The sequence below is a fragment of the Carcharodon carcharias genome, chromosome 18, assembly GCF_017639515.1.
Source record: "Carcharodon carcharias isolate sCarCar2 chromosome 18, sCarCar2.pri, whole genome shotgun sequence".
Classification (NCBI taxonomy): Eukaryota; Metazoa; Chordata; class Chondrichthyes; order Lamniformes; family Lamnidae; genus Carcharodon; species Carcharodon carcharias.
Window position 1 is genome coordinate 19,995,834 of NC_054484.1, and position 144,179 is coordinate 20,140,012.

General features: G+C 44.6%; 1 protein-coding gene across 1 annotated transcript; it reads right to left on the reverse strand.

Annotated features, from left to right (window-relative positions):
• Window positions 1-9,285: 9,285 nt before the first annotated feature.
• LOC121290415 (uromodulin-like 1) lies at window positions 9,286-106,217 on the reverse strand. Its single transcript, XM_041210855.1, has 33 exons — window positions 106,136-106,217; window positions 104,524-104,711; window positions 99,728-99,851; window positions 99,185-99,343; window positions 96,844-97,005; window positions 93,739-93,836; window positions 91,836-92,022; window positions 87,939-88,079; window positions 83,868-84,122; window positions 82,770-82,882; window positions 77,086-77,305; window positions 74,904-75,044; window positions 74,463-74,556; window positions 73,053-73,132; window positions 69,161-69,418; window positions 62,751-62,885; window positions 61,550-61,810; window positions 59,776-59,910; window positions 57,670-57,930; window positions 56,627-56,746; window positions 47,247-47,504; window positions 47,008-47,151; window positions 46,610-46,867; window positions 44,549-44,661; window positions 43,272-43,491; window positions 40,634-40,771; window positions 40,298-40,438; window positions 38,170-38,399; window positions 36,679-36,821; window positions 32,151-32,381; window positions 30,846-31,005; window positions 21,509-21,599; window positions 9,286-9,874 (listed from the first exon to the last, which is right to left on the reverse strand). Exons 1-33 carry the CDS (start codon window positions 106,215-106,217, stop codon window positions 9,687-9,689), a joined length of 5,529 nt encoding a protein of 1,842 aa, XP_041066789.1. The 3' UTR covers window positions 9,286-9,686.
• Between the last annotated feature and the right edge of the window lie 37,962 nt (window positions 106,218-144,179).

A 144,179-nucleotide genomic window follows, 5' to 3' on the forward strand; every position in this document is an offset into this window, starting at 1 on the left:
GTGTCCGGCCCATCTCCCACACATCCGCCCTCACGCCTTCTCCTCCCTCCCAGAAACATGATAGGGTCCCCTTTGTCCTCACTTATCACCCCACCAGCCTCCGCATTCAAAGGATCATCCTCCGCCATTTCCGCCAACTCCAGCATGATGCCACCACCAAACACATCTTCCTTTCACTCCCCGCTATCGGCATTCCGTAGGGATCGTTCCCTCCAGGACACCCTGGTCCACTCCTCCATCACCCCCTACTCCTCAACCCCCTCCTATGGCACCACCCCATGCCCACGCAAAAGATGTAACACCTGCCCCTTCACTTCTTCTCTCACCGTCCAAGGGCCCAAACACTCTTTTCAAGTGAAGCAGCATTTCACTTGCATTTCCCCCAACTTAGTCTACTGCATTCGTTGCTCCCAATGTGGTCTCCTCTACCTTGGAGAGACCAAACGTAAACTGGGCAACCGCTTTGCAGAACACCTGCGGTCTGTCCGCAAGAATGACCCGAACCTCCCTGTCGCTTGCCATTTTAACACTCCACCCTGCTCTCTTGCCCACATGTCCATCCTTGGCTTGCTGCATTGTTCCAGTGAAGCCCAACGCAAACTGGAGGAACAACACCTCATCTTCCGACTAGGCACTTTACAGCCTTCCGGACTGAATATTGAATTCAACAACTTTAGGTCTTGAGCTCCCTCCTCCATCCCCACCCCCTTTCTGTTTCTTGCCCTTTCCTTTTGTTTTTTCCAATAAATTATATAGATTTTTCTTTTCCCACCTATTTCCATTATTTTTAAATATTTTTAAATCTTTTATGCTCCCCCCACCCCCACTAGAGCTATACCTTGAGTGCCCTACCATCCATTCTTAATTAGCACATTCATTTAGATAATATCACCAACTTTAATACCTATGTGTTCTTTTGTTCTGTTGTCTGTGAAATCTTTTGATGATCTGCTTCTTTCACTGCTTGTTTGTCCCTACAACCACACCAACCCCCTCCACTTCTCTCCCCCCACCCAAACCCCACCCCCCACACACACACCTTAAACCAGCTTATATTTCACCCCTTTCTTGGATTCACTCAGTTCTGTCGATGGGTCATGAGGACTCAAAACGTCAACTCTTTTCTTCTCCGCCGATGCTGCCAGACCTGCTGAGTTTTTCCAGGTAATTCTGTTTTTGTTTTGGATTTCCAGCATCCGCAGTTTTTTTGTTTTTACCAGACAGACCAGCCATGTTGGGGAATGTAAGTGTTTTCATAAGAGCATAAGAACATAAGAACTAGGAGCAGGGTAGGCAATTCAGCCCCTCGAGCCTGCCCCACCATTCATTACAATCATGGCTGATCTCATTTCAGCCTCAACTCCAATTTCTCGCCCTCTTCCCATAATCTTTCAACCCGTTACTAATTAAAAAGCTGTCTATCTCCCCCTTAAATTTATTCAGTGCCCCAGCATCCACTGCACTCTGAGGTAGTGAATTCCACAGATTCACGACCCTTTGAGAAAAGTAATTCCTCCTCATCTCTGATTTAAATCTTCGACCACTTAGCCTAAAAATATGGCCTCTCATTCTAGAATGCCCCACAAGGGGAAACATTCACTCCACGTCTACTTTGTCTATCCCCTTTAGCAGCTTATGTACCTCAATCAGATCTCCTCTCATCCTTCTAAACTCTAGCGAGTATAGGCCTAAACTGCTCAATCTCTCCTGATAAGACAAGCCCTGCATCTCTGGAATCAATCTAGTGAACCTCTTCTGAACCGCCTCCAATGCAACTACATCCTTCCTCAAGTAAGGGAACCAAAACTGTGCACAGTACTCCAGGTGCAGTCTCACCAGTGCCTTGTATAGTTGCAACAACACTTCCCTATTTTTATACTCTATTCCTTTAGTAATAAATGCCAAAATTCCATTTGCCTTCCTTATTAGCTGTTGTACCTGCATGCTAGCTTTCAGTGATTCATGCACGAGAACACCCAGATCCTTCTGCACTGAAGCATTCTGAAGTTTCTCTCCATTTAAATAATAAGTCGCCTTTTTATTCTTCTGACCAAAATGGATAATCTCATACTTATCCACGGTTTCAGCCAAATCATATTGATATTGGTCCAATGGCTTTGTAAAGGTTTGAGGGAAAACTTGGTGTTTTTTGCTGGTATCTTGTAATTTGTTTCAGCCATATCTTGCTGATATTGGTCTGAGGGGTTTTTGCTTAAGGTTTCAGAACAGGACATGGTGGTTTGTATGTGTTTTTGTAAGTTTTAACTGAGTCGTGGTGACTTTGTGTCAGGTACCGGGAATAGGTTGTTTTAAATTTTGGGTTTCGTACTGTGGGGTTATGGATGATTCAATGAAGCAATTATGAATTACCAAAAGATACTTGTCTTGCTGGTCACTCTGTTCAAGCCCTACACTTGTGAATCAGGTATCACGAATTTGAGTGTGGGGAGGGTCTCTGAGGGAAAAGGGGAACCCCTACAAATATCACTTCCTTTCCCTGACCACTTTGAAAGAGGATCAAGATTTGGGGGATCGATATTGCCCAAGGCACTGTGGAGAACTCCCTTGTTCTTTGAACTGTGCCACGGGATCTTTTGCAATTATCTGAGAGGGAAGCTAGTGTCTTAGTTTAGCATCTCAAGTCAGCAGTGCATTACTCCCTCAGCACTGAAATCCTAGTCTGGATTAGGTGTTCAAGTTTCTGGAGTAGGGCTTGAACCTACCATAAGAGTTAAACAGGGACTTCTAGTTAAACAGGGAGTTCTATTGGTAAAACCAAAGGTCAGCAGAATTCTCCAGGCGAACCCTTTACACCATAGGGCTGATATTAGCAGCACTCTCCAGAAAGACCTCGGGGATCATAAAGGATTAACTGGTTAGGAGACAGAAGGGGGGATGAGGGTAAACAGATAAGGGTAAAGACGAACAGTGCCAGGGACTGGAGACATCTGCTTATCATGTGACTCGGTACTGGCAAGATTAGAATTTGAATAACGCAATGTGTACATGACTTGTTGTGTATAAAAATATATTTTTCCTGTAATCAGTAGAGTTCTGTTTTAGCCAGTCCAAGGCAGACTGTCCCTGCATCTGCTTGAATAAAACAATCGTTAACCTGTATTTGAGCCTCTTATGGTCAATTCTTAGAAGGCACCGCAACACAATAATCCCCTAACTCACCAATGGAGAAGGCAATGATCAGAAATTGAGAATTGGGGTGGGATGGGGGTGATCAGAGGAGCTGGCGAAGCTCAGGTCACCAGTTGTGAGGGGAAGGGATAAGAGAGCCATGGTTTGTGGGCAGATCAGGAAGCTGAAGATCAGGGCTTGGAGGGATCAGAGGCTTCCTTGAGAGGTCCAGGGGGGTTCATTCCTTCTCCTCTGGCCCATAAGGAATGCTGAAAGAACCAGTTACTTAGCTCATGCTTTCCTTTTACATCTGAGTTTCCGAATTTACACATTAAATATGTTAACTAGCAGCCAACCTGCCCATGGTGGGACACTTAGACATCCTAATATTTGCCAGCATAAAAATGGTGTCTGGTGTGTGCGCAGAGTCTTGGGGTCGGGATGAATCGATTTCACTATTTAATCCCAGTCTGGCCCCCTTCCGCTCGTCCTGGGATGGAGTTAAGAACATGAGAAATCGCAGCAAAAGTAGGCCATTCGGCCCAGGTTTGCTCCACCATTCAATAAGATCATGGCTGATCTGCCCCAGGCCTCAAATCCTCTTTTGTGCCAGCTCCCCATAGTCCTCAACACTCCGACATTTCAAAAATCTATCTACATCCTCTTTAAATACTTTCAGTGATCTAGTGGCTGAAGTATTCAAATTGCTGCTATAGTATTCAACTTTTTAAAAATGCGCAACAAAGTTTTGTTTTTACTGCCTGTTCTACTTTTAGTGCTCTTGTTTTTCTCACTTGCCGTACTACTGCATGAAATACTAAAATTTAGGAATGAGAAAGCTGGATTACAGTAATCGTTTAACTCACCACACCCTTTTTTCTAGTTGTAGTGATACTTGAAAGGTAGGATTGTGAAAACAAGGTGTGTTCATATCAGGTATTCGTATCATGTTATTGTTGTTTAACAACAGTGTTGCTCTTTCAAATTTTGACCCATTCAATATGGGAATCAAGGGAAAATGATCTACTGCTTAGTCATACCTAGCACAAAGGAAGATGCCTGTGGTATTTGGAGACCAATCATTTCAGGTCCAGGGCGTCACAGCAGGAGTTCCTCAGGATAATGTCCTAAGCTCAACTATTTTCAACTGCTTTATCCTTCCTTCAAACATGAGGTCAGAAGTGGGTTTGTGTTCATTGAAGATTACACAATGTTCAAGACCAATCACAACTCATCAGATACTGAAGCAATCTGGGCCCACATGCAGCAAGACCAGGACAATATTTCTCCTTGGGCAAGCAACATTCACGCTGCACAAGTCCCAAGCAAAGACCATCTCCAGCATGAGAGAATCTAACCACCACCCATGAAAATCAATCACATTATCATCACTGAACCCCACCCCAGCCCCCCAACCCCCCACCCGCCCTCACCCACCCCGCACCACCCACCATCATCAACATCCTGGCAGTTATCATTGAGCAGAACCTGAACTGGACCAGCCATATCTTTATTGTGGCTACAAGAACAAGTCAGAGACTGGGAATTCCACAGTGAGTAACTCGCTCCCTGGATCCCCAAAGTCTTCCCACCATCTATAAAGCACAAGTCAGGGCGGAATTCCCTCTACTTGCCTGGATGAGTGCAGCTCCAACAACACTCTAGAGTTATACACCATTTAGGGCAAAGCAGCCAGTTTGATTGGCATCCCATCCACCACCTTGACATTCACTCCCTCCACCACTGGCAGGCAGTGGTAGCAGTGTGTACCATCTACAAGATAAACAGCTGCAACTCGCCAAGGCTCCTTCGAAAGCACTTTCCAAACTCACAACCTCTACCCCTTAGGAGGACTAAGGGCAGCAGCTGCATGGGAAAACCACGATCTGTAAGTTTTGCTCCAAGCCACTGACCATCCTGACTTGGAATTATATCACTGTTCCTTCACTGTCATTGCGTCAAATTCCTGGAACTCACCACCTCCACCACCCCCCCCTCCCCCCCACCCCCCGCCCAACAGCACTGTGGGTGTACCTACACCATATGGACTGCAGCGGTTCATGAAGGCGGCTCACCATCACCTTCTCAAGGGCAATTTAGGGATGGACAATGAACATTGACCTTGCCAGTGACCCCCACATCCTGTGAATGAGCAATAAAAATAACACTCCCAGCAACCACTTTCAAATTTTGACACCTCGCAAATGTTGCTTCTCGCCTGAAAGACAATATTATTTACCCAAAGAACACAGTCCCAGCAAATGCTGAAAATACGTTTTTATTAGCACACAAAACAAACCATGCTAGTACGACAACACATTTAGGGAACAAATATTGAATACATGATTCTGAAGGCTGTGCTTTGCTGTACAGCTGACCCTGCAGAAGGAAATTTGATGGCATCAAAAACCCTTGGATTTGCCCTCATGGAATCTCACAGGTCCCCCAGATCCAAACTGGAAACGGGAAATAGTTTGTGCTAACCTACTCAGGGTGATTTGGCACAAGAAAGAAAATCCTACGTTGGAGCAGTAAAAAGGGAATAAAGACCTAGAATTTTGATCAGGTCAAATCAGGGCAGCGAGGCTTGGAGCGGCTCCAAGGAAATTTGATCCCTCAACTTTTGTTTGCATTTTACCAGATAACTGGGACATGAGATAATGTCAAACATGTTAAACAAATCTGTGTCTGACTTCACAGCAGAGCACACAAATTATACAACAGAAATAGAATTGAGCAATATTGCTCAAAAAAAGAGACATGCTGTCAAAGCTTTTCATCTTGCACTCATCAGAACAGGCACAAAAATACCAAATTTCAAAGGGAGCAGCCATTTATACTGTGTGAGAAAAGGGTGCTGATTGGTTGGCAAGTTGGCTCTGATTGGTCGAGGCTATGCCATGGAGAATGCAGCAGGGAGCTATTGCTCCTCATGCTTTTGTTAATTCAAAAAAGTGCAATGTCCAGACATGTTCCTTTTGCCTGCAGAGGACAGGTCCCTGAGTACAAAGGTGACTTCCATACCGAGCGTGCAAAAAGTGACACTAACAACCTATTTAAGATTATCAGTTGGGCTCGCAATGCAGTTCATTTATGTTTGCTAGAAGCTACATATATTCATGTGAAGGGACCAGTCCTCTGCAGGCACAAGGAACATGTCCAGGAATTATGCATTTTTTGAATTACCAAAAAGCATAGCTCCCTGGTACATGCTCCATGGCAATGCCTCGACCAGTCAGTGCCAAATTGCTAACCAATCAGCGCCCTTTTCTCATGTAGTATAAATTATTGATCCTTTTGAAATTTGGCATTCTTGTATCTGTCCTGATGGCTGCAAGACGTGAAATTTCAACGTCATATCTTTTTTCAGCAAGACTGAAGTTCTGTATTGCCAAGCAACTATTTGTAACCAAGGATCTAAAAAAAAGTGAGGAACTTAAGGTAATTAGTATCAGCAGAGAAAATGTTTGAGAAAAATTTAAGGGACTAAAATCTGACAAATCCCAAGGACTTGATGACCTATATAGTAGGATTCCAAAAGAGATAACTGCAGAAATAGTGGATGCGCTGGTTCTGATTATTATGAAGTAAATGTTAACAATGCACCTAGAAAATCACAGGCAAGATAGTTCAGATAAAAGCAAAGTACTGCGGATGCTGGGAATCTGAAACAAAAACTGAAAATGCTGGAAAAACTCAGCAGGTCTAGCAGCATCTGCGGAGAGAGAAACAGGGTTGACATTTCGAGTCCATATGACCCTTCGTCAGAGCTGAAGAGAAGTGGCCACCTATCGCTGGCCCTCTATCCAGCTCCACCTGCCCCACCCCCCCTTAAACAGTATAAATTTCATCACATTTTTCTCTTCAGCTCTGAAGAAGGGTTATACGGACTTGAAACGTCAATTCTGTTTCTCTCTCCACAGATGCTGCTAGACCTGCTGAGTTTTTCCAGTATAAGTCAGATGGTGGGGGTTCCTGCCCCGTCACCCGAAGAGTCAACAGGGAACACATCCCCACCGATCACAGCAGCCCACAGTCATTTAATGCTCCCGGGGCACTTAAGGGCCCCAATTGAGATGAGGGTGGACATAGACCTCGCACCCCCCCACACACACCCCCCCACCTCCCCCCCCCCACCACCCCCCCACCCCCCCCCCCCAACCCCCATTTAAAATTGCGGACTGCTCAGGGCCAAGTGGGAGGGCAGCAGAGTGTCCAGCTGGGGAATATAACATGTCGACCGCCTGCAAACCTGCCAGTGGTGGACCATAAAACTCTGCCCATAGATTGATCAGACAAAATCAACATGGTTTACAAAAGGGAAATCATGTCTGACAAATTGATTAAGAACTTTTAGATAAAGGGAAACCAGTAGATTTGGTATGCTTGAGTTTCCAAAAGGCATTTGATAAGGCCCCACGTAAGGTGCGACATCTCGTCAGTGCCAGGGAAGAGTGACGAGAGCAAAGATTGGCCAATAAGCCAAGGTCAATATTAATGTCTGGTGTGGGGAAGGTGAGGAGGGTGTGGGGAGATCGGTGAGTGATAGTCGGCAATGGTCTGTGGATTCAATGTAGACCAAGGAGACGTACTCATTCAGGCCTATTTGCTAACTATCTGTGAAATTAGGGCCTCTCACAGGACAATCCATTTTAATTATTATTTTGATAAAATCCCTTCCCACTTTTCACCCTTTCTCTCCTGAAGCTGCAGGATTCGTCTGAGTCCGATGCGCTCAGCTCCACTGCCTTCCCTACTCTTCACAGTGAGTGTGAGCCAATCATTGGCTACTGGGTCATGTGGTGCATCACAGCAGACCCCACTCCTGTTCATTGAGACAGTAATTAGATTGCGACACCCCCCCGACATCACCCCATCAACAATAATAAGGAAAAGTCATGGCAACCCGGTTGCTACTCCTTCATGACACCTTACAAAGTCGCCTTCAGCTGGTCATTCCACACAAAAAGTCTGCCTGCCCATGGTTAGTTAGAATCACTCACGCACTGATGTCCCACACACAAGCTCTGATTTTGGCCCTCTCTCCTAAGTGGCAGAGCAATCATTTAATTTCTATCATGTACCTATTCACCGCTCACTGCATTTTGTTTAAGAAATAATCTTGCTTTTATCGGGAGACTTTGCTGTAATTTCAGTCATTGATCCAGATTGCTCTAGTTCAGGGAGAATCTTTTTAAATCGACTCATTGTTGAGTAAATAGATTTCTGTAGTGCCTTCGTCTTTTCTTAATGTTTTAATTTGAAGCTCTTGGTAGTTATTTACAAAAAGAGGATTCAGCAACTACTTTGTTTATCTGAATTTGGATTCCAGATGTTTAAAGATACAGTCCCCATAGTCTATAACGTATACTGGTGTAGATTTTTGACCGACAAGGGCATCCAAGGTAATAGGAGGTAGACAGGGAAGTGACATTAAGGCCACAATCGGATCAGCCATGACCTTATCGAATAGCAGAGCAGGCTTGAGGGGTTTAATGACCTACTCCTGTTCCTATTTCTTATATTAACATGATTCACCCACTATGCTCAGTGAGCAGTCAAACTGGAATGTCTAAAATAGAGGAAGCGGACACTTAGGTTTGGTGAATGAGTGCCCAGAGTACATACGTTATAGAACACAAAATGAAATATAAACCATAATTATTCTCATGCCATTAAATATCTATTTTGTGTGACACCACTTCTCACAATTTAAAATAATAAATGATTGGCATTTCCACCTAATTAGCAATGCAATTAAATATTCTGCGACTTTAAGAAAGGCATGGAATGATGTCATCCATTCATACCACTCTTGCCGCAATGTGTGGGAGTTTGAATTCTTATTGTGTACCAAGAACCTTTTCAGTGTGATTTCTGCAAACTGTGTACATGCATGTTTCAGTTTCCCTTCCCTTTCTTTTGATACTGTCACTCAGGATCTTTTAGAGGATATCAAACTGACCAGGCAAAATGCTGACGTCTTCAGGGTTCATTTATTCCTTTTAACTCTAACTTTAACGACCAGAGCCATTAAACGATAGGTCCAACAACTACAGCTTGCATTTATATAAAGTCTTTACTGTAGCAAAACATCCCATGGTGCTTAACAAGAGCATTATCAAACAAAATTTGACACTAAGCCATGTAGCAAGATATTAAGACAGGTGACAAAAACTTGGTCAAAGAGGTAGGTTTTAAGAAGTGTTTTAAATGAGAAAAAAGAGATGGAGGGGGGGTAAAGAGGCAGGGAGGTTTAAGGATGGAATTAAACAGCTTAGAAACTAGGCTAGAAACAATGGTGGGATGAGGAAAATTAGGTTTGCACAAGACACCAGAACTGGTGCAGGGCAAAGATCTCAAAGGGTTGTAGTCATGTCCTGCTCCCCAGAAACATGTTAAAAGAGACAGATGAAATTATTCAGAATTCCTTTTGCAAAATGGCAAAAACGTACTTGGGTTTCCTACTAAGATACTGGTAAATGAATGACATAATCATGGCTGTCCTGCTGCCGAGGCAGGGGCAGTGCGCAATCCTCGGCACTATTTCCGTATCATCAGTAGTTATCAAAAGCCTGGTAGTTCTGGCCATTGGACTGGGCGATGAAGCTCCGACCCCATCTGGTGTATATGGTCACCACAACTGCAGATATTACTACAAGCGTCAAGCAAAGGAGGATTCCGAGTCCTATCACAGCCTTCGTTGCTGAGGCATTTTCATCCAGCTCAACCATGGGTTCACCATCTGTTAGAAGGTAAAAGAATCAGCAGCTTAGTTACACCAACAGCACTCATAGTTAGAGAACTGTCACAGAAAAACAGGGTTAGAAAGAATTCCACCATGATTTCATTGGTTAGTGGTGAAGTAGTAATGGAGAACGCTGTCTTTTCTATTTGGTTCCTCTTTCCTCTCCTCCTATTGAAAGTCTAAGTGAAGGTAGAGATATCTACAATCCTCCTGTATCTTGGTCATCCTGAAAGAATAGACAGCTAGAGTTCTCACACACCTGGATCCCTGCACTGTTGGACTTGCCATCTTTAGAATAAGATGTTAAACCAAGGCCTTATTTGGCCTGTGAGGTCAATGCAGATGCTCCCCATTGGAAAAGAGCCATGAAGTTCTCTCTCAGTGCGCTGTCCAATATTTATTCCTCAATCAACATCACCTAAAAATAGATTATCTGCTCAGTTATCCCAAAGCGCAAAGCTATCCTGCAGGACAGTCACTATCCTGATCAGATCATTGTTCATCATGCAAACTGGCAAATGGGCCAAAGGATACCACTTTTAGCCATGAAGAGTGCCCACTTTACCTCAAATTACCCTGGAAAGACAAAGTATCTCAAAAATTTTAATAACAGGTTAAGCTAGCTGTTTCACTCTGCTACAATGCAGTGGCGACGCAAGTGATAGTTTCCACTAGTAGGATGCTGCCACCAGTCCAAAAAGATGTTCTGCTTACCACACAATTGAGCAACATCATGTATGAATTTCAGTACCAGTGTGATGTTAGATATGTAAGCCATATATGCCAATGATTGGTTGATCAAATCAAACATGTTCCCCCAGCTATTCATAACAGGCAGTGTACAGATGGTACTCAACCAGCTCATGTTTGTAAAACACAAAACAAAGCTTCTACTGTTAGATGTGAGTCACTGATTGGACAGCACTTGCTGAACAATCCTGAGTGCACTAATAGCTACACTAACAACCAGTTTAAGATATTCAGTTGAGCTCTTAACGTTGCTCATTTACACTTGCTAGAAGCAATACACATTCGTGCACAGGACTCACCTCCTGATTTCCCAAAGTGTGTCCACCAACTTCAAGGGACAAGTCAGGAGTGTGATGGAATGCTCTCCACTTGCCTGGGTGAGTGCAGCTTCAACAATACTCAAGAAGCTTAACACCATTCAGGACAAAGCAGCTCACTTGATTGGCACCACATCCACATTCACTCACTCCATCACCGACGCACATTGGCAGCAATGTGTGCCATCTACAAGGTGCACTGCAGCAACTCACCAAGGCTCATTCAACAGCACCTTCTAAACCCAAGACCCCCACCCCCTAGAAGTACCAGGGCAGCAGATGCATGGGAACACCACCACTTGCAAGATCCCCTGCAAGCGACATGCCTTCCTGATTTGGAAATATATCACTGTTCCTGCAATGTTGCTGGGTCAAAATCCTGGAACTCCCTCCCTAACAGCACTGTGGGTGTTCCTACACCACATGGACTGTCACAGTTAAAGAAAGCAGCTCACCAGAACCTTCTCAAGGGCAATAAATGCTGGCCCAGCCAGCGAAACCCACATTCTGTTAAAGAATTCTTTTTAAAAATCCATTCCCTGCAAACAAAAGAAATACGCTCAACCCTTTTGCCTTTTTTGAATTACCCGGAAGCTTATAGTTTCCCATTGCTTTCTCCATGGCAATGCCTCAGCCAATCAGAATCAACTTGCCACTCAGTACCCTTTTCCCCTGTGGCATAAATTGCTGTGATTATTTGAAATTTGGCATTCTTATATTTGTCTGATAAAAGGCGAAAAGCTTCAGCAACATGTCTCGCTTTCCAGCAATAGTATAGATACAGTTATTTTTCCATGCATATTAAGAAATATATTGGAGGCCACTGCCTTAGAGCTGCTTGTCTGTCTTCCTTTAACTCAAACACTTGGAGCTGGCTAAAGTTGTGAGGAGGGCATAAAGAGGCTACAAAAAGATATAGACAGGTTAAGTAAATGAGCAAAGATCTGGCAAGTGGAGTATAATGTGGGAAAATGTGAAATTATCCATCCTGGCAGGAAGAATAAAAGAGAGGCATATTATCTAAATGGTGGGACATTATGGAGCTCTGAGGTTCAGAGGGATGAATTGCAAATGACTAGTATGCAGGTACAACAAGTAATTAGGAAAACGAATAGACTGTTAACATTTATTGTGAGGCGATTTAAGTACAAAAATAGGGAGGCTATGTTTCAGGTATTCAAAGCACTAGTGAGACCACAGTTGGAGTACTGTGTACAGTAATGGTCCTTATTTAAGGAAGGATGTAAATGCGTTGGGAGCAGTTCAGAGAAGTTTACCAGACTAATACCTGAATGGGCGGGTTGTCTTATGAGGAAAGGTTGGACAGGCTGGGCTTGTATCTGCTGGAGTTTAGAAGAGTGAGAGGCGACTTGGTTGAAAACAAGGGGTCACCCATTTAAAATGAAGACGAGGTGAAATTATTTTCTCAGGGGATCGTGAGTCTTTGGGACTCTCTTCTTGAGAAGGCAGTGGAAGCAGAGTCTGTGAATATTTTTAAGGCATAGGTGGATAGATTCTTGGTAAGCAAAGGAGGTGATAGGTTATCAGGGATAGGCGGGATGCAGATTTAGAGTCAGTATCAGAACAGCCATGATCTTATTGAATGTCAGAGCAGGCTTGAAGGACCAAATGACCTACCCCTGCTCCTTGCTCATATGTTCATATGTTCGAGTTACCTGTCTCATGGCGTTTTTCCCCACCTTTCTATGATGACTCTATGGAGATGGCTGGTTTCATGAAGAAACAGTTAAACTTCATTACAGAGTCAATTTCAGTGGTTGCACGCTCGACCAGGTCTCTCATCAGAAATGCTCCGCCCCCCCCCATGGATTGCCCGCACTAAGAGCTCACCACAATATATCACAAGAGCCTGATTGGCAGGAGGAAGTGACTATATATCCAGTGACCACATTTCCTCCCACTTTAGTTTTTTACAATTATTCTTTACAGAAAAACATTTAAGCAATCCAACTGATCTGATAGTAACCTCAAATCTGCATCCCGCCTACCCCTGATAACCTACTGCTTACCAAGAGTCTATCCACCTCTGCCTTAACAACATTCAAAGGTGCTGCTTCCACCGCCTTTTCAGGAAGAGAGTTTTCCAAAGGCTCACGACCCTCTGAGGGAAAAATTTCACCTCATCTCTATTTTAAATGGACAACCCCATATTTTTGAAGAGTGACCCTTGCTCTAGATTCCCCCACAACAGGAAACATCCTCTCCACATCCACCCTGTCAAGTCCCCTCAGGATCTTATATGTTTCAATCAAGTCACCTCTTATTCTTCTAAATCAAGTCTCTGAGGTGCTCTCGTAATACGGCTAGAGCGGCATGGCTCCACCACTGGAGGTTCTTGAACAGGGTCAACAGGATCTGGAGCTACACTGTGAAGCACATCATTGGAACTGGGCAGTCCAGGATTGGGCAACTCATCTGAAACGTCTGGAATATCTATTCTAGGTCTAGCGCACACCTCAGAAGTTGATGCTTCAATGTTAATCACAGGTTGGTCAGTTAATTGTTGGAATGTCTCACTGGTGCGGATATGATTTACATGCTTATGGACGATTCTATTTCCCATTTCTACTTGGAAACATAATGGACCAGTCTCTGAAACAATGGCTCCCGGAGCCCAGCAGGGTCCACTGTCGAAATTTCGCATGTATACCGTGTCACCTATACTGAATGTGCGAGCTTTACTGTGTACGTCATGGTTAAATTTCTGATTACTCTGGTTCCGCGATACCTTCCCCTCTAATTTCAAAACCACTAAGCGTAAATGTACACACGCACGGTGTTTCATTAATAACGCTGACGGCGTTAAACCCATGGTCAAATGTGGCGTTGTATAACAACTGAAGTGAAACCGGGAAAGTCGAGATTCCAGAATGCCTTCCGATAATATTTTCATACCAGACTTAAAAGTTTGTACAGCCCTCTCAGCTAGACCATTCGATGAGGGATGCCAAGGGGCAGTTTTAATATGTCAGATTCCATTCAGATCCGTAAATTTCTGAAACTTGGTACTGGTAAAGGCTGTACCATTATTAGAAATGACAATTTCAGACAGGCCATGAATGCTGAAACAATGACATCGCTTCTCAATAGTTGCGTTTGATGTTGGCGATTTGATTTTGTATAAATTCATCCATTTTGAATGTGAATCTACAATTATCAAGAACACGATACCTAGGGATGGACCTAATTAATCGATATGTAGTTGAACCCAGGGTCAACCAGGCCGCTCCCACAGATGCAGGGGAGCCGAAACAGGCAACTTCTGTTGTTGTGGACAATGGAGACAGTGCTTGACCGTGCTTTCAATGTCACTGTCAATGCCTGGCCACCAGACATAGCTTCACGCAAGCATTTTCATCTTTAATATGCCTGGATGTGCACTGTGGAGCTCTGTCATGAGTGGCTCTCTATCTTGAGAAGGTGCAACAACTCTTGAACCCCACAACACAATTCCGTCTTGACAGCTTAATTCCGTGTTTCTGACGTGGAATGGTCTCAATTCTTCAGATACAGGTGAGTTTGGCCATCCTTGCAAAACAAAGTCTCTGACTTTTGACAATATTGGATCTCTGTTTGTCCAATTCCTAATTTGTTTCACACAGACACAGGTGAAGGATCTAAGAAATTCAATAATAGCACTAATTCTTTTGGAATAGGAATATCTACAACACTATCTGGTAGTGGGAGACGACTGACTGTATCTGCATTTGAAATGTGTGGGCCAGGGTGGTACATAAAAGTATACTCATGTGCAGATAATGTCAGGGCCCAGCGTTGTATTCTTGCTGATGCTACTGGCAGAATGGCATTATCCTTGCTGCATAATCCCGTTAATGGTCTATGGTCTGACACAATGGTAAAATGTCACCCATGTAAGTGCTAATGAAAATAGGGGGAGGCAATGACATAGTGGTACTGTCACTGCACTGGTAGTCCAGTGATCCAGGATCATGCTCTCAGGACTTGGGTTCAAATCCCACTGTGGCAGATGGTGGAATTTAAATTCAATAAATACCTGGAACTAAATGGCTAATGATAACCATGAATCAATTGTTGTGAAGAACCCATCTGGTCCACTAATGCCCTTTAAGGGAGGAAATCTACTGTCCTCATCTGGTCTGGCCTACACATGACTCCAGACCTATAGCAATATGGTTGACTCTTGAAAATTCCCTCTGAACAAGGGCAATTAGAGATGAGCAATAAATGCTGGCTTAGCCAGCAATGCCCACATCCAACAAATAGAGAGAACCTGAATATTACTAATAATCCTTCTTTTTCGCCCTGATAGCCCTTCAAATAGCCCTTTTTGTCTTGGGAAAGGGTTCTCGAGACTTAGCCAATGGGCCTTTCTGATCCCTTTTCCATTTTATGTGATAAAACGGCTCCTACACCATAAGGAGGCGCACCACATGTTAATACCAGCTCTTTCGATGAGTCATATAAATACGACGAATGCAGCAATTTCTTTGCTTTCACAAAGGCTTCTTCCTGTTGTAAGCCCCATGACCAAAAATGCTCCTTTTTTAGCAGCGAGTGTAATGGCGCCAAAACAGTTGACAGGTTGGGTAAGAAGCAGCAATAGTAGTTGATCATACTCAGGAAGGACATGAGTTCTGTTACATTGGATGGTGATGGTGCATCTTTTATTTCCTGAAGTTTATCTTCTGCCAGATGCAAACCCAAGGCATCCAACTTGTGACCTAGATAAGTGACTTCTGATGCTTGAAATGTGCATTTTTGCTTCTTTAGCCATACGCCAGCTTCCATGAACCTTCTTAGAACTTCCTCAAACTTACCCAAGTGTTAGGTCTCGGTTGACCCAGTGATGAGAGCATCATCCAAATACACTACCACTCGCGGGAGTCCTTGCAAAAAGCTCTCAATTGTTCTCTGGAAAATAGCGCGTGCTGACGAGACTCCAAATGGTGGATGAGTATACTGATAGAGACCCTTGTGTGTGTTAATAGTCACGCATTCTCTTGATGTGCTATCCAGTTCTAATTATTGGTGGCCATGGCTCAAATCCAGTTTCATATAGGACATGCCCCCAGCCAGCTTGGCATATAAGTCAACTATCCTTGGAATGGGGTACTTATCTAGTTTTGCTGCCTCATTTACAGTCAATTTATAGGCTCCACAGATGCATATGGTGCGGTCAGACTTAACCACTGGAACTATGGGTGCTGCACACACTGAGAATTGGACAGGTTGGATGATGCCCAGCTTTACTAACCCGCACAGATCTGCATCCACCTTTACTTTCAATGTATAAAGCACAGGCCTGGCCTTAAAGAAACACGTTGCTGCCTGAAGATCAACATGTATTTTGGCATGCATGCCTTTTAACTTCCCTAATTCATCCCGAAAAACCATGTTGCATTTCCTTAGAAGTTCTGGGATTCCACTTGGTTTTAGGTGATATATCTCAGACCAGTCGAGTTTGATCTTCTGTAGCCAATCCAGACCTAAAAGACTGGATCTCCCTCCTTTCACTATTATTACAGGCTGTTGGGCTGCCTGTCGCTTATAAGAGACTGGGACAGTGGCGATGCCCTTTACTTGAATAGGTTCTCCCGTGTAAGTTCTTAATTTATTAGTTGTCCACTCCAAGTTCATTGGCTGTCCTCCTTCATTAAGGTATCTGAAAGTGTGCTCTCCTACCACTGTAGTTGAGGCACCAGTATCCACTTCCATTGTCAGTGGCTTCTCATTCACTTGTGCTGTCACAGTAATAGGCTCAGTCTTCATAGCAGTCACGTTATATAAGGAGTAAATGAAGGGAGCAGCAGCGTTACTTCTATCATGTTTATTTGCTGTTTTGCAGACTGCTTCAATTTTGTCGGGCATTGCCTAACCATGTTAACCTTCTTATGACAGTAATGGCATTCTGCCTCTTAGAATTTACACGTATCTGTTTCGTGGTCACCTCCACGCCTATTGCAATGTTGTCTTGAAGTTGTTAGGCTTCTTAACGTTTCTCACAGTGGACATTGAATCGTGCTTTGATTCTGCAGGTCCAGTTTTTGCACCAGGCTCAGCGGCAGACTCTCACCCCACATGAAGTACGGCGCCATTATCCATGTGTTGCCAAGCCTGCGAGTCTCTCGCAGCACTTTCTATGGTGAGGGAGATTTCTAGGGCACGCTTAAAATCGATATCAGCCTCGGCAAGCAAGCAGCGCTGAATGGCATCATTCTTGATTCCACATAGCAATCGGTCCCACAGCATATCGCTTAATGCGTCCCCAAGGTCACAGTATTCCGTTAACTGCTTTAGGTTCACCAGATAGGTTGCAATGGACTCTCTCGGGGCCCGAAGTCATGAATTGAATTTAATGCGCTGCATTATCACGGATGGTGTTGGCTGGAAGCTTGTTTTCACTCGGTCCACTAATTCACTATATGATTTGGAATTGAGCGCGCTTGGGGCAGTCAGGTTGTGAATCAGGTTGGATGTTTTACTGCCGCACACACTTAAGAGGATCGCTTTCCACTTTTCTTCAGCATTTCCTACAAAGTAAAGTCCGAGGCGCTCAGCATACTGGCTCCGACCTTCATTAGCATCATATGGATCGATTCTTCCCAACAGCGGCATGGCAGGTGAGGAGTTTTTAAAATCCAATTTACTCACAGTAACAGGGCGAGGTGCACAGTCAAAGTCGATTTTACCCTCGTCGTCAAATGTGATGACTCGATGGAACAGACAGATTTCAGCAAGAAACGGTTAAACTTTTATTACAGAGACATTTTCAGTGCTTGCACACTCGACCAGATCCCTCATCGGAACCCCGTCCCCCCACAGATTGCCTGTGCCAAGTGCTCACTGATCAGAGACCCCTCAGTACATTACATGACCCATCACTGACAGGAGGGGGGTACATCCAGTTACCACACTTTCCCCCACTATATTTGCATTTATTTCCCATTTCTTCCCTCGTTTATTTACAGAAGTGGATATCTCCAAAGAGGCTTTGGGAATTCTGCACCATAGAATCATGGGGCTGAATTTTGCAGGGGTGGGTGGGTGCCACTCCAACCGATGCTCAACACCCCCCACCACCACCAAACACATCAATAAAGCACTGCCAGCAACATGATCAAAGTGAGAGTGGGTCTTCAGCCCCCCAGTGGTCACCAGCAGTCCCAACAGTGTGAGAATAGTGGGGACTGGTAGGACCGCAAGTGGGCCCTGGGATGAAGAGGACATGGATCTCGGAGTGAGGCAAGTCGGGAATATAGGATAAGGAGAGATATAGAACGGGGAGGGATATAGGACAGGGAGGGACTGAGGAGTCTAACTGTTGTAGCTGTATTGTGAACTTGGTTAGACTTTGGTCTTTCATTTCCGAAGAGCATCAATTAGCTAAAGCTGATGGGACCAGCGTCGACATTGTCGGTAGGGGTCCTGATCTGAAATGAACTTGGAGAACATCAATTCAGTTCCTACTGGGCATGGGTCAACATGTTCTGTATCTCCCAATGCTTCAGATCACCCAGAAGGAGCTGAGGTTATGAGGGGTTTTTAAAAGCTTGAGAAAGCGATGGATCTTAATGAAGACCTTCAAGGAGGAGAGGAAGTTGGAGACATGGCAAGGTTTAGGACATGGCGGAAATTTCCCCTAATGTTCTCACTGGGTGCTTTTCTGAGGGTGGTGCAGAGGCACTTTTCTTGTGTGCAGGAATCTTTACATCCGAACCTTGCTATTGAGTCCCCACTTAAAGTAATCGTGTACATAAGTCTAGGCTGACAGTGCAGTGCAGTAACTGGGGCTCTGCTGCACATTGGTGTTATCTTTCAGATGAGATTTTAAACTAAAGCCCTGTCTGCTGCCCTAGCTAGATGTAAAAGATCCCAAAGAGCTTTGCAATGAACAGTAGGACGTTGCCGGTGTCCTGGCTAACATTCCCTCAACCTGCAACATTAGTAAGATTAACTGGTCAACAATCTCACCGATGTTTGTGGAACCACTCAGATTGGCTCTCTGTTTGTTTAAAAAGCTGCTTCCAAGTGTCAACAACCAAAAGACTCTGATTTAAGATGCACAGCAGGAACTCACCAAGGCTCCTTTGGCAGCACCTTCCAAACCCACGACCACTACCATCTAGAAGGACAGCAGCAGCAGACATGTGGGAACACCACCGCCTGGAAGTTCCCCTCCAAGCCATTCACCATCCTGACTTGGAAATATCTCGTCATTCCTTCACTGTCGCTGGGTCAAAATCCTGGAACTCCCTCCCCAGCAGCACAGCATGGACTGCAGCAGTTCAAGAAAGCAGCTCACCACCAGCTTCCTAAGGGCAAGTAGGGATGGGCAATAAATGCGGGCCTAGCCAGCGACGCCCATATCCCATGAATGAATAAAAAAGAACTCAGATTTAAGATAATTGGCAAAAAGAATAGATGAGAGCTAAGGAGGATTTGTTTTACATAGCAGATTGTTATAATCTGGAATGCACTGTCTGAAAGCCCATTCAATAATAACTCTCAAAAGCAAATTGTACATATACTTGAAAAGAAAAAATTGAAGGGCTTTGGATAATGAACGGGAGAGCCAGGACAATCAGCAGCTCTTTCAAGGCATGACGCCTTCTGTGCTGTCATTCAATCATTGTTTGAAAGCAACAGAGAGTACAAAAGGTATTTTCTTATCCGTGATGACATCCACTGGGACATTTTATGGGCTTCACAAGATGCTGTAAAAGTGCAAGTTCATATTTTACTCAGGAGTATTTGGTACTGCCATTGGCCAACAAAAAGAAAACAGTTGGTTCTTCCACTGCCATTACCTTCGCCTGACATATATTCTCTCTTTTTATCACTGAAGAAAACAGCTTCTTAACCACCACCAGAGAAACACTCTAACCACAATCTGCTATCACCCAACCTTCAAAAGATTCCCAGGTTGGACTGTACCTTTACTCACTGCCATTTCTTGTTCAGCTCCCCAATTTAAGGAGTTTTATTGAACCATTTACATCATACTGACAGGAGGGTGATCTGCATTATTTAGAGGAAGGGTAGGGGAAGATGCTAATGATATCTTACGTGTAAGATAAAGCGATCTTGCAAAATATTTGTAGCGATGTAAGCCCCATTTGGAATTGCTGCCTGGGTTTGTATCTTGCCTACTACAATCAGGCAAACTTCTGGTGAAGGTTTCAGAGAGTGAATGATGGACAAGGTTATGAGTTAGCTGATAAGGCTGCCTTCTGACCTGAGCTTGTCTGAAATTGACTTCAAAATTAACACCCATTCACAACAAAAAATTTTTGTTCATCCATGTAGGCATTGCTGGAAAGGCCAGGATTTGCTGTCTAGTCCAAACTACAGTTGAGAAGGTGATGTTGAGCTACGTTCTTCATCCTCTTAAATCTGTGTAGTGAAGGTACTCCGACAGTGCTGATATGTAGGGAGGTTCCAGGATTTTGAGCTGAGTGGCTTGCTAGGCCATTTCAGATTAAACAATCTGTTAAGAGTCAACCACATTGCTGTTGGTCTGGAGTCACATGCAGGCCAGACTTGGTAAGGATGGCAGATTTCCTTTCCTAAAGAACATTAGTGAACCAGATAGGTTTTACAGCATTCTAGTAGTTTAATGATCAACATTAATGAACCTAGTTTTTGTTTCAAAATCTATTTAACTAACTGAATGATAAATTTCCCAGCTAGATATAATAGTGCAAATATTAATAACTAGAGTATCAGTATGTGAATGCAGAATATGGTCATCTGATATAGTTACTACCATTGCACTGGAGGAGTAAAGGCATTATCCAGTACACAATTAAGCCATCCAAATCTGAAGGCCCAACATCAAATTCCTGTCTGTTCTGTGAAGTGATCTTACATTATGCAATTCATGTTACCCCCATGACAATGACTATGCTCCAAAAACACTTAATCAACTATGAAGTACTTTGGGACATCCTGAGGACATGTGAGATGCTACAAATACAAGTCTTTGTCTCTTTAGCCATGGCTGCAATTGGACTGTTAAATTGGTCTTGGCACCTCTTTACTAGGGAGGTGAACAAATCGGCTTTTGTGCTTGCATGTGTGCGTGCAGATGTGGAAGGTGCGTGTGTCTCCAGTTTCATATTGACAGGGTGTACCTTGAGTGATGTGCTAAAGGACAGCAGGCACCTGGCAGCAAGACTCAGGGTTTTAAAGAGGCCCAGTTCCTATCCAAACATGTCACTGTTACACGACTGCAGGAATAATTGATCGCAACTCTGCTAATTCACCCATGTCGAGGATGATGAAAAAGGGAAGGGTTGGGTGGAAATACTGGCAATGACTGAAGTACATTGCTCCTCGATAAGGACGAAGCTTCTTATCTTGCTAATTTAAGCGTCAATTTAATCCTGATCATACCTTGGGCCATTTCATCTACATTAAGTGTGCTACACAAGTTGTTATGATCCAGTCTCCAACTTCATTGAGGTCATCATGCTTCACTTGGTGCGTGTTGCTTTTGAATGAAATATTTGTTTTGGACAGTACAGCATCACACTCAGACGAAAGTCAAAACATCACTCACCATTGTTATACTTGCGATACAGAGGTCCAAGTGATACTGTTCTTTCTGCAACAACTTCAGCACTCTTGACTGCATGTGAGCCACTGCACAACTGTTTAGAAGAAAAAACATTGAATAGTAAGAATCAATCTACACTAAGATGTGGCAACGATTGCAATCCCAATCCACTTTCATGTCCCAGAGTGGCCACAAATTCTAGGGAAACGTAGCAAAGATACTGCAGAGGGATCATGGAAACATGGTCAGTTACAAAAATGAATCACTGCGCAATAATCTTTCCTTCTGGCCTAGGACAGTTTCACTGAAAGCGATGCAACAACTTTCCTTTAAACATCACTTAGTAGTATAAAACACCCCAAAGCCCAAAGTGTTATCAAACAATATTTGATACTGAGTCATGTAAGGAGATATTAAGACAGGTGACCAAAAGCTTGGTCAAAAAGGTAGGTTGGTAAAAGGTCAGCGACCTGTAATGCTAACTCTGGGCGGAATTTTAACCACAGTATGCCATCCTTGATGGCAGAACCGGAAGTGGGCGCCACTTCTGCTCTCATGTTTTTTGCTGGTTCCCGTGTGATTACAATTATAAAAATTGAAGTGCCGGTGGGGGAAACTTTTCAGTGGCAAAACCCGCCGTCGGCTGACAAAACAGCAGGTATGGGCTGCGATACAGGAGCCTCCTGGACAAACAGGGAGGGTCTTCATCACAGCCACAACGTTCCTGCCTAACTGCATTGCCATTAATATAAGACTTACTGAGAGCACAAAGGTAGCATTTTCACATTTAAATTTCACTTGTAAGAGTTTCGCACTGCATTGCTTTCACTTTATTCATGTATGAATCATCATTATTTGTCGAGACAAGCTTATTCAGAGAGCTAAATGTACTGGTACGCCTCATGGTTGACATGCATTGATGTTTACAAGGGAGTTAGGGACACTTCATTTATTGCGGAAGAAATAATGTGGTTTTTTTTGTTCGCTCTTTATTAAATGTTCATGTTAGTGTCCAGTGTTGTACTCGCCACTCTGTGGGGAAGGGCTGAACTTTCAGGCTCAGCTGGCTATCCCTTCAGGCATTGTAAAGGACGTTGTCCGAGATCACTCTCACCAGGGATAGCTGAAATGTGTAGGTGATCTCAAATTCCTGTACGGACTCTGCCAGCCAACACCCAGAAATGGACCTATATTTAGACAGTACTGGCCCTGCCCTTTAGGCCCCTCATTTTCTTATCTTGACTGATTGTTCCCACTACCCCCAACACCACCCCCCAACCACACCTAGGATGCCAGGCCTTTGACACTTCACTCCTCCATGCCCCTGGCCCCACTCCATATACCCCCTTACCACTTTGCCACTTCACTCCCCCCCTGCCAGTCCCAAGCCATCATGCAAGCTGCTATTCTCCATGCCTGTTGCTTCTGATGCAGACAGCATGCCAACTTTGTGCTACCTGTTAATTAGCATAAAGTCAACACTAACTGTTGAGTGGCTGCAACGCAGGGAGTACAAAATCATGACAAGCTGGCACCACTTATAACTAGCCTCAGCTACTCAAAGCCAGACCACACTTCTTAAAGAGAAGGTGCATTCTGGCTGGAGTAGCTGCTGGAATTGTCCTAAACTGATTCTGACCTAGAAAAGCTCACAACATGGAAGAGCATGGACTCCCAACATGTTCTATTACAGCACTGGAGGCCTTGCTCAAGGAGATGTAGAGAAGGAGACATGTGTTCTATACACAGAGGGTCAGGAGGCCCTGCAGACAAACTGTGCACAGGCAGTGGGACAGACAGCTGTGCAGATTAATGCCAGGCCTCCAGCCCCCAAAACCTGGATGCAGTAACACAAAAACGTTCAATGATCCCACACGGGTGGTCAAGGCCAGTGCATGCATCTTCAAATGCCACATTCAACCATGCGATAACCTCAGACACTGCTCAATACGCCACACACCCATTACTCAATTACCAACAATCTCTACAAACCAGGATACATACCTCACATTCATAGCTTTACTTCACCCTCAGTCACTTAGGACCGCTGTGAGCCTCCCACCCACATCTCACAGCAGATGTGTAACAAAGCAGATGCAAGGCTGCTCAGTAACAGAGCGAAGGCAAGGTGTGGGACTGAAATTGCAGTTCGATGAGTTGTGCATGGACAGTCCCCCAGGAAGCAGCTGACCCAGGTTGTGTCCTCCCTCCACCTTCCTCTTACTTCTCCCGCTCCTCAGCTCCGCGCCAGACAGCTGCTGGCAATGGCTGCGTACTCATGATTGTGAGGCTGTGCAACATATAACAAACACCATAAATCTTAAAGCTGGCTCTAGGGAGTGCTGCAGGGCATCTCCAGAGCAGTCCCGGCAGCAGGTGCATCATTTCAGCCAACTGTCTGCTCCATCCTGCTTTGTGTGTGGCAGCAGGACTTTCATTGTGTATATGCGGTGCTCGCTTCTGCGTTGCACAACCCAAGTCAGCAGCCATGTGGTCAGTGGCTGGTCTTTACTGCCCAGTAGTAGCGGTGGCTCAATGCAGATGGCACAGCAGGCTGCCACAAAATATGGGTATGAAGACTGCTGCCATGATACTGGTAAGATACCAAGATACCAATTAATCCACCTCCTAGCTCCCCAAAGCCTGTCCACCATCTCCAAGGTACAAGTCAGGAGTGTGATGGAATACTCCCCACTTGCCTGGGTGAGTGCAGCTCCCACAACACTCAAGAAGCTCAACAAAGCAGGACAAAGCAGCACACTTGATTGACACCCCATCCACCACTTAAACATTCACTTCCTCCACCTCCAACGCACAGTGGCAGCAGTGCTTAGCATCTACAAGATTCACTGCAGCAACTCACAAAGGCTCCTTACACAGCATCTTTCAAACCCGAGACCACTACCATCTAGAAGGACAAAGGCAGCAGATGCATGGGAACACCACCACCTGCATGTTCCCCTCCAAGACACACACCATCCTGACTTGGAAATATATCGCCGTTCCTTCACTGTCGCTGAGTCAAAATCCTGGAACTTTCTCCCTAACAGCACAGTGGGTGTACCTACACCACATGGATTGCAGCGGTTCAAGAAGGCAGCACACCACCCCCTTCTCAGGGGCAATTAGGGATGGGCAATAAATGCTGGCCCAGCCAGCGATGGCCACATTCCATAAAAAAATAATTTTTAAGAAATAGGTATTGGCCTGAATGATTTGTTGCTTCTGGTCGTGCACCAGCCAGATCTTGAGGGAGTGGAATCCTCAGTTGCACCACTTCGAGTTTTCATGCAGTGCCCGCAAAGCAGTGTGTGTGCAATCAATGGCGCCCTGCAAGATGGGCAAACCTACAGTCCTTGCGAGGCCATGTGCTCATTCTGCCTGCTGCTCCTCTGGCAAAAGAGAATGAAATGTTTCAGCTCTCTTTGTAGAGGTCATCCATGATCTCCCTGAAGCAACACTGAACAACAAACTTGCAAGATGTCACAAATATCCCCAGTTTCAGCCTGGAAGGAACCCGACAAAGTTCACGGCCTCATCACCTTCCGAGCCACTGGCAATGCAATCCTTGCTCTCCAACAGCTGGCAAATTCCAGGGCAAATTCTTGCTGATGCCGTAGACGTCTGACATTGCCCCTTGGACCTGTACTCACTGGAGTTCAAAATAACGAGAAGCAACCTTATTGAACGGTATAAGATTCTTAGGGGGCTTGACAGGGTAGATGCTAAGAGGTTGTTTCCCCTTGTGGGAGAGTCTAAGACCAGCAGGCATAATCTCAGAGTAAGGGGGTGCCCACTTAAGACAGAGATGTGGAGGAATTTCTTCTCCCAGAGGGTAGTCAATCTGTGGAATTCTTTACCGCAGAGGGCTGTAGAGGCTGGGTCATTAAGTATAATCAAGGGTGAGATAGACAGGTTTTTAATCAGTAAGGGAATCAAGGGTTATGGGGAAAAGGCAGGAAAGTGGAGTTGAGGGTTAGCAAATCAGCCATGATCTCATTGAATGGTGGAGCAGATTTGATGGGCTGAATGGCTTACTTCTGCTCCTACGTCCATGGTCTTATGGTCTTACTAAGGATCAGGTTGGAACAGACTGGCTGGATACAGCCTCCTGCTAAGGGGCCTTCCCCTTCTGCTCCTTTCTCCTCCAGCAGCTTTGCTGCCTGGTTCTCAATCCCCAGCTCATGCTGTGTTCTAGGAGCAATATCTCGTAGTGCACCCAGGTCTTGAGGCAACTTGTTTTTGCAGATTTCTTGATGTCAACACCAAATCTTTCAACATCACTTCACCGCACCACTCCCTGTAAACTTTAGCAATTATAAATAGCTCTAGAAAGCACCTGTTATACAATTGAAGCAACAGCCAGTGGAATTCAGTCATCAATAAACCTGAGAGTAGTTGATGGGGCTTTCTTGCTGCTGAATACATTTTGAGCTATGTTAGGTTATGACAGGACACTAGCTTGAGTGATGAGCTCCCACGGCAGCACTGCCATCAAATCTGCTTCACACCTGATTGATGTCACGATGTGTCTACTCTGAATATTCCAGCAATTATTCACTACGCACAGGCCACGCCCTCACCAAAATGGCATCCGGTACAACTCGCACTGAAAGTATGAACGCGCATCCGGACAGTATTTTTGACCATTACGGTCACCAATAAAAAGGGTGCTACATATGGCATTTCGCAGCTGTCATTTTTTTCCCCTACTTTTCCCTTTTGCCTTTTTTTTTCTATCTTAATCCAGTCTTCACTTCCTTCACTTGCTGAACACGTTTTGATTTTAAGTCATTCCATTTCCTTCTCTATCATTCCACTGGTCCTTTTCCAATCTTTTACTCTCATTACTTCAGGAGATAGACTGCTGACCCTGTTGTTCACCAAGATACCAGGTACCATTATCAATTTTGACTTCATAGAATTACATAGCACAGAAACAGGCCATTCAACCCAAGAAGCCCATGCCGGCGTTTATGCGCCACTCGAGCCTCCTCCCATTTTTCCTGATGTAAATCTACCATTGTAACCATCCACTTCTCCCTCATCTGCTTGTCCAGCTTCCCCTTAAATAACCTGCTCATTGATGCCCGGTTTGGATTCCACCAGGGCCACTCAGCTCCTGACCTCATTGCAGCCTTGGTTCAAACATGGACAAAAGAACTGAACTCCCGAGGTGAGGTGAGAGTGACTGCCCTTGACATCAAGGCAGCATTTGACCAAGTGTGGCATCAAGGAGCCCTAGCAAAACTGGTGTCAATGGGAATCAGGGGGAAAACTGTCCACATGTTGGAGTCATACCTAGAACAAAGGAAGATGATTGTGATTGTGGAGGTCAGTCAGGACCACACTGCAGGAGTTCCTCAGAGTAGAGTCCTCGGCCCAACCATCTTCAGCTGCTTCATCAATGACCTTCCTTCCATCATAAGGTCAGAAGTTGGGATGTTTGCTGATGATTGCACAATGTTCAGCACCATTCGTGGCTCTTCAGATGCTGAAGTAGTCCATGTCCAAATACAGCAAGACCTGGACAATATCCAGGCTTGGGCTAACAAGTGGAAAGTAACATTCGCGCCACACAAGTACCAGGCAATGACCATCTACAACAAGAGAGAATCCAACCATCACCCCTTGATGTTCAATGGCATTACCATCACTAAATCCTCCACTATCAACATCCTGGGGGTTACCATTGACCAGAAACTGAACGGGACTAGCTATATAAATACTGTGGCTACAGAGCATGTCAGAGGCTAGGAATCGTGCAACAAGTAACTCACCTCCTGACTCCCAAAGCCTGTCCATCATCTACAAGGAACAAGTCAGAAGTGTGATGGAATACTCCCCACCTGCCTGGATGAGTGCAGCTCCCACAATACTCAAGAAACTTGACACCATCCAGGATAAAGCAGCCCTCTTGATTGGCACTCCATCTACAAACATTCACTCCCTCCACCACTGATGCGCAGTAGCAGCAGTGTGCTCCATCTACAAGATGCACTGCAGGGGAATTCTCCAAGGCTCCTTAGACAGCACCTTCCAAACTCATGACCACTACCATCTAGAAGGACAAGGGCAGCAGATAGATGGGAACACCACCACCTGGAAGTTCCCCTCCAGGTCATTCACCATCCTGACTTGGAACTATATCACTGTTCCTTCACTGTCGCTGGGTCAAAATCCTGGATCTCTCTTCCTAACAGCACTGTGGGTTTACCTACACCACATGGACTGCAGCGGTTCAAGAAGGCAGGTCACCACCACCTTCTCAAGGGCAACTAGGGATGGGCAATAGATCCTGGCCCAGCCAGCAAAGCCCATCCCATGAATAAATTAAAAAATGCATCCCATCCGTTTCAGCCACTCCCTGTGGTAGCGAGCTCCACATTCTAACCACTCCTTAGGTAAAGAAGTTTCTTCTGAACCCCCTGTTGGATTTCTTGGTAATTACCTTATACTTATGGCCTCTAGTTCTGCTCATCCGCACAAGAGGAAACATTCTCTCCATATCCAGTTTGTTAAAACCTTTCATGATTTTAAAGGCCTTTTATTAGATCAGCCCCCAGCCTTCCTTTCTCAGGAGGGTAAAAGAGCCAGCCTGTCAATCCTTTCCTGAAATGTATATCCGCTCATTCCTTGTACCACCTCTGTAAGTCTTCTCTGCCCCCTCTCCAGTGCCTCTGTGTGATATGGAGTCCGGGACTGCCCGCAGTGCGTTGTGTGTGGTCTATAACCAAGGTTCGATACGGGCTTAGCCCTCTTTTCAATTCTATTCCAGCAACTTGTGGGACCCAAGCTCTTTGGGCGAGGAAAAATAATCCATCAGTCACGCCAGGATGAGCTCCCGTGGCAGCGTTCCAGAAAGTTCTGGAACAGCAGAACCACTGGGCTGTGACAATTATCACTGCAGTCCTAAAATAGCACAAAGCAACCAGGAGAGCTAGATTTCAAACTTGTCATAATAACGTGCTATTAAAATGCCTCATTATAACAAACACATTCTCCGCTCCAGGCGTTTTAGTGCCAGGTCAGGTATGTTCAGGCTGCAACAGGGCAATGTTCCCTCTGTTTATCCTTTGTTAGGCATATCCTGTATGTTGCACTTCCAGGCTGCAGCTCAGCAGTTCAACCTACCCATTCATAACAATTTCCATCGAGGCAGTTTGGTGCCTTAGGCCTGGAGCCGCACTGAACGGCGATGAGATTGTTGTTTCTGCAGGGAAAATTTAAAGCCATGTGCTAACTCATTGTGCCAGCCAATTCCTATTGTGACCTGCTATTTCAGGGAAGGGAAGCAGTCATTCACCAGGATTTAAGCTGCTGCTAGCCTTTAACTATTCATGCAGATTTTCTTCATTTTCAAGGAGTTAAGTTAATTGTGAGTGTGAAAAAGTTATTTACATTTCCACTCCCTCTCAGTGTAAATACATTTCAGATGCCAAAGTCAATTATATAAACCTCCCGATTGCAGACCTGATGTGGACTGTACAAACTGCAGTATAACATCAAGGCTTCTTTGATGGCACCTTCCAAACCTACAATTTCTGCCACCTAGAAGGACAAGTGCAGCAGATGCACCCACACTCCCCTCCAAGTCACACAGCAAACCAACTCGGGCATTATTGTTGTTCCTTCATCGTAGCTGGGTTGATATTTCCTAATGACACATTGGGACACACGTCTAGATGGGCGTTCTGTCCCATCTGGCTAAATTCCCAGTCAGCAGTTGATTTTTAGCAGATAAGAAAGCCAGAGAATCTCTACATTTAAACAAAGACAGACTCATATTTCTTTTCCTGTCTCTCTCTCTGTCCAACATGTGCCATGCAAGCAGGGAAGTGTTAATGTCCTGAGCAAATAGGATTACATAGGATATATGGCACAGAAGCAGGCCAGTCAGCCCAACCAGTCCATGCTGGTGCTGATGCTCCAGTCAAGCGTCCTCCCATCTTTTCTCCTCTAATTCCACCATTTATTCCCTTCTCCCTCATAGGCTTGTCTAGCTTCTCCTTAAATGTATCTACACCATTCGCTTCAACTGTTTCCTGTGCTAATGAGTTCCACATTCTCACCGCTCTTTGGGCAAAGAAATTACTTCTGATTTTCCCTTTAAAGTAGAGTAGAGCCAACACTACAGTGTGAGGATCTCCACATGAAGAAAGAACTGTATTTATATTGCATTTTTCAAACTCCAAAGCCATTCACAGTTTATCTTTGGAAGTACACACAAGGGAATGGTAGCACAGTGGTAATGTTACTGGACTACTAATCCAAAGGCTTGAATTAATTACTTGACACGTGTTGAAATCTTGCTATGGTAGCTGTGGCATTTAAATTCTGTTAATAAATAACTCTGGAATTAAAAAGTTTTAGTATCAGCAATGCTGACCATATAACGATCAGATTGTTGTCAAATGCATCTGGTTCACTGATCCCCTCTAGGGAAAGAAATCAGCTGCCCTTACCTGATCTGGCCTATATGTGACTCCAAATCAACAACCTGCAGTTGACTTGTAATTGCCCTCTGAAATAGCCTAGCAAGCCACTCAGTTAAGTGCTGTTAGGGATGGTCAATAAATGCTGGCCTTGCCAGTGACTTACATTCCGCAAAGAACTACTCTGTAGCAGCCAATTTTCACACAGCAAGGCCTCATAAACAGTTATGAAATAATTGGCCAGATAGAGATGTTGTCTGAGAGATAACTATTGATCAGGACATAGAGAACTTCCCTATTCTTCTTCAAATAGTGTGCTGGGGTCTTTATATCCAACCAAGATAGTAAACAAGGCCTCAGTTTAACATTTCATTCAAATAACAGCACCTTTGACAGTGCAGCTCCCCTTCAGTATTGCACTGGAGTGTCAGTCTAGATTTGATGCTCAAATACCCAGAGCAGGGCTTGAACACTTTGGCTTGGAGACAAGAAATGCTACCGAGCCAAGCCTGACATCTTCAACATGGTTAAAAAAAAATGGAAGACAGCAAAGCATCCAAATACCTTTTATTTTGATGTCCAAAGGAAGATTTTGTGAACAAGAAAAGGTTCAATCTTTTAGTTTGAGATCAGAGGGGTCAGAAACAACTGGGATAAAGCAAGCTCAGGCTAACCGACCTGTGTCCACAAAGTCCCAGTTCACCTTTGAAATGGAGCAAACTTAAACGATTAGCTTGTAACCTAACTGGGAGGCAGAGGAAACTAGGGTTTTGTGTATTCCTTCTGTGGCTTTTATTCTGCTTGTACATTCACGGCTTGCAGAGCCTCATGGGATACAATGAAGTGACCCAAGAAGACAAAAGATACTTAGCAACCATGATTCAGAGTCAAGTTACTGGACCTACCGGTTGGCATGAGGCCCTGTTGACTTCCAAGCAGACTCGAGCCTGACAATGTATGTAGACAATAGACATGTTAATGAATGAAAACACTTTCACAGAAAAATTGGCCTTTGTGGAGTTTCCATTCTCAGATATTCTTGTCTGTGACCCTGGAACTGGACATCTGAAAAAGGTAAAGAGATCAGCGGTTAACATTTACAAACCAAAAGTCTTTGACGTGGGACCTATTCTTCGCAATGAATTACTCCAACTCACCTCATCAATGTATGTTTTATTACTAACCTCATTTATTCATCCAAAGGCTCAAGTCCTGCGATGGTAAAAGGAGGAAGTGGGATCTTAAGAGCTCACTGCCCATTGTAGACCTGAGTCACATAGACCAGGGAAGTCACAAGTCCAAACCCTGGGCATTGCTGAGTTGACTGTCACAGTGGCAGCATAGGCTAGGCCAGAGGGAAGAGAAATGAGATAGAGTTCCCACTCCTCATCCCTGTATCTCCAGCTGAACTGTGGGCTTATGCAGACATTTGGTGATGAAGGGATGTGGTTTAGCTCTGATGTTCCCTCCTTCCCCATGCTAGAACAAGGTACCACACTACCTGCACGAATATGGGGAGCGGCCACTTGACCAATGTACTGGAGGGCAGCTGTTTGCCCATTCACCTCTAACCAGTGAAAGTCAATCCCTTCAGGCCAGGGGAGACTGAAAGGTGGAGGTGGAAATGGGAAGGAGATAAAATCATTGGGAGGATGCAGTGGCATAGTGATCCAGAGACCCAGCGTAATGCTTTGGGGCCCAGGGTTCAAATCCCACCATGGCAGGTGGTGAAATTTGAATCCAATAAAAAATCTGGAATTAAAAAGTCTAATGATAACCATGAAACCTTTATTGATTGTTGTAAAAACCCATCCGGTTCACTAATGTCCTTTAGGTAAGGAAATCTGCTGTCCCTTACCTGGTCTGGCCTACATGTGACTCCAGACCCACAGCAATGTGTTTGACTCTTAAGTTCCCTCTGAAATGGCCTGGCAAGCTGCTCAGTTCTCAAGGACAATTAGGGATGGGCAATAAATGCTGGCCTTGCCAGTAATGCCCACAACCCATGGAATATTTTTTTAAAATGAAAAAAAAATCCCATTAAAAACGTAATTTTCATAAAAATCAAACAAATCAACCCAAAGGAGGGTATATGAACAAAAAGCACAGTTTTTATGGGGAAGGGCAAAACAAGGCTTCATGGATGAATTTGAGCCCCAGATTGACATCACTCTTCATCCTTCATGTAGCCTTGGTCATCCATCTCTTACCCAGTTTTGATTATAGAGTGCGAAGTGTTGCTGGTTGAATTCTTGCTTGGGGTTGCCCAGCACTCTGCAAGGATCAGCCTGGCTCTGCTATCCGATGTATCAATTGATACCTGAACAGACACATCATCTTCAGGAGTTAAAACGGGATCTTCTGATTGTGTATAGCTTGCACTGATTGTCTCAATGCTGGCCACATAGTTTTCTATTCCTTCCAGGCTGATTCCATTCATCCTTGAAACAAAACAGTTGACTTAGAATCTGAAGTCCAGCTGCATAGGCTGAAATTTTATCAGTAAATGCTCATATTTTGTAGAGGCAAGGAAAGGAAGTAAAGAAACAAAAATAGAAAATGCTGGAAAAACTCAGAAGGTCAGCATGTTTCAAGACCACGTGACCCTTTTTCAGGACTAAAGAGAAGTAGAAACGTGATTAAATTTACACTGCTTAAGGGAGGTGGAGCAGGTGGAGCTGGATAGAAAGCCAACAATAGATGGGGACAAAGGGGAGATTGACAAAGGTGTCATGAACAAAAGGACAAAGGAAGTGTTAATGGTAGCGATAAGGGCTGAAAAAGGTGTTGATAGTGGCATGAAGGTAAGAAAGCAGAACGTGATAATGGCAGAACAAGGGTAAGCACTGTGTGAAAGCACTACATGAACAAGGAACAGATGGCCCTTTTGGGAGTGGGGTGGGAGGAGGGGACAGTGGTGAGGAAAAGGATAGAAAATGGGATAAAAAGGGGGGGATAAAACAATGAATGAATGAATAAAAATGGAAATAAATAAGAATAAGCGGATAAAAAATAAAGAATTTTGAAAAAAGGGATTGAAAAAAGGATGAAGATAGAGGAGAGAGTTCATGGTCTGAAGTTGTTGAACTCAATGTTAAGTTTGGAAGGCTGTAAAGTGCCTAATCGGAAGATGAGGTGCTGTTCCTGCAGCTTACATTGGGCTTCACTGGAACATTGCAGCAGGCCAAGGACAGACACGCAGGCATGAGAACAGGATAATGTATTGAAATGGCAAGCAACTGGAATGTCTGGGTCATGCTTGTGGACAGATCGAAGGTGTTCCACAAAGCGGTCACACAGTCTGTGTTTGGTCTCTCCAATGTAGAGGATACAAAGAGCCAGTAGGACAAGGAGGTACTGGTTCAAACTAGCAAAAGGCAAACTTGGCCCTAATTCAGGAAGATTTTCTACAAGCGCTTTAACTGAGATGTTTAAAGTTATGGAGGGAGCGTTATGGCCCCCGTGCCGGGACAGGGGAGGTCACGTAAAATAACACAGGTAGTCAGCTCACCGCCTTCCACCCATCCTCGATCTCTCCCCCATATTATGGCGAGTGATTAAGGCATCAGGCAGCCCACCCACCCTTCGGTCTATTAAGACTCTTAAGTGACCAATTAAAAGCCACTTTTCAGGACCTCGTTCCACCTCCACCACCATAATACATTAGGTAGGGGAAGACAGAAGGAAAGTGGCCAACCCGCAACTTTAACAATTTGTGCTAAAAGGCAGGAAGGATGGGTGGTGCCTCCTTTGGGTGGGGTTCCCTGTGCCCACTGGGGGCTGCCTCCAAGACATTCCCCCTCTTGTGCCTCCCATTTGGCCTCTAAAACCCAACTATCCACCCTCCACCCTGTCTCCGATCTCTCCCCAACCAAAATCCCCGGGTTTATTTTGAACTCAGGTATCCATCTTCCTTCTTCTTGGAATGCCTTGTAGTCCCAGCAGCAGCCACAACTGTGTCCGGTCTGTCTGCAAGCATGACCCAGACCTCCTTGTCGCTTGCCATTTCAATACTCCACCTTGCTCTTATGCCCACATGTCCGTCCTTGGCCTGCTGCATTGTTCCAGTGAATCTCAATGCAAACTGGAGGAACAGCACCTCGTCTTCCGACTAGGCACTTTACAGCCTTCCGGACTGAATATTGAGTTCAACAATTTTAGATCATGAACTCTCTCCTCCATCCCCACCCCCTTTCCGATCCCCCTTTTTTCCAATAATTTATATAGATTTTTCTTTTCCCACCCATTTCCATTATTTTAAAATGTATTTCAATCCATTGTTTTATCTCTATCTTTTAGCCCATTTCGATCCCTTCCCCCCACCCCACCCCCCACTAGTACTATCTGTACCTTGCTCGTCCTGCTTTCTACCCTTAATGTCACCTATTAGCATATTCCTTAGATAATATCACCCCTTCAACACCTCTTTGTCCTTTTGTCTATGACATCTTTTGGCAATCTCACCTATTACTGGCACTCTATCCAGCTCTACCTGTTCCACCCACCCCATAAACCAGCTTATATTTCACCTCTTTTCTATTTTTCCTTAGTTCTGTTGAAGAGTCATATGGACTTGAAAAGTTAACTGTGTTCCTCTCCGCAGATGCTGTCAGACCTGCTGAGTTTTTCCAGGTATTTTTATTTTTGTTTTGGATTTCCAGCATTCGCAGTTTTTTGCTTTTATCTTTGTGTTCTGGCGCTATTGAGTCTACACAGCTGCTGGCCAACAGCTCTCAAAGATGGGTCTTCCTGTGCCTGAGGGATGGAAGTCCCAATCTCACCTTGGGGTTAAGGGCAACCCCAACGTATTATCACTGTGGGGCAGCTGTTATAAAGTCGATGAGGCAGTGGGGATGGGAAGAATTCACTACAGTGAATAAATGCACCATGGTAGATAGATACAGGCTGTTTCTAGAAGGGTCTAGAATGAGGGGACAATGATATAAGATTAACAGTAAGAGATTGCTACTTTACATTTGTAGATTTGTATGATTACTTTCATAGGACAGAGAGCAGGGGAAGGGTCTTTTTCCACAATGGTTGTGAAGCTGTGGAATACACTTGCAGAGTTTGTGATTGAAGTAGAGACTGTTTAAGAATATGCTCAATATATATTCAATAGGTGGTCGAAGAAATGGGGAAGTGAATGGGTATGGGAGCCGAGCAGGCAAAAGTCAATGCTCGTGTGGAGTATAAGCCCCCCAACATGGACTAGTTGGTCCATGCTATTTCTGGAGTGTAATTTGGATGTAAATCAGTGAAAAGAGTGACTAACATGTGGAATGGAGGTCTGGCCAGGGTACTGGAAAGGGACACCTGGAGACATGTAAAATGTAGTTGGATGTTGAGACAAGAGGGGCTGTAGGGATTTTCAGCATTGGATGAGCACAGATGAGGTGAATAGATCTACTGGATTCATTCCAGTCTTATAGCTTTGTAACATCAAACACATACCAAGCACTGCAGATTGGACAGCGTATCAGTACGAAAGCAAGAGCAAGATGCAGGCTGAAAGTTATCATGCAAGTGCACGCAGGTGTATTTTGGGCAGCTGTGACTCCTAAGGCATTGAGATATAAAAGTGACAACATGCATTCCTGAGAGTGAGGAGAGGAATTTGAGGTTTGAAATTAAAAGGTGGCCACTCACTGTGGGGGAAGCAAAAATATTTCCAATGTGAATCACATTAAGCGCCCTATAATAGTCATCAGTACAAACATTAACAGAAAGAGCAAAGAGTAGTGGATATAAAGAAATTACTTGACTGCTGAGTTGCAACCATTAAGTTTGTTTCAAATTTCAAAAACAAAATCTATTGAAGAAATTGGGTTGGATCTCCCTCCACAATTTACTACCTAAAATCTAATGTTGTTGAGGTGGAAAATGGAGGGAAATAACAGACCTATCTCCATGTCCCCAACCTTGGTATCATTATTGAGATTCTTCCTCCCGAACCCCAGCCAGCACCCACCACACACACTCCTTTCACCACCAACCACCCCACCATATGTAAATCTCAAAACTAGGAAGACACCTGAAATCCCAGCCTCGTTCCTAGGCAACCAAAAGGGGGATCCTGGGCACCAGCCAAAAACACATCAAAAGCCCTTCCAACCTCTAGTAAAGGGCACTGCCCCTATTTTTCTGCTATCAATCGCTTATCCTTCATTGGCCTTGCCTTATTCCCTTGGCAGTAGTGGCAGGCTCGTTCTGGATGTTAGGAATCTCACTCAGCATAACCAGTGAGCCCTGATCCATGAAAATGTTTTAGGGTCATGGAGTCTGGAAGGTAGTAGATAAAAGTCCCATCCAGACGGTCCTATAGCAGTGAATGAATCCTTGAGGAAAAGTCAGCTCTTTAGGCAGACAGGGTGAGATCAGGCAAGAGGGAAGGAGGCTCATGTGAAGCAAACACACCAGCACAAACCTGTAAGGCTGAATGACTTGTTGCTGTGCTGTAAATCCGATGTAATTTATCTAGGATCTCCTCATAAAACCAGAATACTTTGAAGTTCTCCATGACCCTATCTGTATCAGTCTCTGAATTTAACTAATATTTCCCCCATGTCTACATTATCCTTCACCTCCCAAAGTTAACAAAAAGATTTAGCGTGAATATAAAGATGCGGCATTAGAGTTTGGTGTCTGATACTACTTCAGTCTCACAACACACAGACTAATATACTGGCTTAGCTTAGCTCTGAGTCTCTCTAACCTCAATGAAACAGGACACCTTACCTATTTGGAGTGTAGCCAGCAGTGAGCAAGAGGCTGTTGTCAAATGTACAATTTACAGGAACTTTGAGGTTAGCACTAGTAGGGACAGCACTGGAGGAAGGGATGTTACGAAGTGTTGTTATCACGACTGTGTGCGTTGCATTCTGGAATGAATAAACATCACTATCAAGCAGCTGTCAATCTATACAACAATAACTTGCATTTATTTAGAACTTTTAACCTAGTAAAACATCCCAAAGTGTAGAATTTGACACCAAGCCCACAAAGTTGACAAAAGCATGTTCAAAGAAGCGGGTTTTCATGAGTCCTAAAGGAAGGAAGTGGAGAGGGGAAAAACATTAGGGAGGGATTTCCAGAGCTTTGGCTCTAGACAGCTGTATGTCAATAGCGAACTGCATAAAATCGGCCAAGAGGCCAGAATTGGAGTAATGCAGAGATCTCAGAGGGCTGCAGAGTTGGAGGAGGTTACTGGCAAGGCCTCTCAGTTCTGGGGTCAGAATAATAATAGAGAAAAGCATATTCCATTTGCCAGATATCTCAGGCCAGCAACAATCTGCTTTTAGCTTTTATTATTCACTCCTATTGGCAGCAATGCCTGCTGAGACACAGTCCAGTGACAACAATGCTTTCCAAAGACTTGCCCAAGTGGAGATTTTCTATGCATGAGAGCAGCCCTTGCTGAAGGCTGACAACCACAGAGGGAACTGAGTCCATTGCTGAAGCAGCAGGTGTATTGGGATAACAGAAATTTTGGATTTACCTGGAGCACCTGGAGTACTGAGCACAGTTTTGGTCCCCTTCTTGAGGAAGGATGTGTCATTGCATTGGAGGCGGTTCAGAGGAGGTTCACTAGATTGATTCCAGAGATGCAGGGCTTGTCTTATGAGGAGAGATTGACCAGTTTAGGCTTATACTCGCTAGAGTTTAGAAGGATGAGAGGAGATCTAATTGAGGTATATAAAATGCTAAAGGGGATAGACAAAGTAGACGTGGAGCGGATGTTTCCCCTTGTGGGGCATTCTAGAATGACAGGCCATAGTTTTAGGCTAAGCAGTGGTAGATTTAAATCAGAGGTGAGGACGAATTACTTTTCTCAAAGGGTCGTGAATCTGTGGAATTCACTACCTCAAAGTGCAGTGGATGCCGGGACGCTGAATAAATTTAAGGAGAAGATGGACAGATTTTTAATTAGCAACAGGTTGAAAGGTTATGGGGAGAGGGCGGGAAATTGGAGTTGAGGCCGAAATGAGATCAGCCATGATCGTATTGAAAGGCGGGGCAGGCTCAAGGGGCTGAATTGCCTACTCCTGCTCCTAGTTCATATGTTCTTATATCTTTTCCTTTGTTAGATTGAGAATGCCAAAGCCAATTGCAATGATACCCCACTCAAACTTCAAGGCAGGTTGTTGTTTACTCTGAAAGTCATATTTCAAACAGCACTTAAATTAAAAAAAATAGATCTTTTAATAGTTGAATATCTATGGGACTTACATTTGATATTTGAGTTCCACACTCAGTCCAGCCAACCTTGAGGGCAACATGGGTCAAATTACCAATGCTCCCATTGCACTGAGAGTTCCCCAGGTACAGAGAAGATGCTGGTATCTTCTTCTCTTCCAGGAATGATCGTTCCATTATGACTGAGATCTCATGAAGCTTACAGCTTATTGTGATCGATTGGGAAGCTGCTTCCACAGTTGTTGGGCTGGCCACCATAGGTTCTGAAGTGTTGGAAGTTGACATAGGAGACCAAGAAAGTTTAGCTGAAATACATCGCTCTTCTGACAGCTTCACATTTAGTTGAATTACGTAGAAGCAGGCTGACCTTTTCAGTGCTTATTCCCCCACACAAGCATAGGTGCCCACCTTGCTCCTACAGCCTTTTATCCCTCCTTTCCATCAACCACCTATCCAGCATCTATGTAAAGGTCTCTGTTTTGATCACTAAACTTTGATATTGCATTTCACACACACTGTCTATAAAAGAAACTCCTGGTCTCGGTATTGAATCTCTTCTATTTAATCTTATAGTTATGCCCTCTTGGTCTAGACCTCTCAATCACTGGAAAAGTCTGTATCCACATAGTCTTACTCCTTCATAATTTAAAATGGCTCTATTAAATCATCCCTTAATTTTCTCTGTTCTCTGTTCTAAACAGACCCCATGTGTCAAATCTTTCTTCATATTTGTATCTCCTTGTGCCAGGCAGCATCCTAATGAATCTGCACGGAGTCCCCTCTCTTACCTCAACAATTTTCCTGTAAAATTACTGCCAGTGCTCCACCTGTCTTATTGGGGTTTATATAGATTCAAGTGTGGAAAATCCAGAAGTTCTCCTGGTAGAGGTACAAAGGGAACTTAAAAGAAATACTAGATCATTTCTCAATGGTGTGATTAACATCATGAGTAGGGGAAAAAACTGTTGGAATCAACATCATTTTCTTCAGTAAAACTGCTAAAGATACAGAATGTTGTCCAGAAGTTGAACAATGTTTTGCTTGAGATTGAGCTGGTTAATGCAGTAAAACTACATTTAAAAATATTACGTGTCCTCTTAACTTATCTTTACCAAGATACTCTTGAATACACACCCGCAAAATGAGTCGCAAATGTACTATAGGATGGGGATGTAATTCTCCATTTTTGACTTTAATGAAGGGTTTACAACTTCATTAAAATATTGGACAAACACTGTATCATTACTGATTCGACACAGCATGATATCAAGACAAATGATGCATCGGAAAGAGATGAGCAGCAAGGAAAGTTGGAAGGTTTTCAGTGATCGTTTAAGATGTTGGCTAACAGAACTGATTTGTTCTTAAGCAAGGAAGGTGGAGAGGGGACAGGGTCCTGTAATTTCTGAATACCAGAGAGGCTGCCTGTGTTCACGGTGCTGTTCTCAGTTCAGAGACATCTCAGTTGGCCTCAGTGGTCCTGTTAACAAGGAGGTGGAATCAACCCTGGTTTCCTCACCCTTTGTGGAACGTACACGTGTACAAATGTCAGATGAGCACAAGATCAGCTTAGCCGCAAAATAAAAACAGAAAATTTGGATGATATCAAGCAGCTCAGGCAACATCTGTGGTGAGAGAAAACAGGGTTAATGTTTCAGATCAATAGCCTTTCATCAGATGCTCCACAGAAGCTGCCTGACCAGCTGAGTATTGCCAGCATTATCTGTTTTTATGTCAGAATTACAGCATCTGCAGTATTTTGCTTTCATATCGGTGGGGGGAGAGGAAACTAAAACAAGGAGCATAAAGTTAAAGCTGTGCCGTTCATGGGTGATGTCAGGGAGCACTTCATAAAGGTTATTGAAAATCAGGAACTCTTTCCTCAGCAAGCTATTGAGGCTTGGGGGAGGGGTCAATTAAAAAATATAAAACTAAGATGAACAGATTTTTATTAGGTGATGGCATTACAAGACCGAGAACTAGAAAGAGTAAATGAAGCTGAGGTACAAATCAGCCATAATCTAATTGAATGGCTCCTATGTTCCTATCCTAAAGACAGTTTGAAAATATGAAGGCAGCCACAAATGCACTGAGCAAATGAAAATGAACAGCCATTAAACATAGTTATACAGTAAAAGTTATTAGGGAGCCCAGGTTTTACCTCTGCAATTTCTGCCAGGCCGAGCTGGGTTTATATCCACAAAATCGTCCAAGCAACTACAGGTGTAGGAACCCTCTGTGTTGATACATTTTGCCTTGAGTGAACAGTCGTTGTCATCAAGTGAGGCACACTCGTTGTAATCTGCAATAAAGAGGCGAACGAAAAATGAAGAGACAATGGTTCAGGTGCCCCACCATGATTCACCATTAGCACTCCCAGTGTGCCTATATAACAATTAATACTAACACCATATAACACTAACAACCAATTTAAGATTATCAGTTGAGCTCACAAAATAGCTCACTTATGTTTTCCAGAAGTTACATATATCCTTACACTGAAGGCAAAAAGAACATGTCCAGCATTGCGCCTTTTCTGAATTAAACAAAAATTGGGGGGGATAATAGTTCTCTGGTACATTCTCCAAGCAACGTCTCAACCAGAGCCGACTTGCCAACCAATCAGCACTCTTTTCTCATGCGGTATAAGTTTTCGCTCCCTTTGAAATTTGGCATTCTTCCATTTGTCCTGATGAGTCTGAGATGAGAAGCTTCAACAGCATGTCTCTTTCTTCAGCAATGCTCATTTGTAGAAAGGTGTTCTGAAGTCTCAGGAGTTACTGCTGCTCAAAAGAAATTGCTGCAAACACTGTGTGTTGGAATTAAGCTGAGGCAATTGAACAGTAAATTCATACCAGACATTCCCAAGGTTTAATTCCTGACTTTAACCTTTGCAGCTGAGATGAGATTCTGAGCGCAGGCCAAGGGCATTCTCCCACGGAGAGAGGAAGAGGAGAAACATCCAAAGGTCTGACAACATCCAAGGCATGCCTCAGGTGCACTGTGATAGAGGCCTACAGGTAGCTCTGCTGATCTAGTTTATCACACAGAGGTTGGTCTTCATCCCTGAAAAACCAGCGATGGTTTGATTTCATTTCTTTCACTGACGGCCAACAACTCAGCTTGTCCCCCATCCCAAAGGCAGAATGGTACCATGGGCAGGGTTTTTCGTTTTGGGTTGAGAGCCTGACATTGGCATCAATTGCGGGTCGTGACCCTGCACCCTGTCAGGAGCAGTAACATCGACTTTTGCTGAATTGACCAATTAGAGATTAGAGGGTGTAATGGCCATCCAACTGAGGATGGTAGGCGGGAGGGCAATAGGATGCCCTCCAGCACAGAAGGAACTGCAGCCTGCCATTGCAGGCAAGGGAGAGAGAGAGAGAGAGAGAGGGCACCTCCACCTTGAAACTTCCACTCAGCACTTTTGAAATATTTGAAATAAAAAATGGTCATAGCTGCTGGTCCACCAAAGTGGAGGTGGAACCCCTTAACAGGGTGACCTGATTAATGACCTTAATTGGCCTTTTAATTGCCTTAACAATCTGTACCACATCCAGATTTCTGAAAATAGCTTGGAGGTAGGATTACCTGGAAAAACTCAGCAGGTCTGGCAGCATCGGCGGAGAAGAGTTGACGTTTCGAGTCCTCATGACCCTTCGACAGTCTGTCGAAGGGTCATGAGGACTCGAAACGTCAACTCTTTTCTTCTCCGCCGATGCTGCCAGACCTGCTGAGTTTTTCCAGGTAATTCTGTTTTTGTTTTGGATTTCCAGCATCCGCAGTTTTTTTGTTTTTTTCTCTTTTTGTTTTGGAGGTAGGATGTTTGGCAGCAAGCCAGCATGCCGACTGGCAGTGTGAAATTACATAACCACCCGCCTCAGTTCCCACTCCACTTGTCTCTCCAAAATCCTACTCCATTATACCACCAATAGCAGAGAAATGCACATAAGCTGCAAATCCACAGTGTAATTTCTTTATTGCTACTGATAAGTTAAGGTTATTTTGTTTTTTTAAATCTGTATTTCTGCATTTATATAGCTCCTCATTGTCCAATGATACAGCACAAAAGGAGGCCATTCAGCCCATCATGCCTATGCCTGCTCTTTGGTAGAGCTGCACAATTAACCCCACATCCCTGCCCTGTCCCTATTGCCCTGTAAATTCATTCTGTTCAAATATTTACGCAATCCTCTGACAAATGTTACTACTGAACCTCCTTCTATCACCCTTTCAGGCACTGCACTCCAGATCACATCTCTAGGTGTTAAAGGATATTTCCTCATGTCACTTCATTATTACACTGCAGAATCTCAAAACGCTCCCTTAGTGAATTACTTTTGAAATAAAATAAGTCTTACATAGGCCAATTCAACATCCCTTCTGTGCCAGCAGCATTCATACTGGCAATGAATCTATCACCGTCTGGTGATAGTGCACAATGAGAGAAATGTTGGGCAGAATGCTAGACATATTCCACCTTTATCTTGCTCTGATACCTTTAGCATCCGCCTGATCTACCAGAATGTAGCTGTGATCTTTGTTTAACAGTTCAAACCAATACGTCAAACCTATCAACGTGTTGCTCCAAAAAAGTGATTGCAAGATTGGTTAAAACTAACCTGCTGAAGACAATATTGTCAGAAATTTCACTGTGGTGACCTGGGACAATACTTATTCCGCGCCCAATGTCACTAGTCATTAGCTAGTCATTTATTTCATTACTGTTTGTGGGATCTTGCTGTGTGCAAATTGGCTGATGCGTCACCTACACAGTGACCAAACTTCAAAACTACCTCATTGACTGACTATAAGGTGCTTTGGGATGTCCTGGGATCATGAAAGACGCTAGAGAAATGCAAGCTCTTCCTCTCTTAATGGCCTTTCGTTTAGGAAGTCAGATCTTATTATGATCATTCCAATCACACACCAGAAATCGCCAGTAGCATGACAAGAATGTCTGAAGTGTCTGGATAATGCAAGTAACTCCTCCTGTTGCTTTATCCAGAAAGCTATAATTACTGAATGTGCAGTTGGTGTGAGGGAGTGGCGCAATAGTTCCAGCCTCATACTTATGTGGCTTAAGGGAGGTTTGCTCTACTGCAAGTCTTATTTTCCCACCCCATCCCCATTACCTGATATATCTGTGCTGTCAGGATCAAAGGAAAAAACAGAGCTGTCTTTTAATGATGTCACAAGGTCCACGATGATTTCAGAAACATTAGCTGTTATTGCTTCATCAAAGATCAATTGGAAGTCTACGTTCACACTCCCTTCCCAAAGCGATCTAATCACGACCTTGACTTTCCCAGAACTTAAAAGTTCCGTAGTGTATTCAGGCAAAAATTTCAAGATCTGCAGCCATAAGAAAAGTGGATTAGTTATGAATATAATTTTTTTTTGCTCCTCAAAGTGTGTGAGCTAAGTAATGGGAAATGGAATATTTTCCAATTTCCAACCTAATGTGAGTATCAGGCGCGCCCAGGTCAGGTACAGCAGGAGGCTGATGCAGAAATTACTCTGGAGAAGTCGTAGCGATTCACTTAAGGGGAGGACCTCTGTTCATTTCTCCATGCCTCAGAGATCTTTAAGCTTCCTCTTCAGTTGCTCAAAGAAGACATCTGTTTACAATTTCAATAAGCAATATGACTAGGGAAAAGACCACACGAGCGGTTTCCCATTACCTCCCTCTGTCTTCTTCAAGGAAACACAAGTCCTCTTCCTGAAGGATTCTCCGTCTGTAAGCAGCCATTCTCCCTCAAAGTCATAACGCTTCCGCCACCACCACCGGAATTCGCTGGATCTACTCATAACCCCGAGCATGGAATCTTTACCTGGGATTGGGGCAGTTTACAGACAGGCAGGGACCCCGAGGTCTCAAATGACCATGCTTTACCTGTAGAAGAAGATGCCTCAAACCCAACCTCAGAAACACACATCTAATAAATCCAAGCTGACATTGTTTTTATTTCCCAGCTCAAGCACTGCCATCTACAGGTGGTTTCAAACTAAGAGACAGAAACAAAAAACTGCAGATGCTGGAAATCCAAAACAAAAACAGAATTACCTGGAAAAACTCAGCAGGTCTGGCAGCATCGGCGGAGAAGACTCGAGGCGTCAACTCTTTTCTTCTCTGCCGATGCTGCCAGACCTGCTGAGTTTTTCCAGGTAATTCTGTTTTTGTTTTGGTTTCAAACTAGGCCCGGCTGCCCTTTATTCCCATTAGTAGAGACTGGTTTTGACTCCAATTCTATGTGACGTCTAGAATTAAAAAAGAAAGAATTTGTATGTATTGGTGAAAAACAAAACCCAGGGACTCCCAATATAACCCACAGCCCCGTTAAGGCATTATTAGACCATTAGAAGCAAATCCAATATGAACAGGCTAGCCTGCAGTGAAATATATACATACCTGTGTAATAAATTGGGCTGTAAAGTTCTTGAATTTGTCACTACTGCTGTTTCTCAGCCCTTCACTGAACATTAAGTTTGTTATCCTTGTTCTGCCTCCCATGATATGTGCAGCTGTGGGATGGTGTGAAAAGTCAGTTAGCACTCTCATTATTAGCCTTCACAATGATTGCATCCACAAGATTTAGAGATTCCACTCGGTACACTTTAGTTTGATTAATCACAATCGATTATAATTTGGTCTAACGTGAAGCTGAACTTGAAACCAAGACAAAGTTACATTTGCACCAAAAGAGTGTGAGGGTGTCCCGAGTCTACATTAGATCCCAAGTATAAAAGAGCCCAGGATTCAGGAAAACTGACTATTGATCAATGTGTGCCGGAGGGTTAGTGCCACTTGCTTCAAGAAAGGAGAAGTCAAGTTCCAGTCCACATGTTTCTACTCAAGTGGCACATCCCTTCAAATGAGGAGTGCAACATTTTTTTTTGCTAGGCCAGTATTTATTGCCCTAATTGTTCAGAGAGCATTTAAGAGTCAACGGTGGGTCTGCAGTCACATGTAGACCAGGCATTAGAAAATCAGATGGGCTTTTAACAACAATTGACATTGGTTTCATGGTCATCATTAGAATTTTAATTCCAGGTTTTTATTGAATTCAAATTCCACCATCTTCCATTTGAACCCTGGTCCCCAGAACATTACCCTGGGTCTCTAGATTATTAATCCAGTAACAATACCACTGCGTCAATGCCTCCCCAAAGAGATCATGCCCCTAAAACAAGACATTAGAACAAGTGGAGAAGTAAAAGGAGCCTCAGGGCCACCCTTCTAAATCCTTGCGGGGTGTTGCAATCCCTAAACAAGGCCTAGGAATAGGACATAGTGCAATGCCCCACACACACTTTCTGCTGCTCCAACACTGGTTTCTCTATACCCTGGGAGGTGATTTTGACTTTGACCAATAATGTGAAGTGTGTCAGCTGTCTATTATACATCTCTCATGATTTTCATGGTGATTAAAAGCAGGAGAGATGTATAACAGGAGGCCGAGTCAATAGCTCCAGTTTAACATTACCCTTAAAAATTACACCTTCCCTGCTCTTTCAGTCTCTGCTCCCCCAGTCTGATTTCGCAATTCCCTACCAAAACAAATCTGTCTCTCTCCGTGTCCTTAAAAGCCTTAATGAAACCTTCCTTTGACCATCTGTTTGGTTTCCTTCCTTCCAAAGATTCCCATCGGATATCTTATTCATGTCCACCATCTTGGCCTGGATGTACCTTAGGAAAGGTTTTGCCACAAGAACCCTGGTGGATGGGCTTACCACCCATCTGATCAACCTACTAGTGACCTTGGATTACCTGGATTAGCTTTTCACAGATAGGGAAGCAATAATTGGACCCTAAAACAGTGGTGTAATGGTAATATCACTGCACTTGTGATCCAGAGGCCTAGTCTAATGCTCTAGGGAGGAGAGTTCAAATCCCACAAAGGCAGTAGGTGAAATTTGAATTCAATTAACAAATCTGGGATTAAAGGCTTGCCTCAGTAACAGTGGTCCCTGTTGATTGTTGTAAAATCTGGTTTACTAATGTCCTTTAGTGACACTAATATCCTTCCTTTAGGGATGGAAATATGCTGTCCTCACCCAGTCAAGCCAACATATGACTCCAGACCCACAGCAAAGTTTTAGAACATTTAACATCTGCCATGGGACAAGGAAATGTTCAGCACAGAAGAGATAAATAATACTTTTGAGAGGTATCCTTTTGAGTGGATATCTGGGAGTTTGGTGAAGTATTGGAGGAGATGAAGAAGTGCCATAAATTTAGAAGGTTTAGAGATGGTAGCTGTTGGGTTGGACTTTTGACATACATGAAGAAACTCTAGCCAGGGTTTGCTGCTTCTGCCCTTACCAGCCCACAATCTTCTTCTCCAATACAAGGAATATTGGGCAAGGACCCAAGCAGAAAATTCCTCAAGACATGCACAGAAGTTTTGGTGACCAAGAACAACAATGGTGGAGAAAAAAACTAGTTAGCCACAATCATAGCTCTTTGTACCTGTTTTCACTTCTTGTACTTTAGCTTTGCCTTCTTTCCCACAGAGCTGAGAGATGACTCTGACGGTATACAACACTCCAGCCTCCAGATCTGACACAGTCCAGCTCAGTTCTTTGGTCTTTGCATCAACCAGAATACTGTTGTCCTTCAAAAGCTGCACGACAAACTCTCGGTGAATTGTGTCGTCAGCTTCCCAAATCATGCCCAGACTGTTGCTTGTGACATTGAAGGCAATGAGGCTTCTGATCGGTGGAGGAACTGGGGGATAAAAATGAGTAGCATGCTCTTTTTCACATTTTAAAATGACAAGCATTTCTGAAATCTTTCTGTGGGTTCTCTAAAATAACTCCAACATAAATGATGGTGCACACTATTCGAAAGAAAATAGTTTCGCTCACCGCAAGCCAAAGTGGATGTTTGTGTGGAAAATGGTGTGAAGGTTTGAACAGAGTTTGGTGCAAACTGATCCAAGGCAATGCTGCTTCTTTGGTAATCGGCATTAGGTATAGCCATTCTCTTTTCAGCCTTGCTTGGACTAAGAGCTATAAAATCAGGAAAGTGATTAGTTCTCCAGCTCTTACATGGTCTATACCCAAAAGATGCTTTTGAATAAGAATTACTAACCCTGCGATATTACCTGTTTTTACAGTCAGCTCGGTGGCAATGCTCTCTTGCTCACAGACTCTCGACATGACGCTCACAATGTACTCAGTCCCAGGCTCCAGTCCTCTTGCTGTCCATTCCATTTCCTGTGTCTCTGTTACACTCACGATGCTATCATTCTTTAACACCTGCACAACAAAGCTCTGCTCTTCACTGGTATCTGTTGTCCAAGTTACTCGAAAACCACTGCTAGTGACACTGGAAGCAGCCAAATTGGTAACAAAAGACGGAGCTGTTGGTAAGTTAAGGAACCAATTAGTGAGCATCACGTTACATGGAACATGGTGATCAAAACCCTGAATATGAGGGGTGCTATCATTTCATAAATTGTTTTCTGGGGGATGGCTGGCAAGGCCATAACTATTGCATATCCCTATTTACTCTGGGAAGGTGTTGGTAGGTCTCCCTTTGATCTGCTGCAATCCTTGTGATGACAGTGCCCCCATAATGGTATTAGGTAAGAATTCGAAAATATTGACCCAGTGATGTTGAAAGAGAGGTGATATATTTCCGCATCAAGTTGGTATGTTACTTTTGCAGAACTTGGAGTTGATGTGTTTCCATGGCCCTTGTCCTTAGCGATATGACAACACTGGTGCTACAGCAATAATCATCATTTGCAGAAGGGCTTTCTTTCTAATTTTAGTGACTTTGCTATCTAATCTCCTCTGGAAGTCCATTGACTAAGACGTTTGTGCACTATTTGAAAGTGGTCATTAACCAATTTAAAATAAGCCTGCAATGAAAGAGAAACTTTACCAGAAATGAGCTACCAAAGGAAATTAAGTCGTTAGGGAAAGTGAAACACAACTCCATAGGAGGGTCACAACCAACCAGTTATGCAAGGCTTAATCAGGGATCTTGTTTCAGACCCTAGTTTTACATTGAGCTTTAACACATGGCTATGACTATAATATTCTGTATAGTTAGCCCTTACATGAATGTCAGCTGTACCTCAGTTGGTAGCACTCTTACTTCTGAATCAAAAGCTTGTGAGTTCATAACCCACTCCAGAGACTTGAGTACTAAATCCAGACAGGATTGAGGGAGTGCTGCACTGTTGGGGGTGCCATCAATTTGGACAAGACACTAAACCAAAGCCCTGTCTGCCCTCAGACCATCACCCACTGTTATTAAAACTGATTATCCGGTCATTATCAATTGCTGTTAGTGAGGGCTTACTATGTGTAATTTGGCTGCCTAGTTTCCTTCCACAGCAGTTATGACACTTCAGAAGTACATTATTGTTTGTAAAGCTCTTTGGGAGGTGGTGGTGAATGACACTATAGAAATGCAAGTCGTTCTTTCCTTTGTATATTATGCCAAATCTCTTTGTTTATTCTACTGTTTGTTTATCTATTTGCTGTGAATAAATGTGTGCATCAATTTATTAGATGTAAGTATTGACACTGTGGCCCTGAGAGCCATGTCACATCGTGGTCTCCCCTTTTGCATCTCTAGTGGAATTGAGCAAGTTGTTGGGGCTGCGAGCTGACAAACCCCCAGGTCCAGATGGCCTTCACCCTAAGGTCTTGAAAAAAGTGGCTGTTGAGATAGTTGATGCACTAGTTTTAATTTTCCAAAATCCCCTAGATTCAGGGAATGTTTCATTCGATTGTAAAATAGCAAATATAACTAATTTATTCAAAAAGGGAGGGAAACTAAGCAGGAAGCTATAGGCCAGTTAGCCTAACAGCCGTCATAGGGAAAATGTTAGAAGCTACTATTAAAGATGTTATAGTAGGGCACTTAAAAAAATTCAAGGCAATCAGGCAGAGTCAACAAGATTCCTAAACAGCATTTGATACATCAAAGGTTATTACAGAAAATGAGTAATAGGCGATTTAATTGAAACCTTTAATATCCTGAGGGGTCTTGACAGAGTGAATGCGGAGAAGATGTTCCTTCTTGTGGGAGAGCCTAGAACTAGGGATCACTGTTTAAAAATAAGGGGTTGCTCATTTAAGACAGAGATGAGGAGAATTTTTTCTCCCAGAGGGTCTTGAGTCTTTGGAACTCCCTTCCCCAAAAGGCGGTGGAAGCAGATAATTTTAATATTTTTAAGGTAGAGCTAGATGGAGCCTTGATTAACAAGGGGGTAAAAGGTTATCGGAGGTAGGCAGGAATGTGGGGTTGAGGTTACATTCAGATCAGCCAGCTCCGAATTTGTATGTCCATATGTTCGTATGTAATACCTCCTCCTTTGAGAACCTCATTTTGTTCCAACCTTCTCACCTTTCTTTCAAACCTTCATTGTCTGCTCCCCTTTCCCCCGACCCTATTCCAAGTTTCCCGCTGAGATATCCTCCATAGTCCTCTTCACTGAGCGATTCCTCACTCTCAGTGATTTCAATCTTCACCTCAGCTCTGGTTGCCTAATCTCCTCGGAATCCTTGCAGTTGAAAGGAGGAAAGAGAGAAACGGAGACAGAGGGGTATAGGGAGGGAAATCCAGAGTTTAGGATCTAGGCAGCTGAATGATGGAGTGATTAAAATTGGGGCAGCTCAGGAGGTCAGAATTGGAGGAGCCCAGATATTTCAGAGGGTTGCGGGGTTTGAGTTTATACAGAGATAGGAAGGGGCAAGTCCATGGAGGATGTATAATACAAGGCTGATGATTTTAAAATCGAGGCGTTGCTGAACAGGGTGCCATTAGCGAGCACAGGGTTGATGGGTGAATGAGATTTGGAGTGAGTTAAGATACACGCAGCAGAGTTTTGGATGAGTGAAAACTTATGTAAGATGGAAGGCTGACCATAATGACAAGATAAATGATATTCTCCTATGATTGCAGCCATGGTGTATTTTCCTTTCTCATATTCATTGACCTCCCTGCAGCCTGTGACATGGACTGCTGAATTATGGTGCCGGCTGTTGCATCTCATTGATGATAAGATCTTGTGACTTGTAAAGTTAAACATGAACCTTTCATTGGTTATATTTAACTTTTTACAGGCCCCAGGTCATGCATAGTGCTGTTCACCTTGCAGGTAGGCTGATTTTAAAGTGTTCTCACTAAACTGTTCTCTCTAAGTCTAACATCATACCATGGGCGGTGCTATTCTCCAGTCCCACATTAACCCTTGTACTGCTGGGCACCTTTACATTACAGTGGCATGCAGGCACACACAATATCATACAACATCCCCCTTTCTTCTCCAAAGAAAACTCTCCTCCCTTCCAAAGGAGTATTACAATGCAATCTTTACTTGCTATCCCTTCTTCCCCACCCTAAGTATCTGACTTTATAAATTCAGACAGCCTTGAGGCTTGACAGTTCTGTCACATCTCAGTCTGTCACGTTTGGAGGAATGGCAGTACTATATGTTTCTGGTGCTTGGTTATCTCCATTTGATTTGCTTTTTGTGCTCCTACGAGTTGCGTTTCTCTTTATTAACAACCCGTCTGCTTTTTTCTGTGGGTTTGTCCCGTACCTTCTGAAGTGAACGTGCACTCGGCTCGTTCCTAGATTTGGCTCGAATTTTCTTTTTCCATGGTGTCCGTCATGTTCTTGCTGGACATATATCCTTTGGCAAATGGAAGTTTCATTTCCACTTGCTTCACAATTTCAGCCAAACCATCTGTTTGCTGTTTTATTTTCAAATCGCTTTGCAAGCTTATGAATCTTTTCATTCAGCTCAATGGTTCTCAGCACATCTGGAACATCCAGTACTATTTCTTCTTCTAGTTCCTTGAGCTTCAGTGTTGGATTAATATTTTCTGATCTGATTTCTGTCTTTTCTTTCTGTGTCTGCAGTAGAACTTTGTCCTTGTGCTGTATTTTGATTTCACTGTTGGCCAGGTCGGTCTCCAGCAAAGCCTTAACTAGTTTCAGTAATTGTGCTACTCATTATTCGCTCACAGCTTGGAAAGTTCTGCAGCTTTTCCCTTCAATGTCTCCTCTTTTTCATTCAGCTGCTTCATCAATCTTCAGTCTGTTTCTTGCAGCTTTTGGCTTCCTCCTGAAACACAGAACATCACTGAGTCCTCTCTGCCAATTGGTTCTTCAGTTTGTTCAGAGCGACATTAAATTAATCTTGCTTCTCTTTGGAGTGTTCCAGAGGAACAAGCTTTGTCCTGAGGGATTCTTGTAGCACAGTGAAGATTCTTTGCGAAGTTTGCTTGCTTCCCCTTGAGTTTTCCTGTAATTCAGCATAGCCTTCTTGAGTTCCTTCTGCTCTGTTTCCGTTCTACTGTTTAAGACAGTCTTCACTTCTTCATGTTGCTAGAGGATGATGCGTTCATTTGGCATTTGATCTTGAAGGACAATCAACTGTTTTTTCAATTGTTTATTTTCTTGCTGACCTCTTGCAAACTCACTCTGGATGTCAGTGCATCGTCTCGTTGACGCAGCTTGCATCTTGTGCATCAAATCTTCCAGTTCAGCTCTGATGTGAACATTATCCTGTAGAACAGCTCCATTTTCAAAAAAATACTCTATTTTTTTAGCCTTTTGGCTGCTTCTCTGCCATTTCTTTCTTCTGTCTAAACTCTTCAGCTCATGCATTTCATTGCACTGGCAGGGTCGGCAACCATCTTGTGGTTTACTTGGATATTGTCTCCCTTGATCTGGGGTCTTCTGTCTGCCGCACTCTCTCTCTCCCGCGGGAGTCTCTTGTTGCCTTCGGTGCTTTATTGGGAGTTGCCCTCTCCCTGGGGTCTCTTGTTGCCCTCGCGCTTTATTAGGGATGTGCTAGACCACTCTTGTGTCTGGTGAAGCCACTTCGTTAACCAAAAGGCGTCTGACTCTTCTAATTTTCTGGCCATTGCTGTTTGAGCTTTCTTGTAGTTACAGCTTTAAATTGCATTGCCCCTTTAAGATTATCCAATACAGTAACTGTTTTTTTGCACTCGGACCATCTTTGCAGCGTCAGTTTCTGTGCTGTGAGTTTCCTGCACTTTTTTCGATTTTGACCGACTCTCCAGCGATTGTGGACCTTCTTTTTTAAACTTTTTAAAAACTACCGTAATTTCTCCTCTGGGCTATTCTTTATTTTTTTTCTGTTTTTGTAACTCTGCAGGTTTTCTTCAGCTTCTTTTGAACATCCCATACCCTGGGAGACCAGGTGGGCTCACATTCTGATCAGGGCCCGTTTGCTTTAAACGTAAAGCTGCAGTACTTCCTTCTGTATGCTCTGCTTGCCTTCTTTGTTTCAAATCTTCAAAACAGCAGCAATTCTTTTTTGTAAACTGTGCTGTACAGTTTTTCCTCTGCTCTGCATGATATCTTTACAGTTTTTTTTTAATTGTAGCTTCTCTATGGATATATTGAGACATGGAACTGCTACCAATTCAGCAATGTAAGTACAGCTTCCTTTTTGTATTTTTCCTCACCTTCTTGTGAACTGTACAGTGTTCTCCACATTGCATCACTCAGGGTCTTGCATTTTTTGTAGCTTTGTGTACCATCTTGTGATCTAACTAAGTGTCTTAACTCAGCATCACTCAAAGTCTTGCAAGTTTTTTTAGTGTTGATTGTCTGTCTTGTGATCTAAGCAGTTTAATGCTCTGCGTCACTTTGGGGTCTTGCAATGGACTTCCACTCATTCGTGTGGATTCCTCAATTTCTAAGTCTGTAGCGAAGCTCCTTCAACTGTTTCTTCAATTTTTCTTCTCAGGTACACATGTCTCTAGTCCGGCTTCAGATGCTTTTAGTGTTTCATACCTTGGGATACTGTTCTGGGTTCATCATTTAAAATGCCACTTTTCATATCACCACTGATGTCATAGCTTTCAGGAGCTCCTACCGCTGCCAACCATGTTGTTATATGGTGCTAGTTGCAGTGTCTCAGTGATGAGAAGGTCTTGAGAATTGTATATTTAAACATGAACCCTTTATTGGTAGCCTTTGGGTATTTACAGATCCCAAGTTACTGTGATGCATGGTGTTGTTCACTAGGCTGCTTCTAGAGTGTTTTCTCTAGATTTTTCTCTCTGAGTCTATTACCATATGACTCTATACATCATACCATGGGCAGTGATGTTCGCCTGTCCCATGTTAGCCCTTGTTCTGCCAAGCACCTTTATATTATAATGGCATGCAGGCACACAAAACATCCTCCAACATGGATAGCCACAACATCCTCCTCCAATGTCTCTACTTAATTTTCCAGGTGAATGGACTGCCCTTTTTTGCTTCCACTCCTACCTCTGCAATTATAAATGCTGGAGGGAGTTTAATGTGGGCAATGGGGGTCTCACCCACTGGTTGGAGAGCTGGCAAGAGCCCTGCATCATCGCTTTTTGGGAAGGCCCTCTGCATCAAGTACCAATCAGGCACTCAACTGGGCAGTGGTAGGCCTTCCTCAGAATCAAGAAACCTGGGGGTGGAATTCCCACTCAACAAGAGCTGCCGGTCAATCAGAGACCAGCACCTCTTCGTTGCTCAGCAGTGCCTCCAGGGAGGCAGTAGTTGTTTCTGATAACGCTGTCATGAAGCTATAATGTATATAATATTATTGGAAGATAATTTTCTTTTAAAATATAGGTTTAGTTTGTGAGTGTGTCTTAAATGGATTAAAGCCAGCTAGTCTGAGTGCTTTGATGTATATTAAGTTCGAGATGTAAGAGAGGTAGAATGCATTTGCATTTTGTTGAATAGAACATTCAAGAAGGGAATGAATTCTGGTGCCTAGCTAGCAGAGACCAAGCAATACGTTTACATTACTAATAACATTGGTACTATGAAAGAGGTTTTATTGTTAGATGAGGTGGAGTTCAAACGGGCTGGTGATACAATGAAAATTTATATTCAATGAGCTCTGATAGTTATAATAGACAGCAGTTTTGTGTGTGCAGGGCAGAGGCAATGTAAGATCAAAGCAGCTGTAAGCCTACAACTGTCTCCACAGGAACCAAAGTGAAAGTAACCTCATTTTGAATTTATAAGGTGAAAATGCTTTGCCTGGTGCCTGCTGAAAGTCCAAATGTTGCTGTTGCCTTAGTGGAGATTAGACTGGGAATTTGTTAAAAGTTATGATGGTAGTAATTTGTAGCCACATGTATATATTTAACGTGTATAAATTAATAACTGTCTCATGTATTTTGATATAAACCCCCTCGAGAACTGATGGTCTGATTCTTGAATTCAGAGTTGCATCTCAAACATACCACTTAAAAATATAGATTATAATAGTTGTTTAAAGTTTCCCTCTGGGATCTTTAAATAACTCAGCTTTACCAACTGCTGTGTCATAACAATTGGGGGCTCTAGCGGGATAAAAATATTTCTAATTCCTTGATTACATTGGAATTAGTGGATCTTAAAGTTATGAGTTCAAGAAGCGCTTTCAATTCAGGTACTGGTGAGGTATTTTAGAAGTGGTAAGACTGCAAGGTGGCTTTGGTCATTGCTAAGACTTATATAGGAGTAGGAGATGTAAAAGATTGGGTTGGAGAAAATAACCAAAACTACGTTAGCAGATCAGTTAAAAATGGGGTTACCTGTGGGGGCTAGGAAATCAGATATAATTAAGAGTATAGCACAGCTTCTGCAGTTGGACGTGAAACTTAACACTAATGAATCACAGCTGGAGGTAGTGAGACTTCAGTTACAAATATAGACGCTTGAATTTGAACAAGGAACTGAAAAAACTTGAATTAGAAGCAAAGGACAGAGAAATGGCTTTTAAAAGGGAATTAGAAATTGTAAAGATAGAGAAGGAGGAAAGAGAAAAAGAGGGAGGGAGAGAATTCCAACTGAAAATGTGGGCAGTTAAAAAGAGATGCCAGTCGGTGAAGAAGGATTTATCTCTAGAGTAGAACCCAGTGGGGAGGTGTTTAAATTTGTACAGGCTCGTCCAAAGTTTGAAGAACAAGATATTGAAGCATTCTTTATTTCATTTGAAAAGCTAGCTAAACCAATGAAACAGCCACAGGAATACTGGACGTTATTATTACAGTCTAAGTTGTTAAGTAGGGCGCATGAGGTATATGCTTTGCTATCAGAAGGAATGTTGGTGAATTATGATATGGTGAAAAAGGCTATTTTGAGTGCATATGAGTTGGTTCATGAAGCATACAAGCAGAAATTTAGGAATATGAGAAAACAGCCTGGGCAAACTTATATTGGGTTTGAAAGAGCAAAACAAAGTAATTTTGACCGGTGGATACAGGTGTTAAAAATAGAAACAATGTATGCAGCTCTTGGGGAAGTAATTCTTTTGGAAGAATTTAAAGATTCAATCCCTTTGTTAGTGAGAACTCATGTGGAGGAACCGAGGGTTGATTCTGTAAGACAAGCAGCAGAGATGGTTGATGATTATGAGTTAGTTCATAGAGCTAAACCTTTTTTCCATCACCCTTTCAAATTGGAAGAGGATGAAAAGTGGGAAGGTGAAAGGAAGGCAGGTAGTCAGGGGAGAGAAGGAGTAGCTGGAAGTTCCCAGGAAGTCTTTTCTCAGAATAAAAAGAAAGGTGCTTAAGGTAGAAGCGACATTCGAAAATTGAGGCGTTTTCATTGTAATAAAGTGCGGAACACAAAGTCAGTGTGTTGGAGATTGCAGGAAAACTTTGTTAGAATTGTTGGGGTACTGAAAAGCTCTGGAAGCAAAAGTACTGTGGGTTCTGAGGTTCAGGCACAGAAGAAACCAGAGGTTTGTGTACAGGTGAAGCAGGGGGAATCAGTGAAAGATAAAGAAGTGGGAATGTGTTCACAGTTTACTCAAGAAAATTCTGAGGAGCAGATTTCAGAAATGTTTAAAAGACTTTGGTGTGTGAAGGGAAAGTACTTCCATGTGTTAAGGGTGGAGTAGGTAAAAATATTAAATTTTTAAGAGACACGGGGGCTAATCAATCCTTAATGTTATGGGATAGTGATATTTGTTGTTCAAAGGGAGCACTACTGGAGCAGATAATAATAAGTGGGGTCCATGGAGATGCTAAATCTATTCCTTTGTGGAAGGTAAATTTATAGAGCAAATGGAAGACAGTTGAAGTTATAGCTGGAATGGTGGAAAAATTGCCCATTGCAGGGGTTCAATTTATTCTGGGTAATGATATACCTGGATCGCAAATGTGGGTGGTGCCTACGATAGTGCAGCAGCCTGTAGAAGTGTATTCAAGAGAACTGTTACAGAAGGAACACCCTGGATAGTTTTCTGATTGTGTTGTAACAAGATCAAAGGCTCATAGGGAAGAACGAGACAAGCGAGATAAGCAGACATTTCAAAGGCAGGAAGAAGGTGCTGAAATCCAATTAGTTCTCCCCAACCTATCATGTTCTTATGTCACAATGATCAACAATGTAACAGTATGTGAATGCCTTCATAACAATTGAACACTCAGTAAAGAATGTAAAAGCACAACATCAGGTCACTGAGACTGAATGTTGAAAAGAGATAATAAATATACATACAGCAAGGAGGTAAATCAGAATGTGGGACATTATCTGGGAATCCAGGTCTATTGAGGTAGATGGTCATTGAGGAGACAAAGCCCACGACAGATTGTTTTCTCCTAGTGCCCATGGTTTCTGCTGAAAAAAGAGGTAGTTTTATTATTAGTTACTAGGCAGATAAGGGTAGGGTAGAAAATACTCTCAGCCACTCTATCCTATCAAAATTTAATTTGTTTTATCAAATTCCTCCATATACTGCTTTAACATAGAGAGTAATCCATTAATATAGCAAAAGGGGCCATTTGGTATGAGTGCCTTTCACTTTTTTTTAAATGACAACTGGTTTTAATGACAACTACCCTCTTATAGCTTTAACATAATTGGGTGGAACTTCCAACTTCAGCAGGAGCATAAAACAGGAGGCAATGGAAGGTCCACCTATGTGAGAAATGGCAGTAGGTCGCCACCCCTTATGCACTCTTCTGATTTTTCTTCCTGTTTGATCTACAAGGGAATCAAGGGTTATAGGCAAGAAAGCGGAATTAATGCCACAAACAGATCAGCCAGGATCTTATTGAATGGTAGGGCAGACCAGGCCTGAGAACCGAATGGCCTATTCCTGCTGCTATTTATCTTGTGATCTGTCTGCTGACTTCATGGAAAACAGGGCACTAGGCAGCCAATCAGCTACTGTCCCTCTACTAAAGTTGATAGTTCCCCATCCACCCCCATTAATTCATCGTGCAAGAACACCTTGCCAGACACCTCACTCCTTTTGGATCTTCCATCTTCTTGTGAGTTTGTTGCAGAGTTGGCGAGGAAAAGGAACAATCTTTTGTGTTGTCCATCCAAAAGTCAGGACCAAGCACTCAAGATTAATCATAGCACAGCTTGACAATCATTCTCCCTAACCTCAGCTCCAAATTCCGAAGAATGCTCCCCAAGCTAAAGCATTTCGATTTCACGTGTGAACTACTCTGGGGAGTTGTGCGAGGGAGTCTGCTGATTTAGTAGCAATTAACACCAAGCTAGGGTTAGCTCATGCCAGTCAGAACTGTTACCTGTTTTAACGATCAGCTCTGTGGCAGTGCCTTCTTGTTCACAGGACCTGGAGGTGACGCTCACAGCGTACTCTGTCCCAGGCTCCAACCCCGACACCGTCAATGCCAGCTCCAATGTTTCTGTTTCCTTCACAACACTGTCATTCTGTAACAGCTGGACAATAAAGATCTGCTCTTCATAGTTATCTGTTGTCCACGTAATGTGAAAGCTCTTGGAGGTAACATTGAAAACTGTCAAGTTTATAATGGGCAAAGGAGTTGCTGAAAAGATAAAGGTCAGTCATTACAAGGAATTACGTGGTATCTCTGTCAACAACATAGCACCTAAAATATAATAAAATGCCCCAAGGAGCTTCACAGGGCCATTGTAAAATAAAATGTGACATTGAGTCACATAAGGAAATCTTAAGGCAGATGGCTGAAAGCTTGGCCAAAGTGGTAGCCTTTAAGGCATGCCCTAAAGGAGGAAAGAGAAGTAGAGAAGGCACAGGCAACTGAAGGCACAGCACAAATGATAGAAAGGATTAAAATTGGGGATTCTCAAGGCCAAAATTAGAGGAGCGCATTAACCTCGCAGAGTTGTGGGGCTGGAAAAGATTACATTGATAACAGGCACAATTTAGCCTTGGCAACAAGGATCCTGCCCACCAGTTGGACTAAGTCCTGCTAGAAAAAAGGTTCTACAGCATCACCTGCGCTCAAATGAAATGTTAGTTAAGAAAAATCTGTTAATGATTACTGTGGTTAAAAAAAAACTTACTTTGCTAAGCCACTTAAAGAGTTAAACCTATAAATTTATGTATAGTATGGTCACTTGAAGTGCTTGCAAATTATTCAATTTAATTTGCGCAAAGATCACTTACATTCGAGTTCCGAAGGAGTAAGTATGGGGGCTTATAGGGTCAGTAATTGAAGGGGCAAGGATGCAGGTCATGAGGTTGGGTCACAAGGTCAGGGTAATGACATGGAAGAGCATGAGACCAAAGGTTCAAGGTTCAACTACCGATAACGAGGATGAGTGAAGGGGAAGGGGGGTTTGGCTGTCGGGGTTGAGGGGACAGGGCAGGGGGGGAGGCTCTGGAGGCAACCATAACACTAATTCAGTGCCCAGAAAAATGGTTGTACAAATGAGCCTGGTGAGAAGGGGTTGCTGAAAAATTAACAAAAAATACAGCCAAAAATTGGCCAAAGAAAACCCTGAAAGTCGGGTAAAAACACAAAATAATGGCTTGGAAACTTTCATCACAGCACCACCTAGTGACTGAAAGCTTACAATTGCAGTACAAATAATACTGACTAACATTTGACATAAGATTTTTCTATCATAACTGCTGACATAAACTGTCTAGCCAAAATTCGGGGCACAGGAATGTGGGCAGGGAATGTACATCATATATTTTGGTATGTAGAAAAATAAGCAATTCTAGGGCTAGAATTGTAGATATCTATGGTCCATCTACCTAAAATAGCTTCCTCTGTTGATTCGGTACTTCTTAGGAATCCCTCCAAAAGGGTAACCTGTTTCCACTTAATTCCCCTACAGAAAAATTACTTCTCATAAACAGAAGAGGGCTTATGAATTGTTAGCATAAATTGAAATGTTTTAAAACTATTACCATTTCTCTAGAAACATAAGAGGTAAAAATCAGCTTGAGCAGGAGTGCAGAATTAGTGATAGTAAACTGGCAGCCTGATGTACTGAAAAGGAAATGGGTCACCCATTTGCTCTATTATTCAAACTGTATTTCCCCCCACCTAAAATCTTCAACAGTTCATCGAAATGATCTTCACCAATGCAGTAGCCTAGCAATGGATTGTCCATGGCACTATTACCTTATTTTACATTCCCATTGGATCAAATATTCTAGCTCTACAAAGCTGGCTGACATTGTTTGAATCATGGATCACACAGGCCCCAGTGTCTCCGAAGCACTCCGCTAGAGAGTTGCTGAGAACACATGTTACAGTACATTGGACAGCGTTCCATTGTGAAATTCCAGTCCCCCATTAACCTTCCCTGTCAATGATGAATTAACTATCTGGAACTACACTATCACCAATAAGGCAAATATTGAAATGCTGACAGAATATTGAATTATTACATACAGCAAGGAGGCACTTCTGCATATGCAAAGGCTATTGGAAATCCAGAAGTGTTCGGGTAGATGGTCATTGTGGAGACAACCCCAGTACTAGACTGTCTTGGGCTGGATGTATAACTGAGAGCATTCATGATGATTTCTGCCAACAAAAATAAAACAGGCAAATGCCTTATGAGTTACAATATCGACATGTAAGCACAGAAACAGAGATCTGTCATCAAAATCCTCGGGCTGGGGACAAAAACAGCCCAAGAAATAATAATACCAGAAAATTGATTCATTAACAGGTTTTGCACAACATACTCCATGAAAAGTTTTAGCCCGGTGATAGAACTTCAGATTCCTAAAAATAACCAAATTCAGTTCAATTTTGATTCATTTTCACCTGACCACTTGATGTTCTGACCCTTTGGATACAATAACCTCACCATATTTCTCACCCCATTTCCTCCAAACTATCACTGTTTATGCCTAATTGAATGCTTGATCATTTTAGTCTCCGCTTACAACCTCCAATTGCATTCCTAATAAGCATTTCAAAAGTGTTAACTGGCAGAGCAACCATAACAATTCATTTTAAACCTAAGTTTTAAATTTGGTTCTGTGCTTAATATTCAAACCTAATAATTTTCTCACCTGTGTATCTAAATTTTTGAGGACGTGTTTTATATCTGTTCATTCATCGCTCTATGCCCAATGAAAAAGGATTGAGATAATTCCAAAAGTCTCCCTTCATAACTTAACACCTTAAGTCTTGCAATCATACTCATCAGTCGTGCCATTTTCCTCTAAACTGTCGCCAACCCATCAATGTTTATTTGAAAGTAGGAGGCTCAGAACTGTGGGTGAGTGAATAAAAAAATCCTCGGACAAATGCACCGTAGTAACTTTGAAACTGCGCTTGTGAAGATTTTTCCCTGTTGGTTATTTTTAGCAAGGTCATAAATCTATTATTCCAATTCTTCCAAAAGATACTGGAGGAAATAAATCTTTGTGAAAGTATTTAATTAAAGGGTGCACTGCCACCCATGTGGGAATGCCACCGAAATCCCGGTGCAGAGTGATGGATCCAGAGACCTGATCCCACTGGTCTCTAGCCCTTTTCTCTTTGTGCTGCACCTGTAAAATGAGCACTCCCCAAGCAAAGAGAAAGATCTACCCTGGCATTCTAGTTTTTCAGAGTCAAAATAGCTGGTTCCTCAATGAAACACAGTTGTAATCTGAGAAGATTGATGTAATGGTTCATTTCTATTTAGCACAACTGCAACATCCTAATTTTGTATAATATTTCTTTTAGAATTGGATACGGACTTGAAAAAAAATCTGCATTACAGGGAAAGAGCAGGGGAGTGGAACTAATTAGATATATCTTTTGAAGAACAGACACAACCATGAAGGGCTGAACAGCCTCCTTCTATGTTTCTATGACTCTTCCCAAATTATATCTTCAGGTGACATAACTTCACGCACCAGGATTTATGAGGTTAAGTTGGAAGGTGGGAACTGAATGACAACCTTCCATAGCCTAAGAAAGTCATAGGACTCAAACATGCAAAAAATACCGTTCAGCCAAAGAACAATATCCAACAGGAGCATTTGTAATAAGAATGATTGAAACAAAGAGTGAATAAACTATTTCAATTTCTATCAATTGTTAAATCAGATGAAAAATTTTGAATATCAAGCACAATCAGCTTTGATTCTTGAACCCCTACTATCTATACCTAAACAGTCTAATCTACCCGTCACTATGTGTTTCCCAGCCCTTGTGCTGTTACCTGTTTTTACACTCAGCTCTGCTGCAGGGCCCTCATCTTCACAGGCTCTGGAGAACACACTCACAGTGTACACACACTCAGGCTCCAAATCTGACACAGTCCACTCCAGTTCCATGGTCTCGGTTTCATTCACAATGATATAATTCTTCAACACCTGCGCAATAAATAGCTGCTCTTCATAAGCGTCTGTTGTCCACGTTAGGTGGAAGCTGGTCGTGGTGACATTGGAAACGGTCAAGTTTATAACTGGGGAAGGAGCTGCTGAAAATACAGGTTATTAAAAAAAATAATTAGCCAACACAAAAAACTACCTAGTTATCCAAGTGGGAACACAATCATTTATTCAGACCCCCAGCATTGTTCACTTAAGTTGCATTAATAATTATTCTTTTCTAAAACATACACTGTATTCATAGGTGCATGAAGAGTTTCAGTAGAGAACACAGGAAGTAACCAGAGTCAGATATTCCATATAACTGGCAAAAGAATCAAGGAGAACATGAGGAGAATGTTTTTACGTGGTGACTTGTCCTGATCTGGAATGCACTTTCAAAGTTCAATAACTTAAAAGGGAAATCGAGTGCATACTTGAATTTATGGCAGAATGTGATGTCATTTTCAAGGCTAAACCAATCAGAAATACAATGCAAGAAGGTTTCACAGGGATTTGAATGTTCCTTGATGAAATAATTCTGAATTCTGGTTGCCTGCATTGGCAGGTTGAAGTGAGGGTTGGCTCAGAGACCTGATTCAATGAAGTGCCGGGATGCAAGTGGCCCCTGGTTCTCTGACCTAATTGGTGAAAAATATTCTACAACTTTACAACATGCAGTATTACATTCACACAGATTTTCACTAAGATTGATAGAGTGTAGCAGACATGGAGGCCAGTGTTGTCAGAGACCCGTGTACACTGGCTCTATTTCGTTTTACAGGATTATGGGGTTGCATTTCTCTAGCGTTCCTCCCAATCATCTGCCGTAGCCTCGGGGAAAACCCATGGAAAATTTAGTAAAATTACATAAACGGTGTTTGTGACTTTAATCTGGGGCTTCTGTGTTTGGCGTTACAGCGGGAAATTGGGAGAAATTTATGAAAATGCAACCTATAATAGAGCAGGGCACAGGGGCCCCTTTGGTTATGTGAATGCGGACTGAATATACTACAAGGTAAGACCGAAGATAAAATGACTATTACATACAGCATGGAAGTATGTCTGCATAAGGGAAGCCAGGTGCAAACCTGGAACTGTTCAGGTAGATGGCCACTGTTGAGGTAAATCTGGTGCTGGACTGAATTGAATTAAGTGTAGAAGCTGGTCCGGTATAGATGGTGTCTGTTAAGAGATAACAAGCAGCTGTAGCTAACTGGTAACAAGGCTGGAAAGTAGCCACAGCTTTAGAGGTACTCTGTCACCATATATTAAAAACCCCATGCAATTGCATGCAACATATTTACGGTGATTAACAACATCATTACATCGGTAAATCAGATTTTCTGAATTTATTATGCATATATTTATTGATAAGGCTCTGGTCAGACCACATTTAAAATATTGTGTGCAATTTTGGGCCCCGTATCTCAGGAAGGATGTGCTGGCCCTGGAGAGGGTCCAGAGGAGGTTCACGAGAATGATCCCAGGAATGAAAGGCTTAACATATGAGGAACGTTTGAGGACTCTGGGTCTATAGTCGATGGAGTTTAGAAGGATGAGGGGGAATCTGATTGAAACTTACAGAATACTGAAGGGCCTGGAAAGAGTGGACGTGGGGAAGATGTTTCCATTAGTAGGAGAGACTAGGACCCGAGGGCACAGCCTCAGAGTAAAGAGATGACCTTTTAGAACAGAGATGAGGAGAAACTTCTTTAGCCAGAGAGTGGTGAATCTATGGAATTCATTGCCACAGAAGGCTGTGGAGGCCAGGTCAGTAAGTGTACTTAAGACCAAGATAGTTAGGTTCTTGATTGGTAAGAGGATTGAAGGTTATGGGGAGAAGGTGGGAGAATGGGGTTGAGAAACTTATCAGCCATGATTGAATGGCGGAGCAGACTCGATGGGCCGAATGGCCTAATTTCTGCTCCTATGTCTTATGGTCTTACTTTTAATCTTTACTAATATTTTCAAGAGATGGTGGCCCAAAAAAGTATTGTACTACAAACAGCACAGAAAACAGAACTTTGAGAAATCCCTGGAACCGGTGGCTTATAGTGGTTACAGTGACAATGGGGTTTTAGATTCTAGAAAATCCCAGTGGATTGAAAGGTGACAAACATAACACTGCTATTCAAGAAAAGAGGAAGAGGGAACACAGGAACTACAGGCACGTTAGCCTAACACCAATTGTAGGGAAAACACGAGAATCCATTACTAAGGACGTGGTAACAGTGCACTTAAAAAATCAAATGGCTGGGCAGTGTCAACACATAGGGCAGAAATTTCCCCACATCAGGGGGGTTGTGCAGGGGCAGACGGGGACAGGCATGAACCCGATCGGGGCCGCGCCGCCATTTTATGTGGGCGGGCCAATTAAGGCCCGCCCAGCGTGACGCGCGCCCAGAAGCGCTGAGCGCTCCCTGTGTGGGCAGTGGGGGGGGCATTCCCTGAGTCAGGGTTTGTGCTCTTTCACGCATGATTCGGAAGAAGAGTCATACGGACTTGAAACGTTATCTCTGTCTCTCTCTCTCTCTCTCTCTCCACAGATGCTGTCAGGCCTGCTGAGTTTTACCAGCGTTTTTTGTTTCCGTTTCAGCTCACTTTATTAGCTCAATTAGTTTTTAACAGGCCTTAATAGGCCTTTGACAGTTCAGCGGACGCAAAGCTGACTCAGCTACGCGCCCATCGAACTGAAAATCTAAATGACGCGCGGTGAAGCCCGCCCGGTGTCAGCCCGCGTCATTTCACGCGTCGGCGAGCCCCACCCCCGCACCCCGATCCGAAAATTCTTCCCATGTCTATGAAAGGGAAATCTTGTTTGACAGATCTGTTTTGAGGTGGTAACTAACAGAGTTGACAAGGGGAAAGCAGTTGATGTAGTGCATTCAATAAGGTGCCACACAAGAGTAGGGGGTCATGGGGTTGGGGGTCTTCGTAGGGATTGAGGATGGACAGAAAACAGACAGTACGTAGGGTCATTTTCAGGTTGGCAGGCTGTGACTGGTGGATATCCCAAAGGTCAGTCCTTGGGCCTCAGCTATTTAAAATCTAAATCCATGGGCAGGGTTTTGACCTCGGCGTGCGGGTAGAGTAGTGCGCGGTGAGGTCAGGCGAGCATCCTGATGTCATCGCGCATTCGCACAATATTTCGGTCGGCAGTGCGCACACCAACAATTAAGAGGCCTATTAAGGCCACTAAAGTTTCAATTAGCGGGGAGTTTTCTCTGCCCGTCTAATGTTACGGTTGGCGGGCGGGCAAGTCAGCCAGGTGGCCTTTGCATTTCTGAGGAACCGTCATCTAAGGGCAGGATGAGGTTTCCTACGTTAATTAATTAACAGATAAAAATGTGCGGATGTCATGTTCAACATCCATATGTTGAGGTGACTCATTCTGACGCGTGGCTATTGTTTCCGGATCTTACATTATGTTTTTATTGATTGTAAAGTTGTCAGCTCCCCGAGGCAGCTCTCTACCTTCAGGGAGCTTTCCTTTCACGCTCCGCCGAGCCTGTGCTCGCCCTGCTCCCACCGCACCACCCCCCGCCCCCCCCCACAACACCCCAATAGCGCTGAGCATTTCAGCGTCCCGTTAACTGGTCAGCCAGCGTGAAATCGCAGTCAGGGGCCAATCGCAGGCGGCATCCTGTTTCCCAGGCCAGTCCACCACGCCCGCGTGCCAAGGTCAAAATCCTGCCCTATGACTTAGATGATGGGACCAAGTGTAAAATATCCAGGTTTGCTGATGGTACAAAGTTAGGTGGGAAAGTAAGCTGTGAGTAGGATACAAAGGAGATGCAAAGGGATCTTAGACAGGTTAAGTGGGTGGCCAAGAACATGGTTAATGAGTATAACATACACAAGTGTGAAGTTATGCACTTCAGTAGGAAAAATGGAAAAGCAGATTATGTTTTAAATGGTGAGAGACTGGAAAGTGTTGGTATTCAGGGGGACCTGGGTATCCTTGACCACAAGTCACAGAAAGTTAACATACAACTACAGCAAGCCATTAGGGAAGCAAGTGGTATGAAAGCCTTTATTATAAAGGGATTGGATTATAAGGGTAAAGGAGTCTTAAGACAACTATATAGGGTTTTGGTAAAGCCACACCTGGGGCAGAATATTCCCCCCGTTGGGGGGAAGTCGATAGGCAGGCGCATGCGGGTGCGCTACCAATCGGCGCCCTCGATCGGAGGCGCGGCGCCATTTTACGTGGGTGGGCCAATTAAAGCGCGCACAGTGTAATGTCCACAGGGAAGCGCTATGTGCTCCCTGTGCGGGTAGGGGGAATGCCTAAAATCGAGAGTGCGCTCTTTTGCGCATGCGCACGAAAGATCGCACTCATCTCCCTGAGGCTAAGTGCAGCCTCAGGGAGATCACCTCTACTTTCAAAAGTATTAAAAATAGAAAAAAAAAAATCCCTTACATGTCCCCTCATGTGACAATGAGTTGGGACATGTTCACAATTTCCAAGACAACTTTATTACAATTTTTAAAACCCTGCATGAAACCTCATCCTGCCAGCGGATGAGGTTCCATGTTTTTTTCTAGTTGTCCCCAGGACTCCTAGCCTGCCCACCAGCCTTAAGGTTGGACGGGCAGGTCCACTAATTACTTTAATTGATCTGTCAATGTCCTCAATTGGCCATTGTCGGGTTGGCAGGTGCGCAGCTGATTTTGCTGCCTTCCTGAAAATTTAAATGGGGTGCGGGAGTCCCGCCCAACATCACCACGCGTCATTTTACGCGTCAGCAAGCAGGCCCCGCCCCCGCTCGCCGATGGTAAAATCCTGCCCCTGGAGTACTGTGTTCAGTTTTAGCTTCCTTACTAAACAACATTTGCCTTAGAAGTGCAATGAAGGTTCACAGAACTGGTTCTTGGGATGAGGGGATTGTCTGAGAAAGAGTGATTGAATAGACTAGGTCTATATTCCCTAAAGTTTAGAAGAATGAAAGGCGATCTCACTGAAACATATAGGGCAGGATTTTGCCTCCCGCGGGTGAGGGTGAGCCTGACCCAATCGGGCGTAGAATAGCGCGCGATGACATCAGGCGAGCGTCCGAACATCATCGGGCACTCGCGCGATATTTCTGTCAGCGGGTATGTGTGAGTGAGAGTTGGCAGCATGCCCAGCGACAATTAAGAGGTCTAGTAAGGCCATTAATCAATTAATTTAAAGCAATATTTCGCTGCCCATCCAACCCTATGGTTGGCAGGTGGGTGAGTTGGCCAGGCGGCCTTTAGATTTTTTAGGAAACTTCATCCACTAGCGGGATGAGGTTTCCGTAATGAGATTTTAAAAATTAAAATTGTGGTGGGCATAATTTTTCACACATACATGTTAAGGCGAGTGCGTACATTTTTTTCGGAATTTTATAAACTTTATTCAGTGGTTTAAAATTCTTCAGCTCCCTGAGGCAGGCCCCTGCCTTCAGGGAGCTTTCACTACGCACTCCCTCGCAACACGCGCAGACTTCTGCGTCCGTACCCCTCCTGCCGCCGCCCCCGCAGCGCTGAGCGTTTCAGTGCACGTTTCATACTGGCTTGCCGTTAATTGACCAGCCAGCGTGAATTCGCGGTCAGGGGCCGATCGTGGGAGGCGCGCCCTTTCCCAGCAGCTCCTCGGCCCACCTGCCTGATGATCCGAAAATCCTGCCCATAAAATTGTAATGGGGCTTGAGTGGTTGATGCTGGTAGGATAGCAGGTGGTGACTAGTGATGTACCACAAGGATCATTGCTTGGGCCCCAGCTATTCATGATATATATAAATGACTTGGATGAGGGAACCAAATGCAACATTTCCACGTTTGCTGACAACACAAAACTGGGCGGGTTTGTGAGGAGGATGCAAGGAGGCTTCAGAGCGATTTAGACAAGTTGTGTGAGTGGGCAAACACATGGCAGATGCAGTATAACGTGGATAAATATGAAGTTATATGCTTCGGTGTGAAGAACAGAAAGGCAGAGTATTATTTAAATGGTGATATATTGGGAAATGTGGATGTACAAAGGGATCTGAGTGTCCTTGCACACCAGCCAATGAAAGTAAACGGGCAGGTGCAGCAAGCAATTAGGAAGGTAAATGGTATGTTGGCCTTCATTGCAAGAGGATTTGAGTTCAGAAGTAGGGATGTCTTACTGCAGTTACACAGGACCTTGGTGAGACCACACCTGGAGTATTGCATGCAGTTTGGTCTCCCTACCTAAGAAAGAATTTACTTGCCATAGAGGGAGTGCAGGGAAGGTTCGCTAGACTGATACCAGGGATGGCAGGACTGTCGTATGAGGAGAGGTTGGTTCAACCGGGCCTATATTCATGAGAGTTTAGAAGAATGAGAGGGGATCTGATTGAAAGGAATAAAATTCTAACAGGCCTAGACAGATTAGATGCAGGGAGGATGTTTCCCCTGTTTGGGGACTCTAGAACTAGGGGCCACATTCTCAGGATATGGGGCAGGCCATTTAGGACTGAGATGAGGAAAAATTCCTTCACTCAGAGGCTGGTCAACCTGTGGAATTCTCTACCACAGAAGGCTGTGGAGGCCATGTACTGAGTATATTCAAGAAAGAAATGGATAATTTTTTGGATATTAGGGGCATCAAGGGGTATGGAGAGAAAGTGGGAATATGGCGTTGAGATAGAAGATCAGCCATGATCATATTGAATGGCGGAGCAGGCTTGAAGGGCCGAATGGCCTACTCTTGCTCCTAGTTTCTATGTTTCCCCTGGCTTGGGAATCTAGAACTAGGGATCATTGGCTTCAAGTGAGGGGTCAGCCATTTAGGATCGGGATGAGGATAAATTCCCTCACTCAAAAGATTGAGCTGTGGATACCCAGTCACTGAGTCTATTCAAGACAAAGGCCAACAGATCTTGGGATTCTAAGGGAATCAAGGGATACGGGGTAATGCAGGATGTTGGAGTTGAGATAGAAGAAAAGCCATGATATTATTGAATGGCGAAGCAGGCTCAACGGGCTGAATTTATTACTCCTGTTCCTGTTTGTTATGTACTTAGTAGCCTAGTTTGTTCTCTGGGATCAGATACTTGCAAAGCTGACTATATATAAAGATACAAAACCCAACAGAAATGGTAGCATGGATGTTTGATGATATATCATAGCTTACAATGGTGTCATATTCCTTCATCAGATTATTCTACCATATGACAAGAGACATTTTACACTACACTTTCAGCATAGTCAGAGGGAGGGATGACTCATGCCGAAGGCAGAACATATTTCCAGAAATAATGACCAGAACAAAGTTGAATTGAAGAACCAAAAACAAAATCACTGACAGTGAAATCTTCCATCTGAACACAGCCAATGATAAGCCTTTGCTCATCTACATTGAAAGCTGAAAACTGCCCACCCCATGAATACTAGTGTTCTGCACTCTTGTGGATGTATCGTACATAAAGATGGTTAGGAATACTTCCCAGTCCTTATACTGTTACCTGTTTTTACACTCAGCTCTGCTGCAGGGCCCTCATCTTCACAGGCTCGTGAGGTGACGCTCACAGTGTACTCGGTCTCAGGCTCCAAATCTGACACGGTCCACTCCAGTTCCATGGTCTCTGTTTTATTCACAATGCTATCGTTCTTCAATAACTGCACAATAAACGTTTGTTCCTGATTGATCTCCGTGGTCCATGTTACTTGAAAGCTGGCGCTGGTGACCTTGAAGACGGTCAGGTTGATAACTGGAGAAGAAGCTGTTGAAAAAGTGAATGAAAGAAATGGTCAGACTGCACAGCCCGGCTAAACGGTCAATCCCTTCAAGGAGGCCCATGAGTCCCCCGAATGCACCACCAATGCTGGGCCCTATTTTATAAGCGGCACAGGCTAGCACCTCTAAAGGTCTGATTATGGTGTCCTATGACGTCATTAAGAGCCAGACGGCATTCCAATGGCCCACTGTAATGACTTGAAATACTGGACAGGTTTCAACTTGAAACAGAAAACTTTATTACTGAGAGCTTTTCGGATTCTACATGCTTGAACCAGGCCCTCCACAAGGAGCTCCCCCCCGCCACCCACACCCCCCCCCACCCCCCCAGGTGACCCGTGCTTAGGGCTCATTGGTCGGAGCCTCCAAGAACAATCACATGACTCCTGATAGGTAGTACAAGAGGCTATACCTTCAGTTACTACACCCACTGAGAAGGGTAGCAGCCACGGATGCCTCTATCAGTATAATCTGATGGAACAGGAAAAGAAGCCCTCTACACAGGAGTGATCCCTCTACCTCCTCAGGAAAAGTCTGAGCTTTTGCCCCCCTGGTCTCCCTACCCCTTCCCACCCACCAAATGGCCCCATTCTTCCTCTCCTATCCCCTCCATGCCAACTCTCACACCCTTTACCTTAATGGGGATGGTGGCCCTGGGCTGCATAATTTTAACTGGCGTGAAGCCGTGCCAGCTGCTCCTTTCTGTCCTGTTTCGGGCTGTGCAGATGGACGATGGACTGTAAAGGACACCTGGCCATTCAAATCAGCCGAGGCCTCCCCCAGCCGGGGTGGTTCTCGAGCTGTTTTAGTCCCCCTAACCCCTGCCTCACCTCCCCGAATTTTCTCCTGGGTTGTTCAATTCCAACCTCTGAACTCTACACTAACTTTGGGCTAGTGGGGAAATTTGTCCATTTAGACCTAAATGGTTTTCCCTTTTATCTGTGAAGAAATAAATTTTCAATGCATCAATCATCTGAAAGGAACATGCACAGAATAAATCTGCTTATACTTAGGTGTAACCCAGGAAGTGTGTCCAAAATGGTGGACTAGAAGAGCAAAATATCATTTTTATTCTCGCACTGGCAAATCTCCAATGTCATTTTTCATTTATGATCCAATGAAATAAATGCTACCATATATATGTGTTTGAACATAAGAAGTAGGAGCAGGAGTAGGACATATGGCCCCTCAACCCTGTTCTGCTATTCTATAAGATCATGGCTAATCTAATGGTGGCTCTAACTCCACTTGCCTGTCTGCCTCCTTTAACCCTCACACCCTTATCGGTCAAACACCTGTCTCACTCAGCCTTCAGTATACTCAATGGCCCAGCCTCCACTGCTCTCTGGGGAAGGGAGTTCCAAGAGCTAACATTCCTCTGAGAGAAGGAGACATTTTTCTCATCTCCATTTAAAATGGGAACACCTGTTATTTTAAAACTGTGCTGCCTGGTTCTAGATTCCTCCACACGTCAAAATAATTCTCTCAGCACCTGTCCTGTCAAGTCCCCTTAGAATCTTATATATTTCAATAAGATCACCTCTCATGCTTCTAAACTCCAATGAGTATAGGCCCAACCTGCTCAACCTTTCCTAAACTCCATTTGCCCATTCGATTCCCATACCCGTGTGTACGTGTGTGTGTATGTGTGGGTGTATGTGTGTGTGTGTGTATACATGTGTGTGTTTGTATATATAGGACCATAAGACCATAAGACATAGGAGCAGAAATTAGGCCATTCGGCCCATCGAGTCTGCTCCGCCATTCAATCATGGTTGATAAGTTTATCAACCCCGTTCTCCCGCTTTCTCCCCATAACCTTTGATCCCCTTACCAATCAAGAACCTATCTATCTCGGTCTTAAATACATTCAATGACCTGGCCTCCACAGCCTTCTGTGGCAATGAATTCCATAGATTCACCATTCTCTGACTAAAGAAGTTTTTCCTCATCTCTGTTCTAAAAGGTCTTCCCTTTACTCTGAGGCTGTGCCTTCGGGTCCTAGTATCTCCTACTAATGGAAGCATCTTCCCTGCGTCCACTCTATCCAGGCCTTTCAGTATTCTGTAAGTTTCAATCAGATCCCCCCTCATCCTTCTAAACTCCATTGAGTATAGACCCACAGTCCTCAAACGTTCCTCATATGTTAAGCCTTTCGTTCCTGGGATCATTCTTGTGAACCTCCTCTGGACCCTGTCCAGGGCCAGCACATCCTTCCTGAGATACGGGGCCCAAAATTGCTCACAATATTCTATATGTGGTCTGACCAGAGCCATACAAAGCCTCAGCAGCACATCCCTGCTTTTATATTCTAGTCCTCTCAAAATAAATGCCAACATTGCATTTGCCTTCCTAACTACCGACTCAACCTGCAAGTTAACCTTAAGAGAATCCTGGACTAGGACTCCCTAGTCCCTTTGCACTCCAGATTTCTGAATTCTCTCCCCATTTAGAAAATAGTCCATGCCTCTATTCTTCCTACCAAGGTGCATGACCTCACTCTTCCCCATGTTGTCTTCCATCTGCCACTTCTTTGCCCATTCTCCTAACCTGTCCAAATCCTTCTTCAGCCTCCCCGCCTCCTCAATACTACCTGTCCCTCCACCTATCTTTGTATCATCTGCAAACTTAGCCAGGATGACCTCAGTTCCTTCATCTAGATCATTAATGTATAAAGTGAAAAGTTGTGGTCCCAACACTGACCCTTGCGGAACACCACTAGTCACTGGCCGCTATCCTGAGAAGGACCCCCTTATCCCCACTCTCTGCCTCCTGCCAGACAGCCAATCTTCTATCCATGCTAGTACCCTGCCTCTAACACCATGGGCTCTTATCTTACTGAGCAGCCTCCTGTGTGGCACCTTGTCAAAGGCCTTCTGGAAGTCCAAGTAGATAACATCCATTGGCTCTCCTTTGTCTAACCTACTTGTTACCTCCTCAAAGAATTCTAACAGATTTGTCAGGCATGACCTCCCCTTGATGAAACCATGCTGACTTTGCCCTATTTTACCATGCACTTCCAAGTATTCTGAAATCTCATCCTTAATAATGGACTCTAAAACCTTACCAATGACCGAGGTCAGGCTAATCGGCCTGTAATTTCCCATCTTTTGCCTCACTCCCTTCTTAAACAGCGGGGTTATATTAGCGATTTTCCAGTCCTCTGGGACCCTCCCTGACTCCAGTGATTCCTGAAAGATCACCACTAACGCCTCCACTATCTCTTCAGCTATCTCCTTCAGAACTCTGGGGTGTAATCCATCTGGTCCAGGTGATTTATCCACCTTCAGACCTTTCAGGTTTCCTAGCACCTTCTCCTTGGTAATGGCCACCATATGCACCTCTGCCCCCTGACTCTCTTGAACTTTGGGGATGTCACTCGTGTCTTCCACTGTGAAGACTGACACAAAGTACCTATCTGTCTGTGTATGTGTATATTACTTGAAAATGATGTATACTCTCCTACAACACAATAAAATGATGCAATAGCTCTGTCCAAAAGCCATCAATTCACCATAAATGATCAGAACCAACAATAGCAGTAGAAACAATGAAGATCACATACCACAATGAGGCACTTTTGAATATTGAAAGGAAGCTGGAAACCCAGGCTCACTCACATAGGTGATCATTGCAGAGGCAAAGACAGTAGAAGATTGTCCTTGGGTACTTGTAGGAGTTAGCACAGTCGTAGTGACTTCTGTCAAAAGATACAGTTGGGTCATTTTAAAAGCGATTTTTGAATCTTTGTTTTTGGGAGATGGGCATTGCTGGAAAGGCTGGCACTTATTACCCATCCCTAGTTGCCCTGAGAAGATGGTTGTGGATCTTCTTGTTGAATTGCTGATGGTGGCAGTTTGATACAGCTTACTAAGTGACATCAGAGAGCAGTTAAGCCAATGATTGGCCCTCCAGCTTTAAGATCACACCCATTGCACTGGAGCTGTTCTTCATTACAATATAAGAGCTTGAAAAGTTGAAATTCAATCAATCGGCTCCCCCACGCAGCAACCCCCCCCGCCCCACCCACCCCCTACCCCACCCCACTCCACACCGTCACCGCCCCCTCCCATAACCCCATTCCTGGAGACCCAAAAACAAACCCAGCTCCTGTTTCCTGCCTCCATGGTGAAAATTGAGCCCAAAGTTTCATTGACCGGGATTCTGCCAGGCCGTGGGGTCTCATCCTGTGATTGGCCAGAAGCTCCCCATGCAGCCAGCGGGAGGAGTGGTGGCTGCTGGCGGCAATGCACCCGCCAGAGGCCCAGGATCATCCAGGGATCCCGGACCGAAGGTGAGCGAAGATGGGATGAGGGTCACGGGTGGGAGTTGGGGGGGGTGCGGGGAGTCAGAGGCTTTCAGTGGCCACCTCCGCCCCACCCGATGCTAGGTCCCTCCATCAGACACAGAGTGCCTGATAATGAGGGACCCCCCCCCACCACCACCCCAGGAAGCAGTGTTTGCTAGGTGACCATCTGAGGGTGTGGGGAAGCCATGCGGCTTCTATTTAATCCCCGAACCACCATTAAATTGCAGTGGGGTCAGGGATAATGGGTGCTAATCAGTTCATTAGTGAGCCAAATTGACACCCTGCTGCTGCTGGAATGCCGGAATCCCACATCAGCCCTTCTGCCCTCCAACTTAATCAAGGTCACTGCCACGGGGAGAACGACACGGGACCTCTCCCGCGGTTAAGTCGGCGCAGCCACCATGTTTCCCGCCACAATTTGGCTGCATTTAATCCAGCCTGTTAACTCTGAATACTTAGCTCATAAATGGAGAGGGAAACAATGTTCCCAATGGGAACGTTCGGATTGCGTTGTGAAATTAATTCATTGAGGCCTCCCAATTTTCAGGTTTTGTTGATAAAATTCGACCCAACTCAAAATTTTGAAAACATACAAGATGATGCAAAATTACAGGCAAAAGTTAACAAAATATAACCACCCGGAGTTCACCATAAATCCGTTCGCCTGATTTTCTGAATTTCTCCTGCACGACTGGGGAGAAAGCAGGGGAGTGGGACTAACTGGATAACTTTCAAAGGACTGGCAAAGGCTTGAAGGGCTGAAAGGCCTCCTTCTGTGCTGTAAGATACCACGATTCTACGACGGTACCAGGAAACTTCTTGTGAAGAGGTTCATCACATAAATACCTTTGTCAACCTCCAGGACCCCACAAAGTACAAGAGACAAGTAGGACAGAATCACCTGGGTTTCTTGGGATTGATTGACACGCTTCAGGTGAAGGGCTATGGGGAGTGAGGGGGTGGTGGTGGATGGTGGTTGTGGTGGTGGTGGGTGGGGGGGGGTGGTGGGGGAAGCGGGGGGACGTGGGGAAGTGCTGCAGGTTTGTAACTTGCGCACTCCTTTCTTAGTGCCTCCGTATAACACCTACAATTCTGTGATCGTGTTTATATTTGAAATTCTATTTAAATCTGCTACTAATTGTTCCAGCAATTCAAGTCTCACCTTCACAGGATCTGCCAGGCCTGGCTGGATTCACATCTTTATAGCGGTCACTGCATATGCAGATGTATGACCCCTCGGTGTTTTTACACATTGCATGAGGCGAACAGTCATTGTAAATAGGTGAGGTGCATTCATTAACATCTAAAGGGACAAAACATTTAGAAACAAGTTAATGCGGTGGAATTCCATCACCGTTACAAGTTGTCTCAGTGGGCAAATGCACTATTCAAAGTGGCAGTCAGCCCCACACACACATACCATTCAATACAGTGACAACTGATCATGACCTGGGTGGCAATGGAACTCGGCCCAACAGACTAGGCAGGATAGATTCCCATTCCTCGAGGTGGATTTTGGAGGTTGACCTCAGTGGGAATGAAGATTGGACAATTTTTATAATGACCAGCCAAACCTAACCCATCATCTCTATCCAGTGGGCTGCACAACACACACATGTGATATGACTGAAGCTAGAATCAGGCTTTAATGCCACTTCTGATTGAGCAATATGCTTTCGCTGACTGATTAGATTCTCAATGAAGATTGGCCACAAGTCCCAGGTGCCAGAGGTTGGCCAACTCTACCTTTGGAACCAAAGATCAGCACTAGGCTGGACATTCAGAGAGAGGGAAGTGGTGAAAATTTCAGTAAGGATTAAAAGACCAGTGCCTGCACTGTCACTTAAAGATGCATTATTATTGTTATTAAATCATACTCCTTTGTTGTTTTACAAGCACACAGACGATGGCGCTAGAACACATTCACATCTCACCCCCTCTTGGTGAAAAGAGCTGTGGCGCATTTCCCACTTCATATGAGAAGAAAAATCGTCAACAGATATTTTATTAAGGCAATGCCTTTTAACAACAGTATGAACTGTGTGAAGTCTGAAAGGTGAAGGTGTACATGTGTCCCTGATACACGTGTCTAATTCAGAAAGTAGCTACCAGTTATAATGGAGATATAAGGGTCAATAAATACAGCCACTTATGAAAAGGAAGCAGGATAAAACACTGGACCTGAAACTCCGTGTGTCAGGAGAGAGTAGAAATTTCACTCACAGGAACAGGAATATGGGGAAGAACCCAACAGACAAAGTTACAGTCAGGGAGAAGGGGTCAGGAGGTAATTCTTCTCAGCCCAGCAGATACAATTTAGAAGTATGAGTGCTTCAATATCCTGTCTATCTTAGGAATTCCATTCAGCTCATCAATCTTAAAGCCAGAGTTTCCCCCAGCTTGCTAGGGGTGAGTTCTAGACTGAACCTTCCTGATAGCCCCACAGGCATTAGAAACTTAATTCAATCCTTTGGGTATTATTACCTCAGAATACAGACCCTGGTATCTTTGCATGAAATTCTAACCACGTTTTCCTCTCACTTCTTCCACCTATTCCACCTATTACCAGTCCCAAGCTTCCCCCATGGAAGTAGCAGACTGCAGCGCAATCTGTTCCCAGCAATTCAGGCTGAATGCCTCAACAGACACTGGCTCCCTGCCCAAAACATTAAACTGATCCTATCACAAAGATTTGGAATGGTCTGAACATTAAGCAGCAGAAGTCCTGGCCTGTTACAGTTTCAGTGCCAGAGCAGGAGATCCAACAAATCCCAAAATGCATCATAGAAGCACTTTCGAACAAAATTTGACCCTGAACCATAAAAGGAGATATAAGAAAAGCTTGGTCAGGAGGTAGATTTTAAGGAATGTCTTTGGGGAAGGGAGAGAGAGAGAGATAGAGAGCCAGAGAGGTTCAGTGTGGAATACCAGAGCTTAAGGCCTTGGTAGCTGAAGACACAAACGCCAATGGTGAAGCGATGAAGATCAGGGAAAATGCAAGAGGCCAGAATTGGAGGAGCGCAGAAATCTGGAAGGATTGTGGGACTGGAGGAGGTGGCTGAAATAGGGAGGTGCAAGGCAATGAAAGGATTGGCAAGCAAGGATAAGAATTTTAAAATCAAGACGTTGCCAGAACAGGAGCCAATGGAGACCCAGTGATTACAGTATGCAGGGAAACAGGGCTTGCTCCGAGTTAGGACACAGGCTGCAGAGTTTGGAGGAGCTCAAGTTTATGGAAAGTGCAAAGTGGGAACCAGCCACAGGAGAGCAGCACTTTAATTTTAGTTAACAAGTCCTTCTAAGGATATGAGATCTAGGTCTAATCATCTAATGAGTCCACCTACCTGAAATGGAGGTGCCGTTGCGATCATACACAAAGGCAGAACTGTTGTAAAGAGAGGAGATCAGGGCAGAAGAAATATTCCAGACATTGAGTTTTATTCCTTGATCAATAACAATTTCAAAGTTCACCACAATACTCCCATAGCTGAGAGATGCTATCCGGACCAGAATCTTCCTGCTTTGGTATAACTGATGGATTGTTGGTGGAAGGGAGTTTTCAAGCTGAAAAAGAAGTTTTATAAACTCTTGTAAATAGTCATTGCCTCTTCATTTTGTTTGATTTTGTGCTTGTCAGTATTAAGTTCCCATTTGCGTCACCAGGTTCTCAGAAGAGTGGCCGAGTGTTTATGGTAACCCAAAGGCTGAGTTCAGATACAGACAACAACCACAGCTAATATTTATATAGCACCTCTAACATAATAAAGTGCCACAGGTAAATTATAAAACTGAGCCAAAAAAGAAGATATTGTCAGATGGCGAAAGGCTTGGTCAAAATGTTAGGTTTTAAGGAGTATCGTAAAGTAAGAAAATGATGTAGAGAGTTAGAGGGGTGTACGGAGGGGATTCCAGAACTTGCAGCCCAGGCAACTGAAGGCATAACCATCAATGGTGCAGCAATTATAATTTGGAATGCACAAGAGGCCAGAATTAGAGGAACGCAGATATCTCAGAGGGCTGCAAGAGATTACAGAAATAGGGAGGAGCAAGGCCATGGAGGGATATGGAAACAAGTATGAACAAAGAACAGAGAACAAAGAACAAAGAAAAGTACAGCACAGGAACAGGCCGTTCGGCCCTCCAAGTCTGCGCCGATCATTATATTGCCCGTCAACTAAAACATTTTGCACTTACGGGGTCCGTATCCCTCTATTCCCATCCTATTCATGTATTTGTCAAGCTGTCTCTTAAACACCACTATCGTACCTGCTTCCACCACCAACTCTGGCAGCGAATTCCAAACACTCACTACCCTCTGCGTAAAAAACTTGCCCCGCACATCACCTTTATGATGTTTTCTCCTCTCACCTTAAATCTATGTTCCCTAGTAATTGACCTTCCACCCTGGGAAAAAGCTTCTGACTATCTACTCTGTCCATGCCACTCATAATTTTGTAAACTTCTGTCAAGTCGTCCCTCAATCTCCGTCAATCTAGTGAGAACAATCTGAGTTTCTCCAACCTCTCCTCATAGTTAATAACCTCCAGACCAGGCAGCAGCCTGGTAAACCTCCTCTGCACCCTCTCCAATGCCTCCATATCCTTCTGGTAATGTGGTGACCAGAATTGCACACAATATTCCAAGTGTGGCCTAACCAAGGTTCTATACATCTGCAGCATGACTTCCCAGCTTTTATACTCAAAACCCCTGCCAATGAAGGCAAGCATGCCATATGCCTTCCTGACTACCTTATCCACGTGCATTACCACTTTCAGTGACCTGTAGACCTGTACACCCAGATCCCTCTGCCCGTCGATGCACTTAAGGGTTCTGCCATTTACTGGGTAATACCTGCCTGTATTAGAACTTCCAAAATGCATTACCTCGCGTTTTTCGGGATTAAACTCCATCTGCCATTTCTCCGTCCAAGTCTCCAATCGATCTATATCCGGTTGTATCCTTTGACAATCCTCTTCACTATCTGCAACTCCTCCAACCTTAGTGTCATCTGCAAACTTACTAACTAGCCCAGTTACATTTTTCTCCAAATCATTTACGTATACTACAAACAGCAAAGATCCCAGCACAGATCCCTGCGGAACTCCACAAGTCACAGCTCTCCATTCAGAAAAGCAACTTTCCACTGCTACCCTCTGTCTTCTATGACCAAGCCAATTCTGTATCCATCCTGCCAACTCACCTCTGATCCTGTGCAACTTTACCTTCTGTACCAGTCTGCCATGAGGGATCTTGTCAAAGGCCTTACTGAAATCCATGTATATAACATTCACTGCCCTGCCATCGTCGATCATCTTTGTCACTTCCTCAAAAAACTCGATCAAGTTAGTGAGACACGAACTCCCCTTCACAAAACCATGCTGCCTCTCACTAATACGCCCATTTGCTTCCAAATGGTAGTAAATCCTGTCACGAAGAATCTTTTCCAATAATTTCCCTACCACTGACATAAGGCTCACCGGCCTGTAATTTCCTGGATTATCCCTGCTACCATTCTTAAACAATGGAACAACATTGGCCATTCCCCAGTCCTCTGGAACCTCACCCATAGCCATTAAGGATACAAAGATTTCTGTCAAGGCCCCAGCAATCTCCTCCCTTGCCTCCCTCAGTACTCTGGGGTAGATCCCATCTGGCCCTGGGGTCTTATCCACCTTAATATTCTTCAAGACGCCTAACCCTCCTCTTTTTTGATCTCAATATGATCCTCTATGAGAATTTTAAAATCAAGTTGTTGCTTGACTGGGATCCAGTGTCCGTCACTAAGCACACGGGTGACAGGTGAATGGAACTTGGTGCGAGTTAAGACACCGGCAGCAGAGATTTGGATGACTTCAAGTTTATGGAGAGTAAAATATGGGATACCACCCAGGAGTGTGTTGGAATAGTCAAGTCTAGAGGTAACCAAGTGCATCAGGTGCATCAGAGGAGCCGAGACAGGGGCAAAATTGAGTGATGTTACTGATGTGGTCTTGATGCTATGGAAATGAGGTTGGAAAAAGAAAGACTTGCCCCTTTATATAACACTTTTCACAACCACTGGATGTCTCAAAGCACTTTATAGCCAATGAAGTACTTTTTGAAGTGTAGTCACTGTTGCAATGTAGGAAACTTGGCAGCTAATTTGCACACAGCAAACTCCCACAAATAGCAATGCAATAAGGACCAAATAATCTGGGTTTTTTTGTGAATCTGATTGAGGGATAAATATTGGCCAGGACACCAGGGAGAACTCTCATGCTCTTCTTAAAATTAGTGTCACAGGTTTTTTTACATCCACCCAAGAAGGCAGGCGTCTCATCTGAAGACAGCACCTCTGACAGTGCAATACTCTCTTGTTACTGCACTGGGGTGTCGGCCTTGATTTTTGTGCTCAAGCCCTGGAGTGGGTCTTGAACCTGGAACCTTGTAACTCAAAGGCAAGTGGGCTACCAACTGAAACCACAGCTTGCTCACCTTGGGGTCAAACATGACACTAAGATTGTGACCAGACTGACTTAGTCTCAAACTGTTGCCAGGGAGAGGGATGGGGTCAGGAGCTAAGTAACGGAGTTTGGAGCATGGACCAATAACAATGCCTTCCCAATATTTAATGGGAGGACGTTTCTGCTTACCCTGTACTGGATGTCAGATAGGTAATCTGGAAATTCAGCAATAATGAAGGAGTGAGGGAGGTGGTGGTGAGGTAAAGCTGGTTTTGGCAACGTACATGAGAAAAGCCTTCAGACGATGTCACCATGGGACAGCATATAGATGAGAAATAGGGAAGAGTCAAGGATAGGTCCCTAGGAGACAAGAGAGGTAACCGTAGCGCAGTGGGAAGAGAATACATTGCAAGCGATATTCTGGCTAGTTAGATAGACAATAAAGAAACCAGGTGAGAGCAGTGCTCCCACCCCCAAATGACAAGGAGGAAAAGTTTACCTTTGATACAAATCACTTGGATGTTATTTGCGACTTTGGTAAGTGCTGCTTTGGTACTGTGGCAGGAGTGGAAACCTGTTCGGAAGGATTTAAACATGGAGTTCCAGGAAAGATGGGAATGGGTTTGGGAGGCAACAACAGGTTCAAGGACTTTGGAAAGGAAAGGGTGATTGAAGATGAAGGGTGATTCTGGAAGATTTAAAAGACAGAGAGACAACACTTGAAGAGAGAGAACAGTTAACAATATCAGCTAATATGGTGTCCAGGATGGGAAGTTGGATGGTCAGCAGTTTAGTGACAATGGAGCAGGAGCTACGACGCATTAACAAGACAAGTTTGGAGAGGGCGTAAGGGGAGATAGTAGAGAAACTAGAGAAAGATGCAAGTCCACACCCAGGGCAGCTGGAAAGCTTAAAGGAAATTTGGCCCTGTGGGCCAGTAAAGGGAGGGTTGCAACAGAAGTAGCTGATTGGATGGTCTCGATCTTAGTCCATGAGCTCTTCACACTTATAATTGAAGGTGTGGGTGGAGGGGACAGGGGTTTAAGACAATAGTTTTCAGTAGAGAAAAGGAGCCGAGGTTTATCTTTGCATTCCATGATCCTAGAATAGGAAGCAGTATTAGCAGAAATGAGCAGGACCTGAGTGTGTTTTATGTGGTCCAGCCAGATCTGGCAGTCCATGTCTAAACCAAGTGTCCTTCATATCATTTCAAGTCTGGCACCATGGCTAGCTGTGCAATAAAATTCAACAAAGTCTGGTAATTTGTGGGATAGCATTGGAAACCAACTTTGAAACCTGCTGGAACTGTGTAAAAGCCCAATTGTTTCGCCAAGGCTCTTCAGGAAGGGAATCTGCCACCTCTACCTATTCCAGGTAAAGGAACAAGGGGTAGACAATAAATACGGCCTGGCTGGTGTTGCCCAGACCCCAAAAACATTTTTTTTTTTAAATCCCTCGTCAGCTAGAGCACAAGGTGTGGGGTCGCATCTGAGAGGTAGCAGACAGGTCTCTAAGACAGAGTTCTTGAGGTTTGATAAAGCCCAAACATCTGGCTCACTTCAGAGGACAGTTAAGAGTCAATCATATTGATATGTGTGGAACTGGAGTCACATATAGGGCAGACGTCACTGAACCAGTTGGGTTTTATTGTCAACCCTACAGCTTCACGGACACTTTTACTGATACCAGCACTTTATTTCCCGATTTTTTAAAACCAAATTCAAATTGTCAAACTGCTGTGGTGGGCAGGGTCGCTGGCTCCAGTTAGATGTATCACTCCAGGTTTCATCATGTAACCTACCGACTCCAATCCACTCAAACATCCCTAATCTTAAACTAATAAAATTGTTTCTTCATACATAAATGAAAAAAAAATGGATGAAAAATTTTAATGCCTTTAACATTTCTCCCAGGTTAGCCACAGCAGTATCCAGGACATTAAGCTTTAATCCCTGGAAACTCCAGGACTAGCATGGATGGTTGGTAACTGAAATGGTAGGATTTGAACTCGTGCTTTCTGAATTACTAATCCAGTTATTATGACATAACGACAACAGCACCATAGACAGTGGGCCATCACACAACACAGGGTATATCGACTCATTCCACATAGGACACTTACAACCAGAAGAAAGAGGAGTCTTTCACCCCTGAAGTAGATGCCAGACATGAAACGGTAATGAACTACCTCACTCCACAGCTCTGAACGCCTCTCTCCTGCCACATTTTCAAACTGCAGTTGTATCCTGTGTCAGGGGGATGTCATGAGACACAGTGGTAGAGTCCCTACCTCTGGGCCAGAAGTTGCAGGTTTAAGTCCCACTTCAGGATTTGATGGCCATGGAAGGTGCATTTGTAACATGGCTAAATAGGTTGATTATCAGCCTGTAAATCCTTGCAATATGCCTGCTAGCGTGGCAAGAGTGGGAGTTCCTTGGTCAGCTATGCTGCAGAAGGTAATGGCAAACCACTGCAATACTTTGCCAAGCATAATCATGGACCAGTGCAATGGAAGTCCATGGTCACCAACACCCTCTTAGGGCATGGCATGAGGAGGAGGAGGGTCTTGTGTCAGGCATCTTTACCTCTTGGTACCAAAGCTTTGCAAACTGCTTAAATTCACTGCTACTGGTGTTGCCGAGACTTTCAGTGAAGTTATAATTCTTGATCCTCGCCCGTCCATCCAATAATAATGCGGCTGCAAAGCATAATTGAGAAAGTGCATTATTATTCAGGGAAAATCCTGTAACCACTACCCCTATTACTGAACACTGTTTACTGCTGCCTGTTGACCCACTGGTTAGTGGTTCCACCTGGCATGGTACCAGATCTTTCTATACCAGTCTGAGCTGAATTGCACTGTGTCAGCCAGTGAGTTGCACTGTGTCAGCCAATGGGTGTGATCATCCAGTCCCACCGAAAGTCAAAGGACTTTTGGCTGGGCAGCTGCATCAGCCACAGAGGGTCCCGCCATGGTGGGACTGGAAAATCCCAGCCAATGTGTTGCAAGGTGTCAGCCAGTGAGCTGGAGGTGGAGCAGGACTTACAGCAAGCAATTTTTATGTTTTGCTTTAAACAAATCAAAGTTTATTTACAGAGCCTATTTAAAAAGAGCCACCACCACAAACAGAACACATGTATGACGGAAACTGCAGCAACCTCTCCCTATAAAAGCAGGGTGACTTCGCCAGTAAAATGCAGCAAGTGGAGGATAGTAACACAACAAAATGATATGGGTAAAATCAATTCCAGTCTCTTACAGCAGTGCAATCGCCAGTTGTGATAGATCAGGGGTTTACCAAATTAGCTTCATTCCAGCCAATGATATTGGTGTCTCTATGTGCAGTTGTTCTAGTTGCTATACATTGGCTCCTGTTGGGAAATGTATACATGAGACACCTGGTGAGACCAGGAACTGGCCCACATCAGATACTCTCCATGGTCAAATGGCCTGTGGACTCACAACTGCAAAATTGCCATTTGGGTGAGGTCCCGGAAATCTATTTGACCTGCAAAACCTCACACAAACAGGGGTCAATGTTTCCAAGTTAAGAAACAACAGGAGAAAAAAGACCTGGCAGAGAAATGGCCAAATTCAATCAGAGTTTTTTGCAATAGTCTCAAGAACAGGAAACCATTCTGGTGAATAGGCACATGAATATGTCCAAGGGCTGAACCATTACCTGTTTTCACTTTTAGCTCTTTAGTATGTCTGTCTTCACAGGATTGCCAGTGGACTTCCACTGTGTAGAGAACCCCAGGTTCCAATCCTGTCACCATCAAATCTATTTGCTGAGTCTCGATTTCATTCACAATGCCATCTTCCTTCAGTACCCGCACAATAACTGTTTGGTCTTTGCTGGAGGCTGCTGCCCAAAGGACTTGGAAGCTAATGCTGGTGACATTGGCAATCGCCAAGTTTGTAACTGGAGAAAGAGCTGTTGAAAATGAGTTGGGTTAGCACATCATGATTGCATTGTCAGCTCACTTACCTTCACCATCCACTGTGATAGCATTGACTGTTACACTATATAGTCTTAATATGTGGTTAGTAAGATACTAACAGCAATAGCTTACAGGGTACAATTACTAAGCACTTGGAGAAAAAGGAGTCAGACTGAACTAGTCAGCACAGGTTTCTCAAAAAAAGCAGACACAACATTATAGAATTCATTGAGCAATGCTGAAAAAAGAGACATGCTGTCGAAGCTTTTCATGTTGCATTCATCAGAATAGATCTGCAACAATCCCAAATCCCAAAGGGAACAACAATTTATACACATGAAAAAAAGGTGCTGGTTGGTTGGCAAGTGGACTCTGATTGGTGGAGGTATTTCCACAGAGTCCTCTTGCCAACCAATCAACACCCTCTTCTCATGCAGTATAAATTGTTGTTCTCTTTGAGATTTGGTATTCTTGCAAATCTGTCCTGATGAGTGCAAGATGAAAAGCTTTGACAGCATGACTCTTTTTTCAGTAATACTCAAGTTCTGTCCTACCAAACGACTATTAGAATTCATTGAAGAAATAACGGAGAATAGTGACAGGAACAGGACTGGAAGTGGATTCTATAGATTTTCATAACATCAACAATTTGTATTTATATAGCACCTTTAATGTAGTAAAATGTTCCGAGGCACATCACAGGAGCATAATCAGACAACTTTTGACACATAGCACTTGTGGAGGTATTAAGACAGATGGCAAAAAGCCTGGTTTTAACGAGCATCTTATAGGGGGAGAGAGGTAGCGAGGCAGAGAGGTTTAGCGAGGGAATTCCAGAGCTTAGGACCTAGGCAGTTAAAGGCATGGCCACCAAAGGTTGGGCAATTTAGATCAGGATGCACAAGAGGCCAGAATTGGAGGAAGACAGGTTTTTCCGTGGCCAAGTGCAAAGTCAGTAGTTTAAGAAAGGACAGCTCTGAGTGTAGGAATACTTACTGCTGCTGGAAAACCAACAACATGGACAGAAACACAGGCTGGCATACCTCCTTGTGTACTCACCATGATTTTAGTCTATATATTTTGGTGAGCAGGAGAATCACAGGTTGGTGAGTGTGCAAGCTCAACCATTGGTTCTGTTTAAATCCCAAGCACCTAGACCTTTCCAGAAAGTGGAATAGATACTGGAATAACTCTGGGAATAAAAAAAGAGAATACATACAGCATAACGTCCTCTCTGTTGAAGTGCTAGGTTTCAACCTTTTCCCGTCAGTGACTATTGATGGGGCTTCGCTCAACTGTCCTGAGTTTGATTTAGGAACTGAAAGAGCAGTGGTCACTTCTGTACAAAAAAATCAAAATAGATAGTTTTGAAAAAGATTTTAAAATTTGCAGTCAGCAGATAAAAAAAAAGCAACTTGCAAACCAATACGAGTTAGGTCATGATTACACAGTGCAGAACTGTCTTTCATATTAAGAAATATCAAGGTCGAACACAATTCAGTTTGTAACACTCTCATTTCTGAGTCAGAAGGATGTGAATTCAAGCCCCATTCCAGAGACTGGAGCACAAACTCTAGGTCAGGTAGGGAGTGCTGCACTGTCGAATGTGCTGTCCTCCAGATGAGGTGTTGAACTGAGGCTCTGTCAGCCCTCTCAGGTACATGTGAAAAATCCCACGACATTGTTTCAAAGAAGAGCAGGGGAGTTCTCCCTGGTGACCTGGCCAGTATTTATCCCTCAAACATCACTGCAACAGATTATCTGGTCATTATCTCATTGCTGGTCCTGGGAGCTTGCTGTGTGCAAACTGGCTGCCTTATTTCCTACATTACAGCAGTGACTGCAATTCAAAAGTACCTTAGTGGTTGGAAAATGATTTGAAACATTCAAATAATGCGGAAGAAGCTATGTAAATGCAAGTCTTTCTTTCTGGCCTGTGCTGAGTCCTATTTGACCAAGATGAACTTCCATTCTAAGGATGTCTACTTCCATGTCTGTATCACTGCCAGTCTCCTGCATCAGTGCATTTTCTGCTGAAACCCCAACCCATGCTTTTGTTAACTCTAGACCTGACTATTCCAACAGACTCCTGATGGGCCTTGTATCTTCCTCCTTCTGTAAACATGAGCTCATCCAGAACTCTGCTACGCTACATCCTACATCAAGCCAATACATGTTCACCCATCACCCGTGCTCACTAACTTTCATTGGTTCCAAGTCCGGCAACACCACAATCTTTAACACTCGCATCTTTGATTTCACATGTGTCTATACCCACATCCCATTTTATAAGCTCATCCAGCCCTACAACCTTCCAAATCTCTGCGCTCCTCCAATTTTTGGCCCTTGCACATCACTGACAGTCAGGTCCCTTACCTCAGGAATTCTCTCCCTAAACATCTCTGCCTCCCTACTTCACGTTCCCCCTTTAAGAGACCATTTAAAACCTACTCCTTTCTGGATCTAAAACTACCCAATTTGGCTTTGTGAAAAATTTTGCTTGATAAAATTTCTGCGAAGATCATGAAACCATTGTTGATTGTTGTAAAAATCTGCCTGGCTCACTAATATCCTCACACGCTGTCCTTACATGTGAGTCCAGACCCCCAGCAATGTGGTTGACTCTTAAATGCCCTCTGAAATGGCCTAGCAAGCTGCTCAGCTCTCAAGGCCAATTAGGGGTGGGCAATAAATACTGGCCTAGCCAGCGAGACCCCCACCTCATGAATGAAAAAAAAATGGTGCAGTGTCATGAAATAACTAAATAAATCAGGCTGAGGAACTGGGCTAGTGCAATAGTTAGACACCTGGCCTTCACCTTGAGGACTTATCTTATCCTCCTCACCCACATGCCTCCCCACAGGACAAAGGGGGTGGACATCGAGATCCAGCTGGAAGGAGGCGAGGCCCCCAAAACAGGGTCCACTGTCAGAGGGTCAGCTTTCTCGACATGTGTGAGCACCCAGTGATTCAGGAGTGTCAAGCTTGCAGGGCAGGTCATTGCTGAGATAAAAGCAAAATTCTGCAGATGCTGGACATCTGAAACAAAAACAGAAAATGCTTGAAAAACTCAGCAGATCTAACAGGGTCTGTGGAGAAAAACAGAGTTAACGTTTCGAGTCCACATGACTCTTCTTCACAGATGCCATCTATTTTCTTTGTTTATTGGTTAGTTTTAGGCTGGTATACAATTGGTAGAATCCCTCCCCAGCAGTGTTAGAGGTGCAGCTGCTCTTATCGGTTTTGGTTTATTAACTCTGTTGCTAGCTTGTAGTTTTACCGTTGCAAGGGGAGAAACTGCCAATTCTGCCACATTTCGGCTTTCACTTTGACAGGATTTGGGAGAGGAAAGTCTACAGCAGCCATGTTACTCAATATTTTTCTTGCAGCCTTCAGCATGTGTTTGCTTTTCTTTGTCCTTTTTTTGCAGCTTTTTGTAGATTTAAACATTTCTGTGTGCCTTTCCAAGCTGTGTCTTCTCCGCACATTTCCAGGGTTTAAAACTAAATTTTACTTCCACTTCCTGACACCATATTTCGTGTTTAAAGACTGGAGTCCTTCTCAGTGAGAGTTATTGGACTGATCGGAAGATTTCTGCTTACAGAGACTGTCTCATGGCAGAGGTCACCTGACTACAGATAGCCAGATGGGACATGTAGTACTGATTGCATTCCAAACTCAAACATCCCCTTTTCATACCAAACAAAGAGACAAACAGTACTATTCCCCAACACATTCAGCCTGATTAAGTACAAAGAGGCACAAATAAACCTCCATCTTGACTCCAACATTAGCTAGATGACAATTACCTCTGCAGTCTCTGTCTCTCCTGGAAGGATCTTTGTCTGTGAAGCCATTCTGACAAGAGCAGTTGTGAGACCCATCAGTGTTCAAACAGGTTGCTCTTAGAGAACAGGAATTCAACTCTGCATATTCACATTCATTGATGTCTGCAAGAAAAGAGCATGTTAAACTGATGCAACAAAAAAGGGAAAATCATCTGTAAGGCCAAAATTTGAGAAAGAACAGTTCAAATCTCCGAACGTTTATTACAGCTGAGTAAAGTGCCTATGGAAATGCCTTTCCTAACATCTTGAAATGACTGTTTATAGAGAAGATTTCCTTTACCATTTTTCCTCCTTTCCCTCCTCACCTGAAGGCGTTGACTGTTTGTAAGAAGCACTTCTTCCGATAAAGGGCTGTGGAATTCTGGAACTCACTCCCTAAAGGGTTGTTGATGGGAGGGTTCGATTGGAAATTTCAAAACTGAGAGGAGTACATTTTTATTAGGCGGGGGTATTAATGGATATGGGATCAAAGCAGCGAATGGAGTCGAAAGACATATCAGCCATGACCTAATTGATTGGCAGAGCAGGCTCGAAAGATTGAATGGCCTCCTTCTCTTCCTATATTTCTTATAAAGATGCAAAATCGTAGCTGCTTGGTGCCCTCTGTTACTTCAGCTAAATGGCAATTATTCGTGTGAGACTGGATGATGAGTTCAAGCATCACCACCCAACCCAGTCATTCAACGTTCAATGGCCACCCATTTTCCGGAGTGGTTGCAGGATGGGGATCAGGAGCAGGAACAAAGACTAGTATTTAACGGAGGCAACGGGCATCTCACCCACTGGCTGGAAAGACAGCGAGAGCCCCGCTTTGCCATCTTTCAGGGAGGTGTGTGGAATGAAGTGTCAATCGGGCACGTTGCTGGACAGTGGCAGGTCTTCCCCGGGATCCAGGGCCCCAGGGGCAGAAATCCATCCCCCTCCCGAGAGCTGACAGCCAATAAGAGTCCAGCAGCTGTGCACTGCAGGGAGAACCAGCAGCGGAGACTGCTGGCATTGCACCCACCAGAGGCCCAGGATCAACTAGGGACCCCAAGCCATAGGTGAGTGATGGCAGGTGACGGGAGAGCACTCACAGGGTGCTGGTTGTGCGTTGTGGGTGAGTGGGGGGGAAGAGATAGAACGGCAGCAAGAGCAGGGATGGTTCTCATTGGGTCAATAACCATCCATCACTGAATGCTTGACAATGAGGGACCACCCCCAAAAGCTAGCAAGCAATGCAACAGGGTTTGCTCTTCAGGCTTCTCGCATGGCAAGTCCCCGGCAAACCGTTGGTTGAATACCAGCAGTGGCAAAATTAGACTCTTAATAGGCATTAACTGCCCACTTAAGGGTCTCAATTGTCGGTGGGGCGGGAAGGTTGTCCCCGAGTCTTTCTGCCACAGACTTAATCAGGGCAAAGGTGGGAATGCAACAGTGTCCCCACCCGCCGGATTAAATGCTGCCCCACCTCCAAATTCACCATCGGGTGGGCATTAAAATCTGCCCACAGCTAATTTCCCCAAGAGTATACTTCCCATTATAGCACCGCCTAACAGCACCCCAGCTTAGGTCAAGTGGCTCAGTATTGACCAGAGGTCAGATCTGGGATCTTTCTGGCATGTGTGGCTCGGATGAATAAGTTTGCTGTGCGATCGTGGAAGGCATTTGCAATCCAAAAACATTTCTCCATCATCATCTCTCCTCCAATAACATTGTCAGAACTGAAAACTACCATCTCTGCACGTAGATTGTCTCCTGTTCTTGCCATGCGATTCAAACACTTGTTAGAGAGATAGGAACCCTTGCAGGAAAACACAATAAGGAGTTCTAATTGGCCTCAGTACCCCTGGGTTAAAGAATAGGCAGGTCCACCTGGATTTTTGCTCCTATTTGCTGTCCAGTAGTTGAAAGTATGCAAACATGCCGCAGCCCCCATAACCAGGTCACAGACAGACGCGCAAGCAGACACACAGGCACACGCAGACATACACATACACAGACACACACTTGGGAGCGGTGCAAGAGGCATACTGACACCTGTGGCCCATACCTCAAACGTCGATGCCTTCCAAGGAGCAGGCAAGGAGAGAAAACAACTGCGGGAACAAAAATACAAATTCTCTGGCAGAAAGCCAGGAACCCAAGTGGGAAAATTGAATGATTGAGGCAGAAAGAAGGAAGCCCACGGCCGTAGTGCAAAGTCAACCTTCAACTCTAAAATGGCAAAGGGTAACTTGTAATTTGAAAGCTCCCTGCAGAGCCACATGTTTTCTCTTGAGGTATCTTCGCTCCTCCCTATCTCAGGAACCTCCTCCAGCCCGACAACTCTTTAAGATCTCTGCGCTCCTCCAATTCTGGCCTCTCATGCCTTCTCAATTTCTATTGCTCCACTCTTGGCAACCGTGACAATAGCTATTGAGGCCCTGAATTCCCGAATCCCCTCCCTAAAGCTCTCTACCTCTCTCTCTTCCTTTAAGACACTCCTTAAGACTTACCACTTTAATCAACCCTGCCCTAGTCTCTCCTTATATGACTGTGTGAAGTTTTGTTTGGTATCACCCCTGTGAAGCGCCTTGGGATGTTTCACTATGTTAACGGTGTTGTGTAAAGGAGAATGACGGAGGCATGATCAGTCAAAGGTTCACTGCACTACATTTTCTCTATTTATTTACAACAGCTAAGATTTTATTTGGAGTTGATGGCCCTGCCTCCTGGCAGGAAAGTCAAGGGAAAGTGCACCTCCACCAGCCCTAGAAGTCACAACTCAATTTGGCATTGAGCAGGCAATTGACTGCTTGAAGTCGTGGCTTCTGCCCCTCTGAGACAAGATGTCCCCCCTCCAAGAGACTCTAGTCAATCAGTCGGCTGGCTGCTCTTCAGTCCCAGCAGCACCACTGGGAGGAATGGCAACTGCTGGATCTGCAGGAGCCCCTGCAAGACTAGCAGCAACAGAGTAGGCCCAGCGTACTATTAAGTGAGTGCTCACAAGAGCCAATCAGGCCGTAGTGAGGAGGGGGTGGAGTTAGTCACGATCATGAGACCGGTGGGAAGGAGGGCTTCCAGCAGGTTTGCCCTTGGCCAGTCCGTGGGCCATATGATGCCCAATCAAGAGGGATCCATCCATAGAGCTCACCAGGTTTTATGGGGCCACCTCCCCCGATGGCAAAGTGCCCATCCACCACTGGTAAATTACTACTGGTTGCAGGAAGAGACAATTTGGCCACTTAAGGGTCTCAATTGGCCTAAAGGCAGACAGGCCACACACGTTCCCACTGTCAACATATCCACTCTGAATTCAGCAGCTCATAGTCCTGGGAGGAAGTCACAACGTCAGATTATTTGACCTGAAAGTGGTATCATCAGAGCTAATATGCAGCATCCGGGAATCCAAAGATGTCGTCTGTCCAGAGAAATGCTACTATGGGATGGATGCAGATCTGTAGTAAAAGATGTTGGAGCTGCCACTGGTATATTAACTGTCTTTGATCTGACTCTGGCTTTTTGTGTTGGCGGATGAGGAACAACAGTTAGCAAATGATGCCAATGGTACTGGTGGTGAGGAAGATGTTACATGCAAAGATCTGAGTAGTGAATAATAAGAAAGGAATTTCTAGCACAATATCTTGTGCACTCATGATTAAAGATAGTTGATGTTGGGTTAGCATTTGATTCAATGCTTATAATGTCACCACTGCCTGATATATAAGCCAGCAGAGGCAAGTAGATGATGGGCCCTGCAGCTCCCCATCTATCCCATCCGATTTTATGTGCCCCACCCCCCAGCCCACTCCCACATGGGTCATAAAATTCCAGCCAATAATTCCATATCAGTTATTATCAACTTTTATCTAAATATATATGAAAGTTAAAATATACCTTCGGTTTCCAAGTGAGAAACTTCAGCAACATTTATTAAAACCTTTTGCAACTCTTTAGATATGTTCCCCAGTGTAGTTGGAGGCCTGGTGCCCAGCAGAAGTTTTGACACAATTTTGTGCTCTCCATCTCGTTGGGTGTGGATGTGATACATCGAGGAGTTCAATGGATCCAGAGCGCCAGTCACCTGGAGTGAATGCAGAAGAGGCAATGTGAAGTCACAGATAGGTTTTCAAGAGCAGGTGACTAGAGATCAACATATTCACTGTCGCCAGGGCCTTGAACAGCGATTGAACTATCCCGGCAACAGATCCTAATCCATAGCGAAAGGAGAGCTTTAATGTCAAGCTTTGTCATGGATCTTGCTACTCAGCAAATCATTATTTAGCAAACCATCGTGGCAAACCCTCAGGCCAGGATTTTCAGCTCAGCGTGCGAGTGCGTGCCCCGACATTCACGAGTGTGAAACAGCACGCAATGGCATCGGGCGAGCGTCCCAATGTCATCACACACTCACGTAATATTTCAGTCGTGGGCGTGCGCGAGAGTGGGCAGCGTGCCCGCCCACAATTAAGGGGACTGTTAAGCCCATTAATTAATGAATTAATTGAATTTTTTCCTGCCCATCCAACCTTGCGGTTGGCGAGCGAGCAAGCGAATAGGCCAAGCAGCCTTTGCATTTTTTGGGGCACTTCATCCAAGGGCAGGATGAGGTTTCGACCACTGGTTAAAAAAAAACAACTTTTAAAACTCATTTTTAACATGTCACTTGACAAAGTCGCATGAGGGGAGATGCTTTCCTTATTTTTCAATTTTTAATTTGTCATGGTAAAAAATCTTCAGCTCCCTGAGGCAGCTCTGAGCCCTCAAGGAGCTTTCACTGAGCGCGGCTGGTACGCACATGCGCACTTCAGCGCCCGCGCGCACTTCAGCGCCCGCGCTCCTCCCGCCCCCACACCCCAGCAGCGCTGAGGCTCTGAGCGCGCCCTTCACTCTGGCTGCCCGTTAATTGGCCAGCCAGCGTGAAATCACGGTCCTGGCCCCATCGCGGGCGGCGGGCGGTTTGGCGGCTGCTCCCAGGCCCACCCACCGTGCCCGCCCACGAGGTAAAAATCCTGCCCTTAAGGTTTACACTGGGAAAAATTCCTTTAGAATTAGCGGTGAGCAGTTGCTGCAGTTAGAGCAGATTTTATCATGCTTTTCAAATCGTCAGGGCCTCAAAGCACTTTACAGTCATTGATGTGCTTTTGAAATGTAGGAGCTGTTGTAATTTGGTTAACATGGCAGCCAATTTACGCAAAGTAAGCTCCCACAGGCAGCATTGAGTTACGTGCCTCAGTCATCTGTTTTAATAATGGAGGGATAAATGTCTGCCAGAACACTGGTGAGGACACCACTGCTCCACTTCAAGATAGTGCTGCGGGGTCTTTGACATCCACCTACGAGGACAGCTGGAGCCATCGTTTAGCATCTCATCAGAAAGACGGCATCTCCAGTAGTGTAGCACTCCCAGAGTACCGCACTTAAATGTCAGTTCAAATTTTATGCTCAACTCTCTAGAGTGGGACTGTCAAGCCCACAGCCTTCGAACCCGGCGCTACCAACAGATCTTTGCTGATACAATACACTGCAGGCCACACAGCAAAGTACAATAACTGCAGCAGAATGCTGGGAATTCCTGTGACATGACAGAATGGCCCAGACTTTGTGATAGTATTGACCGTGAAACTATTAGCCGTTACTCCCCTGCAATTGATAGCAATATCTGGATCTCCACGTTTAACTGCGCACGGGCGTACCCGGGAGGGAAGTGAAATAATAAATGCAGCATAAATAAATAATTAATTAATATTAATACAATCAATAATCTATTAAAATAGAGATGAATAAATGGTTGACATACCACTGAGTGTAAGAATCTCAGATGATTCATAAGATCAAACTCGGTCTGCTCAAAATCTTGCTTCACTTCAATCAACAAATTGAAGTATCCTTCTCCCACTGTTAAAGGAGAAATCAGAAAATGACGTGATATCCTCAGTGAACACATCTTGCACATGCTCACCCACATCAACCAGTAATTGGGTAAAGAATGCCAGCTGCAAGTATTGGAAGCTCTTTATAAACATGATTCTGGTGTCTTTTCACCCTATTTCCATACTGATCATAATTTATTAAAGCTTTTTTCCTAATTTCTAGCCACTGTTTTACATGGTTAAAAATGGATGAAGCTAGCTATAATTCCTCAATATTAGTGTGCAGACACTTAAGCCGCCTGCGTTCATTCATTTCTTAATTTTTCCATCAAAGCAACTGCCAAAGTAACTTCATCCAAATCTCTTACAAGCGGGATCATTTCCAGGCCACAGTGTCAGGGTAAGTGGCATTTCAGATCAGTTGAGTGCGCCATTTGGAGATGTTCCCTTAACAACCTGACACTGGGTCAATTGAACAGCCAGTTAAACCAACCCAGTAGCCTACAAGATGGAGTGTATTAGCAAGAAGGAACTACTGCAGGTTAAATAGCTTTGCACCTTAATAGTCACAGTTGTGATTCATTTCTCATCATAGATTGGATTTTATTGAATTCTAAAACAACTTCAACACAAGAACTGATTGGCAAGAACAGGATGAATAAAACTACCACAGCCTGTAGCTCTATGTACCTCCCCAGTATCTGTGAAACACCCAAGTGTAACAAGGATTCAACTCTAACTGGAAATAATCTCACTGAGCCATTGCATTCACCAACATCCTGTTCTTTAAAAGGTTCTTTGGAAACTCTTACTTTCATACAGACTAGAAAAGTCCCAGGTTCAATCCTCGGACAGTTAATTTCGGCCAAGGCAGCGATATGGTTTCTGCAGCTACAACAGCTCAGGACCAGGGAAAGGAGAAATCAGTTTAGGTCCTGATCACTATCTATTGACAGTGGGGACTGGACCTATATGAAAGTTGGAAAGGCAGGAAAAGAATCACTCACAGAAACGAGGTCACTCGGCACATTATGCCAGTGTCAGCTCTTTGCAAGAGCTATCTAATTAGTCCCATTCCCTTTACTATTGCCCAATAGCCCTATCTGTTATCCCTTTTCAAGTCAGCATCCAGCTCCCCTTTGAAAGTCACTGGTGATCTGCTTCCACAACTTTTTCAGACAGTACATTTCGGATTGCAACAGCTCGCTGAGTTAAAAGAAAACATTCCCGGCATCCCACCTTAGGTTCTTTAGCCAGTGAAAAATCAAAATCAAAATGAAATAGGAATCGGTTGATTACCTGCAGAGGAATAGAATTTGCAATGCTACAGAGAAAAGGTTGGGGAGTGGAAATGGCTGAGTATCTCTTATAGAGAGCCGGCACAAACAGTGTGGACCAAATGGCCTCCTTCTGTGCTATAACCATTCTATCATTCAATGCACTACCTTAAATTTGTTTATTTGGGTCACCAAAGTGGAAATGGTTTGTCCTTGCTTACTCTATCAAAATCCCTCTCAATTTTGAACACCTATTTTTTTGAGGAATTTTGAGATTGATGAGAACAACGTTGGCCCAGCTTTGAAATCAACAGTCAAATGGACTCGAAACGTTAACTCTGTTTCTCTCTCCACAGATGCTGCCAGACCTGCTGAGCTTGTCCAGCATTTTCTGCTCTCATTTCAGATTTCCAGGTTCTGCAATATTTTGCTTTTATTTTGAAATCTACGGGTTTGCCATGGTAAATGCTGCATATAAATACAAGCCGTTTCAAGTCTCAAATGACTCCAGTCCATTGAAATCCATAGTTAATGCCTGCAATTCTTAGTTCCTTGAAAGGTGGTGCTATAACCTTACTCCCAGCCCTACTGGAACAAGCCCAGCTCGATGACCTGGCATTCCCTTTTGACGAACAGTGAGTGACATTACGGCACTTTCACTCCCATTCACTGTTGGATGTGACAAAAGTAAGTCAAAATGGGGGGAACTTTGTTCAGGCAGCTTTGTCTACCACAGAACAGCTGACCACTGTTTTCTGCATGGAATCACACACATTGCATGCAGTTGGCCACAAACTGCATCATTACCTCTGAAGCCTGGAGAGTAAAACATGAAAATATTTGCTAATTACATTTAAACAAAGAGGGTGTCGCTTTCAATGGGGTCTAATGCATATACTTGTCATGCTTTCAGCACTCCCGCTTACTAATGATTGAGCAACTAAAACAAGAGGGAGATTCCACCGAGACTTCGTCTTATTTCTCTGTTAATTAGCAAGCAGGCTGATTTATGATTAATTGGTGGAATTGACTGCGTTGCTTTTTGATACAAAGCTAAGGCAGATATTTTGTGGGGACACATTAAATACATCCCACACAAATTGAAACAATTGGCTCAAGGTGTGTATTTATGATTTTTTAATAAGTTATTGTTGTATAATATATATTGGGTGTGATATCTCAGGCCTAAGTGTTCAGCAAACGTTTTTTTGTTTATGCAGGGAGAAGCTTCATGTTGCATTCTCCACAAGTACTGAGCTCTGGAGGCTTCAGGTAATCATAGAATCTTACAGAACAGAAGAAATCCATTCAGACCATTGGTGCCTTGGCTGGCTCTTTGAGAAAACTATCCAATTACTTCCACTCCCCTGCCCTCCCCTCACAGCCCTGCAACCTTTGCCTTTTCAAGTGTTTATCCATTCCCTTTTGAAAATTACAATTGAATCTGCTTCCATCATCCTTCCAGGCAGTGTAATCCAGGTTCTAACAACTTGCTGACTGCTTCAGTTGCTCACACAGAGACCCAGCACAAACTCAACAGGTTGAATGGCCTCTTTCTGTGCTATAGCCATTCCATGATCCTATGATTCATCATCACAGTGGCTCTTTTGCCAATTATCTGAAATCATTCACTTGCTTCCACAAGTCACTCAGTAACCCCACGACTTGGAAGAAAAGAAACTAGAGTTGGGGGGTGGAAGCAAGAGGGAAACATACCTAAAAAACAGTGTCGAATCTATCAGCATAGTGCAGTACCTGCTGGGATAGGTGAGATGCACACTGACTCCCCGCTGATGTTGCAGCATTTCTGCAGTCCTGGACAGTCAATGTCCCATCTGCAGGTCTGGTTCCCCATGGCTTTCTCTTCCGTCGGGCACATTCCTGGATGTGAGGCAAACTCCTTGCTCCTGTTCAAAGCTGAGGTAATCAAATATGTGGCAAATCAGTAGGGCTTAACACTCCTCAACCTTAAGAATAACCTGTGAGAATATTACAGTTCAGCCACTGCGCCCATTCGTCTGATATTCCAATATCCACTTTGTTAATGAGGCTATTAAGCCATTTATTTTCAATTGATTAATGTCCACGTTAAAATCCTGAAAAGAGGAATTTCATCCAAGTGTGTGAGGTGTCCATGTGCTAAATGTCAAAATCCTAGTGATTTGTACAGTATCACTTCAATGACCTGATATTAATGATCCACGCAGTATTTTGAAAACTAGCATAACTTGATGTAAAGCTCTCATTGATATGTGAATTTTTTTTTAAGTACAAAGTCAATAAGACAACATTAATACTATACTTAACAATGCAGCAGGTGAAGTCCAACTTGACCAAGAACGCAAAATGAGTGCTGATTGCATCTGGTGCCCATTATGCATCCCCTCTAATATTCAATTCCTTTGCCTTCAATGGAACTGAATTTAAAGCAGGGCATATCATAGGTGACAGATTCACTGCCGCCACTTTTTGGCCCTGCCTAAGGTGAATTTCACCCCTGACAGTCATTTGGGTTTCAGGGCAAGGACACAATCCTAAATGAAAAGGTTTTTTTTTGCCACAAGGAAGACCATCAGACCATCAGACCTATTATACTTGGGTTATAAGATACCTCACGCCAATATCGACTGCGCCAGTTGCAAGTTGGTTCATTCTATTTGCTTTCCATCCAGGCCACTAGATGGCATAATTCATGGAGTAGCTAACAGGTTCATAATTGGCTTTTACGCATTCTTGTGCAACACCATTGGTTATGAGTAATGGAATACTTTCAATTTCTGACATTATGCTTACCCAGCTCCCAAAACCCTGCATATCTCCTCCTTACAATCACCTCCACAATGCAGCCATATAATCTCCAGGGAGAAGCCATAAAGGACCCAGTCCAGAAGACTAAACATAAGTAGATGCAAAGTAAAGCACTCTTTGCACTGTCCCCAACCTTGCTTCCCCAGTGTAATGTGATTCCATTTCTTATATCTTTTTTGAGTGACAATTTGTGTTAATATATGCTAAGTTAGAGGCACTTTTGTGCCCATTTACACTATCATGGCTAAGAATTTGCCGCACATAAGACTTTACAGTGTGAGGTGATACACTTTGGAAGGAGTAATTTGACAAGGAAGTATTCAATGAACGACATGACACTAGGAAGTTCTGAGGAACAAAGGGACCTTGCCGTGTGTGTCCATAGATCTCTGAAGGCAGAGGGGCACGTTAGTGGGGTGGTGAAAAAGGCATATGGGACACTTGCTTTTATCAATCGAGGCATAGATTACAAAAGTAGGGAGGTCATGTTGGTGTTGTATAGAACCTTGGTGAGGCCACAGCTGGAGTACTGTGTGCAGTTCTGGTCGCCACATTATATGAAGGATGTGATTGCACAGGAGGGGTTGCAGGATAGATTCACCAGGATGTTGCCTGGGATGAAACATTTAAGTTATGAAAAGAGGTTGGATAGACTTGGGTTGTTTTCGTTAGAGCAGAGAAGACTGAGGGGCGACCTGATCGAGGTGTACAAGATTATGAGGGGCATGGACAGGGTGGATAGGGAGCAACTGTTCCCCTTAGTTGAAGGGTCAGTCACAAGGGGGCATAAGTTCAAGGTGAGGGCCAGGAGGTTTAGGGGAGATGTGAGGAAAAACTTTTTTACCCAGAGGGTGGTGACGATGTGAAATGCACTGCCTGGGGAGGGTGGTGGAGGCAGGTTGCCTCACATCCTTTAAAAAGTACCTGGATAAGCACTTGGCATGTCATAACATTCAAGGCTATGGGCCAAGTGCTGGTAAATGGGATTAGGTAGGTAGGTCAGGTGTTTCTCACATGTCAGTGCAGATTCGATGGGCTGAAGGGCCTCTTCTGCACTGTGATTCTATGATTCTGTGATACAGGTAACAGACAAAGAAAATTTTCATCCCATCAGTCTAAAATAAGTCAAAATGCCAGAGATGGACTATCCTGTATCTTTACATGATATAGTTAAACAAGTGCAGTTCTTTTATTCTCCAGTGCTTGAAAAGTACATAGTAATGCCCATTTTGCTCAAGTCCCTTGCAGCAATAGACTTGAGTCTCTGTTGTTTCAATTATGGTCGTACGGTAAAGTGTTTTAAAGGTCACCTTTGGGCAAAGTTTCCACAGGTGCCAACCTCCACAAGATTCAAATGTGGTAAATGATTTTTGATAGGACAGATTCTTTGTCACATTCCGTTTTACAGAGTATTGGCACAAATTGTATGAGTGGGAAAGTCCATTGTCTGGAAAGAGTACAGATAACAAGAGGGGTCATAGGGCAGAATTTAATGCCCTCCCCATGGTGGGTTTGGTAGCAGGGGGCCCTTTAATTAGGCAGGAGGGTGGTGAGTGGGGACCCTGCTGCATTCCCACCTCTGGCCCAATTAATTCCATGGCAGAAGACCCATGGTATTCACCCAGCAGCATGTGGCAGGCTTGCCATGTGGGAAGCCCAACAATCAAATCCTGTGGCATGTTGTCTGGGGGCTCCAGGGGACAGGGTCCCTCGTTCAAAGGTACTGATCAAGGGACCCAGCATAGGGAATGGGGAATAGGAGGGGCCCATTGAGAGCAAACCCCACTCCCCTGTGAACCCCACTCTGCTAACCCCCACTGCCATCACTCACCTGTGTACCTGATGTACATCAGCAATCCTTGGACTTGGGTGCATGTAGCACAGGCAGCAGCCACCACGTCCCAGTGGCGTTGCCAAGCGATGAAGAACTTGGAGGCCTCTGATGGGCTGCAGGTCTCGGCAGAGTTTTTCCAACGCAGTTACATTGCAAAATACAGAAGCCCTCCCTGACCTTTTATGGGCATATTATGTCTCGACACTCCAGCGACACCTCCTCCCCTTCTCACCCCCTTCCCATTGCACAGCAAAAGAAAGGAGGCTATCACTGGACTTATAGGCTTGGATTTTTGTGGAGCCAGGCCAACTCCGGAGGCATTAAAAAATGGTGGGTGGGGCCCAATTCCATGATTCCCTCCCTCACTCTTGGCATCAACACAGGATAAGGGTACAGGTAGCAAGCCCCCTTTCTGCACTCCAGACTTGGCTGGCTCCATTGCAGGCATTGACACCTTATGCCCCATGCACTTTTATTGGAGTAGGGATTCTCGATGACTCATGGTTCACAGCCCCTCAGAGGAGCGGTTTATCACAGACTGGGTTTGGTAACCTTTTGAAAGGTAGATTTAAAGGACTTAAACCTTGTCTCCCCAAGCCCCCGAATGCCCTCCATGCCCCCCTGCCCTCTCTGTGCTCACTTACCAAGTATGCATTATGTACAGAACCAATGAGTCATAAAATATAACAATGGCAAGTCTTGAAATGCTGAGGGGGAAAATACCCGTTCAGAAATCCACTTTGAAAAATACAGTTCTACTTTCAACCCTCATCAGACAGAGTCATTCACTGTACCTGTAACAGGAGCTTTCTCTCACTTCATTCCTCTAAATCTTGCCCAACTAAACTTGCAGACATTGACAAAACAGAACAAAGAAAAAATAACCTATAACCTCAAAAGAATGTCAAACAATCAAAGCAAAAACTCTATTTCACCAGTCAAAACTGAACCCCTGCTGACCTAATCCATTTGTGAGTCTTGGAGCTCAGCCAAGCATTTGTAATGAGTTCATTTGGAGGAACAGATGCTTGACCATGAGTCTCCCTTGACAGAGTTTCCAGTTGACATCATTATGAATGCTGAGCTACAAGACTAAGGAAAGACACCACCATATCAATCCCACAATTGTAGTACTATAGTAATAACTGTTAGACCCTCATGAGTATCCATCTGCAAATGCAGTGGCCAGGAATTTTCATCCTGCTGCCCCCACATCATAATTATAGGCATGAATTTTTCCCACGTTGGGCAGGCTTGGCGGAAGCGGGTAGAGGCGGTCAAGGAGCAGCACTGTCATTTTACGCGGGTAGGCCAGTTAAGATCCGCCCAGCATAATATGCGAGCAGTGAGCGCTACCTGTGCGGGCGAGGGAAGGACGGACAGTTGGGTCCAGCACTCTTTCGTGTGTGCACGCGAAAGAGCGTTTCAATCTATCTGAAGCACGGAGCTGCCTCAGGGAGATTGAAGCGTTTTTGAAAAATAAAAAATTTAATGAAACATGTCCTCTCATGTGACTGTGTCACATGAGATGGGACATGTTTTTATTTTCCAAAAGAAGTTTTTATTCAAGTTGCAAAAGTTTTAGGAAACTTCATCCTGCTCGTCGATGAGGTTTTCCAAAAAACATAAAGGCCTTTTGGCCTTTTCACCTGCCCACCAACCATAAAGGTTGGGTGGGCAGCATTAGTTTGAAATTAATTAGTTCCTTAATGGCCTTAATAGCCCTTTTAATTATCGGTGGGCGCACAGCCGAATCCGGCGCGCGCCCGCCAAACGCAACATTGCGAGACAGCGCGATGATGTCCGGATGCATGCCTAATATCATCACGCGTCATTTTACATGCTGGCATGTTGGGCCCACCCCCGCATGCCGACTGTAAATTCCTGGCCATGACCCCTTAGGAGGTCCATTGGAGACCACTTTGTTTTGACCACACTTACTGTGAAGTTACAGTGCAGTAGTGAGAGCAGCTCTGAGGAAATTTGTGGCCAGCATAATCTAAACTATAGCATGGTCGAGAGACCCAAGATTAACCGTAGCTTTCACTGGACTACCAATCTTAAAACCTGTACTAGTGATCCAGAATCATGAGTTCAAATCCCCACTGAAACTGGGGAACTTAAATTCAGTTCATTAGATAAATCTGGAATAAAAAGCTTGTATTTGTAATGGTAACCATGAAATAACCAGATTATTATTAAAAACCCATCTGGTTCACTAATAGCCTTTAGGAAGCAAAGCTGGCATCCTTACCTGGTCTAGTGTACATGTGATTCCAGAGCCATAGAATGTGGTTCAATATTAACTCCTTCTGAAATGGTCTAGCAAGACACTCAATTGTTAAAAATGTGGCTCACCTCTGCCTTCTGTAGGCTAATTATTGAGGATGGCCTTGTCAGCAACACTCAAATCTTATGAATGAATAAACAAAATTGGAATCAGAGCATTTCTTTATCCTTTCATGGGATGTGAGCATTACTGGCAAGGCCAACATTTGCTGCCAATCCTTAATTACCATTGGAGTATGAGAACTGTTGGCCCACATCTGGACCAGACCAGATAAAGATGGCAGATTCCCAATGAAACAGACAGATTTTTATGGCGATTAGTGATAGCTTCATGGTCTCCATTACTGAGGCACACCTCTAATTCTAGATTTTGTTAATTCATTGAATTTATTAATGCTATGGTGGGATTTGAACCTATGCTCACAGTACATTAACCTTTAGATTACTAGTCTAGTGACATCACCATTACACCACCATCCCCTGCATAAAATTAGCTTTGAGAAAAAAGTAGGGAGATTTTAAAAATACCCCACACATTTCATTTTTAAGAAAAAATGACCCTCACGCAGGTGTTGGATGGGCTATGTCGGTCATCCTGAAGGTGTCCACACTTGACAGTGCATATGGCACCCACTGTTACCTCTCCCCTGTTTCCATTCTTCAAGTGTGGCTATTTGACAATGTGGTACATTTCAGCCAAGCCTGATCACCTGATATCCACACTTGTGTACACTCCAGCATAGGTCGTTGGATAGTAATGGGGCTTGGAAACCAGGAGTGGTGTTTGATGCCGCTTCTCTGACTCCCAGGGGCACTGAAGCCAACTGTAGCATTCCAGGTATCTCAGCACAGATTGGCAACTGAAGATGGAACCATTAGACTTACAAGGTAACCATTTTTTATATACGCATCTGGTAACCTAAGCAAAGTCACCATGTCACAACAGAGACCAGGAATATACACACAGCAAACGTCAGCAGTGATGTTGGTCCATCAAACTGTTCCACTTCCACATGAACATAGGATACGTTTAAAGAGAAACTTGTTAAATGCCTGGCAGCCTATGCCTGTTCCTGAAGAGCCATTCAACACATCCTGCCCCCTGGGTACAGCAGTCCAACCAGGCATGTGGGACCTCATGTTCAGCGAACAGGACCACTAGCCTAATTCCAGCCTCTGGCAACAAACTACTTCAGTCCCCTGACCCATGTAACTTCCAGTGGAAGCAGGCCTGATGTCATTTATTCCCTGCCAACACTCCCTGTCCCTCTCTAGGATTCAGCGTTCCGGATGCTGGGTAACTTTCCAAACATGGGAAATCTACTCTCAGAAATTGTGCATGATATACGCTGAAATATACAATGACTTTGATATACACCAGACGACGTACAACCAAATATACAATGACTTTGATATACATCAGATAACACACACTGGAATATACAATGGCTTGTAAAGAATTTTATAAAGAAATATATCTTTAATCATACACAGCTTGATAAAATATAAGGATGCATTTACACCTATATGTATATCATAGCTTCATAAAATATGTGTATGTACATCAATCTGCATAATCTGCCTCTCAGCTTCAGAGAACTCTCACCAATATATCAATGTGAATTGAATGCAGCAATAAGAATCTGAGTTTTTCAGTAAAGGTAAATTTTCCTGAACCATTCTAGAGACTGGAACTGAATAAGTGAAGGGTGTTTTTTTTAGACTGGGTGTTACATCGTTATGCCACACACCCTTCTTCACACCCCTCTGCTGGTCCCATTGGACTATCCCTTTGATAAGTGGTTGTCACAGAGGGGCTGGGAAAGGTTTGCTACGAGGAGGTAGTCATGCTATCTCTCTCTCCCCAACTCTCCTCCCCCCCCCCCATCCCCCAACCCTGTTAGCAGGTTAGTCTGAATCCCCACAGGAGCCTAATCTGAGCGATCATGTTGACTTTTTCATTGAGTTCGATTCACCGGCCTCTAACAAAGCGTCTATCTTTGATGTATCGTTTTTGTTTCAATCCCATCCTCACGCACCGCGTTTACCGTTCAGTGTTCCCACTGCTAATAACATTACATGCCTTAGGACAAAAGTGTTTTTTTTAAATAAAAAAAGCAAGATTTTGCATTCAATTGTATTTATAGATAGGGAGAAAGAACATGTCTCTACTCACAGGTATACAACTCAGCATCTTGCTGGAAAGCATCTCCAGCAAACAGAGCCACGACAATGGTTAATATCCTATTCATTGCTTGGAATGTAATTTTTCCAAAATATTCCACGCTTCTCCTGGGGTCCCTCGTGTTGTTTTGTGTCACTCTGCCATGTGAGTTCCCTGGTGCTTCTCCTCTGGTCGCTTAAGACTCTCTTCCTTGCCCTTTATGATCTCAGAAGCCGAGCTGCTTTTCCGAGACTGTTACCTGTGAATATTACACCTGCGCTCCCTCTCATCTGGCCCTGCCCCCTCCACACACACACACACACACACTCCTCCCACTTACCTCCAACACCTTCTCCTTCTGTGGCCCCTGTGTGCTCCCACCAGCTTGGATTGTGAACAAGAGTTTCGCACTCTTCCGCCAGGAATTTCCTCCGAGGGCGCAACCCAGCATTGCACCCGAAATTGCGCCCCATGGCTTGTCGAAAAATGCCCAAAGTTTCTTCCCGATGTCAGTCGCGTAAGCCCAAACTCAAAATGAGCGTAAATCAGTAATGGGGTGCCCCGGGAAGTCCCACACAGGTATATTTCCTCTTTCGCCCTAGAATTTAAAGTTTCAACTCATTCAACCACCATTTATACACATCAGGCACCGGAATGCAGAATTCTTGCTAAATGCGACACACACACTTTTGGAGGACAATGTTCATTCACCCAGCCACCGGGAAACTGACGGGATCGCGTGCTTTAACACACATGTTGAGGGGGGTGGGGGAGTATAAAACCAGTGTTCCACCTGATCCCGTGCCGGGTAAGTGAGTTTAAGGGTACTCTGTTATAAAAATGCTTTTAGAGAAAAAAAGACAGAGGTGCTACCACTATCTTCAAAAGTGAGCTTGATATAACTTAGCTCATTTTTTTCAGCCTCTCCTGAGGTATCACAGAATCATACAGTGCAGAAGAGGCCCATCCAGTCTGCACAGACAGGTGAGAAACACCTGACCTACCTACCTAATCCCATTTACCAGCACTTGACCCATAGCCTTGAATGTTATGACATGCCAAGTGCTCATCCAGGTACCTTTTAAAGGATGTGAGGCAACCCGCCTCCACCACCCTCCCAGGCAGCGCATTCCAGACCGTCACCACCCTCTGGGTAAAAAAGTTTTTCCTCACATCCCCCTTAAACCTCCTGCCCCTCACCCTGAACTTATGTCCCCTCGTGACTGACCCTTCAACTGTGTCAGTGCCCCTCTGCACAATATTAATGTTCCTTTTCATTTCTGACAAGATGAAATTTGCCTACACAGGGTCATGTAGTTGCCAGGTTCTCTTCTATTCTCCCATGGGATCTGGGTGCCATTGGCAAGGCCAGCATTTGTTGCCTGTCCCTAATTGCCCTTGAGCTGAGTGCCTTGCTAGGCCATTTCAGTTAAGAGCCAACCACATTGCTGTGGGTCAGGAGTCACCTGTCGACCAGACTGGGCAAGGATGACAGATTTCCTTCCCTAAAGGACATTAGTGAACCAAATGGGTTTCCACAGCAATCAACAATGGTTTCATGGTCACCATTACTGAGACTGGCTTTCAGTTCCAGGTTCCACCAACTGCTGTGGGACTTGAACCTGTGTCCTCCAAGTGTAAGCCTTGAGCTTCTGGATTACTAGCCCAGTGACATTAAGGCTATGTCACCATCTCCCTTGTCACCCTGTCACAGCCCATCTAAGCCCATCGCAACCTCTGCAAGAGATCAGCAGCCAGAAGGAAAGTTTGCGTTCCAATGTCTAAAACAACTGTATGTTGCTGTTTTTTCTTGACTAAAACAAAAAAATAAAGAATTGGTGTTACATTTGGTTTTAATTTTTTTCAGGCAAATGTTGCAGATCAGCTCCCTGATCAATACAAGAGTACTGCACAATCATACAGTCTGATTTGCCTTTGATTGTGACCCTAACTGTGGAGCCAGTTATTCTTAGCAGTCACGTCGGCACAGTCATATTCCACGTCAACAACCCCGAAACCAGCTAATGAACCCATCCCTCTCCCCTCTGGAGTGTTGAACTCCACATGGTTCCAACAAAATCTCCAGGGTCTCTGAGGCAAGTGTGTAATTAGTGCAGGAGAATGAAAACAAATGTCATGGTAACACCTCACATGGGGACTGGGAACAGGGATGGTGCAGAATTGATAGCAGCAAAAGAGAAAAACTAGAAAAAGAATTTAAACCGGTGAAATAAGAAGCTGGTCATAATGTAACATTGAAAATGTCTAATATGGATACATTAGTGTCACATTTACTTAACAATGGGTTTTATTGATTCTACCACTGCTCTTACCCCATTGCCCTATAATTTGTTTCCTCTTAAGTAAGTGGAACTTGAAAGTTACTGTCGTACTTGCTTCCGCACTCTGAATTGCAGTCCAGATCACAGCAGCACTGTGAAAAAAAGATGGTTACTCAGGTTATCTCTGATTCTTCTTGAAACCACTCCCGTAATCTCCAATACACTCTTATTGTTGCTTTGAGTATATTCTGCAAAGTTATATTCTGTCTTGCTCAAGGTAACCAAAATGGTTTTCCTATATAGGGCTTCATTGGCTGGAAAGGGTTTTGGGATATCCTAATATCGTAAGAAATCTTTAAATAATGTTAGTCTTATAATCTTTTTTATGGTTTGAACATAAAAACTTAAGCAATAGAAGCAGAGTAGGCAATTCGTCCCTCAAGCTTGCCCCGCCATTCAATAAGACCATGGCTGATCCTCTGCCTCAACTCCACTTTCCCACCCTATCCCCAAATTCCCTGATTCCCTTAGTGTTCAAAAATATGACGTGGATACTCAACAATTAAACATCCACAGCTTTCTCTGAAATAGAGAATTTCAAAGATTCGCAAGCCTCTGAGTGAAGAAATTCTCCTCATCTCAGTCCCTAAATGGTCAACCACCTACTCTGAGGCTATTTCCATAGAAACACGAGGAGGACAATTTTCAGTAAGATGCAGCAAGCACAAAATAGCAGACATTAAAAGATGAGACCTCTGCAGCTTTTAGTGTATGTGTACTTCATTGACTCATCTCTATAAATAACACACATAAGAGATATTACATGTCTCAGACCAAAACAAGAGGAGAGAACAAGCCAACAACAGAAACTCATCAGTAACCAGGCAAGGATGGTGAGCTAAACTAATAGGACCCCAGGGATCAAAACCAAACAAATTGCTCTAATTGCTAAATACTTGCCACTCCCGATGTTAAAACAGCCCTGACAACAAACCCAATGTACAGATTTATCCTTCTATAAGCACTAAAGATTCAAAAGAAAGACTTGCATTTGTACTTTTATATATTTATCACATCTCTCAAAATATTCCAAGTTACATTAGAAACAGTGAGTTATTTCGATTACTGTTCTTATGGAGGCAAAAGGAAATTATGTATTTGCACATAAACATTTGAAAACTAAAAATTACATAAAGAAGGAAAAATTAACTTGTGCTTATTACATATCGATCACCTTATCGTATCAGAAATATTTTACTTATAATGCATTACATTGTGTAGTTGTGTGGGTAATTATGGCAGTCATTTTGTACACATAAATATTCCAAAAATACATGAGAGATGACTGACAAGTTGGCCTGTTTTTCACAATGTTGGTTGAGGGAGGAGTGCTGTTGAGGATGCTGTAAGAGCTGTATGGTACCACAAGATTCTTAAACTGCAAAGCAGAAGCAGCCTCAGATTAACATCTCATCCAAAGAACAATACCTCTGACACTACAGCACCTGGTCAATGCTGCATTGGATTGAATTAAAGTGTTGGCCTCAATGAGAAAGCGACCCAAATGATGCAAAGTATCCTCTTGTATTCTGAACTTCATGTGGGCTTCTAAAATATAAACTAATCATCAAAGCCAAGTTCAATGTTTTTCATAATTTCTGTTTCTTGCAAAGTGGAGGCATTATTTATTCATTTTCTTTTTAGTGATTTTAATCATCAGCAAATTTTGGCAGCAATATAATAAGTCAAACCAGATTATTCTACCTCTCTCAAACTTCTTCCAGCCCTTAGAACTTTTCAACTTTGGAAAGGGAACTCTAGTAGACACTTGGAGAACATTTGTTTTGAGGTAAAAGCAAAATACTGCAGATGCTAGAAATATGAAATAAAAACAGAAAATGCAGACCATGAACTCTCTCCTTTATCTTCATCCCTTTAATCCCTTTATTAAAATTTATTTTTATTTTTTGTCCACTTATTTTTATTTTTATTCATTGTATTAGCCCCCTTTTTTATCCCCTTCTTTATCCCTTTTTCTATCCTTTTTCCCCAACCACCACCCCTTCCCCTCACCTCACCTCACCCCCAAAAGGGCCATCTGTTACTTGTTCATGTTGTTCTTTCATAGAGTGCTTACCTTGTTCTGCTATTAACACAATCTGCATTTTTACCTTTATGCCACAATCAGCACCTTCTTTAGCCCCTATCACTACCATTAACACACCCTTGTCTTGTGTACAAGACATCTCTGTCAATCTCTCCTTTGCCCCCACCTATCGCTGGCCTTCTATCCAGCTTCACCTGTTCCACCACACTCCCCGCCCACCCCCCCCCCCCCCCCCCACCCCCCCCACCCCCCCAAAACTTAAACAGCATAAATTCCATCACATTTCTACTTCTCTTTAGCTCTGAAAAAGAGTCATATGGACTCAAAACGTTAACTCTGCTTCTCTCTCCACAAATGCTGTCAGGCCTGCTGAGTTTTTCCAGCATTTTCTGTTTTTATTTGGTTTGAGGGGTACGGTAGCTTCGTTGTAATGGACGAGTAATCCAGGAGTTGGACTCATGCTCTGGAGAATGAAGTTCAAATCCCATGACTGCTTGAGGAATTAAATTTTAATTAACTAATAAATCTGGAATAAAAATCTAGTCTCAGTAATGATGATCATGAACCTACCGGATTATTGTAAAAACCCATTTGGTTCACAAATATCCTTCAGAGAAGGAAATCCACTGTCCTTACCTAGTCTGGCCTATATGTGACTCCACCCACAGCAATGTGGTTGATTCCTAAATACCTTCTGAAATGGCCTAGCAAGCCACTCAACAAGGGCAATTAGGGGTGGGCAATAAATGCTAACCTCGCCAATGACTTTCACATCCCAGGGACGAGTAAAAAACAGTTACAAGTAGTTCACTAGTATGGTCACGTTAATAGATACATTTATTAGTTTTTCTGGTGGGAATTTTCACTAACTCAACCCCAATCAAGATAACCTGCCCGCATGTTCATTTACTCTCAGGTGGAACCTCAAACGAATGTAGGCTATGAACTACATTGAGGAGCTGTGCATTACAGATACCATTTGTAATGAAGTACATGAAAGATATAAAATGGAGTGGATTATTTTTATGTCCACATCTTACCTTACTCAAAAATAATATAAAAGCAAAATACTGGAAATCTGAAATAAAAACAGAAGGTGCTGAAAATACACAGCAGGTCTGGCAGCATCTGTGGAAAGAAAAATAGAGTTAACACAGTTCTGAAGAAGAGTCCTGTTTGACTCGAAATATTAACTCTGTCTCTCTCCAAAGATGTTGCCAGACCCTCTAACAACCATCATTACAAAACTCAAAAATCCTGTGGTTTTCCAAATGTCATCCATTTAGAACCATAATTTAGTTTATTAGGAGACCGTTCAGCCCATCATGCCTGTACCAGGCCTTGGTTAGAACAGAAAACTAATCTCACTGCCCAGCTCCCTTCTCAAAGCCCTTAACAATCTCTGATTCAATTATTTATCTGGCTCAACTATTCCCTTTAACAAAGCGTTTATTGCTTTTTACAGCTCTCTGCAGAAAGAAATTTAACATTAGTATAGCCTACATTCAGCACCGACTAGCTAAATTCCGTAATGATATCCTAATTATGTTATTTAATAGACTTCTGCATTAACAAATGAAAAATGCTGCCAAGCAGCTGTCTAACACTGTTGTCAATTCACAACACTAGTATCACTATTAATCCAGCAACAACAGTAACAGCTGCTTTTTGTTTATATGTTGTATGTTTAGATGCAGTGTATCTTGCTCCGTATTATTGTTTAGTATATATTTATATATATTGTGCATTTAGAAGAACCCACTACAATTGAGACATCACACTGTGGTAGATAGGGACATGGTGAGAGGTAGGTCAGACATTCTGAAGGGAAAAAAAACACCAAGTTACAATAAGGGGGATAGAATTACAGAATTGTTACAGCACAGAAAGAGGCCATTCAGCCCATCATTCTGCGCTGGCTCTCCAAATGAGCATTTCACCTAGTGCCAATCTCCTGCCTTCTCCCCATAACCCTGCATATTCTTCCTTTTCAGATAACAACCTAATTCCCTTTTGAATGCTTCGACTGAACCTGCCTCCACCATACTCTCTGCCAGTGCAAGCCAGGTCCCAGTCCTCACTGCGTGAAAAAGCTTTTTCTCGTATCAATTTGGCTTTTTTGCCAATTACTTTAAATCTGTGCCCTCTTGTTCTCGATCCTTTCATGAATTGGAACAGTTTCTCTCTATCTACTCTGTTCACACCCCTCAATGCTTCCGAGTTTTGTATTATCTTTAAATTGTGGCCTGTACACCAAAGTCTAGGTCATTAATATATATCAGGAAAAGCAAGGGTCCTAACACTGTCTGCTGGGGAACTCCACTACAAACCTCCCTCCAGCTCGAGAAACATCCATGAACCATCACTGCTTCCTGTCACTCAGCCAATTTCTTATCCATGTCGCTACTGTCCCTTTTATTCCATGATAGATAAATTAAATGAGTGGGCAAGACAAGACAGATGCTGTTTGGTTAACAAAATGCAAGATTGTACATATTGTAGTGTGTTGGATACTGTTTGGTAGGTTTTCATGAAGTCTTCGAAGTCTCAAGGGCAGAATTGTCCTAGATTTGCACTAAGTATGATAGTGGGCGGGAAAAAGGACATTTTAACCACTGGCCACAATGGCGGGTTTTCGCACTTTATCACCCAAATCCCACCTCATTAATCATGCATTCCTGGCAAACACACTGTTTCTGTGCTGGCAGGGGGTCCTCTCATTCACCTACCCCACCATCCCCTCGGGCCTTCGGTAAACCGAGTGCCAAATTTAAAGGCTGCCCCTGCCAAGAGCTAACACTCTTCAAGGAATAGGAAACTGCTGCGAACTGCTGGCTACCGAAGGGAGGAAACAAGCTGTCCCCAGATTTAGCTATGTCTCCCTCGAGTGTCTGCTGGACACAGTGGAGGCCCACCGCAATGTCCTCTACTCCCGCTCTGGGCAAAGGCCAGCAAGCAAGGTCAGCAATCCTGCATGGGAGGTAGTGGCAGTGGTGGTCAGCACCAACGCCCTGCAAAAGAGGACAGCCACCCAGTGCAGAAAAAAGGAATGATCTCTTCCTTTCCGCCAGGGTAAGTCACTCTTCTCATCACTCTCAACTCATACACTCATAAACACATCACACATCGACAGAGATCTTACTCACTGCCAGTTCAAGTGACATCATCATTCACTCTTTCACTTACACCTTCATCTGCCCTGTGGATCGTATCCGCATCCCGTCTATGGGACCACTCACCACACAGCCATGCCAGGTCTACTTATTATCTGGCCTGGCAGGCATCATGCTTACACTGTCTCCATCTGTATTCATACAGGACAAGTTGGCACATAACAAAAAGCAGAGGTCACTGACTGGTGGAGGAATACCTGACATCAAGGTCCTCACGGACTTTGAACATAGCTTCATCCAGCTGGCCGGCAAAGATCTGGGCTATTCCTGTGCTGACGGTGAGGTCACTGCCACGCACTAATTATCTCTCCTTGCTTTCAAAGGCACATCTGGGAAGGGGCCAAGGGGGTCCATGACCCAGGTCGACTCAAGCCCCGAAAGCACCTCAGCAGAGGGATCTGATGTAACCCTGATTGAAGCCCCATCCCAGCACTCATCCACACCCTCCACCAACTCAGAGACATAAACCTCGATGGGGACCTAGCTCTAGAGTAGCTTCAAGATCACAATCTGGTGAGCACAGCGCACTACCAGATCCACAGCAGGCAGCGGCAGGAACTTCCCAGGTTTCCAGCATTCGGAGGATTGCTAGAGACCAGAAATCTGTTGAGTCAGATTGAGTCGGTCATATCTCAGTCATTGGAGCTGCAAAGGCAGCTCAGGAACATCAGGGAGGAATGTCCGCTGCACTCCTCAGATTACGAGGCACGATGGAGGAGTCCATCAGCCTTCAGTCTGAGGTGATAGTGCCGGCGTGCCAACACACTAAGGTCAATGCTGGTAGGATGGCAGCCGCCATGGAGACCTTGGTACAGGATATCGGTCCTGCACTGCTGCACAGACTGAACACCATCACTGATGCCATAGCTGGCCTCCAATATTGTCAAAGTGAGAGGGGTGCTGTGACAGCTCAATTTCACTCCAGCTGCCCTTTTTCCTCAAGGAGTTAGTCAGAAGCCATTGGGCGCCCATATGGAGGAGGATCAGCAAATGTATCCCCCACCCAACCACAGTGACTCCGAGAGTGTCCAGGCCATCCGAATCCCCTCTCCCTGTGACCCCAGCAGCTCCAGCCCCACAAGCCGAGGAGGGTGCCACTGCCACACAGCAGGACCTCGAAAGCAGGCTGTCCAGCGGAAGCCCACCAAGGACATCACAGACACGGCATAACAGTCAGCAGGCTGCCTCCACCTCCGCTATGGATGTAGGAGGCAGTGGGCGGGAGGGCACCAAGACATAGCGGCAGCATTAAGAAGGTTAAGAATATGTAGTTGCACAGCCAGGGCAGGGCTGTTAATCACTTGTACATAATTTTCATATTGTAAATAAACTCCCAAGAATGTCGCCTTACCTGTGACTCCTTGTTCTGATGAGCAGTATTGGTGTCACTCGGGTGTGAAACCATGGTGCCTGCACAAGGTAAAGGCAGGTGTCTCAGTCCAGGGCCTCTTCCCTGTGCTTCGAGCACCCTTCCCAGCACATTGATGGTGCGCCTTCACTGTCACTAGACATAATAGTCATACCTGCACCTCGATGGGGCTTATCACTGCAGCCAGAATGTCCTGGGCCGGTGGCCTGTGTGCTCCCAGCAACTTTGTGGTGCAGTTGGCCCCCCATTTCACCAGCATCTGTGTCCAGTGACAGTGCTGTCATGAAGCGTTCAGCTCATGAAGGATGCCATAGGATCAGGAGAAGTTAAAGTTTCCCCGTTGAATTTCCATATGATCCTGCTCACAAAGCGCAAGCGATCTGCCATCAGCGAGACAGGAGTCAGACATTCACATAAGCTATGTGAGGATCTATGGAGTGTCCTCATTGCATGTTGTCATCAGCCTCCTGGAATGTAGGGACTATTACTATCTGCTGTGTCTCCATGACAGGAGTCTTATCACAGAGGGTATGAGCGCTGCAATCAGCCAGACTGGAGTCATACGTTCACAGATACAATGTGAGGATCTATGGTGTCTCCTCACTGCATGTTGTCATCATCCTCCACCAATTGAGCAGCTATGGGGGCCTCCCGAGTGCGCCTGCCTCATCTGACCAGTGTGATGGCCTCATCCTCGCCTTCGAGGATCTCCTCACCCTCATCCCCATCAACATCCTCCTCACTGGAGGACACGTGCAGCTCCTCCATCTCCTCCTCAGCCAGCTCCTGTCCCTGTTGCAGAGGCAGATCATGAAGTGCTCAGCAGGCGACGATGATGCGTGACTCCCTCTGCGGAGTGTATTGCAGGGCTCCACCAGACCGGACCAGGCACCAGAACCTCATGTTCATCATCCCAAAGGTCTGCTCTACCAAGTTGCAAGCTGCTGCATGAGCCTCATTATACCATTGCTCTGCTGCAGTCCAAGGCCACCACATGGGTGTCATCAGCCATGTCCTCTGCGGGTAGCCCTTGTCCCCGAGGAGCCATCCCTGAAGCCTCTGTGGACCCTGGAAGATGTCAGGGATCTGAGACCGACTGAGAATGTAGGTGTCTTGGACACTCCCTGGGAACAATGCGCAGACCTGCATTTGTGGTGGTCGCACACCAGTTGCACATTCAGCGAGTGGAAGCTCTTGCAGTTGACATAGTTGACTGCTCGTTGCCTAGGAGATATGGGTGCCACATGAGTGTAGTCAATGGCACTGTGCACGTGTGGGAAAACTGAGATCTGGGCAAATGCTTCCTGGCTTTCCTAATCCCAGGCGAAATGCACAAAGTTGTGTGCCTTTGCGATTATTGCATCCATGATCTCATGGATGCATTTGTGTGTGCTGGCTTGCAGTATCCCACAGAGGTCACCTGTGGAGCCCTGGAAGGACCCACTGGTGTAAAGATTGAGCACCTTCACAATCACTTTCACAGCCACGAACAGTGGATGTGCTCCATGTCTCCACGGCGCCAAATCCTGTACCAAGTGGCAAATGTGACCGACCAGTTCCCTGGATATGCACAATCTTCAGCCACACTGATTCATAGTCATCTGCAGGAATGACAAGTGTCATCTATAGACCTGGGTCCAACTAGGCGTCGACCAGCGACGGCTAGCTGTGGATCCAGCAGCGTCTGCAGGTGCCCCAGCTGCCCCCTCTTCTTGAGGATGCTGCTCCTCCCTCTATCCAACTAGGTGCCTCTGTCACTCTCTTCTCCATTGTCTCCACTCTCTATAAGCTATGAGGCATACAGTTAGGTCACCAGGGTCCATGGTCCTGATGTACTCCTCCTGCAGGATGAAAGAGAGAGACATGTGGGTGGGCATGGGTGTACTAAGAAGCTCGCTTGGTTAAAACTGAAGGCCCCTTAGCGCATCCCAGAGAGTGCTGGCCACCACTTGGATGGCCAGAGTTTAGTGCGCTGCATGGCTGCCTGAAACCCCGCCCACCTGACCAATTGGTGGCAGCTTTGCCCATTGGACTGCACACTGTGCTCTCAGCTCAGGCGCAGGCATTCGTCTAACCCTCATTGCAAGGGGCTGTGAGCACATCCAGTAGTGACGGCTCCATGGCCAGCTTTCGCAAGGAGATTGTACAACTTGTCCAGTCATCCAATTGCTTTGCAGTCCACTAAAACGGTCACTAGTTTGCAGTCTGTGCCCAAGGAGAGAAAGGTTCTGGAGCATTTGGTGTCTCTTTCATGCCTCTGCGTTACTTGAGTGGGCAGAGACCTGACTCCAAGCATGCCAATGTGGCTGCGTCTGAAACTTTATACAAGGTTTCTATAATGCGTGGCCGCTTCCCTCCCCACCCCTCCACCCCGCTTGTGCAAGTGCACTACCATCAGATACAGTGCAGCCCTTTCCCCCTCCACCAACTCGTCCCAACCACAGGGCAGCCTTTGCCCTGGCACCGCACTGTCAGCCAGCTGGGGAAAAGCGACTTGCCTGTGCCCTCGCTTGAATGTGCGGGCCTCAACCTTGAAGTCGAATGGCTCCTAAGTTCCTAATTGGTAAATTATTTTAATGTAATTTAGTGTGACTTTAATGGATCCTGATTATTGATGCAATAGGCCTCTGATTATTAATTGAAATAATCTGATTATTAATGTATTAACATGCTGATTATTGATACAATCATTTTCTGATCATTGAAGCAATAAGCAGCTGATTATGAATGCAATAGGGATTGTGTAATTAATGTAATTCAATCTTGAATATTAATGTTATAGGACACATCATTTCTGCAATAAGATCCTGCTGGTTAATACAATAGGCAACAGGCTATTAATGTAAAAATATCCTGATTATTGATGTAGTATCCTGAATCTTAAAGTAATTGGGCTCTGATTATGAACGTATAGCATCCTGGCTATGAACGTAATAGGAGTTTGATCATTAATGTAGTAGGACTCTGAGCATTGAAGTAATAGGATCCTCATTATTGATGCAATAGGATTCCAATTATTAATGTTATAGAATTATGGTTATTAAAGCATTTATGATTCTGATTATCGTTGCAAAATTATCCTGATTATTGAAGAAAAAGACTTCCATAAAAAACAAACAACCATCTTTTCACAGGCTTTTTTGCAGCAGCAACCAGGCCTCAGGGAGCAGTCCATTAGGCCACGCCCACCAACAAAAAAAAAGTGAGGATTTAAAGGGGTCTTGCAACTGTCGGAAATCAGTCCGAGCTCCATGGCAGCCAATGCTGCCACAGAGTTCGTGACCCCAAAATCCCATCTCATTACCCCATCAGGAGGTCACAGCCCACAGATGGGAAGCTCAGTACTACAACTCATTGGTTCTTCTATATTGCAGCTGAGGAAGGCTCTCTACTCAGGAGGCCTCACTTTGTCCGTCGGGGATTTGGCGTCTAAGGTGTTGCGCCCAGTGGTTCCGTGCAATAGATTGTTCAATCAAATCACAGAGTCCAGGGCCAGCTGTAATTTCTGTGGCCTGGAGGAGCCTATGTTTCGCATCTATGTAGAATGTGTGAGGTTGCAGCCTCTCTTTCATTATCTGAGGGGATGCTCCTCAATTTATGGCTGCTTCAGTCCCACAGTCCTGACCTTTGACCACCCAGTGCATGCGGGTCAAAGGACCTCCTCGTGGGACTGGTCCTGAGCCTAGCCATTCTCTTTGAACATTTTCTCTTCACCAGGTACAAAAATATTGAAAATGGGGGAAAAAAAAGACTGTCTGGCTGACAGTCAAGCATTGTCCAATTGGGTAATGAGTCTTTTTGCTTTCCAATTGGTTAGGCAGGCAATGCGTCACAAGGATGGATGCGTTGGCCAACTAATGGCTGGAGCTTGGGGGCAGGTCAGGTGGTGAAACCTCCAGGAATACATTTAATCACAGTTGGTAACCCTAGGTATCCACTACTCTACACATTGTGCCGTGGACCAGTTGGACTGCAGCGGTTCAAGAAGGTTCACCACCACATTCTCAAGGGCAGTTAGGAATGGGCAATAAATGCTGGCCTAGCCAGTGACACCCACACCCTGTGAATGAATTAAAAAAAAGAAAAATCCAGTGTAAACTTGATGGGCTGATGTGCAGTGGTATACTGTTCTATTATCCAGGCTGGTCTGGTCATTTGGTAAATCAGGAGATTTCTCAAGGGCCTACACAACTGGTAGGGCAGCAATTTATAATCAGCATCAACACCACACCCACTTTATCCATGAAAATCCTGCACTTACAGGGGACAGTCCATTCCTCTCCCAACCCCTCAAACAGCCTATAACACTGCCAGGAACTGTTTCTGTTCTCCTGTCAACCCCTCTGCTTTATTAGGTTCTAACCCGGCTCTGTATATCACAACCTCCCCAAAAACAAATCAACATAAGCTCACAGCACCTTTATCCTAGGGCTGGAATTTTCCACTCCCATTGGCGGCAGGCGTCACGTCAGGCGGGGGAGGGGAGGGTTCGGCGTGAGGGTCAGAAATCGGTTTCAGAAAGCACAGCAGGGTCATCTGACGTTGTCCGCCAAGGCAAGTTCGTGAATCCCTCGGGAGGCCGGCGTGAACCCGATTGGCCTCCCGCTAAAGGGACGCAAAGTAAGACTTGACCAGAATCGTGTCCCCCCCCAACCACCCCCACCCCCCCGCGCCGGATTTACCGTTACACCGGCAGGAAAACACGCCGGACCAGAACACATCTGGACAAGCGTGACAGGGCTTGCTCGGATCGCAAACATCCGAGGAGAAGAAGATGCTGGAGCCCTTCGGCTGCTGGGCCCTGGAGGAACACGTGCATCGCTTGCTGGGTGGATCCTCATGCACGTGGCTCTGCCGCGAAGCAGCTCTTGGAAGTGAGGAGGTCTCCACACAGCAGCTTCAACTTCGCTGAGGCTTCGGACTTTCATGGACTTTGCCGTGGGTGTGCACCGTCTTCCGCGGTTTCCGTTGATTCTTCGGATCGGCTTCGGAACGTCACGGGTCTTCTCTACGGGCTTGCGCAAATGATCGGTGAAGGCGGCGGGGGAGAGGAAGGTTTCAGAGTAAGTGGCAGAGGAAGGTGTATCAGGAGGGTGAGGATGGAAAAGGGGAATGAAGATGTCGGGGTGTGAGGTTAGGAGACGGGGATGAGGGTGTCAGGGGGGGCGGCTGAGGTTGGGAGGGGAAAGAAGGGTGTCTGGGGGCAGGAGAGAGAGCACGGGGGGAAGAGGGCGTAACAGGACAGAATGCTGCAAGTGGGGAGGTAGGTGTAAGAGGGGAGGAAGGTATAAGGGAGGGAGTTCGGAGGCGGGAAGGTGAACACGCAAGGTGAGTGGATTAAATGGCTGCCTCCTGGGAAGTGAAGTCAGGATGGGTGGAGTAGGAGAGAATGGTGAGTGTGAGAGGGGGTAGAAGGAGCCGGTAGGGTGGGAGGGCGAGGGTGCGTCGGTACCGGTAGAAGAGGTGGCGAGGGCGGTTGGTGGCGACTCGGAGGCAAACACGGACCCTTGGGGATGAGAAGGAGGAGGTTAGAGAGATCAATGCGGATGGGGTGGGGTTCTCAGGAAGGAAGGGAATGTGCACATTCACCTGGACGTGAATAACAAAAGCTCGGGCTGTAGGGTAACAGTGGGGAGGTCGAAGGTGATGCTGGGTGTTTGACTGTAATGGGTGAAAGGACATGGGTGAATTGGAGAGGAGAAAGGACCAGGGAGCTAATCAAGAAATTTATTATGACCATTTCGCACAAATCGAAAATGAGCAAAGCCTCACGTTGGACGGGCACAGGTGCTGCATCGGAGTGCGGAGGTGCAGGTCAGCTCAGATGGACGACTGAAAGAGAACCCCAGCAGGCAGCATTGAATGTGCTCCGGGTATTGCTATGAGTGTGATGGATGAAGGCTCCACGTGCGTGGGAGAGTGCTTGCATGAGGCTCTGAAAGGCCTTGTCACCAATACACGCTCCTCCCTCTAGAATCACTCGTGGTCTGGCTGCGTGCAACTGAACCACTCCTGGGATGGTGCAGGGAGGGGATATGCAAAGCTTGTAAATTAAGCTGAAAGACTACATTACATATTATTCAGTGAAGCAAATATATTTTCAGTTATAAAATGACAAAATGTGTTCACCCATGCAAAATTTCTTAACTTTTCTAGGCCTACCACTTCTTCCAGGTGCTCCCTGACATCCTCAGCGGGGGCAGAGACAGCCTGTGCAACGGTTGGCCCTGTTGCCTCTAATAACTTTGGCGTGCATCCTCTGGAGAGCCGAGGCTTTGAGGGCCCCAGCTTGCTTTGGCTGTCCTCCTGTGGCCCAGCTGCTCCCCCTGCGGTGACAGGGGGCGAGGTTGAGGGGGTCACAGGCAAAGGGGACTCGGAGGGAGAGGACAGCCTCTGAGATTCCTGAGTGGATGACCCAGGGGTGTCCAGCTGCTGCTCCTCCCTCCCTTCTGGTGCCTTAGGGCCCCGGCCTGATGCATTGAGGGGAAGGGGCACCTGGAGGGACATCAAGGTGCCTCATTTCCCCCCTCGTGTTGCCACTGAAGGAACTCACCCATGACTACAGTGCAGGTCTGCACACATCTCCACGTCCTGCTGGATCATTGTCTCCATGGAATGCACCGTCCTTCCCTTGGAGACCTCCATGTGCACACATTTGGGCACCACTTCGTCGGAGAGCTGACTGGCATGCAACAGCTCTATGTGATATTCCCCAGCCTTCTGCTGACTCTCCAGGATGAGCTGGAAGGCCAAATCCAGAGGCTCGTCATCTAACTCAGATCCCACAGGTGCCTCTTCCCCAGCAGTCCTTTGAGTGTTGGGGAGCTTAGCTGAACCTATCTCCTCCTGCTGCAGACACTGTGGACACCACCAGATTGTGAACCCGAGCCTGGTGTAGATCTAGGTCCCACCAAGGTTTATGTCTGTGCGCTGGTGGACAATGTGGATAAGCGCTGAGGCGGGTCTTCCAGGCTGCTTATTTCCAGCTCTTCAATGGAGGAAGTGTCCTCTTGGCTGGAGGTGAGGATGTGGATGGAGCTGAGGGACTGGCTGGCTGAGGGCTTTGCTCGCTTGGTAGAGCTCCCTGTGAACCAAAGTAGAGATAAGTAGTGCATGGCAGCAGAGCCAAAAGCAGGACAGAGTGCACTCACAGTTGCATAGAGAGAGGGATGATCTTGTGCAGGATCTTCTCGTGGGTGTTCACTGCTGACCTCACCATCGCCGCAGGCATGGTCCACGTCCTCACCAGTCAGCGCGATGGCACACTCCTCAAGTTGAGTGAGGGGCCTAATGTCAGCCACTCAACCCTGGTCCTCGACCTCCCCCTGCTGTTGGGAGCAAACTTCTCCTGTGTGGAAAAAGATGAAGAGAGTGTGAGCAGGATGCATGCCATGGCAGATGATAAGGATGCATGGGATGTTTGTGTGGCAAGCGGAGACATGGATGGGATGAGGATGTGAGCTCCAGAGGATATGAGCCTGATGGAGATGTGAGAGTTAGTGGTGTTATCCCTTGAGATGTGAGATCCCTGTGGATGTGTGTTGGGTTTGTGAGTGTGTGAGTTGAGAGTGATGAGGTGGTTGACTTACCCTGGTGGAACAGATGAAAGCATTCATCCTCTTTCTTCACTGGATGGCTGACATCTGTGCTCCGATGGCACTGACCGCAGCTGCCACCGCCTCCCAGGCTGGATTGGTGACTCTGGTGGGCCTCCTGTGGCCAGAACGGGGATGGAGGACACTGCAGCGGCCTTCCACAGTGTCCAGCAGGCGCCCCAGAGAGATGGCACTAAATTTGGGGGCTGCCGTCACCTTTACTTTCGGGGTCCTCTGTCACCTGGAGTTGTCCTGGTCCGTGGACAATGAGTAGGCTGCGCTCTGGTTAAAGCGCCCGGAGTGAGGAAGCGCTGGGATCATGGCTTGACGGCCAAATCCAAGCCAACCCACCAGTGATCCGACACCTTTCCTGTGATGCATTATTAATGAGGCAGGAAGGGCTGGGAAGGGGTTGATACGGTGTGAAAATCCACCATTGCTGCCGACAGGTAAAACCTCCTTGTTCACGCCCGCTACCGCACTTTGTGCAAATCTGGGGCGATTCCACCCTAGATGTTTACATTCCCTTTGACAAGAATGAATCTCATCCGCCTTTGGGTTCGGAACAGTAAAAGTACAGAAATGCACAATTCTCTCCGGGACAAGCCTGCACAAGCTCATGCTAGAAGGGGCAGATCCCAGTGCAGCTTATTAACTTGTTTGTTGAAATAATTTATTATCAAAGCTCAGGGCAGTCAGGGTATCAGAAATTTCAGTCCCATCAGCGGTAAACTGAGTTGACGTAATTATCAAAATTTAACAGATGCTCTAATGAAATTAGCACTGATGAGCTGGCAACTGGTAAATACATCCATGGTAAATATTTGGATGAGGAGAACTTTTGACTGAGATGATCAAATACTACATGGAGTTTGGTGATCCTTTTAAGAGAAGCTGAATCCTAAAAGTTACATCTGTCAACTGTCAGTTAATTACAGTCGTGAACCTGTGTATTTCAGCACAATTTCCGGAAATATTCTCCTTTGGATTCCCTCCTTCCTCAACACATTGGGTGAAAAAGTCTGTTTTGACCATCCAATTCTAGTCTCTTAAGCATCCCCAATTTTAATCACTCCACTATTGCCAACCTGGGCCCTAAGCTCTGGAACTGCCTCCCTAAATCTTGTTGTCCTATGACGAGAGGCTAAGTAAATTGGACTTATACTCCCTGGAGTTTGGAAGAATGAGAGGTGATCTCATTGAAAGTTACAAAATTCTGAAGGGGTTTGATAGGATGGACACTGCGAGATTGTTTCTGTTGGTCAGCAAATTTAAGTAATGGGGGGGGGTGGCGCACAGTCTCTAGATAAAGGGCCAATCATTTAGGACTGAGGTGAAGAGAAATGGCTTCACTCAAAGGGTTGTGAATCTTTGGAATTCTCTACCACAGAGCGTTGTGGATGTTCCTTCGTGGAATATGGTTAAGCTGGGGATGAACCGGTTTTTGGTCTCTCAGGGAATTGAGGGATATGGAGAGCATGCAGGAAAATGGAGCTGAAGCCCAAGATCAGCCATGATCATATTGGACTCAATGGGCCATATGGTCTACTCCTGCTCCTGTGTTTTTGTGTAAACCTCTCCCCCTCTTTCATCTCTCACCTCCTTCAAGAAGCTCCTTGTAATCTACCAACTGTCCTAGGATCTCTTTTCGTGGTTCGATGTGAAATTCTGTTTTATAATGCTCCTGCAAAGCGTCCTGGGGCATTTTACTGTTATAGGTGCTATATAAATTTAAGTTGCTATTGTTGCTTTTGCCCTATGGATTCTGACATCACCTTCCCATCTTTAAAAACAGTCTCAAAACGTCTCTCAGCAACTGCACTTTCAAGTCGCCCGCTCTAATTCTTCCACTAAACTCCTGCTCAGTATCTGTTTCCTCTTTCCTCTCCAGTGAAGCATGTTTGGACATGTCATCATATGAAAGGCCCTTCATTAGTAGAGTTGTTGCACTGTATGAATTCCACTGTATTAAAATTGTAATCCCTCCTTCTGACAACAGGGAAGCCTTTTAATTTTGAGGAGTCTTGCGTCCCTTCTGAGATCAAGCAAGTTTAAACCCAGTTTTTGATATCAGGAAAATCAGCTGCTGAAGCCATCCATGCCATGAATCACACAACAGGAGTGCCCAAGGGAATCTAGCACAGGATTTTCCAGCCCCGCCCACCGCCGGGATTGTCTACTCCTATTGAAAGTCAATGGACTTTTGGCTGGGCTGATGAAAGACCCAAGGTGGGTCCCACTATGACGGGGCCGGAAAATCCCGGCCCTGATTGCAGTGAATTTTGAAAGAATAGCCCATCCTTCTAATTTTTGTAGGCAACCCACCACCAGCCCCCACCACCACCCCACCCCCCACCCCCCCACCACTCCCCACCGCTCCCCCCCCCACCCCGCACCCGACAACACATAGAATCAGCTGGAGGGAACCTGGCCAAATGCATGACTGTTTGGAACCATAGCAAATCTGGCATGACAGCAGCTTTTAAAAGGTTTGCTGTGCTCTCCATTAAAGGTGGGTGATTCTTTGACATTTGAACAAAGTCTTTATTGGGGTGAGGGTGGGGGGGCAACAGAGGCAAAAGGAATTAACATGGCATTCTTCTTTCTGGGGATATGGTAAGAAGTAGGAGCAGCACTAGGCCAATCAGCCTCTCTGCCATTCAACAAGATCATGGATGATCTGATTGTGGCTTTGACTCCACTTTCCTGTCTGCAACCCCACAATCCTTTAATCCCTTGTCAATGAAAAATACGCCTAACTCAGCCTTCAATATATTCAATGATCCAGTCTCCACTGTTCTCTGGGGAAGATAATTCCAAACACTAAAGACCCACTGAGAGAAGAAATTTCTCCTCATCGCCTGCTTAAATGGGAAACCCCTTATTTTTAAACTGTGAACCCTAGTTCCAGATTCCCCCACGAGGGGAAACATCCTCTCGGCATCTACCCTGTCAAGCCCCCTCAGAATCTTATATGTTTCAATAAGATCACTTCTCATTCTTCTAAACTCCAATGACTATAGGCCCAACCTGCTCAACCTTTCCTCAGAAGATAACCTCTTCATCTCAGGAATCAGCCTAGTGAACATTCTCTGAACTGCTTCCAATGCAAGAATACTTACTTACTCCTTAAGTAAGGAGATCAAAACTGTACTTAATATTCTTGATGCGATCTCAGTTATAGCAAGGCTTCCCTACTTTTATACTCCATCCTCCTTGCAATAAATGCCAACATTCCGTTTGCCTTCCCGGTTACTTGCTGTAATTACATGCTAACTTTTTGTGATTCATATGGACACTCAGATCCCTTTGTACCGCAGCATTTTGCATTCCCTGTCCATTTCAATGATATTTGTCCATTTCTATTCTTCATGCCACAGGGATCCAGCTGTCGGAGGTTCAGTAAAGAAGTGTGCTCTTGTTTGGAGACAATAGCACCTCTCTTATCAAAGTGAAGGTTAAAGCTGCTTGGATATCTTCAGAGGGGGTAATGGTGATACCCAAAGCCATAGAGACAGGTTTTGTGGTAGCTCATGAAATATACTCATCCAGGCACTAGAGGGAGAGCTGGGAGTTTTAGTTGTGGATAACTAGTGTTTTTAAATAAGGGCATCAATTGTTAATTTCAAGGAATTTCAAGCTTAATTAGTTTCTGTACACAACACTGAATCAGCAAATAACCTTTGATTCAGTATTTCTCAAGGATCTTACAGTACTTTGCACCTACAGCAATTTGCACTGATATAACACCTCTTATGTGGCAAAGCACGTTACAGCAAATGAAGTACTTTTGTTGTATAGTCACTGTTGTGACGTATGAAACACTGAAGCCAATTTGAGCATAGCAAGCTCCCATAAAATGATAATGGCCAGATATTCCGTTTTTGTGATGTTGATTGAGGGATAAATACTGACCAGGGCACTCGAGATAAGTCCCCTGCTCTTCTTCAAAATAGGTTTATTTTCGCATCTACCAAGTAGGATTACATAGGATATACGCCACAGAAACAACCCATGTCACTCAGCCAGTTCATGCCACTGTTTGTGCTTCATTTGAGCCTACTACCATCTTTTCTCATCTAAATCTACCACCATAACCAACTATTCCCTTCCCCCTCATATGCTTGTCTAGCTTCCCCTTAAATGCATCTATACCATTTGCTTCAACCACTCAATGTGGTAGCGAGTTCACTCCACTCTTTGGCTGAAGAAGTTTCTTCTGAATTCCCTGTTGGATTTCTTGGTGACTGACTGTCTTATATTGATGGTCTCTAGTTATGTCTTCCCTACATAAGGAAACATTTTCTCCATATCAAAGCCTTTCATAATTTTAAAGTCTTTTATTGGGTCAGCCCTCAGCCTTCTATTTTTAAGAGAAAAGAGACCCAACCTGTCAATCCTTTCCTCATATGTATACCCACACATTTCCAGCATTATCCTCATAAATATTCTCTGCACCCTATCCAGTGCCTCTATATCTTTTTTATAAGATGGAGACCAGAACTGCACACACTACTCTAAGTGTACTAACTAACCACGTTTCAATATAGCCTTAGCATACGTTTCCTACTTTTCAATTCTATCCCTCTCAACATAAAGCCTACTGTTTGATTTGCTGTTTTTTATGGCCTTGTAGCACAACTTTTGGTGCTTGATGTATTTGTACTTCAAGATCCCTTTGTTCCTCTGCCCCAACTAGACTTGCACCTTCGAAGTAATCAGTCACCTATGTATTCTTCCTACCAAAATGTAATACCTCACACTTATCTGTGTTGAACTTCATTTGCCTATTATTTGCTCATTTTGCATGTTTCTTAATGGTCTCCTGTAATTTCTTGCAGCCCTCCCCATTGTTAACTAGCCCCTCCAATTGGGGGTCATCCATGAATTTAGAACTCATTAATGTAAATTGTGAGCAGCCACGGTCCCAGCACTGATCCTTGTGGAACACCACTTCCCACTTTCTGTCACCTGTTATTCCCACTCTCTGTCTTGAAGCCAGTTAACAATGCATTCTGCTACTTTTCCCCTGACTCCACATTCATTAGTCTATTGCAAGTCACCTTAATGAAGGTCCTTTGAAAATCTAGATAAATTGCTTCTATTGCATTACCACCGTTTACTCTCTCTTACGTCCTCAAAAAATTCGGTAATGTTGGCCAAGCAAGATTTTCCCTTTTGAAATCCATGTTGATTATCCGTTATTATATTTCTCATTTCTACATGTTCTTACATTCTCTCCTTTAGTAAGGATTCCATTTTTTTCTGCACCACTGATGTTGAACTGGCTTGTCTATAGTTCCTTGGACATGTTCTGTCCCCCTTCTTAAATATATGGGCCACATTAGCTATCTGCCAGTCCTCTGGCACTACACCTTTTTCTGCCAATTTATGAAATATGAGTAGTAATACCCCTGCTAGCTATCTCTTCCCTAGATTCTTCAAATAAACATGTGATGGTGGTGTTGTGGTAGTGTCAGTTGGCTAATATTCCAGAGGCCAGGCTAAAGGTCAGGGAACATAAGTTCAAATCCAACCATGGTGGTTGATGGAATTTAAATTTCATTAATAATTGACCATGAAACTATCATAAAAACCCATCTGGTTCTCTGAGCCCCTTTAGGGAAGGAAATCTGCCTTCTTTACCTCATGTGGTTCCAGACATGCAACAATGTGGTTAACTCACAGCTGCCCTCTGAAATGGCCTAGCAAGCCACTCAGTTTAAGAGCAATTAGGGATAAGAAACAAAGCACAGAATTACAGAATTCCTATGGTGTAAAAGGAGGCCATACAGCCCTGCTGTCTGAGCATTTTAACTTAGTGCCAATCTCCTGCCATTTCCCCATAACCCTGCACAATAATTCTATTTAAATAATCATCCAATGCCTCTTGAATGCATCAATCGAACCTGCCTCCACCAGACTTCCAGGCAGTGCATTCCAAACCTGAACTACTCACTGTGTGAAAAAGTTTTTTCTCACCTCGCATTTGCTTCTTTTCCAAAACACTTTAAAACTGTGCCCTCTGGTTCTCCATCTGTTTACGAGCGGAAATATTTTCTCCCTATCTACTCTGTCCAGACGCCCCATGATTTTGAAAACTTCTATCAAGTCTCCTCTTAGCCTTCTTCTCTTCAAGGAAAACAGACCTAACTTCTCCAATCTTTCCTCATAACTGAAGTGTCTCATCCTTGGAACCATTCTCGTAAACCTCTTCTGCACTCTCTCCAATGCATTCACAACTTTCTATAGTATGGCCACCAGAACTGTGCACAATAATCGAGCTGAGGTCTAAATAGAGTCTTATATAAGTTCATCACAACCTCCCTGCCTTTGTACACTATGCCACTATTAAGGAATCCTGGAATACTGTCTGCTTTAGAAACAGCTCTCTCAACCTGTCCTGACACCTTTAATGACTTACATACATGTACACCCAGGTCTCTCTGCTCCTGCACATCCTTTAGAATAGCATCCTTTGTTTTATACTGTCTCTCCATGTACCAAAGTGTATCACCTCACACTTTTCTGCATTGAACTTCATCTGCCACCTATCTGCCCACTCCACAATTTGTCAAAGTGCTTTTGAAATTCTACACTGTTCTCCTCACAGTTTACAATTCTCCCAAGTTTTATGTCATCCACAAACATTGAAAATGTCCCCTGCACACCAAGATCTAGGTCTATTATATATATCAGGAAAACCAAGGATCCCCATACTGACTCCTGGGGAACTCCACTACAAACCTTCTTCCAGTCCGAAAAATACCCATTAACCATTACTCTCTGTTTCCTATTCCTCAGCCAATTTTGTGTCCACAAATGCTGGCCTTGCCTGTGGCACCCAAACCGCATGAAAGAGTAAATTAAAACACACAATCCATCTGGGCCAGGGGCATTATTCTCTGAGTTGGTTTATTTTATCCAATGCATCACTTTTTTCTTTTAAATGTGCTTATCTCATTACTCATCTCATCATTCAATATCATGTCTACCTGGTAAATACTGAAGCGAAACAATTCTCTAATATTTCTGCAGTCTCTCTATCCTATCTATCCCTTAACGGCCCTATTTCCATCATAGCCTTTTTTCATTATTGTTGTGCCTGTAAAATATTTTACTATTTTGTTTTATATTCTTTGATAATTTGATTTTATAGTTCCTCTTTGCCTTCCTAATCGCTTTTTGTTTTCACTTCTCCCCTAATCACGTTGTTTTCCCTCTTATTCTGCATTTCTTTGCTGTCTATGTACTTAATGTGTGCCTCTCTCCTAACCATCAGTTGTTCCTATATGTCTTTTTTCATCCACAGACTCCCACTAGTGTTTAGTTTGTTCTTTCCTTTTAGTACTGAAGATTTATGCTCCAAAACAAGCTGCACCCCTAGCCAATCACTTTTAGTACAGCTACAACACTGGCATCGGCCTGACAAAGTGGTCCAAAACAAGCTGCACCCATAGCCAATCACTTTTAGTACAGCTACAACATTGGCATCGGCCTGACAATGTGGAAAATTCCCACATACATTCTGTCCATGAAAAGAAGGACAAATTCAATCCAACCAATTGCCACTTCATCAGTCTGCTCTCAATCATCAGTCAACTGATGGAAGGTATCATTGACAGTGCTGTCAAGTGCCAGTTGCTCAGCAAAAACTTGCTCAGCGATGCTCAGTTTGGTTTTTACAGTGATTTCTGACTCCTGATCTCATTACAGCCTTGGGCAAAACATGAACAAAGGAGCCGTATTCCAGAGGTGAGGTGAGAGTGACTGCCCTTGAAATCAAGGCAGCTTTTAACAAAGTGTAGCACAGGGGGGTTACAACATTGAAGCCATTGGAATCATGGGAAACACTCCACTGGTTAGAGTCATACCTGGCACAAAGGAACATGGTTGTGGTTATTGGAGGCCAATGATCTTAGCCTCAGGACATTGCTGCTAGAGCTCCTCATGATAGTATTCTCAGCAAAACCATATTCAAATGCTTCATCAATGGCTTTCCTTCCATCATAAAGTAGGATATTGAACAATGTTCAGTACAACTCACAACTCCTCAAACACTGAAGCAGTCCGTGCCCACATGCAGCAAGACTTGGGCATTTAAGCTTGGGCTGATAAGTGGCAAGTAACATTTGTGCCACACAAGTGCCAGGCAATATCAATCTCCAGCAAGAGAAGAAGACCTAACCATCTCCTCTTGACACTCTTGATATTCAGTGGCATTACCATTACTGAAGCCACTATCATCAACCTTTTGGGGGTTACCATTGATGAGAAACTTAACTGGGCCAGACATGTAAATACTGTGGCTCCTAGAGCAGCAGAGAGTGTGGGAATTCTCTGGCGAGTATCTCACACCTGACTCTCTAAAGTCCACCATCTACAAGGCACAAGTCAAGAGTGTGATAGAATATTCACCACTTGTCTGGATGAGTGCAGCTCCAACTACACTCAGATCAGCATCCCATCCATCATCTTAAACATTCATTCATTCCACCACTGACACACAGTGAAAGCATTGTGTATTGTCTATAAGACGTATTGCAGCAACTCACCAAGACTCCTTCGACAGCACCTTCCAAACTCATGATCTCTACCTTTCAAAAGGACAAGACTCCATGGACAGCAAACCCATGGGAACACCACCACCTGCAAGTGCTTATCTGAGGCACACACCATCCTGACTTGGAACTATATCGCTGTTCCACACCATCACTGAGTCAAAATCCTGGAACTCCCTTCCTAACAGCATTGTGGCTGTACCTACACCATATAGACAGGCAGCTCACCACCACCTTCTCAAGGACAATTAGGGATCAGCAACAAATGCTGGTCTTGCCAGCGACGCTCACATCCCATCAAATATTTTTTTAAACTTTCCAGTGAAGGTCACTGCGATCAGATTGCGAGCCTTAACCAACTCATCTTCTTGTTCTAGGGCAATGAGAATTATACAATTCCCAATCTCCACCCTGGTTGGAAACAGTCAACTCACTGCAGACTGGGATCAACCCCTAGAAACCTCTTGATCTTAACAGCGTGATTACCAGCTGAGCCCACTATACTTGTAAACAAATGCAGAAAAAAAAGGTTTACCAACAACATTTCTGTAAAAAATAAAGTTTCCCTTCAACTTTCAAGATGGAAAACATATCTGTTTTTATGAGAGATGTGCATGTGCTAAAGAAAAAACATACATTGAATCAAGAGGAAATAATATTTCTCACCAGAAGGCTTTGCATGGGAGGAACTTATTTGAACGGTAATTATAATGTATTCCCAATGAGAATGAATTGCCAAACATGAAACAACAGCATTTACGTAGCACCTTGAACTTCATGAAAAGTCCAAGCACTTCAGAAGAGGAATGGGGAAATCTGGCATTAGGAAGGAATTGAAGACATAGGTTTTGAGGGTATACGAAGCAAGTGAAAGGGTTTTAGGACAGAATGCTGGAATACATGGCCATATTGGCTAAAGGCTATTCTCTCTACTGTGGACTGGAGGGAGTGGGCACTGAAGACTATACAGGGCTCAAAAGGGGAGGGGATGGTGTAGTGCTATTTTAGCTGGACTAGTAATCCAGGGTAATTCTCTGGAGGTCTGGGTTTGAATCCTGCCGTGGCAGATAGTGAAGTTTGAACTCAGTAAAAAAAAATCTGGAAGTTACAATTACATGATGATGACCATGAAACCATTGTTGTAAAAACCCATCTGGTTTGTAGGGAAGGAAACCTGTTGTCCTTACCTGGTCTGGCTTAGCCTACATATGCCTTCAGGTCCACAGCAATGTGGTTGACTCTGAAATGGCCTGGCAAGCCACACAGTTTTATCAAACCATTACAAAAAAGGAATGAAGCTGGACAGTTCATCCGACATCACCCTAGGCACTGGAAATGACAACGGCAAACTCAGCCCTGTTGACCCTGCAAAGTCCTCCTCACTAACATCTGGGGGCTAGTGCCAAAATTGGGAGAGCTGTCTCATAACAGCCTGACATAGTCATCCTCACAGAATCATATCCTACAGATAATAGTCCCAGACACCACCACCACCACCATCCCTGTCCTGTCCCACTGGCAGGATAGACCCAACAGAGGTGGTGGCACAATGGTAAATGGTCGCGAGGGAGTTGCCTTGGAAGTCCCCAACATCAACAATGAATCAGCACTCCTCCATGTTGAACAACACTTGGAGGAAGCACTGAGGGCAGTAAGGGTGCAGAATGTTCTCTGGGTGGGGGATTTCAATGCCCATCACCAAGAGTGACTTGGTAGCACCACTAATGACCAAGCTAGCCGAGTCCTAAAGGACATAGCTGATAGCTCGGGTCTGCAGCAGGTGGTGAGGGAACCAACAAGAGGGAAAAACATACTTGACGTCACCCTCACCAACCTGCCTGCCGCAGATGCATCTGTCCATGACAGTATCTGTAGGAGTTACCACAGACAAAGTCCTGCCTTCACATTGAAGGTACCTTCCATCGCATTGTGTGGCACTAACAACTTGCTAAATGGGATAGATTTCAAACAGATCTAGTAACTCAAGACTGGGCATCCATGAGGCGCTATGGGCCATCAGTAGCAGCAGAATAGTACTCGTATACAATCTGTAACCTAATGGCCTGGCATATCCCCCACTCTACCATTGCCATCAAGGCAGAGGATCAATTATGGTTCAATGAAGAGTGCAGGAGGGCATGCCAAGAGCAGCACCAGGCATACCTAAAAATGAGGTGTCAACTGGTGAAGCTATAACACAGGACTACTTGCGTGCCAAACAGCATAAGCAGTTAGTGATAGACAGAGCTATACGATCCCACAACCAACGGATCAGATCTCAGCTCTGCAGTCCTGCCACATCCAGACTTGAATAGTGGTAGACAATTAAACAACTGACTGGAGGAGGAGGCTCCACAAATGTCCCCATCCTCAATGATGGAGGAGCCCAGCACAGTGGTGCAAAAGATAAGGCTGCCATCTTCAGCCAGAAGTGCCGAGTGGATGATCCATCTTGGCCTCCTCCGGAAGTCCCCAGCATCACAGATGCCAATCGTCAGCCAATTCAATTCACTCCATGTGATATCAAGAAATGGCTGAAGGCACTGGATTCTGCAAAGGCAATGGACCCTGGCAACATTCTGGCAATAGTACTGAAGACTTGTGTTTCAGAACTTGCCACACCCCTAGCCAAGCTACAACTGGCATCTACACGGATATGTGGAAAATTGCCCAGGTATGTCCTGTGCACAAAAAGCAGCACAAATCCAACCCGGCCAATTACTGCCCCATCAGTCTGCTCTCAATCATCAGTAAAATAATGAAAAGGATCATCAACAGTGCTATCAAGCAGCACTTGCTTAGCAATAACCTGCTCACTGACACCCAGTTTAGGTTCCACCAGGCCACTCATCTCCTGACCTCATTATAGCTTTGATTCAAATGTGGACAAAAGCGTTGAACTCCCAAGGTGTGGTGAGAGTGACTGCCCTTGACATCAAGGCCACATTTGACTGAGTTGTGGCAACAAGGAGACCTAGCAAAACTGGAGTCAATGTGAATTGGTGGAAAACTCTCCACTGGCTAGAGCCATACCTAGCACAAAAGAAGATGGCTGTGGTTGTTGGACGTCAATCATCTCAGTCCTAGGACATCACTGCATGAGTTCCTCAGGGTAGTGTCCTAGGCACAACCATCTTCAGCTGCTTCATCAATGACCTTCCTTCCATCATAAGGTCAGAAGTGGGGATGTTCGCTGATGATTGCACAACGTTCAGCACCATTCGTGACTCCTCAGATACTGAAGCAGTCCATGTCCAAATTTATTAATCAGCCTTTTATGTGTTACTTTGTCAAAAACTTTCTTAAAATCTATATAGACAACATCCACCACATTCCCTTCATCAACCTTCTCCAGCACTTCATCAAAATATCCAATTAGATTAGTGAAGCATGAATCTGCCTTTTACAAATCTCTGCTGGCTCTCCTCAATTAATTCAAACCTCCCCAAGTGCAAGTTGATTTTTTTTCTCTCTGATTAATGTTTCTAAAACCTTACACACCACTGATGTTAAATTGACAGGCCTGTAGTTGCTAGGAATGCCCTTATACCCTTTCTTGAATAAGAGTGTCACATTTGCCATTCTCCAATCCTCCAGCACGTCCCCCATATCTAGGGAAGATTGGAAGATTATGACTAACCCCTCTCCAATTCCTTTGTCAACCTGGGATACCAGTCATCTAGACCAGGTGATTTATTCACTGCAAGCATAGCCAGCCTTTCCAGTGCCTCCTGCCTATCAACTTTCGCACTATCCATTACCTCAACCACCTCCACTTCAACTGATATTTTGTCAGATTCCTCTTCCTTAATAAACATCGATGCAAAGTACTCATTGGTATTCTTGACTTCTCCTGTCCTCTAAGCAGATATCACCCTCTTTGAGTGGCACCCTCTGAGGGCATGACTGAAGTGATAAATGAGTACTTTACATCTTTTTTAATCAAGGAAGAGGATGCTGCCAAAGTCATAGTGAAAGAGGAGGTAGTTGAGACACAGATGCACTAAAAATTAATAAAGAGGAGGCATTGGATAGGCTGGCTGTGGATAAAGTTGATAAGTCACCAGGACCAGAGCAGGTGCATCCGAGGATACTGAGGGAAATGAGGGTGGAAATTGTGGAGGCACTAGCGATAATCTTCCAATCCGCCTTAGGTACAGGGCTGGTGCCAGAGGACTGGAAAATGGCAAGTGTTACACACTTATTCAAAAATAAGAGGGTAAAGATCAACCCTGCAACTACAGGCCTCGGTGGTGGGAAAGATTTTAGAAACAATAATCCAGGACAAAATTAACAGGCACTTGGGCAAATGCAGGTTAATTATGAAAGCCAGGACAGATTTGTTAACGGAAAACCATGTGTAAATAACTAGCTTGAGTTTTTTGATGAGGTAACAGAGAGAGTTGATGACGGTAATGCCGTTAGTGTGGTGTATATGAGCTTCTGAAAGGCATTGCCACACAACAGATTTGTGAAGCCCATGGAATAAAAGGGACAGCAGCAGCACAGATATGAACTTGGCTGACTGACAGGGAACATAATCGTGATGAACAGTGTGTTCAGACTGGAGACAATATATAGCGGTGCACCCCAGGAGTTGGTACTAGGACTACTTTTCTTGATCTATAACAATGAACTAAACTTGAGTGTACGGGACACAACTCCAAAATTTGCACATGACACAAAACTGGGAGGCATTGTGAACTGTGAGGAGGATAGTGATAAACTTCAAATGGACATGGACAGGCCAATAGAATGGACAGACAGGTGGCAGATGGAATTTAATGCAGACAAGTGTGAAGGAAGCACATGGTGAGGCAATATAAAATAAAGGGCATTAACCTAAATTGGGTGCAGGAGCAGAGGGACCTGGGCGTATATGTGCATAAGCCATTGAAAGTGGCACGACAGATTGGGATTGCGGTTAATAAAGCTTACATTATCCTAGGCTTTATTAATAGGGGCATAGAGTACAAGAATGAGGAGGTTATGTTGAACTTGTATAAAACACTGGTTCAAACGTAACAGGATTATTGCATCCAGTCTGGGTGCCATACTTTAGGAAGGATGTGAAGGCATTAGAGAGAGGGCAGAAAAGGTTCACACGAATGGTTCCAGGGATGAAGAACTTTAGTTATGTAGATAGATTGGAGAAGTTGGGACTGACTGTTTTCCTCAGAGTAGAGAAGGCTGAGAGGAAATTTGACAGAGGTGTTCAAAATCATGCGGGGCCTGGACAGAGTAGATAGGGAGAATCAGTTCCCATTGATGCAGGGATCGAGAACAAGAGGGCACAGATTTAAGGCAATTGGCAAAAGAAGCAATGACGATATGAAGAAAAACTTTTTCACACAGCAAGTGGTTGGGGTTTGGAATACACTGCCTGAGGGTGTGGTGGAGGAAGGTTCAGTTAAAGGCTTTCAAAAGAGAATTGGACTGATATCTGAAAAGGTAGAATGTACAGGGTAACGGGGACAAAGTGGGCAGGGTGACATGGGACAGAATCACAGGACACATTGGCATGGAGGAATCACACAAATGTGTCGGGTGATGACCCTGTGGGACTGGGGCCTCTGGAAATAGAACGCAGTGCGGATGCACAGGAGTGCACAGTGCAGACTCAAACATCAAGGCCCATAAATACATGAGAAATGATGTCCTGGCAGCAAACAACCCAGGACACAGGGCAACTAACTCAAATAGGGAACAGGCCCATAAAATCGGGGGTGGTTGGTCATCCTGATGGTGGGGGTATGCCAGTAATGGAATTGCTCCTTCAGCGAGCCAGCACGGACACAATGGGCCAAATGGCCTCCTTCAATGTTATAACCATTCTATGATGGACCCCAGGGTTCAGTCTCTCTTCCACACGCGCTCCCCACCCACCTCTCGCCCGCCAAGCCCAGCCCTTTCCCAGGGCACTGGGCTGGCCCCTTCACCTTCTCCCCACTTCACCCTCTCCCCCCTTGCACCCACTCCCCCTTCAACCCATCCCTGCCTCTCCCCCTCGGTCCTCCCGTCCTCCCTGCCCCCCTCCATCACACATCCCCCCCTTAAGCCCTACCTGCCCCCGACCCCGGGGGCGCTGAGCTACCCCCTTCACCCCCATTCCTCCTTCACCCCATCCCTCTCCCTTCCCGCTACCTCCCCACCTTCAACACCCCCCCCCTCACCTCTTCCCCCTCCCCCTCCTCTCTCTGCTCCTCTCCCCACTCCCCCGTTCCCCCTCCCCCTCACCAACCCCATCCTACCCCTCCCCTGCAATGCCCAACCCTCTGGCCCCACCCACTCCCCCTTCTCACCTTTCCTCTTTCCACACAACACCCCTCCCCCCTCCCCTCCACCCCTGCCCTTTCCCTTATCCCTGCCTTGCTAATTATCCCCATCCCCACAATTAACTATTCCAAAACCCTCCTGGATCACCTGAGGTTATCCAAAACTTTGGCGCCCGTGTCTAAAACCCACACTAAATCTGCCTACTTATATAGCTTGGTGTCTTATTTTGTTTCACCTTGCCCCCTTGGGATGTTTTATTATATTAAAGCCCTAATATAAAACATGCTGTTGTCAGAGGGGCTGTACGAAGGGAGTGCTGCATTCCCAGGGGTGCTGTCCTTTTTTTGATGAAATATTAAACTGAATCCTTGTCAACCCTCTCAGGTTGACATGGCATTATTGGAAGAAGAGGAGGGGATTTGTGTCCTAGCCAATATTTATCCCTCAAACCATATCACTAAAAATACAATATTTGGCCAGTATGATATTGATGTTTGTAGGATCTTGCTGTGTGAAAATTGGTTGTCAAACTTCCTACATGACAACCGCAAATGCATGTCAAAATTAGATCAACAGAGCAGTTAGGCCTGCCTTCAAACTACCACACCCTTAAGCTATCTTGGCGGAGATACAACAATCTGGGTCATCCTAAGGTTGTGTAAGGTGCTGTAGAAAGTACAAAATTCTTACTTTCCTGGTCCTAATTCCCAAACACCCCTCTGACCCTAATATAATCTTCACCACATGGACTGGTACAGTCCAAGAAGGAGGCTCACCCTCTCAGTCTGTCTTTGATTTTGCCAATGATGCCACACGCTAAGACTCAATCAGAATAGAGCAGGCGTGTACGTATTTAAGGATCACGAGACACCCTACCCAATCAGCGCACACCCCAAGAACAAATCAAATTAAGCATCCAGCACATTAAGTTATATACTCCTGCATTCCGTAAACTCTTCCATTTGCCACGGAGACCGGCGGCCAGGAAAGGTCGGTGAGATATAAAATGAAAATATTGTGGTTAGATAGTAATAGATGTTATTGCACCATGCAACAAAGACCAAGTTAGTTTGAGGTTGAGGTATTTGACAGCGAAGAATTTTGAGGCCGGGCTTCCGTTCAAACCTGTTTCATTTCAGTTACAAAAGAAACAGGGAAATAGAGAACCGCTCAGCAGGTTTTTCCAGTAAATACTCCAACCAGACATCAGCAACCAGAAAGAAGAAAATCTTAAGGAACAGCCAGGGGCAGATACGATCCTGACGCTGGTAACAATCACAAAATGGCGTCTCAGAGTGAATCAGCAAATGTTCCCTGCAGCAAGCAAAGGGAACGGCGGAGCGAAAGTCTTCAGGATTTATTATTTGTTCAAATGATATCCTCATTTAAGAAAATTAACAGGATGGATATTAAATAGGAAGAAGTTACTAACTGATAAAGACTATCTTTTAATTGTTGCCATTTTTTGTAAGCAAATGTTCTTTTAAAACAAAGTGTGCACATTTATATAATCGAGTCTCCATCAGGACCGGACAGAAAGGGGAATGGCGTGGGTGAGGTAGAAAAGGGATTAATGGAAAGAGGCGGGCACAGTTTTATGTTGCGATTATATCGGTAACTAACTTGTTATATTAATGTTTCTGAACTCAACACCTTTCCAGGAATCACAGTACTGCTTCAGGTGGTGTATTGGTAAAGGCCAGGAAGAGCACCCTCTTCTTCAAGGAGTTCGTTGGTATCCTTTGTATCCACTTGAGATGGCAGCTGGGGCCTCGGTTTAACATCACATCCAAAAGACTGATGGTAAGTTCTGATCTGTATCTTAAATCTATTCATAGGCAAAAGATAGGAAATTAGAACAGAGATGAGGAGAAACTTCTTTAGCCAGAGAGTGGTGAATCTATAGAATTCATTGCCACAGAAGGCTGTGGGGGTCAGGTCATTGAGTGTATTTAAGACCGAGATAGATAGGTTCTTGATTGGTAAGGGGATCAAAGGTTATGGGGAGAAGGGAATGGGGTTGAGAAATTTATCAGCCATGATTGAATGGCAGAGCAGACTCGATGGGCCGAATGACCTAATTTCTGCCCCTATGTCTTATGGTCTTATGGTCTAATACCATCTTGTCTGACCACAGTTGTAGGATGAGCCCTGAGACCTTCCATGTTGCAGCCCCTGGTGTTTAGGTTTAGAAAATACTCGGGGTTGGAGCCCCTGGAGTTTAGGTTTAGAATATACTCATGGTTGGAGCCCCTGGAGTTTAGGTTTAGAATTGTCGTGGAAAAACGGAGTGAACACTCAGACCCTGGAGGCTTGGCTTGGAGGAAGTGAGAGGAGTTAAAGGAGAAATTGTTCAGTTTGAGAACAAGTTCAGCCAGACCGAGGAGAGTAGTGGTGGATGGGGATTGTTCGGGCCTCTGTTCAAGGAAGAAGCTGAGAGCCCTCAGACCATCCTGGTGGGGGATGGAGGTGTAGAGGGATTGGACGTCCATGGTGAAGAGGAGGCGGTTGGGGCCAGGGAACTGGAAATTGTTGATGTGATGTATGGTGTCAGAGGAATCACGGATGTAGGTGGGAGGAGACTGGACAAAGGGAGAGAGAAGGGAGTCAAGATAACGAGAAATGAGTTCCATGGGCCAGGAACAGGCTGACACGATCGGTCTACCAGGACAGCCCTGTTTGTGGATTTTGGATAGGAGGCAGAAGCGGGCCATCCGAGGTTGGGCGACTATCAGGTTGGAAGCTGTGGGAGGAAGATCTCCAGAGGAGATGAAGTCAGTGACAATCCTGGAAACAACGGCTTGATTTTCAGTGGTGGGGTCAGGGTCCACGGAGAGGTAGGAGGAAGTGTCTGCGAGTTGATGCTCAGCCTCCATGAGGTAGAAGTCAGTGCGCCAGACAACAACAGCGCCACCCTTGTCAGCGGGTTTGATGACAATGTTAGGGTTGGACCTGAGAAAACGGAGTGCAGTAAGTTCAGAGAGAGAAAGCTTAGAATGGGTGAGAGTAGCAGAGAAATTGAGATGACTAATGTCACGCCGACAATTCTCAATGAAAAGATCAAGAGAAGGTAAGAATCCAGAGGGAGGGGTCCAGGTGGAGGGAGAATATTGGAGGTGCGTAAAAGGATCCGTTGAATGGGGAGAGGACTCCTGCCGAAAGAAGTGAGCATGGAGACGAAGGCGGCAGAAGAAGAGTTCAGCATCATGCCGAGCCCGAAATTCATTGAGATGAGGGCATAAGGGTATGAAACTAAGTTCTTTGCTGAGCACTGAACATTCAGCGTCGGAGAGGGGAAGGTCAGGGGGTATAGTGAATACACGGCTGGGGCTGGGATTGGAAGATGGGGTGGGGACGGAGGGACAGGCAGGGGTGGAGGGTCCTAGATGGGTGTTGGTGTCGATGAGTTGTTGGAGCTTGCGTTCCTTAGCACTTGAGAGAAAGAGAAAAAGTTTCTTGTTGAGGCGTCGGATGAGACGAAGAATAAAATGAAACTGGGGGCACGCGCAGCTTTGAAAAAGGGTACGGCGATGCTGCTGGAGGGAGAGGTTAAGTGTGTTCATATGGCGGCGCATGGCACTGAGTGTGGATCTCAGAATGCGATGGGACTAACAGTCCGAGAAACATTTTATGTCCCGTTGATACCTATAATCCTGGGTGGGTTCGAAACATGAGGGATGGAATTTCAGTTGAAATCCATGTGGGGTAAGTCGGAGACAGAGACAGTTACTGAGAAAGGAGATATGGCTGTGAAAGCGGGTTTTAGTAAACACCTTGTCAAACACCAGGAGGGAAATGGAAAGCAATGAAGATGAACAAGGCAAAAGAGAGATACGGAAATCCTGTCGGAGAGAAGAGCAATACTTCTTCAAGGTAGGCATTTCCTGAAGAGTGGTGGCAGTCAATTAAGCACAGAGATAAAACCTTTTTTTTCACCTATTTCCATTATCTTTAAATCTATACCTTTTATGCCCTTTTAGTCTTATTTCACCCCACCCCACTAGAGCTATCTGTACCTTGCGTGTCCTGCCATATATTCTTAATTAGCACATTCTTTTAGATAATATCACCACCTTCAACACCTCTTTGTTCTTTTGTCTGTGACATCTTTTGATTATCGGCTCCTATCACTGCTTGCTTGTCCCTACAACCACACCGCCCCCCCCCCTTCTTTCCCCCCACCCCCTCACCTTAAACCAGCTGATATTTCACCCCTCTCCTATTTTACTTGGTTCTGTTGAAGGGTCATGAGGACTCGAAATGTCAACTTTGTTCTTCTCCACCGATGCTGCCAGACCTGCTGAGTTTTTCCAGGTATTTCTGTTTTTGTAATGCACACACAAAAGTTTTTTTCTCTCTTAGATTTTGCCACCGTATCTGACATCCGGAGCCCCTTAGTCTGGGAAGGTAGCACTGGCCCTTTGATTTGCTAATTTATGTGCTGACTGTGTGACTGTTTGGGAACATTCTACAGTAATTTCATTATACATGGATTTTAATTTCCTTTCCCAATTATATGTGTAGTTTATTTCATTCACAATTATACATGTATTTTATTTCATTCACAATTATACACGTATTTTATTCCTCCACTGTCCCTCCTTGTTAATCTTTTCTTTTAGATTAACACCAATGAGGAATAATATCTTCATCATCGTACAGGGGTTCATAACCGTGAGGAAAAGGCCGGTCCCTGGCAGGGTAAACTTTCTCTCCCCACCAGTGGGCTTCGCTGGGGCCAGTGCGCATCATTTGGGGAATGATTGGGGCACCCCCTAATCCAGTAGAGACACTATTGATAATCTGGGAGCAGCGAATCTGTAAAGTAACGCACGCACAGCACCCTATGGTACATGCTACGCCTATCCCAATTAAAAAGTATAGCAACCAACTTCCCCAACCAGAAAACCAACCTAGTATTGTAGACCACTGAGAATCTTTTTTATTACAATTACTCGAACTTTCCCCAGCCTTCTTTATTTCTTGTACCTTGTCCATGACATGCTGTCCCAAGTCAGTGATATTTTCAGAGACATCGGGTACATAAGTGCAGCACTCTGAGCCTATCATAGCACAAGTGCCACCTTTTTCAGCTAGAAGGAAATCAAGGGCCATCCTGTTTTGTAATAGGGTTAGGCGTAATGCTATCATTTCAGTGGTGCTAGCTGAGATCTGCTTCTGTGTTTTAATCAGAGCATCAGCCGTTGAATTAGCCACTTTTTCAAGCGCAGCTGCCAGGTTGATAATTTCACGTGAATTACGAGCCGATCCATAAGAGGTCAAAGCAATCATCCAGAATCGTTCAGATTCCGAGATACCACGGCGCTGTAGGCACCACTGTGGGTGCATATCTGATTTACCTATATGGCGATGATAGGGATTTAAGTATGCTAGGTAGCAACAGCCACTCCAGGTGGGAGTGGTTTCGTTCTTTTCCGAATTTCCTACAGGCACATTAGAGAAAAGGGATAGTTGAGGCATCCCAGGCAACCAGGGGTAAGCTTTATCTCCACAAACCCAGTACGTACCATTTAAGAGGGTCTGGTGGATGTTCAGTACCGGCGGGCTTTCGGTCAGATAGGTCAAAGATGTATGATCCTGTAGTATGACAGGAGCTTCGTCCCAGATCATAAGTGCTGAGTGTAAGGTTGGAACACCAACAGGTGGCGTTTACCGGCTCTAGTGGGGGTCTAATTCTAATCCCATGTTCTGTATAGTTCCACCCATTGGCAGGTGGAGAGTGACAGAACCAACCCCTAAACATATTGTGCTGCGGTGTTACAATATTAAAAGTTCGAACGTCAGCATACTCAGTGTCATTTAGAGGAACAGCACGTCAATTACCCGTCTCTCCCCCATGTTGGGGAGTCTGGGCGCATATCCAACAGGCACCCTGTCCTACCTCTCTAGCATAGGTGCGGCATAGAGACAAAAAGGTGTTCGGGTGAGAGTCCCTCGGGTATACCCCGCGGAATATAACAAGGAACAGTATCCAATACATAATACAAGTTAAATCACTTAGTAACAGTTGCTATACTATCGCCGGACAGTGTTTTTTACAGCGGGTGATGTGGATCCAGTCTTCCTTCCCTTCAACCTTCAAAGCTGTCCGAGCTGTTAGCAACATGAGGTAGGGTCCTTTCCACCTAGGAGAAAGAAAGTTTTTATTTAGATTTTTTACATACACTTGATCACCTGGCTGGAAGTCGTGTATAGGAGTATCTTCTGCGGTCACCTGAGCCTGCCTTACCCTCTCATGCAATTCAGCTGCAGTTTTGCATAGTGCTTGGGCGTAAGCCAAAGTCTGTTCATCGTTCCATACTAAGGCTAATTTTTTGGCACATACAGGTGCTGGGCTCCAGTAGTCATAGGACATCCCATAAGAGCTTCATGGGGCGTTATTCTAGTGGCTCTATTTTTTCTGTTTTGCATAGCATAAAGCACTACTGGGAGTGCTTCTGGCCACAGGAGTTTATTATCCTGACAAACTTTAGACAGGGCGTTTTTTTAATTCCCCATTTACCCTTTCTACCATCCCTGAGGACTGTGGCTGGTAGGGAATATGCAATTTCCACTGAAATCCCATAATCTGCGCTAAGTCTTTACTATCTTTTACTATCTTTCCGGTAAAGTGAGTCCCTCGGTCACTATTTATTCCCAGAGGTATTCCGTATCTAGGTATTATTTCTTTCCACAATATTTTCACTACCGTTCGAGCATCATCTTTTCGTGTGGGGTAAGCTCCTACCCATCAGGTGAACATGTATACTATCACTAACATGCACTTATATCCCAAGGCTGGGGGCATATGTACAAAATCAATTTGTAAATTTTCGAAGGGTATCTTGGGCATCGGGAAGTGATCATACTTGGCTGCTGGCCCTTTGTCATTCTGCTGGCAAATTGAACCAGAGCGAGTGATTTTTTGTATGGTTGGGGTTATGCCTGGCGCAAACCATTGTTGGTTAATTGCATGTTGCATCCCTCCTTTGCCCATGTGTGCCTGTGCATGCACTAGGCGACACAGGGGCAAAAACATACCACCCACCCATCTGGATGAAACCAAACTCCTTCCTTAGGACTGCATTGTGCCCGCTCCCATGTCCGCTTTTCCTGTTGAGTAGAGTTTTGTTGCGCTGTCTGTAGTTCAGAAGACTCTAAAACAGGGATGGGAGGGTGGCTGGATATGCGGAGAGCTTGCAGGAGAGGTACTTGTGCAGCAGCTACTCCCTTGGCTGCCTGGTCAGCGCAGACATTCCCTTTGGAGACATCATCAGTTAAATTAGTGTGTGCTTCATATTTAATAATTGCCAGGCGCTTGGGCAACTGAATTGCTTCGAGGATGTTTAATACAAGTTGGGAATGCTTGACGGACTTTCCCGCTGATGTAATAAAACCCCGATTTTTCCATACCTGTCCGAAGTCATGCACAACACCAAAGGCATAGTGGGAATCAGTGTAAATATTGGCTGCCTGATCACCAGCCAGGATGCAGGCTCGGGTGGGGGCAAAATGTTCCGCTGCCTGGGCTGAAGTGCCAGGGGGCAATGCATAGGCTTCCACAGTGCGGTGTGGGTCCAGGATGGCATAAACGGCGAGGAGTAAATAGTCTCTTGGTCGATGAGAAGAGCCGTCGGTGTAAAAGATAACATCCGGATCGAGCAGGGGGTCCATCCGCAGATCCTCCCTGGGGGAAGTGGTTCGTTCGACCACTGTGAGGCAGTCAAGCTCCGCATCAGTTGAGGCCTCCGGCACGAAGGTGGCAGGATTAATCGCAGTAAGTGTAATTGGGGTGTGATAGCAAAATTACTTTGTATCCTGTACGTCGTGAGGCAGTAAAATGTTGTGTAGCAGCGGAGTTTAAAAGTAACATGACAGCATGGGGTACTCGCACCTTACAAGGGGGGTCGAGGACCAACGGTAAAGACTTTTCGACCATGGCAGTGGTGGCTGCGACAGCACAGAGACAAGCAGGTATTCCCAGTACTACAGCAGGGAGAGCCATAGAGTAGTAAGCAACTGACCTCCTTCCTCCTCCATCGTCCTGTGTAAGCACTCCCGTGGCCATTCCTTCCTTCTCACAGACGTGCAACTGAAAAGGGCGCGCATAGTTAGGTAGCCCCAAATCCAGGGCTGTTGTTACAGCTATCTTGAGGGCTCGGAATGCTGACTCCTGTTCTGGAGTCCATTGAACGAGCGCAGGGGCTTCTTTCAGAGTAGCAGCACGGAGGACAGCATCATGCAGGCGATAATCGGGTATCCACTGTCGACAATAGCCAAACATGCCTAGAAAAGAAAGGACTTCCTTTTTAGTCTTAGGAGGGGGTATTTGTAGGATAGCCTGTACTCACTCAGGTCCTATTTGCCGAGTTCCAGCCTTCGAGGTGAATCCCAGGTACTGGACTTGCAACTGGCAGAACTGTAGTTTAGACCTCAATACCCTGTGGCCTCTTGTAGCTAAGAATTGGAGCAAAGTCACTCAGTCCTCTACACAGTCTTCCAGGGTAGGTGAGGCCACTAAAAGATCATCAGCATACTGTATCAAGGTAGAGTTTTCATTCAAACAGCATTCTTCCAAATCATATTTTACCGCAGCTGCATACACAGCAGGGCTTTCTCTATACCCTTGGGGA

What these genes read in the sequence shown, in the direction of transcription:
- LOC121290415 (XM_041210855.1), bottom strand. Translation starts at nt 106,217, where the DNA reads ATGGGTTCATTAGCTGGTTTCGGGGTTGTTGACGTGGAATATGACTGT. An exon ending in TAAGAATAACTGGCTCCACA is followed by an intron (nt 104,712 to 106,135) that starts GTTAGGGTCACA and finishes GCTCATTTTGAG; the next exon opens with TTTGGGCTTACGCGACTGAC. An exon ending in AGAGCTGAGTGTAAAAACAG is followed by an intron (nt 62,886 to 69,160) that starts GTAACAGTATAA and finishes ATCTCTTAACAG; the next exon opens with ACACCATCTATACCGGACCA.